Source organism: Rhea pennata, chromosome 6 (genome assembly GCF_028389875.1).
Source record: "Rhea pennata isolate bPtePen1 chromosome 6, bPtePen1.pri, whole genome shotgun sequence".
In the NCBI taxonomy this organism is placed as follows: domain Eukaryota; kingdom Metazoa; phylum Chordata; class Aves; order Rheiformes; family Rheidae; genus Rhea; species Rhea pennata.
In genome coordinates this window covers 5,192,561-5,336,739 of record NC_084668.1, presented here as the reverse complement: position 1 = coordinate 5,336,739, position 144,179 = coordinate 5,192,561, and the positions used below count along the sequence as shown (strand labels likewise).

At 39.7% G+C, this 144,179-nt stretch overlaps 1 protein-coding gene across 1 annotated transcript; it reads left to right on the top strand.

Annotated features, from left to right (window-relative positions):
• The first annotated feature begins 79,071 nt into the window (after positions 1–79,071).
• KYNU (kynureninase) lies at positions 79,072–130,587 on the top strand. Its single transcript, XM_062578840.1, has 13 exons — positions 79,072–79,255; positions 84,270–84,390; positions 91,657–91,739; positions 97,489–97,550; positions 98,879–98,950; positions 100,377–100,451; positions 101,795–101,941; positions 108,906–109,004; positions 110,032–110,105; positions 125,784–125,836; positions 126,979–127,064; positions 128,829–129,059; positions 130,435–130,587. The coding sequence occupies exons 1-13, from the start codon at positions 79,087–79,089 to the stop codon at positions 130,585–130,587; spliced, it is 1,425 nt and encodes a 474-aa protein (XP_062434824.1). The 5' UTR covers positions 79,072–79,086.
• Positions 130,588–144,179: the final 13,592 nt, after the last annotated feature.

The following is a 144,179-nucleotide window of genomic DNA, read 5'->3' as shown; positions in this document are numbered from 1 at the left end:
GTGGAGAGGTCCATCCCACTCCGTGTGGATGTTTCTTCTCAAAAGAACATACTTTGCTTTATCTCTCGCGTCCTTGTTTCTGTGCAGTGTGTTGTGAAGGAATTGTGTGTCCTGCTGGAGCTTTCTGCTCCTGGGAGCAGCTGCAGAGCAGTGGCTAAGCAGCGTGATTGCTCATATAGTATTTTGGATCACTGAGGATAAAAGAAATCTATGTAGGAGGAAAAATAAATGTTATGAGTCTTGATAAAGTCTATAGGAAGCACAAGTGTGAGGAAGATAGGTGCTTCTCAGTGAACGGAAATGCAGAGAACCAAATGAGCACCTTCCAGAACAGCCAGTACCTCCAGAAAGGAAGCTTGACAATGCATGTGGATACACTTAATTTCAGGAGTAAATGCTCAAGAAATAACTGCTACAGTTCCATTCAGAAGCTGGAGGAATCACTAGGAAAGGCCAAATGACTCTAAGCATTGAGAATAATGGAAAAAGTATCATAGCTTCCCTGGAAGAAATTTTCTCTCCAGTGTAACGTCAGAGGTCTATTCCCAGTAAGCTGCAGTGTGTTGACTGGTGGGGTTAAATGAATCCCCTTTGTTGCAATGAGAAAGGAATATTAACAAAAGTAGTTACCGTATCTACTGCTAAATAGCTTACACAAGGAAGAAGAGCTTCTCAGAACTGTTCAAGAGCATTTGCCTGTCTTTTTTTATTGTACTCTGTTACCTTTGAAACAAACTGAAGCCTAATTTTATTGTAGGTTATCAAGGGCCTATTGTTAAAATGTTCGTTCCTTTTCGAATCAAGACTTGTGTGGTTTCCTCTAAACCTCCCACGGTGCACTCAGAGTAGGAACGAGCCTCCCAAACCACCTGCTGATGCCCAAACAGAAGGTGGTTAGAGTTTCCTGGAGGAGACAGAGGGAGGAGATGCTGCATAGCTCCTGAAGGGCACAAAATGTGGAGTAATTCCAAATCGACAAATTACTGTGACTTTGCTTTAAACTTGTGGTGGCTTGGGAAACCTTGGGGCAATGTCTAGCCTAACGTCTATAAAATGTAACAATAGAAGATTGAAAGTGAGGGTCTGTTACAGGTTAAAGGATTGCAGAGGAATTAGGGTGGGCAGGAGGTCTATGGTACCACCTCATGTCCCAAAGTGGGACCAGCTGTGTGGTTGGACCTGACTGCTCAGGGCTTTATCCCCTTGGGGATGGGAAACCCCCAAGGATGGAGATGACCCGATATCTCTAGGCAAACTGCTCCCCAGCTTGACTATCACCAGAGAAGAGAAGTTTTCCTTATCTAGCCTGAACCTCTCTTGTTCGGTTTTATTTGAGAAATTACTGGATAAATGAAAAGGTGGTTGTTTTACTGATAGTGGAGTGAGTCATTCATGACCGAAAATAAAATTACCTTGGGATATTGTGTTGAATGACAACAAAGCTCACCCAGATCAGATTTATTTTATCACTGTTGTGACTGGCTATGGGAAACAATGTCTTGTGCTTAGGGCTTGCACATGGTGTTTTGCAAGGCAATTCTTAAACCGTAAGTGTTAGGAAGGTTAATTTAATATAGAGTTAATGAAGAGACTCTATAACTCATCCCTCCCTCATGTTAATCATTCAAAACATCTTTACTTGTTAACTGACTACTGTCAATTATCATCTCTAAGAGATGCTGAATAGGTAATTTCTTGTATACTGATTCTTGTCAGTATTTTATAAAACAGACAGCATCTCATTCAGAAAGCTTGAATTTGGAAGGTACAAAAAGCCCTGTTGGAACAGATGGTTTCTGTGATTGATGCCTTAATGCACAGTTTCAACTGTGTCTAGTCACTTTAACAGGAAAGTGTTTTAAGGATTCACCAGTTGGCTTGTCATATTAACATCAGGCATCAGTTTGGGTGTAAAATCACAAGCATAAATCATTTGGTGACCTGAGGGTGGAGGGGAGTATTAGCTAAAAGGAAACCTGAGGACAACCCTTTTCCCTGCTCTATAAAAGCACTAGGCAGAGAGGTGTGCGTCCATCCACGCTGAAGTCGTGGGGCTTCCTGCCACCCTGAAACAGGATAACAGCAAGGCTGAGATTTTGACTCCAGTTTGTCCTTAACCCAGATGCTGTTCAGAAAGCTCTGTTTAGCTGAACTGATGTGAGTGGCAGAATAATGTCTTAAAATGATGTATACGTAGTTTGAGTCTGATAGGGAACAAACATCCGATCCTTTGCGCTTTGTCTCCATTATTTTTTCTCAGGAAATTTTACTTTGTATAATACGTATGTTTAGCTTAGCTGACATGCTGTTTAGATTTTGTCTTTTTGTGTGAAGTCTTTAGTAGAGAGAAGAAATGAATAACAAAAAAGATAGGGCGAACCAACCACTTCAGATCACTGGAAAAAACTTATTTGACTGTGATACAATTCTGCATTATGAATAGTGCCAGAAGGCTTCTCTGAACAGAATAAGACCTATAAGAAATTCTACCTCTTAGGCAACGTGTTTTTCCGGTTCCTAGTAAGTTTTTCAAAGGATATTTTTATACAAGTGATACATACCTGATAGGAGTAAGGATTGTAGAAAGTGGAGGAATAATTGAATGGGGGGAGGAGGAGGAAGGAGGGAGAAGAGTAGGGATGGAAAAATGGTGACAAACAGTAAATAACAGAGAAAGGGAAAAGAGTACAGAAAAGGAGGAATATTATTTCTAGCAGCTGAAGATAAGAGGAATGAGGGCAGCAAGTGGCAGGTTGAAAAAAAGCTGTAAAATGTGTAGGTAGGCTTTGAAACTCCTGCCACAGGATGATGGGATTATTTGGAACATCTCAGTTGCTTTTTCATAGTCAATATTACTTCCATGTGCTATGCATACTTAGCTTAATTGTCTTTAGCAGAGAAGAAAAATAGAAAAGATGTAACAAAGAGCTGGTGAGTGTGAGTAGAAGTTAGCCATTCACTGGAGAAAGATCCCATGTGGGTAATTCACTATTTTGCCAACACCCTGGCTCAGCGCTGAGCTGCTGGGAATGGGCTGGGGTGGCTCCGGCTTTTGGCCACTGCTGGGGATTGGGACATGCGGTGTTTGGTTTCCTGGGTGTTCTGAGCATCTTGGGCTGCTTCTAGGTGAGGAGAGCAGATGACAGTGAGAACTGGGTGAAGAGCCTGATTGGTGCCTACCAAGGAGGAAAATTGATAGATCCTAAAAAGATAAGAGCAACCAGCAGAGCCAGAAGATATCTGGAATGTCCATCTTCTCTTCTCTGCTTGCAGTACAGCAGGTTTCCCAGGCTTTTGGTTCCTTCCCTATCTTGCAGAGAAATGGTTTCTCCTTGCTGCCTTCCTTGTGACATTGCTGAAACCCATCACTCTTCTTAAGTACACTTTTATCCTTATGGCTCCCCAGGCAAGTATTATCTCTTACTGCTCACTATTTAGACTTACAGTGTGCTCAAGTATAGTCCGTGCTAATCTCCTACGCTCTGAGGAGTTCCTAATATATATCTAAAGCATATGCAAGGTTTTCTTTGGAAAGTTGTACGTGTGATCTATCTCGCTGAATTACCCACTTTTATTCAGAAGTGTTCTGGACTGCAGGACGTAGCTTGCTGACAGTCACGTGAAGCAGTCACTGGAAAGGAGAAGAGTTACATGGCCCTTCCCAGGACTTTGCTCATAATGTTATTGCTTTCTCAGGTGTGCTTGCTGTCCTGGCATGGAGGGGTGAGTGCTCTGCTCTGCATGGTTTGGGAAGGGAATCCATCAAGAGCACCTCATACTGCTCTTGAGAGGGTCCTGGGCTGCCATTAATATGGCAAGTGGGAATGGGAACTGGAGCCCTTCCCTAACAAAGCGCTAACCCTGGCCACCTACCTGGCACAGAGGTGTCGAGGACGCAGCTGGTCTGCCCTAGGTCATGGAGCAAACAGGGCTCCATCTCTGATTTTTTGGATCATAATTTTCTTTCTTCTCTGTTATTGGACCAGTTCTACTCACGTGTCTGTTACTAATGACAAGCATGGTCTGTATTTTTTATTTTCTCCTTTTGCAGACTTTCACAGGTGTGCTATTGTCTTGCAAGAAGTGGGCAAGCTTTCATTTTACCTGATTACGTATTTCTTTCATGAACTATGTACAATTTGTAATACTAAGTACATCATATTTAAAACTTAAAAGTACTATTAGTGTGCAAATACTTTGCAAAATGTCATCTCTGCTTAAGCTGAGGATAATTGAGTTTCACATCTGTGTAGGAAAGACCCTGCTCCAAATACAGAACTTTGGAATGCATTGCATCTAACATGCAATCAAAATGAAGATATTATATGTGCCTATAAAATGAAGATTTTTGTGTACTTCTCAAAGATAATTATATATAATTTAACATAAATAAAGTATAATTATAAGCTGGGTGTTTAATTTCAAATCCAAAGTAATAAAACCCCACACAGTTTTAAAGTGAATAATTTGTGTAAGTTTGCAATCTTTTCTAACTATTACTTTGAAACACCATTGCATCATGTTTTATCACCCTTTGCACAAGGGAATTAAGTTGGCTTTATTGAAAGCATAGGGGACTGTTTACCTTGGACAAAATTGCAAGACAGTATATATGAATAATGTCTAAGTCTAAATACACAAACAATTGTTAATTACCCGTTCCTGGATAATTATCAGGAGCCAAAAAGAAATTAAAAAATGGCTGTTTTCGTACATGAAATGCTTATAACATAAACTTCAAGTGAGAGTAGTATAAGAGTGCCTCCAAGTGGCACTTATCTAAATTCCTTTTGCAGGGGGGGGAAAGAAAAGTTAAAACATAGGCTGCTTAAAGAATTAGTCTGCAAAAACAAGCCAAACAAATCCTATCAATTTTTCCTCTTAGTTGATTTCATCCACCACATCATTAGAAATATTTGTGTACTGGTTAATGGGACTTGCTGCATGTCATTACAAAGCCCCGAGAGAAGCCTATTTAAATAGTATTCTCAGAGAATTATCTTACTACATTTGCTATGGTCATTTTAAATTTATTCTGATGGTTAAATAAACCCTCCCTGGCATTGGTGATCTGTGCTATGGCACAGCTGGAAGGAGCTGAAGGATCTTCAGGCTCGCTAGCAGTGGGTGGGAGCTCTATGGGCACAGTCCTATAGGAAAGAGAAGAGCATGCTAGCATGTATTTTCTGCCTCCAGCATTGGATGGGAGAGAGAAGCACTTTATCTAACTTGCTTCATTCTGAAACTCTTTGAAACTACTAGAAAATCCAGTTAAAACATACAAAAGTAAGTAATGTTTTCTGCTATGGTAGCAAAAGTTTGAAGCTGATGGTCTCAGGAAGTTGTGGAGATGGACAGCATCAGCGTAGTGAAAAAGGGATTAGAGAAATTCATGGACAGCAGGTCCATAAATAATATCCTGAAAGAAGAGAGTAGGCAGAGATGTCTGTGCTAATATCCCTGCCCCAACAGTCATGGGTGTGGGAGTGGACTACAGGTTCTGGTGAGTCATGCAAACTCTCTCAGGCAGCATCTCCCAAGGACCAGATGGACTGTGGGTCTGACCCAGCAGAGCATTTCTTATGGAGTATCGTCCTCTGCTAAGAAAACATTTTCAAGAAAATTGGTAACAGCATACTTAATATGTTTTTTTTCTCCCTAGTAGAAAATCTGCAGTCCTGAAGTTTTAATGACCGAAGATGAAAATCACTCACATAAAGAAGATTCTATGTGAGATTTCTGAATGTTACAAAACTATTAACAGGAACAAATCTCAAGTTCCATGAGCTTCACATCGGTTTTTCAGATAGCTGTCTGAAGTCATTGTGTTCTTTTTTAAGAAGGAAATAAGTTGATATCAAGGAGAAAGAAAAGAACCTACTTGTTAAAGAAACCTACTGATTTAAATAATCTGCCATGGCTGACAGGTTAGAACACCCACAACTAATATGTAGTTACTTGATGGCATACTTCACAGTTTACAGATAGATTAAAAGAAGAAATCAGGAAACTGTTTCGTTCTTTATAGGGAAATAGCATAGCATATATTCAGCCTTTCTTTGAATTTAATAATCTGTTTGTTAAGCTAGAAAATTGGCTAATATGTGTAGGAAAAATAGAAAATACAAAGTTTACACTCACTAATTTGTATTTTGCAGAGGTCTATATAAAATATCCTCTCCACCAGTAGTGTTTTACCATTTAAAGATACCTACTTTTACAAAATTGTTCTACATATTAAAGAGTGAGGACTTAAGTGCAGACATGAGCTGAATACCACCAGGTGTTTGTAGTCTGCATCTTGAGTAACCTCTGTTTGGAATGAATGATAATACCTTTTTGTAAGTATTCTCTGTGTGTATGCTAAGACTGTTTGCAGCTTTTTAAAGGCAAACTCTGTGTGGCTCCCTTGAGTCTTATGCATAGAATAAGTTAGTGTCTTTTCAACAGTGAGTTGCAGTTTAGTAATCCTCAAAATGGCTGAGGGATACAGGAAAGAGCTTTCACAGAATGAGTAAGGTTGGAAGGGACCTCTGGAGATCATCTAATCCAACCTCCCTGCTCAGCAGGGTCGCCTAGAGCATGGTAGACAGGGTTGCACCCAGGTGGGCCTTGAAGATCTGCAGAGGAGGAGACTCCACAACCTCTCTGGGCAACCAGATCCAGTGCTCTGTCACTCTCACAGTGAAAAAATTCCCCCTCATGATCAGGTGGAACTTCCTGTGTTTAAACTTCCTTTGCTAGAGACCAGTCTGAAGGAAACAGATTTAAAAGAGCAGCTAAAAAGGTGGGAAAATCTGGGAAAACATATCTGAGAGACCTGTCTGATGAGAAAAGAAAATGTTGAATGAGAAAAAACCTGAGAAAAATTACTCAGTTTCTAATATGTAGTTTAGCCAGGCTGTATATAGTACTCTAGATCTTTATAGGAAGCTTGAACTAAGCTGAAGATGGGTAGGCAGAAGCGAGCTATGCAGGAGCTGAAGGTTTCCTGAAGGTTTTGCTGATGGTTAAGCAGAACAGAAAACATGTTTTGAGAGAAGGCTGGTGAAGTGAAGCAGAATCAGTGAATGAGATTAGAAACTAGTGCACAAAATTGGCGTGGGGAGAGGGATAAGAGGCAGGGTTGGCAGGGGCTGGGAGGAAGTGGAAATTCGGAGGAAATTGTACTATCGAGGTGCACAAAGGCAGTGTCATGGAGCTTCAAAGACAAGTGCTGAAGATATCTTTTCAAACTTTGTTCATTAAAAACATAGCCACATATCAGCAGGTGAGTGCATAAAAGAGATCTCAAATTATGCATAAACTTGGAGCAAAATAGATAGCTACATCTCAAGAAAGACACAGTAGGTATTTTGTGAATACAATACTGTTTCACTTGCTTTGCTAATTGTGAAATCATTTTTCATTTTCTTTTCTTTATTATTCTTACTCTCAAGTCACTTCTCAGAAGTGTCTTCTGGCATCATCCTATGCTTGTGACAATGTACAGGGTCCTTACTGCTGCTGCTCTTGGGTATGTGTGTGTGGTGAAATGAGATCACTAACTGGATCAACAGAAAAGATTTTAAAAACATGCAGAGAGCACGCTGGAGCAAGACCTGTGGCATTGCTGATGGCCGTGGCCGTGGCGACGGCTTGATGTTTTAGCACAATGATGTTTCAGCAGAATGAATCGTAAGAACTTTGGGCCACGTTCAGCACAGCTGATTTCAGAAGGTAGGATTTACGCCCCCCTCCGCTCTTGTCTCAGTATGTCTTGGAAGATGACAAGAGTCTTCTGCTGGATCATTGTCTAATTAATATTACTGCAGGAAGAGAGAGTAGCTGTCATCCCGTGGTTAGAAACCAGGGGGAAGGCAGGACACCTGTGTTGAAGCATCTGGTTTGAAGCGATTAGATGTGTGCCCACCCAGTGGCTGCTGTGGATGCAGTAGCTCCCACTGCTTTGCTTCCCTTCCATGCTAGGCCTGCAAAATAGCCACAGTCTCCTTATTCCACTTTTTGCTAGCATCTCTACATTGCATTAATATGATCCTCAGTTTTGTTCTTTTTATTATCTCACAAAGAACAAAAGAGTGAAGAGATTTTGGGATGGTTGCACTCTATCTCCAGGCACTGAGAAGATTACTCCTCTGGCTTTTAAATCACTTTATTTCAAAAGATTATCTGTTAACTACCTATATCTCTTTAATCTTATCAAAAAGCAATTGTTCAGAAATGCTTTAGAAGGCATTAATTCAGAATTAGGTAACTCTTTAGAGAACATTTCAAACTCACAAGTATATAATGAGTTTAATTTTTGGAAGAAAATTAATCTTTCCTAGTTCATAGTTTTGTGAAAGTACTGTATATAGCTCTTCTGAAAGCAAATTATTAAATAGTGTTGCCAGCATGATTCAGCATTAGTTAGGAATGGCACCGTTGCCAAAAAAGGTGAGTCAGGCTCAAGTATGCATTAAAATTACGGGGGAGATGCACCCATCTGCTGATTAAAAGCGCTGTTTAAAAGTGCAATAACCTGACAAGTCGTCTGAGTCAGAGCCACTTTTTGTTCCCCAGGCAAATAAAGTGTAATGGTTTAGTTAAAAGTATGAAACTTTAAAAATAGGCTCCTCTTTAAGTGGTATAAACAAACAGGTGCCTTAATGCTTCATATTTTTATTTTTCACAGATGCAGTAAAGGCTAACCTGGATGTGTAGAAAATAGCAACAACAGATTGTCTCCAATTTTCAGCTGAAATGGTGCCATCTTCTGCAGCCAGGATTACTCCTCTGTTTTTTTTTTTTTTTTTTTTTTTTCCTGAAAAAGGAGATATTTTAACTGTCACTTAAAATACATACATCTGTGGGTCACCAATTTAGCGACATGACTCTACCTTTTCCTGGATTATCCCATCTTCCATGAAGGTCCACATGGGTTTCAGGCACTAGGTTTGTCTCCAGGAGCAGCTAGGAAGAGGACTGCCCACAGCAGAGCAGGATTTTTTTTTTCTTTCCTTGTCTGTTCAACCCTTTTTCCACACATCTGGCAAGGCCACCTCTGCACTTCTGGGGCAAGTTTCAGGACCAGAGCCAGACAGGTCGGTCACCTTTTTCCATTTTGTAAGAATTACTAATATTTTAAGAATTTCCCCCCCCCTTTTTTTTCCCTAGGTCTGTAGAAATGAAAGTCTTCAGAAAGCATCTACTTGAAGAGTAGAGCTCCATCACAGCAATTCAGTTAAAAATCAGATATGCCTGCACTTCCCTCACCTTTCCATGTTTTCTCTGCTTTGCCTTTGTCCTTGTGGTCATCTGCTCACACTGTTTGAGTCTATATTTGTGTGAACATATATTGGTGTATACAACTCGCAAAGTCCTAAGCCATGCCCCCCAAAAGACAGCAATGGAAGTTGCTGCTATGAGTCACGTCCACCAGCGTGGATGGAAGTGCTGGTCCTATTAAGTTGCTATGGCAATTTTCAGAGGTGTGAATGTGGCTTAATAGTGTCATCTTGGAGCCCTATAAGTCTAAAGTAATGCCTGCTGAACCATCACATTCTGAAAATTCCATACTAAAGGAGTTAATAAAATTGATATGTGGGCAAATGGCATTTCTAAGTTGCACATTGCCAATAGTGTGCTCGGACCCGCTCCAGTAAAAATCAGTTGCCAAACTCTCATTGACTTCAGGGCATTGAAGGTGAGGCCCAACATCTAGCTGTGATTAAGTATGTAGTCTTGACAATTCGATGAAGAAAAGATTAAAAAAAAAAAAAAAAAAAAAAAAAAAAAAAAAAAAAAAAAGAAGCTCTGTTCTCCACAGGATTATTGCTTTACCTCTATTTATCAACAAATGCATTCAAAATCTTCTATCATTAAATTATACATCAATAATACTATAAAATAGAAAGGGGGAAAAAAAAGCAAGTGTCAAACTAAAATCTTTGATGTAAAAGCATGCATGAGGTGATGAAAAGCAAAGCCCAATATAGCTGTCTAAAAAAAATCTGCTAGGTGTATAAAATATCATATGAACACTTTCTGTACGATATGGCTTTCTAACTTATGTAAACCATTTATTAATTAGTTTGTGACAATTAAGAATGATTAAATAATGATCTTTAGTGAAAATATGAAGTATTACAAAACTAATGTAGTTTTGATATAGTATTGTTATAAGGCCAAAGGTTTGGTAAGGTTTTAAAAACATGTTCAATCTATGTCAATTATAATGTGAATGCAAATTACTCTCATCGTTTAGAAACCAATAACATTATGGGCTATTGTTGTGAAAGAGGGAAATTCTTAAGTGCACAATACATTAGACTGCAATGTCTCTGGGGTCTCCTTCCCCTTCTTTAGCGATAGATCTGTTTCCAGGCAGCTCAACCAAGCAGTAAGTAGGGGAAAAGAAAGACTTTTTTATGACTTACTTTTTTCTTTGTTAATATGATTTTCCTCTCATTTAGTCTATTCATCTCATATCAGTGTAATCCTGTAAATTTTAGAGGAATTGCTTGTGCCTAGTTCTCAAGTAGGAGAGCTCACCATCTGTTCCCCCCCTCCCATAGGTAATGGATTTCACTCTTTGTTAGTCTCTTTGGAATAATACATTTATCTGCATGATGCAGGGCTTTTAAAGTTAATATTCTGAAACCAAGGTGTTTCAACACTAGTCTTTCCTTTAATGCTGTTTTATGAAGCTGCTTGCACTCACCTGTCTGCTGCCTGGCACAGCCCTGTCCCTAGTATGCTTCAGGTAGAGGGACATGGAGAATAGCAGGGATTGTAGCTTCATGGATAGAGAACATTATCCATGTTATTTCAGAATGTGTTCAGTCATGATGCATTTCCTTACAAGAAATATTAGCATGTCACCAGCCAAACTTTGCAGATAAATGGCCTGTTATTGCTTTCTTTTTTCCAAGAATACAAAGTTAACTTCATCCCTCTCCGTAAAACAGACTACCATGTAGTGCCACTTATTTGTTAAACTATGGACTTGCCACCACGTTTATGGGTGAAGGTCATTCTTCAGTGCAGCAGCCAGAGTATTTAAATCAAAATTTTTGGTAAGACTAAATTATTTTGAACAGATGCACTTTAAATACACCATCCTGATTTTTTCATGGGATAGAAATTAAGGACATGATTCCTCCTGCAATGAAAATTAATCTAAAAAAGGCCAAAGCAAGGGAAGGGACTGAAATAACATAACCATCAGTCCTTCAACAGGAAGGTTCAGTGTTAGCAGAGTGTTAGTGTCTGGGGCATACAGTGACTACCTTTCAGAAACCCCAGGCTGATTTTGCCCTAATATTAGCAGGAACTGTCCTACTGTTGTATAGTTTAGTTTACACTATAAGAAATAAAATTGTAAAGTTGCTTTCACTTTATACTGCTTTTCCTCTTCTATCTCTGGTGATGGTGAACCTTAGCCCCTTTCTGTTTCTTGCAGAAGGATGAGAGACGATTTTCACTAAGTATCCTGAAGCAAAGCAGATCAGAACAGCAAAGTTAAAGCAATAAAAATAACAGTACAGACAGAAAAAATATTGCATGATAGATTCTGATCGCCTGTGTTTCAGCATTAATCACAGTATTGATTTTAACAGAGATGACTTCTCAGCCTACTGACTGTACTTGCTTTTTGTCTGTTTTATTTTACTGCAACTGATTAGTATCTGTCTTTATACACCCAGTGCAGAACCAGCCTTTGGAGAGAGTGCTTTCAAAAGGATTTTTATTTTTTTCTCTATAAAGGAATTACTTGGAGAGATAAGATATGGCACATGGCTCAACTGCCATCATTAGGTCTAGTGTTCTGTTTAGATTATTAGATTATTACTGCAAATTTTAAAAAAGATATGTACTGATTTTATGAAGAGGCCTATTGCACTGCATGGCCATAAACCATAGATGATTGCAGTTCAAATCATTTTGAAAACATCTTGCAAGAAAATATCAAGTTGCAGTTTATGTAGTCCACAGAAGAAAGCAAGCTAAACAAGGAAAACAGTATTTTAACAAGTCTGAAGGTGGAACTAAGATCTGGTGCTGACAAACTGAATACATAATTCATGATTAACGTGCACCATAATAAGCTTATTTCACTTATTTAACTGTACTAGTCATTTAATGTATATTTCTAATAGGTAAATAATGAGTGAGAACACTGTCACCCTTGTCGTCTTGACACATCTAAATATGTGCATGTATATGTATTGCTTGCATATGTATATCTCTAATGTATCACCACATTTTTTTCACTTAGGTGTGCTGTTAATGTCTCATAACACGCCACAGTGTTTGCGTGGGCTGTGCCCCGCGAAGGGAACGCTTTCCTTCCCCTGAACACCAAAGTTACTTTTTGTTTCCTTTGTGCTCTTAAGACTCTTTTCTTTCGTGGTCCTCTTAAGAAATATCTCAGTCTTAATTATCACTGGCTTCAGTGGTGCTGCTCAGAAATGAGACTCTTCAGAAATGATATACTTGAGCTGTACTGAGTAATTGGCTTCTGCTCTCCAAAGGTTTCGTTACACCTTCTGCCTTGTCTCCTGGGTGTTTCTCCGTCCCCGTGTCTTGCTGCCCTGCGGCAATGCAGGCTCTCCCTGATCCCTTCGGCAGGTGCCACGGCACCAACGCATCCCACCGAAGCAGAGTCTCTGCATCGTTTCCCTTGCCCCCAAATCATTTTTTGAGCTTAAGAGTCTTGTTGATGCAAACATGAGATTTACTTGGATACATGTCAGGTTTCATGGAAACCTCTCATTCCTGCAACATGAGATCTGCATGTGGTTTCAGCTGGTGCTGCTGTTAATTGACCCTATTTCTACCTTTTTCATCTCTGTCCGTATTTAGCATGGGATGTGACCACGAAAGTGCCTCACGTGTAAACTACAGCCAGGTCACGTGCATTACGATACGACTCGCTGCAGTCCTCTGCAGCAGTGGGCAAGTGTGGCGTATCTTCTCATTCCTGCAGCTGCCTGTCCTCGTTAGATCTGTTGCCGCCTAATCACCAGGCTAATTATTCTTGCCAGTGTGCCTTGGCTTCACTGGACTGGTGCTTTCACCCCTGGAAAACTATTTTTCTTGAGCTAATGTGCAATTCTCATTCAATCAGGGGTGGCTGGGCTTGACTTTGTAACCTCGTGAATGCAGTAAAACCACTAGAGTAATGCTTCATGACGCACAAGGCTGAAAATATATTTTAAGATTTTCAGGACTGTTACTTTCTCAATTTCAAATTTATCAGACAATTAAAATAATTAAATATTCAGTCTCCGTTTAACTTAGCAGAGATGTCGGGCCTACTTAACAGACTTTATTAAACTCATGGGTCAAAATTAATTTGTTAGAACTACTTAATGCAAGAGATACTGTCCTTATATTACATTTATTTAGTGCTAGCCTACGAAGAAACCACATACCAGATTTCTAATTCAATGTTTACCAGCCTTTAGAACATTGTTTCAATCCATTTTACTGAGTAAATTTGACTGTGGCAAAATCAAATAACAAAGACAAATTAGTTGCATCTTCTGTTAATCATTGATTATAAATTAGACATGCTAGCTCAACTGAAATGTCTCTGAGGATGTGAATATTAGAGTTAATTGTTTAATTTAGAAAAGAGCTTGAAAGTTTGTTTCCATTTGTACTGATAGTAATCCTTTGAGATTAACGTATTTGGATTCTCTTGTGCTTGATAAGTGGCGCTGTCTTTCAAATACTGAATCTCTTAGATGGACCGTTGCTTAGAGAGTAGCTGACACCTGGAAATCCAATGTATTTGTTTCACTGCAGTGTTGACTCTCATTTATTGGCATGTTTTCCATAGTCGCACTTGCACAGAAAAATTGCTCAGTTTATGAAAGTTTGTAGAGCTACTTAATAGGACCTGATTTGAGTAATTATGTCCAAGTAGTCATGTCAAACCTATTAAAATTAAGCTTTTTATTAAGAATTTTCCTAGGAAAGAAAAAAATGATTAACTGCCAGTCCATAGAAAAATACTTAAGCTCCAATACTACTTGAAGACATTTCAGTTGTTTACTTCCATCATCTTAAATATTCTATACAGAAAAACTATCCTTTAATTTTTGTGCCTTGCAATGCCTAGCACAATAGAAATCAGGTCTTTGGCTGACAGTCCCGGGAACTATTGCTTTCTTAATAAGTAATTTAAAAGCGTTGCTATTATGACACGATTTCCTATAGCTCCCTTTTCAAAGGCTCAGAATCAGGCTTCCTCCTGTCTGCTCGTTGCTAGTGGAAGGCAGTAGGACTCTTGGAAACAGTGCTGAAGGCGTGCTGAGCATTCATCCTTAATATTTTAATAACAGGAGTTATAGTCAACTCGGGGGGGGGGGGGGGGAAGTGAAGGTGCGAGGCAAAGATATGGTGATGGTTTGTTGAGTGGAGCTCAGCCAGGGAAAGCAGAGGCACGTGTCAAAACGAGGACTATCACCAATTCAGTGCCGGTCTGTTGGAGCAACCCTCTCCTTATTCAGTTTGTAGGAGAAAATTCTCCAAGGGAATTTTATTAGGAGCAGTTATCTCTGTGAGTCCCAGAGGAATAGAGTGAAAAAGGTTGTAGAGCTCAGAAAGGAGAACAGGCAGCGGCGAGAATCAAGAATGTAATTTAAATGCTGTACCCTTTGGTAAACAGCAAAATTTTCCCCGTTCCCTCTGCTCTTTATAGCAATGTTTAGAGGGGTTTCCATGGTAAGCTGACATGTCTTCTGAGTGCGCTGGCCTACCAGGAGGCGTCATTTCTAACTTTTGACAAGTTGCATCTCCATAGATGCTGTGTATTCTTTAAACAGCTCTATAAACAGGACAAAGAACGTTTGGAGAATCATTTAATCTACTGTATTACTTGAGTCAAATATAATTCATCAAAACCTGGGGGAGGGCCTCTGTTATTTCTGTGAAATACAACAAACCAACGATTTCACATAAGTAATTGATTCCGCTCATTAGCTTGACATATCATTTAGGATTTTTCAATTTGTTTTCTCTTTGGCCAGGTATCTCTTCAGTTTTAAAAGTGACTCTTGGTCTGAGTTTGTAGTATAAAGACATTGAAGCTAAATTGTGCATATTTTTGTTGTTGTTCACAATTTTGTAATGATTTAAAAATTCATCAGGGAAAAAAGATGTCAGTGCAATCAAATACACTTGTTTCACATGGCATATTTTAAAAGAATTTAAATTAAACTAGTGTGCAAATATTCCTCTTTCCCCCTCCTTTATTTCCTTTCTCTTTTCATTCCTCTTCTTCTGACAATTGTGCTCTGCATCCTGAAAAATTGGCTAATCTTAAATTCCAGAATATATTGATATCAGAGTAAATCAGTATGATGGCACCAGAAGCCAGTGCTGTACATAGCTATCAGTTAACCAAGTTTAATCTAGTACCATACTAACATAATACACTCCAACAAATGAAATTTCCTATAATACATATCAGTTCATGTTGATCCAGGGAATGAAAATAATCATTTGGTATTTAACTTGAGCTGAAAGTCCATGGATGATGAACTGCTAATGTCTTCTAGCAGTTGCAAAAACCTTGTTTTTAAATTATCTTGCCACTAATGCAGTGTTGACCAGACACGGAGGGAGAAGCAAAGGTGATACCAGTAACACCAGTAAGTTGGCATGCTGGTGTCTCCAGGGAGATGGGGACGCACGTGGTGGCCGGGAGCCCCCAGTGACAGCGAGGCCGGCTGCAATCGATACCTTTCTCTGAAAACGCTGATATTGAGGTTCCTATGCAGAGAGCATTTAAGTGCATTATATAGACGCTTTTGTCCTTTCAGTAGATGCTTAAATCCAGGTAAAGTTAAGTGCATTTAACTCTGCGCTCTGATGCGTTCCTGAGCTGGCGCCTAAACCTGAGGGGAAAAAAATTAAACAGTGCGCCTAATGGCAAAAAATACTATCTTAATGAAATCAATATAAGCATTTATCTTGCTGTTTCAAATTAGGATAATGATCAGAATGAACAAGCAACTTTCTAAAGCATAGCCTATCAGTGCAATGATAAATTGGACAGGTTTCAGACTATCTGGTCAGCCGCCCTGGTGATTTATGAATGTCAAAGGCTTAATAACAGAAAAAAAATCAGTTGGTGCTTTCTGTCTCACTGTTCATGTTTGCTGTGCTTTGTGTTTTTAAAAAAACTTGTGCAAATATTCATATCAGTATTATAAAACACTGAACTAAATACATAGATAACTCTATCTCGATGTAATTATTTCTGGCTATTTTCCATCTAAGTTACTCTAATTCAAAAACCCATAAAGCTTTCTTACTAGAATATACAGACATCCCCTGATGTATCATTACACATGTGCTACCTCAGGCTTACATTTCACTTGGATCTTCTAAACATCTCTGATAGCAATGAAGGGGTAAGGGCATCACATTAAAGAATAATTCAGGGGAGAAATGGCACAGTGATTAGCAGAGATGCTGTAGGAAATGTAATTCTCATCAGTCTCAAACACAAAATTTGGTAATCTGAATTTTGCCCAGGCTGTGAACAATGCAAATACATAGTTAAGGTGGAAGATAACTCTGCGTTTGCGATAGAGATATCCTCATCCCTGAACATCTTTTGAACAGAGAGGTTTGATCCTGCAGTTTTCTTGAAACATAACCTCTCCCTTAACTTCTGGAGAAATCCTTCAGTGGTAGTTATACACTCCATCCTAACATTTTTTGTGTAGAAATATTAATATGGTGTTAAGCAACAGGTAAATTACATTCAACCTACCACACCACATTATTGGAAAACAAAGCAAAAAACTTAAAAAAGAAAGCAAAAAAATTAAACTAGATTATCTGTTTATAAATCTTGAAAAGTTGGAAAACACTTTTATTTCATGCCTATATTTTTTAACATAGCATCAGAGAAGGCTTAGTTGGAATCATTCTTACCTGTAAAATTTGCCTAGTTAATAGTCCTCCCTGTAGATGGGAAAATATCAGTAGAATAAGTCTGAACAATGGAATAAAAAATTATGTAATCATATACAAGAAAGCTGTAAGACCTTTTATTCTTTTAAATGTAAATGCTGCAGGATCGGCACCAAAGTGGGGGTTAAATCTGCTGGCAGTATATCTCCTTCCTTCCTTCTTAAATTTTTAGGATTATACATAAAGTTTGCACTCCTTTTTAAATATTCCTAGTACCCAATATCCTGTGCCTCGTTTGTAACTATCACGAACTAAGATTACTTCTATAGTCTCATGAAGATTGGCTGCATCTAATCATGCTGCACTGTAACAGGTCTGTATAAAAGTGTCATTCTCATTTTTCCCCACAAAGTTTAAGCTGATCCCTCCAGCCTCAGTAAATTAGACACTAAAGCCTTCAGGAAATCAAACTGAATAATCAAACGATTTATAAAAAATGTATCATAGTACGTCAGCCTATGTTATCAGCTTGGGAAAAAAAAAGCAGTATAAAAACTCTCAGACAATAATGATTTTCATGAATATAAACATTAATGCTAACTTCAACCTCATTGTACTTCTTTTGAGGTGCTTAAACCCTTTGTTTATGAATGAACAGATTATCAACACGGCGTGATGTTAGCTCGTGTCAAAGCTATCTCTAACATGCACGCTCATAAATACTTATTCCCGTCCCATCGCTGTCACTAGTAGGTCCTATAAAACAGAGTCCAAATCTCACAGCCCCCGCTTGCGCTCCTTTGCCTTAAACCAGATAAAGCGCAAGACGTGATCTTGGGCAAGGCTTTTTAGCTTACTTGTGAATAGAGGAATCTTACTGTATTTCTTTAGGAAATCAAAAAGAGAACAAAGTATTTAGAGTTTTAGATGGTGATTTATGTAAAAAAATATTCAACCTACTTCGCCAGCAGCACAAAATGTCATTTAAGAAGTCATATTTGCCTTCTATATAATATTTTATTGAAGCATAGCAATTTACTATCTCTGCCAGAAAAAGGCTAAAACTATTTTGGATAGAAGGAAACATGCTGCTGCTTTGGGACGGTGGAAGAATTTACAGTAGATTTAGCACATTTGCTCTTCTATATACGACATTTGCAAGCAGCCTTTGCTCATCTATAGGTAACAACTGTGAACAAGTGACATGGCACTTTAATTTGCCTTTTCATTTCCGATGTTCACTGGTGGTGACTAGTCTTTAAAAGGGGGGAAAAAAAAGTGTATGAGCCATGTGCTGGAAGGTCATTTTCAGTGTAGGCTTTAATTTCTCCACGTTTTTTTTAAGCCAAATTCCCAAAGGTTTCCACAGAACATTATTCTTAGTGAGGCTCTAAAGCTGCAGTGAATATGCCCTTGTGTGGTATTCAATCCTCTGTTAAAGTTAATGCAGTATTTTTTAGAAAAGCTTTTTGTTGGATATTGTTTAGTTAATGTGATGAAACATTAATTTAATACTTGACTCTTCAAAAATTGTTTTACAACTCTTCTCTAAAAGAATTATTTTACCAATTTGTGGGGACTGTGTCACATGAAACTTGCAGAGAGTGCTGTGGTATACTGTTCAAATACATTTAAGATGCTCAAATATCAGTTGCCGTCAAATGATTATTGGTAGATGTTGCTCAAAACCCACTAGTTTTACAATTGAAGAGAATGGTAGAAATGTAAGAGTTGGTTGTTTGTTGTACCTAACAACACTTTCAGACATCTGTGAAACAACTTGTTATAGCAATAACATCAACGACAAACTCAAAATGAAAGGATGCCCCATAAAAGTACTAACAAAGCTCCCCTATATTCATTAATGAGGCTTGTAATAGGCCACTAAGAAGACAATTTGCTCTTTCTTTCATGCAAATACTTCTATTAATGGAGCAAAGAGAAATGTAAAAGGTACACTAAACCACTCCGATGAATGTATGGGCTGAAGTGGCGTCTCTGTGGCTAGAATACTGAAAGAAAATAATTAACACCATTGCCCTGGCTGAGCTCAGCATCCAGGATAGTTTTAGGCATTCGTCAAGAAGTTTACATTGCCAAAAAAATTGTTTCCACAGTTATTGTGCGGTACAGAAATGATTTGAGGGTGGTTATACAAGCAAACGTACACATAGTGCAAACGGGTCTTAAATCCGTTCAGTTCAGTAGATTTGTACCAACTTGGAACAGTGTAGGATTTAGCATGATCTTTCACTGGTGACTGAGGATGTGTTCTCTATGTATTTCAGATTCTCTAGGAGTTTAACCTAGATATTTTAGTTATCCAGAGTTGGGAGCCCGGATGGACTGCCTACAGGAAAGACTGATACCTCAACACTGTGATCCATAGTGCCTCCATGAAACGCCAAAAATTAAACCATGTGGAAAAAATTGATCCTCTGCTTGGAGGTTTCACGTATCCGTGATGGTTGACATGGAATACTCAAATCTCTTATCTAGCAGGTCATTACAGCCAATGCTACTTTTGAATATAATTTTAGGTACTCATTTTGACTGTTCCCATTGTGAATTTATTAGTTATAAAAAGGGAGCTTATTACAGAAGTTATATATGTGTTTTGTACATTAACATATGCCTCAGCCTGGACCTGTATTTTTATAAATAACTTTAAGCTCATCAGTTTCAACAGAACTATTTGTATGCTTAAAATTCTGCACTGAATTTAGTATGTAGCCAAATCAGTCTTTAAAAAACAAATCAAAGTCCATTTTTTTTTGTGACTGTGGGTAGATTTGGGTCAGGGTCTATACTGTCATAATCGCTCAGACATCTTGAAATGTTTGAGAGTATCACTAAACATAGAAGTTAGTAAAACTGATTTTTGTAGTGCCTGTAGTGTTGTACTGGCATATGTTTTGTGAATAATCAGCCTATTGAGATATACCATTAACGGAAGGAACCACACACAGCTAAAGCACTCAAGCTATGATAGTTTAATCACTTGAATGTGGAAAACCCACAAAATTATTGTGCAGAAAACGAAGTAATTTTGCTCTGGCACTTCCTTTCAGAGGGGATCAATAATGAAGCACTGATGGTTCCCTGAAGGAGCTGTCTCATCGGCTTATTCTCCAGCGGGCTCAGTAAAGCATGGGAGCTCGGAAAAAGCCACTCACTTGGGCTAAACTACCTAAAACTGCTTGGAGAAATAATAATAAAAAAAACCCCTCAATATTCCATATATTTCTATATCATTGTCCCTTTCCTATCATCATGGACTCTATTTGAGGGTCTTCTGCGTGTCCTCAAGGAGGAACACCTCCTTGCTTGTCACACTTGTCGCTCACAGGCTTGAGGTTTTCCTCTCTGTGCACATTTCAAGGATATGTTCAGAGCTATACAAACACCTTTTCTTTCTCAGCCTTTGTAGATTATAAGACAGCTTACTAGGAAAAAACCAACCCAACAAGCTTCCTACATTTTTTTTTTTAATAATTATTACCTTAGAAAGAAAAGAGATATTATTTTCTATTATATCTGGTGGTTCTCAGAGTGATTTCTGTATACTCCTATTGCAGTTTCATAGTGTCCTATTGATTTTGCTTCTCTTAAGGGCTTTCCCCCGAAAAGAGTATATATAATATAAAGGAGAATAAAAGAAATTGTTAAGCACTAAGGATTATTATTCTCTGTGTTTACTGTTGTACGAATTATTTGGAAAGCGAAGGCTGAGGCAGTGTGCTTGTGACGACTGGAATTTGTAGTTTGTGCTGTGTAAATGTATGCTGACCTCCAACTGTCTCAGATGGTAAAATCAATAATAAGAAATCCACCAATCATTTATTATCCTGATATTGTTATGCAGGTTATATATTAAGAGAGAACATTTCATCTACAGAGTGTACTGCATCATGTTGCATATCTATACTTTTTTGAGAGCTCCTATCATATCAGTGTGGATATTATATTACTCTAGCATAATAGCATCGCACTGGCAATCCAAATTCGATATTTTTTTTCTTATAGGGTATATTTATGACCAAAATAGCTACAATTTTCTTCACGTAAAATATGAAGTGTAATCTAATCTTTCTCTTCCCGACAGAAGAGTATTGTAATTCTATTCAGTTTTCAGCCATTCTTTAAAAAGACAAATGAAGGAATTCAGGAAAAAATGCAGTCAATTCTTGTAAAAATAAAGCTAGTCAATGATTTCTCAGTTTTGAAAGTAATTATAGAATGGTAAGAAATATTAGAGCCACCCCTTCAAGCTTTCTTAATCGCATGAGTAATCCTTACTTAAGAAAACTATCTCATTGTATTTGGACTAGCGTCAGTCTTGGATGCAGTGGGGATAATTTTTTAAGGGTTTATTTTGTAACAAAATCTTACTAGATAAGAATTTATTGCAATCTTTTTCAGTTGTTATGATTATTAGTTATTATTAAATATGAAACTTAACCTTCCCTAATGCCCCATGGATTTAGATTTGATCGTGATACTGTTGACTTATCTATAAAACTCAGGTTGATGTTGATGATACCAGGAAAAGCCTGTTATAGGAGTTTGGAATCTGAAAATTTGTGAATACCTAAAATTCTAAATAAGATCAGTGAATGTCCTCCACAGACCCAGGAGCTCTGAGAATCATACAATAACCAAATAATTCAAAACAAGTAGATACTTTTGGAAATGTTGTTTTAAGTACCTAGCTAATGTGTCTGACAGTAGTCCGTAGGTATCATATGATTATGATCTTCATTAAATATTGCCATTAGTCATGTGACTGGAAATTTTCTGCAGCTAAGAAATGGAACGTGCAATAGCAACTAAATAACACACAGAAATAGTGTATTAAATACCAGAAAAAGAAAAATACAGTCTTTCAAATGAAAGCAAGTGTTACTTTTATCTGAAGGCTTTGAAACTTAAACCTCTGTGGCTATTAAAAACGTTATGATGTGTAGAAAAGTTAGCTTTTGAATTCCTCAGAAAAAGGAGGTGCAGACAATTTAGTTTCAAGCAGACTTCGGTATCCAGGGAAAGAAAGAAAAAAGCGGAGTGGAGTAATAACAGAATGACCTCATTTACCAAGATAGAAATGAACTGTTTACACTTTGATGTAAAGAATCTCCTCCTTCCTTCAAATGAGGACATACTTTGTATTTCCAGGTTTATGGAGACATCAAAGTATGAAGCATGCAGAAAATTCAGGTATTACTTAACAAAAAAAATCGGCAGTTTCATAAAAAGAGCTCCTGATCCAAAAAATTTTGTTCAGTTTAGAATATTTTCTCAAAAATATTATTGTCTTTGGATTATTAGTTTCTGAGGGCCTCATTGTACCCTATAAGTTAGGCGTAACTGTGAGAATCAGAGCCAGTGCGATGACATTGCTATGGTTAACATCTGCTTTCTACACCTCCCTTTACTTTCTTTTTTAATTGACTAATAGAATACTTGCTATAACCAAACTAGTATAAAAGGTCAGAGCATGAATTATACTTCTCTTGGGACACTTTACCATGTGTCCTTGCAGCTTTTAAGGACAATTCCACTATGTTTAAAAAAATAGATGGCAAACCTGGGCCTCTACCATTTATTTTCAGTAGAATCTGCCTCCTTGGTTTGTCCTCCACAACACAACAGGAAACCCAGCCTGCCTTTAGCTTACAGAGAAACTCTGATAAATAATGTTTGCTGAATTTGCTTGTTGTAAGCAGGCAATGTGCAATGAATAAACCGTACACAAAGGAAAACCTTTAGAAATGAAGATTAAAATATGGCCTAAGGTTAATGATGTATTATACAAAGTTTCTTTTCTTCCATCAAGGCATATCTTGGCTTACATACACTGTAGTTATTGAAGTTACAATAGCAGAAAATATTTCTGTATAGGAATTATTGCCAATATTAGAATTTACAGAGAATATAAAATATAACATGTAATTTAAAACTCATTAAAATTATCTTACTAGTAAGTTCTTTAACAAAAGGATTGGACTGGATTAATTATATCATGACCAACTGCAGGAAGGCCAGTCGAATGTTTTGCTGATATTGTCCTTTATAGTTATGCTGTAACTTTTGACTTCTATTGCTTTGAATTCATTCTCTTTTCAAGTTTTTACTTTGAATTATTTCTTTCATTTATTTGCGTAAAAATAAGTAACAAGTATACATGTAAAAATAGCTAAGAACAAATTCATGATTACTAAAATCCTTTGTAGGACAGAGTTATGAGAAGAGCAACACACTTTTATTTATTGATGATAGCATTATCTGAGATAGAATTACTTCTTGCCACATGAAGATCCACACGGACTGGTGAATTTGGCCCACAGCTTGCATCAGAGCCCCTTCTGAATTCGTGCGATACGAGGAATTCTGCAGACATCAAAACAGCTTTGCAGAACGTGAGTATCTCTGCTGATGGGTTTTGTTGTAACACCTGAATTTAAAAAGAAAGGTGAAATAAAAGGATAAAACATGAAGCCTTAGGGTTTTTACTGTAAGTGCTGGTCCTTTGGCATAAGGAATACCAATGTGGTTTGAGCTTGGAGGGAAGCGGGGGTTTCTGGAGGTGCCGAGGTCTCAGGCCGTGCCAGGAAGCCAGCCTGGTCTGGGCGCCTGCTGTGGCTGCCCGCAGCCCGCGTCGCAGCTCGGAGCTGCCAAGTGCCTCCTTTGCAGTACCAGAGAGCTTATTTGGAGAGCATCAAAGTCTTCTCGTGTTGTTACCCATCTTGTTATTCAAAAAGCTCCCAGATCCTAAACCTAAGATTTAACCCTAATGGGTTAAAAAACAGTGAGAAAAAGACGAGCTATACATCTGCTTTCACGAACAACCAAACCAACAGATACGAGTCAGTGTGGAAGTCCTGTAATTTTTTAATATGCAATAAATTATTACCTTAGCCTCCACTGGAAAAGGGGAATGATGTTAACTAAGAATATTTTGGAAAAATAATGCCTCCTACCATTTTGCTGCGTAAGAATAGATATAGCTAGTTTAGATGAGTCATGGTAAAATTGGCCTTGGTGGGAACTGAGGAAGAGATGTCAAATCAGTGTTGATTTTAAAATACAAAATCTCCAATTACTCTAAATAAATATCTGTTGTACTCCCCCTGCCCACCACATTTTTAGCCATTTTGGAAAATTTTCTTAAACATTCCCTTAAAAGTAAGTAGTTTACAAAAGCTTCAAACTTCATGAACAAGTAAATTGTCATAATAAAATACCATTAACTATATTGAAATCCAAATGGAAAAGAGAAAGTAAGGCTATTATTATTCAGATATAAGTTTAGAAAAATAGACTATATAAGAGCAAAATAATCTACCAGTAGGCGTGGTAATTTATAGCTGCTTCAAAAGCCTAAGAAAATTTCCCATAGTAGCTTTCAATGCTGATGAATTACTAACTTGCTATAAAAATGAATATTATTATACCATGATATAATAATATGAAACAGAAGGTTTTTTTCACTGACATTTAAAAGTTTTGTAAATAAACATTTTGTTTTAGAAAATTTTACTACGATGGCCAAATGAGTCTCCCCAGCTTCTCCTCCCCACGTTTTGATTTCTCCCCATCTTCCTATTATATATCTAACAAAAAATGGAATGAAGAAGAAAATAGAAGAGCCAATATTCTAAACTTCGTTTCAAAAACTGGTGTATTTCAGTTTTCTGTCATTTAAAAAGTCAGTTAACTTTTTTGGAATTACAGTTTTCCCTGGAAAAACATGGATTATTTTGGCAGCTCTACTTGTGATGTATTTCTGTATCCCTGTTCTCAGGGTCTCAGAATGGGAAGATTCTGCCTAAATGAATAGTTACTCTAAATTCGTTTCTCAGGTTGTGAGGACTTTTAGGCCAGTTTCAGGTAGATTCAAGAGATGCAGAGCTGAAGGCTGTAAGTAGCTCCAAAAATTCTGGTGAACGAGGCAGGTGAATAAGGGAGAAAGACATAGCAACGCGTTTTATTAGACTTTGGAGACCCCACCATCCAGTTGCCATCTCCTCCCACCTGCACGCCTTGGCCACGTGCACGGCTGGGCTGCTGTGGGTGCGACGTCCTGCTATCTCCCCACCTTGCAGATTCATGCACCGATAGAGGTGGGTTCACGCCACTGCCTTAACGTAATTCAGTTAAAAAGCCAGCGCCTGGCAAGACACAAATTTATTTATTAAAAGCTGAAAAGTATTCAAAGAAGTCATCGAAGAGCATATGATAGGCCTTAAATCATTCTTAACTTTTTCAGGGACGTACAGTTGATCAACAAAATGTATAGGAGCTCAAAAATATCTCTGTTTGTAATTTTGCATGGGTATATTGGAAAAGCAATATATGTGTTGTACTCTCTTATTAAGATTATTGATGATTACAAGGTAACTTATATGTGATACAAAAATTTGTGTAAAGACCAAGTTCAATTATTATTCAGCACATTGACCAAGCATTACAAAAAAAATTGCTAAGTAAACCATATTGAACATCTGTCTCAAAAATGTTTAAATCAATAGTAAAGGCAAACTTTATTTGACTTGCAGTCACAATTGAATTCCATTCCCAAATTTTCCACAGGCTAAGTAATTACAATTAACCACTGATTAATGGCTTAACTAATAAGAATTTTGTTCAGAAACTGAATGTACCATACTTTTCCAAAATCACAGAGAAAAACAAGTCAAAGGGATATTTCAAAGGCGGATATAGACAGATCTAGAACAACAAGCTGATTAGTATTTGATCACTTCTTAAAATTTTCTTATATTTAATGTATGGGTTTATAATTTACATTTTCATTTTTTTTTAAATCTCAATGCTCACAGACAAAATTATTTTCTCATTTCCTAGGAGTAAAAAGAGGAGCATTTCCATCTTCAGTGAAAGGGAAAAGAAAATAATGTCTTCTTCAGAAGTATTTTCTTTATAAATTAACGTCAGTCTTGTTTTTTAATAATGGAATGCCATTTTACTTCCTACATTTGTTCTATATGGTTGTGATTTCTTCTTCTTCTTCTTTTTTTTTTTTTTTTAATAAAAGTAATCATGAAATAGTTCCAGCACCTTAACAATACAATATTTTCTTTTAAAACAGGGCCAAGAGCCTTTGGCTTGATTCAGATAGAAATAAAATCCAGAAATCTCAGAATCATTCACATGATGGACATCTAATTTGTAATCATATCATTAAAAAAGGCCAATGTCATTTTATTCATGGAGAATAAACGTTCATTAACTTTCTAATAAAGCACTTCCAAACAGTTGATAGAATGTTTATCAAAACAGCAGTTTTTTGCACAGAATCACCCACCCAGTGTACACCATAGTAGAAGTGAGATACTCTAACACAAATAACGTATCTGAGGTCAACCTGGAGCAAGTGCTTGGGAGCCTTTCCTAAGACTCTCACGGCTTTAACCCAACTCAGTGTCTGTCCAGTTCACGTCTCCTGGTGTCTTCAGATGAAATTAATGTGGTTTTTTGAAAATGGGAGTCAGTCAAGCACCTGCAATTCAGCTAAATGAAAAAATACTTAAGCACTTTGGCCCTTGTTATAAAAAATATCAGATGTGATTAGACCCTGAACCTATGAATTGTTTGTGCATGAAAAGTATTGGGAATGAGGTAAGAACAAATTCCAGTGTCATAGAGTTGTCCCTGCCCAAATCTAAATGTTCTTTTTTATTATTATTTTAGAATCTGCAGCTACTTTTGAGACAGTTAACAGATTTCTAAATTTAAGTTCAGTAGCTGCTTCGTATTAACAATAATATATTTTTTTCCCCTCTAGAATTCAGTGCATAATGTGAAAGTCTATTTGATATTCCAACAAGTTGCTAAGTTGCTGGTTCTTCTGCTGCAGAATAACTGGAGAACTTAAAAGGCATCTCTAATTTCTGGTACTGTCAGAGCCAGGATGGGTCCAACATTTCCCTTTGAAATTATGTTCTTCTTATGAACTCTTATCAGGTGATTATACGTGCTGTTTAAGCTAGAATTAGCTAAGAACTGAAATAAAATTATTTTTAAAAGGCTCACCGGTAGTTCTTGTTGAAAGGTAGTTATGAGTGTATGGCTGTCAGGTAGGTTTGGAATAATGAGGGGTGCAGGTAATCAGCAGGAGCTGACAGGGATGGAGGGATGTTTTTTTTTTTTTTTTTTTTTTTCTTTCATGATTCAATTCCTTAGGGAATTCCTTAGGGAATAACTTTTATTACTTTTGAGTGAGCACTCTAAGTAGGCTTGGCTAGAAAGGGAATTATGTACGGCTTGAGTATTTCAGTCAAATCATAACTATGATTTGGCTACCTGTCCTGCCCATATGGGCTGGTTCTTGCTTGTATATTCTAAATGTCCAGTCTACTCTTAAGACAACAATTTTTCTTTTACAAAGCTCCCTTCATCTAAGTGAACCTCAAATCACTCTAGAAACCAAATGTGCACATGAGTTTCACTTTATTTCTTATGTATGAAGAAATCCTCATTAATCTGCTAAGTTTTGAGGCCACATAAAATGAATTAATGTAAAATTGAACTGGATCACAACAACAAAAAGGCTTCCGAGGTTGTAATGCAGCAAAGACCCTGCTTTGGTATGGAGTAGAGAAGACAGAGTAGTAACTCTTTACAACTTCTCTTCCTGTTGTCACTCACATTACAGCAGAGCTCACAGGTCCTAAATGAAATCTGCCACCTAAACAGGAGAAGGTGAGAAGGGAAATAGCACAAAAATATGCAAAGACTTTAGCAAGGAAATGAAGGAGATTGTTAGGAGACCAGGATGATCACTGTCCTACCACAACAGACCACTGTGGGTCAGCATTACTACCAGCCATCTAGGTGGGATCCAACTATGAATGAACAGGTGGCCATGTACCCACTGCTCTTTTGACACTGCAGGCTTTAGAAACTTATTTTCATTGCTTTTTTGAAGCAAAAATGTAAAAAAAAAAAAGATGGGTAACTCTAAGCTAATGATTAACATTGCACTATGAAATGAAATTTTTATGTTGCTATAAAACCCAGTTTAGGCTTTTAATCACCTGTTTTGCAGTACTAGTTTTTCCAGGTAGCCAGCATTTGTGGCTTTACCACCACAGTGCCTGAAGGCAGAGGCAGATATAATTGGCACAGCTGTGAGAATAAAATCTGAACTTTATCTTTCGTCTTTGAAAAGGAAAGCATGATGTAAAGCACCAGCAGGGCTCCCACAAACTCTCTCGCAGCGATGAAGAGGTTGGTGACAACTCTGGAAACACGAAGCTGGAATACAGAGCTCCAGCTGAATCTGTGGATGCAGCTCTGCTGCTTTACTCAAGAATGCTTTTAAAACTGAAATCGTAATTTTAAACTAAAAACAGCTCATTGAGGGAAAACAGGGCTGCTCATCGTTAGCCTGTAATTGTGTAAATAAACTTCATGATTCATTCAAAAATACATTAAGATGCCAAAGCTGAAGAAGATTTATTCGGTAGTCCTCTCTTATGTGTTTTTTTATTAGTTTAAGAGAGTAAACTAAACAGACGAGAATTAGTAACAAGGCAACAGAACGGCAAATGCCTGGAGTGTCACAGTTGTAAGACGAAACTGGAGAGATAAATCTTTGTTACCATTCCTTGTTTTGTCTGAATAACCTAGTAATATCATCATTGGTAAGACAAAATTGTTCCTACTTGCAGAACACATTCACCAATACAGGCAAATAAAAGTCAGGAAAAAACCCTAGGAAAAGTTTTGTCTTTCTACCTTGCTTTCAAAAACCATCAAGAATTAAAATTAACTATGTTTGCTTTATGTGCAAAAAAGAAAAAAAAAAGACTGAAAAAGAATGATTCCACAGATATCAGAGATTTTGTAACAGCACATAAATATTGTACGTTCTTGCTGTGATTGTCAGTGTGCTCCTTTTAACCAAGCATAATTCTTCTGAAATAGTTTCATTGGAGAATATGTTTTGCCTCCGTACGCAGGTTCGCTCTCTTTGCTCTGCCTATTTACAGTTTGTGCACGCTGCCTGATGATGTTAGAGCCGTCACTCTGGGCTGTCATTATTATCTGGATTGTTTTGTTAGCTCTGTTGCTGTTAGACTCATTATTTTCAGCCCGCTAAATGTCCTGACCTAGATTTGAGTGCCTACCAGGTGACTCATTATTTAAATTAACTGGTAGATCTGCATCAAGCATTACAGTCTAATTCCTTGAATTATATTGCCTGCTGATTCTTCCTCTCCAAACGACTGATAATTTGAGTGACCGCCATTTGTATCTATAAAAAAGCCCTTTATTTAGGAATGAGTATTTAACTACTTCTTTTCTTTTAGGACTTTTGCCACAAATTTGCTTTTGAGGCCTAAAATAGATGCAGGAATGTAGACTATGGTGACTTTACTGTAGAAAACACTTAGAGTTTAGTATTTTGCTTGTAATAACCTTTACCTAAATATCCTAGAAAGATATTGTTGGCTATAATTTAGGCTGGCTTCCCCTATATTGCAGATCCTTCAACGCACTAGCCAAGGGAAGACCTTTGAGCTAAATGCAGGGAGAGATAGGAACTGCCCTGAACATTTCATGCAATCTAAAGGTTACACTGAGAGCACCCTTTTACAGTGATGGATGGCTGCTTCGCGAGCTGCATCGTTATTTTGTGTGGGACAACTCGTGTGAGTACTGCCCATCAATGCGAATAACTGGCTCTCAATCTGTCTCGGAAAGATAAGACATGAAAAGGACACAGACCTAGGAAACGACTTCCAATCTGTTACCTTCACCGCAAGACCATCGCGATGAGTAGATCAGCTTCTCCGAACGCGTTCGTCCGCAGAAGACACTCTGCATAAAGCAATGAACTATTTAACGCACTTTATAAGCATCGCCCTGTACAAAACGATTTTAAAATGCATCGTTCTTGTTCGAGCATAATGAATATTGCTCCCAGCTGAGTGACGTTTTGGCTCTGCAAGGTCAATCGTTAAATTGCTGCGGTCACACTAGGCGCTAAGCCTGTTAGAGCGGCGCAGGACACAGCTTCTCCCCGCGGTTCTGGCTTCACGGCAGCTGGGATGTTCTCTTTGTCCCTTTGCTAAAGGTTGCTCGGCCGCTCCTTCCTCCCCTGGAGTATTTGCTCTCTCGGTTTTAGTTTGAGCGAGGTTGGAAGAGTTCACCTTGTTTGCAGCTCTTCTGAGGGGGAAAAAAAAAAGCAGAAAAAAGAAAGTGTGTACATATTCACAGGCTAGAGTTATAAAAGGTTTGTGTGTTGGGAATAGTTTGCTAACTAACTCTCTCACTGGTAAAGCTTTTTCTCTGTAAATGGTCAGGGAGACGCTGAAATAAGCAACATTTTTATTTTTGTGTAAAAAAGACCAGAATTTGCCGTTACTGCAAGGCTAATAGCAACCCGTCAAAACTGCAGCTTCATAACAACTCTCGTGGCATAAAATGAGGCAGGTACTGAGCAGGCGTGCAGGCAAGCTCGCTGCCTCAGTAGTTCCAGCTCAGCGAACATGCAATCACAGGCTTAATTGTAATCAAATAAGTAATCCAGGCCCCAATCCATAAAACACGTAAGTGTTTAATTAACATTAAGCAAGTGCCTAGTCTTATTAGATTTAATGGAAGATAAACATGGTCTAACGTTAAACATAAACTTTGTTGAATCAGGACCTATCCAGCCACCGTGGGCTTCGGAGTAGCAGACATTAAATCTTGTAGAGCAAAGAGCATCTTACCAGTGTCTGGACTATAGCAGATAGCAAAACCTGGTGTACGTAAGGAATTTTTGAGAAATATGTGTATAGTATGTATAAATACAGGCAAGCGATATAAAAAAAAAAAAAACAAAATCAAAGAAAAGTAGTGTATTTAAACTAATGCTAAATCCATGGGGAGCAAAAACCAGTGCATACAGCACCCCATATTTAATTTTGTCATTTATGAAGTACGGGAAAATAAAAGATATTACTTCTGCTTGTTAAGACAAGAGTGTTTCTTGGGTTGGTAGAAGGTCTGCTCAGCGACAGAGAACTTGAAACACTAAGGGCTGAAGCAAATAAACCCCTTGGTGGCAGGGGGTCAACATGCTGGAGCAAATACCTCAGCTGGGGGCTATCAGTGCAGGAGGCGATTCGTAGTCACCTCGTCAACCTCGCTTCCAGCGAGAGCGGTTTTCCTTTGGACTTCAGCATTTTCACTGCTGGCTTTCACAATTCCGTGTTATTGAAAAATTATATGGGTATGAAAACTACAGGGGGGGTGGGAAAGGGGACAGTGGGGTAGGAGAGATTGCAGGCTCTCCATGCAGGTGAGAACACGAGATCTGTGTTCATCGCTGATTGCAGAAGCGCATAAACTATCAAACTGCTCTGCACAGCTAGGGCAAAGACTGCAGAATTAAACATTAATGCTAAGCTTCTTAAGATGAACGCAGTGACTCCAGACTGTATACATTAGAAGGGTTGACAGTAGACTAATTTCTAAAGGAGAAAATGTTTTAAAAATTAAGCAGAGCCATCAATAAATCAGCCAAGCTTAAAATAAAAATAGGAGTTTAGATATATTCTGACATTTGAATATACTTGAATATATAGCTATAAGAATGAAGGTTTTACAAAACTATGTTCTAAAGTAGTCAACTATTTCTTACACTTAATGTCTTTATGCTGGAGATTGTGCTTAAAGAATTGTAACCAATGGTATATTTCATGGATTTGTATCAAACTTTGTATGGTACTAACACGACAATAATCATTTCTCTTAGAATATATATACCAACGTGTATCTTCAGAGTGCTTTACCAGCATTATTTAATGACATGCACAATAGCCCTTTGAGGTAAGTATTGTGGCGATGGAAAAGCTGAGACATGGAAAGATATTTCTTAAAGCTATTTTGTGAATAAGCAGAAGGGTGAGAATTAGAATTTAAGAGGACTTAGTTCCCCCAGATGACTAGGGATCGTCTCTATACAACGGTTTTCAAACGTGATTAAATTATGAAAATGCTCTCATTCAAAATGCAAATAACGTGTGGGCTCTGGCCCACTGTAATGCCTTTGGCCTAAACTACCTTTTTCGCTGCTGAGGGCTACGTCCTTAAAGAAGCTTCATAATCTGGCCCCTCTTAGTGAAGTGCTTACCTCAATAAGACTATCCATGTACAAAGATTAAGTACATGCTTTAATGCCTCGGTGGATTAAAACCATACGGTTCAGCACCTTAAAAGACTGAGCCTTAAATTTACATTTTAATGTCGTATACTGCTAAAGACAATTAATTTTTAATCGGAAAGGCTTTGTTTTTGACAAACTTAGTCCAGCATTAAAATGAACGTCTCACTGGCCAAATCCTCGTGCTCACGGATGGGGCTTTACAGCCCTTATCAAACTGCACTGAAACTTTCTGTCCATGCAGGCTGGCGAAACTCCTGAAGATTAGTTATTATGGAATTAAGCCAAAGTCGATCCAATTGTTCACTCGAAGCCTTAGGGCGTTATTGCTGCATCTCTTTGCTTTACAGATAACAACAAAAAGAGAGGAAGGGTGGGGAAGATTAGTTTTCAGATACCACCACAGATTCCCCTTTATTTATTTATTGGGGCTTGACTTAAGGTCACATTTCATTGTAATAATGAAAGCTATCAAAAAAAAAAAAAAGTCATTAACTTATCTATTCTTTGCTATTTTATAGTTAACCCAATAATGTAGCAACAAGACTTACTTTGGCATTGGTTGATTTTAACCATCCCTCATCATTTCTTAAGCAGTTATCAACACGGGCATCGAGGGACGTGTAGGGATTCCAGCAGACAGCGTGAACTGCCTACCAGGCCATCAGTTCTGTGTCTCCAGTTTTCATTACAGCAAGCAGACTGTATTTGGTCGAACTGTGTTTTTAATCATAAACTTTCTTTTGATTATGATTTTTGTTTTTCTTCTTCTGTTTGGAGATTAAGTTTCAAAGAAGCTTGCCTTCCCATCTGTCTTGCAGCTTCAGCAATGGTTTTCTTATTCCCTCTTTTGGTAAATTTTTTTCAGAGCTGGTTACCTGCTTTTGAGAAGATTGCACTTAAAAGTTGCTATATTCTTTGGCTCCCAATGCAAGAGGTCCCAGACGTGACAGACCTAGTATATAGGATGACAGTAGCTGTCTTTAGCTCTCCATGGAGATAAAACTAAGATAACATGGACTCATTCTTGTTTTCAGTGAGAAATGAAAAATGTGATTCAACAGTACACAAATTCAAACTCTTCTGGGATAATGTTATTCACTGTTTCATCTAGATGATGATCAACTGGGTTGCAATTTGTAGGTTTCTTGATTAATATTCATCAATCCTAACATTTAGAAAGCTGCAGTAGTTTGTAGTTACTAGCATGACAGCTATTGTGAATAGCTCCTGAGCTAAATGGGCTCCTCAAGTACTGATATAGATGATATTTTCAGTCATCACTAATGCCTGATTTTGAAAAACAATGAATTTTATGTCTCTGTCTTCATCAGAGATTGATGCTGTTATAAGTATCATTGTTTCCATTTAAAATATAAAGTGCTTTTGATTAATGAATAGCATCTTTTTTTCTGTTTTGTGGTAAAATCTTTATATGTAGAACATGTTCCGCATCAAAATGAAAATCCAAACTGCAAAAGTCCGAATGAAGCAAAAAGAAAAAAAAAAAGTCAGTTGGACACCATCGGCCAGGATTGCTTCTGTATTTCAAAATATGTTGTAAGTAAGTGTTTTATTTCAATATATTCTATTTTTATTTATACTGCAATATTGTATCATATTTACTACCCACAGAATAGGTTAGTTTTTCTGTAGACCTGTCTGTAAGTCTGACAGCGTCCTGTGCATTTTGTCTTTCACAGTCTGGAGGAGAGTGATTAGCAGTAATATTCAGAAGGTGAAAACTCAGCTCTTTTGAGACCTTCACCTGGCATGTATGACCTACCATATGGTGGTATGGCCAGATGGTCACTAAGCTGTTTTCAGACAGAATTAGGATTTCAGGATATCAGTTTCTGAAGAGAAAGAGCTCTCCCAATATCTCATCAAGTGCAAGACTGTAAGAAGAAGACACAGTAATCAGCAGCTCTTGGAGCAAGATTCCCTCCTTTTCCATGCATTACACACATTTATGATGAGCTCTGGACCCCTTCTGCTTGTGGAGCTGAGGCTCAGCCCCTAATTAGGCTGGATCTACCCCTGCTTAGATATAGCTTCATATAAACTATGGGAAATGCTTCCAGGTTCCTACATCCCGGTTGTATTTTTGAGCAAATGAATGGACAAAAATTTAGATATTCAGCAGGTTTTCACTCCCTGACCTAGTTTCCGTGGAGGGAAACTGCATACCCAATTGGGAAGGGAGGTAAAGACTGTTCCCGTCCTCAGTTTAATGATGAGGAAAGCAGGATCCTTGGGCAGGACATGGCACAGAAGCTGACGACAGGTCAGCTTGGTAGTGACCTGGGTTTCCACAAGGCAGCCCTAAATCTGCTTACACTCCTCAGTGGGGCAACATTTGCAGGGATCATTCATTAAAAGCAGCACAGTGGGCAATGTCCTCGGTCAGATCTAGCATTTCCACCAGCCTGACAGCGCTAAAAATAGAGGCTTATGTTGCACTAATGTGCTCAGGATACGACCAAACCCAAAGGCTGTCCCTTATACTCCTGGCTGAATCTGGTCAGTTCCTGGTATCTTAATCTCCTTGTGAATGATGGACGCAGTGCCAGACGTGAATTCGGAAAATGGATTCTGTTCAGTACGTGCTCTTTCCTAAAAAAAAAAAAAAAAAAAAAAAAAAAAAAAAACTCAGACATCACAAAGCACAAGTCATTTTACAATATACTCAGACTACTGAAGGATTTAAGAAGAGGGCAGGTAGGAATATTTCAAGGAAATTTTCAACATTTTCTCCTGTCTTTCTTCTCAGGTCTAAATCTTTCTGTACGATCTGCATCTCTTATTCTAATTAGCCAAGGGCTATAGCTGTAGCCATTTAAGCTACCAGGTTTCAGGAAGGACCGAATATTTCTCATCCTCCTCAATCCACTTTTGCAAATGCGCAAAAAAGGGATTACTGGAAGGCTTTCTATCAGTTCTTTTAGCTGTAATTCCTGAGAAGTTTTTATGACTGCTAATCTAAGAACTCTTCTCCGTGGGACGATGACTCTCAGATCTAGCTTACAAATTTAAATGCCTCACCCTTGAATATCCAGAGTTAGGGTTAGAAATGCCACTTACCCTTTCCACTCCCTCTCTGCTTGCTGAGAAGGATGATAAAATTATCAGGAGAGACAGACAGAGATGAGTGGGAGGGATGGGGAGAAGGAGAGAGAGGTGCTTTTCCTCACTTAGACCAGCTTGCACTCTAACAGGTATTTACAGGCGCTGGCTCCTGGTGCTTGTACTCAACTGCGTCAATCTGCTCCTATCCACAGGCTGACTGTAGCTCGGCGCAAGACAATTTATCTTTCTTGCTCTTACCCTTGTCCGTGTCCCCACACATTAAGGATGTTTCTCAGGCAGCACAAATATGTGTGAAATCTCTTGATTGCCTTTGCCCCGTGTGAAAAGGCGTTGCGTGCTCTGTCCTCGACCAGCTACTGTTTTGGCTTTATAGCTGGCTGATGAATTCTCAGGGCACAAGCACAAATTCTGATGGATGGAAAAAAAAAAAAAAACACAAACCCATATATATACTCGGTGGTGGGAAGGCATCGTTCTTGGTGACATTGCCTGCCAGAGGGCTGCAGAGTGCTCTGCGAGCTGTATTTTCATATTCATGGGCTACCTTCTTGGTAACTGGTCTCAGGTGCTTGCAGGCTCCGCGCATCTCCTCGCTGCCTTTACGGGTGAGCGCTGCTGGGTGGGGAAGGGAGTAGCTGTGCACGGCTGCTCTTCGTAAAGGTCAGGCCCCCCAAAATATCAGCTGCATCGCTGGCACCGTTATGCTTGCACAGGGTATTCCCAATTCTCCAAAACATAATGGCTCACGGTAATTTCTTTCTTGTCAGCTGCAGGAACAAAAGTCAGTGAATCTTTCATGAAATGTGCAGAATTTCTGTGAGTTTTTTTCACACTAGCTAAAAGATCTCTTGGGAAAAGGCAAAGACTAAGACTAAGTGGGAGCTGGGCGGGGGGGAGGCACAAATTATTTTCAATTTGCAACGTTCCTCATTTTAATTCTAGATACAAATGGAGTCTTCCATAGATATTTATCAGGCTAAAGAGAGTTTCTGCTCCTGGTAGAACACTAATCATAAAATAAAATCATGCAGGTTGCATTTTTATATTCAGCATCTCTGAAATGATAAAATATAGCACCTTCAATTTCAGAAGACAATATCTGTAATAATGTCTAGAGATTATGGAGGAATAATCTGCAAGCAAAAGCATGATCATAAGTTACCTTAGAGAGACCCATGCATCATTCTGGCATTACCTCAAAAAGTCCTTACCTGCAGGATGACTGGAGTAGTTTGTGCAGCCAAGCTCAGCTCTAGACTGCCCTTCTTTTGGCCCATATGTGGAACTGCCAAACATTTCAGGCTTCTGATTTATCCAAAGCAAGTTTTAAAAACTGGCTTTGATGTCTGATTTTCTAGCTCTTGAAAATGATTATTTAAAGCAAAATGGCTCAGGCGGTACCAAAGATCAGAGATAGAAAGCCCTTTACTTTTTCATTGTTTCTAGATATTTATTAGGGTCACTTCATCAAAGTCAATATAACAGTATCATGTTATATCAGGAAAGCACCAGTCTATCAGTGATTACAGATTCGAATGCCAAGGTTTGCCTAAATCAATCACTCTTATTTCGGGGACAATCCTTGTGAAGCACTACTTACCACAGACGTATGTGGGATGTCTCTGCAATCTTCACTTTTGACTTTATTAAATGTATCAGGAAGAGTATTATAGAATTAGTCTTAACCCTGTCTTCAAGAGAATTGTGAGCCAATTTGTATTTTACCACTATAATCAATAGAGGCATACAAAGACGTGAGGAAATATTGGAGAAATATCACAAAATGTCAGAGACAAAATTGGCAGATTGACAAAATCTGCAGGAAAATAGTATTCTGGGGCTGCATAAATTAGCCTTGTATTTTGTATGTTTAATGCAAATGCTAAAGTCTTTTAAGTTCTGTACAAGTCTTTCAAACTTTGCAATGCTTTTTTTTTGGCACAGGAGCTTCTTCAATAGGCATATTTTGAGAATACTTGCTGACAATATACGCTGCATGCATTCTTAGTAAAACATTTCTGCAAATGTCCAGCCACAATCCAAATAAAAGACGAAAACAAGCACGAATAATTCCAAAATGAAAGCAGAGACAACATGAACAGTTGGGGTGCCTTTCTAATTAGCTGGGGAGACAGTCAACTACATGGCCGTTGAAGGCAAAGATAAGAAGCTACAATAAGAAGAAGCTGATATCCATTTAGCAATGTAGCAAAGGGCCAGCTAACATGTGGGATATGGTCAAAGAGAAGTAGCCCAAGAGATCAGGACAGCTTTTGGACAAACATATGTGTTATGAAAATGAAAGCTTACAACATGAAGCAAGTCCTGGTTTTGACTTTATCTGTTGCTATGATTTTACAGGCACGAACATGCCCCCACTCGACCGAATGTTCGACTGCAAATCAATGAAATGCTGGTATAAGCTCCGTGTTGGTTGTGCTGCGTCACTGAGCTGGTTCATTAAAGCTAGATAGAAAATTACTGACTTTAGATACTATTGTGACTTTATCTGGCATTTGCTCACATGCAGTAAGATCTTCTCAAGGGAGTGAAAATGGACCTATAACACTGACTGCATTTGAACACAGTTTTAAGGTAATCTTTTCCATCTAGCTGTCATCTTGTGCCTGAGGTGTATATTCCAGTAACAGTTTTAGTCAGGTTTAAAATAACTCTTATTATATGAATTCTCTTATTTTCCTATGGGAGATTATGAAGCTATTGAAAACCATTCACATACCTCATTTATTGGTCTGGAGGATGTCAAGACTCTTGAATAATTAGGAAAAACCTGATGTGGAAGTAGTTTTCTTGCTCACAGTACAGGATCTAAGTTAGATGACCCAAAGAACACTGAATCTGAACAAGATCTTGTTACAAATATGTATGTTCTTCAACAGAAGTGGTAGATGGCAAAGTAAAATTTGTGACTTACCCATATAACTACCCTCTCAATCCTTGGGTGTAACAGCCTAGTGCTTACTTTTTCACCAAACCAAAACTGTGTTTTTATCTGTTTGTGAAGCAGCACCAGAGTAAGCAAATTACATATTTTCATTCAAACTTTTCTTTGTTTCGGGAATAGCTTGCTCATACTAAGTGTTTGAGCCTCCCTTCATATTTTCAATTTTTATTATAAACTAATGCTTTTTTGTTGCTCAGAACTGTACTGCTTTCCATCACCCTATCTGGTATCTGACAAAACTGTGTGTTGGTTTCAGATGTATATACAGCTTTTATTGAATTCAGTGACACTTCTTAGCCACAAGGATTCAATTATCTGCTGTTAATGGCCCATCCATTTTGAAAACACCTATTTTTCCCTCTAAGTATTCTTTTAACTCAGCCTAGCATTGACTAGGTTTATCTGGAAAAGTTATCTGCTTAGCATGCTGTCAGGACACCACTTACCAATGCCTCTTTTTCTCCTTTTGATGTTCTCCTCTTAATTCTTAGTTTAATAAAATTCTTCTATTTTCTACAGTGGAACACTGACCACTGTCCTCATGTTTGTACATGTATCTTAGAAAACTTTGTAAACTTTTGCTTCAATGATTTCTCACACATAATACTGTCAGAATTTGCAGTAATACCTCTTGGAGAAGCCAAGAAGGTTGCACTGAACCTCTGCCTGTAGCCACAATGCCAGAGGCTCCGCAATGGACAAACAGACCAGATGCGATTCCCTGTTCGAACATTTTGTCCCAAAGGACCACGCTTACTGCATGAGACTCCTTTGGTTGCATCTAGCACAGACAGATGAAGAGCTGAGTCAATGCCACCAGGACTGCTCACTTTTGGGTTCAGGGAATCTCATGCTTTCATGGCTGGTGCTTGGACCACACAGACTGCCCCTAGGTGAAGAAAATCTGTAAAGTATGAAACACTCTTGGCTGTTTCCTCTGCAGGATGAACAGAGCAATTATTTTTCTCCACGTCTTGTGTTAGCAGCAATCCTGCCACGTGGCCATCTAAGGGCTGCATCCTTCATGCCATGAGAAAAAACTTGGAATATGTTATGTATTCAAGCACCAGAGAGTGTTACTGCAAGCTCACTGATTCCTTGATGGTAGCAGCTTAGCACAGATAGCACATCATTTCCCTCCTCCAAACAGTCTATGGAGAATTGAAGTCCTTCCCATGTTCACCTTGACAGATCTAGGTTAGCAGCATCGTTGACAGTGCAGCTATCGTGGGTCTCGACGTCTCTATCTTGATGCAGACAGTATATTTTGGTAGGGGTAGACGCAGGAACAAGAACAGCTAATTTGCCTTTATGAAAGAGCTGTGGTTTTCTGAAATCCTGCCAACTGAGCCGTGCCACACTTTCTGCTGCTGCCTTGTCACTGTCAGGCAGGTTCACCCTCCCGACACGGAAACGCGGCTGACAGTCTGACATGCAGATATGGGACATGTCCCGCTTTCTCTGTTTACGTTTCCTGCATTTGCTAATTACTTTGGAGGATATTTAAATTTTATTTTGCAAAACGTATTATGCAATGTACTGTTTTCGTCTTTGTTCCTGGCAAACGTAGCGCACTGTTTCTTCTGGCACATAACATTGACAGTAGTCTCTGTACTACCTGTTATTATTTATTTATCAATTCAATGACTCCACTATGCTAAGGTAAATAAAAGGTATTGTGTTTTGCCTTAGGGGATAACACTTCATTAAAATGCTTTTATTTACCGATTGATCCATATTAATCCAGATTTTCATGCTTTTTTTCCTATCACGGTTTTTCCAGATACAGAGAAAGTAGAAACATCCATGGAATATCTGTTAATTTTTGTAGGCAGCAAGCTGGGGCAGACCTCAGGTCACGGTACTCCTGTGTCACACTAAGGTCTCCTTCTGAGCATGTGTAGCTGAAAATGCATACATACAGCCTACTACTCGTTTATCAGTTCGAGTAAGGGAAATGACATTCTCGGTCCTATTTCAATGTTACACACAGACACGCTCTATGGTAATGGATGATGTTAATAAAACCTGATTTGGGCCTGCCCAAAATTTGCATGCTCAGATTGGCTAGTGATATGAAATCCTCCTTGGTTGGCGATACTGGCCCACTCCCAGAAGGTTACACTAACACAGGTACAAAAGTCTTTTACAGCACTATAGCACTTCCCACACAGAAATAAGCTCTTCCAGAATAAATATGTGGCAGATATTGTTTGCATTTTATTTGCTGTTATTTTACATTCCTTTAGAAAAGCGTGCCTGAGCCAAGTGAAACCTCCTGGATGGAGGGGGATGTTGCATGTCTTTGTGTGGACTGAGTGAGCATAGGAAGGCAGGGGATATCAACACAACCAGTCTCACCAGTATAACTCCAGCAACAAAACTGGAGACAGTTTCTGGCCACTGATCATTTCTATGAGGTCTCCCTGACAACGAAGGCAGTCGTGATACCTACCCATAAGGAAATATGGGCTGCCGGCCGCTGGGGAGGATGGCGTACCTCCTCGCCAGCAGCACTGGTGCTCCATTTCTGGCCTCTGTCCACTCTGGTCTTGCTCTGCAATCCCTTTGACTACAGGTTTTCTTTGCTCTTCTATGGCTTTTGGGGGCCACTCTGACCTGCCTGCTGCCTGCTCTGCCCACTAGATATGACCTCATGCATCTCAGTCAAGATTAACTAAAAATAACTACCTCCATGATTTGAACTCCTACTTGCATCCATATAACCAAAGCATTACAGCTTTTTCTAATATAGATGTACCCCTTAAGCCTCTATAGAATTATGGCAGAGGTGGGTGTTTTTTTGCTTTAATTGCAGTAATATATGGAACTGAATAAGTCTACTTTGTTATTCTAGCGTGAAGTATTTTTCACATTAATCACTGTGTCTCTGTGGCCCACTAAAGTCCCTATGCTAATTTAAATTAATCACTCTGTTCCGGGCAGATATCTCGTGGTGTAGTCTTTCATTATTCCTACAATCTGTTTTGTTTAGTTGTGTTTTTTTTTGTCTTGAAAAGTAGGGGAGATGCCAAACAGAAGCTGGAGGTAACCTGATGGCCGAACAGTGGTATCAGGTATGTTTTGGAACTATTGCAAAATAACGTGGAAGACACGGCAGTCGTGCCATGAGCGCTGCAATCGTCATGCAAGTGATACGGTGCTCAGAGGTTTGGGCTCAAACAAGTGCACAAAATTTTCTCTGCTATTCCAGGATTAAAATCAAAAAGCTATGTTCTTTACAGGATATGAAGTAACTTTCTAGGTAAGGCTGAGCTCACAGGCATTGACTGTTAAGAAAGAATGATGACCTGAACTGCTTAGAGATGGTTGAAGTTAGGTCTAATAAGGTCTGGTTTCTTAAAGACCTTTACTGAGCTCATCTGTGTATTGCAGCAGCAAAACACTGACCCGAGGCATCACCTCAGCATAAAGAAGCAAGTTGTTCTCCTCATTTGAAAACCAGTTGCTGGCTAGCAAAGGCAGTGTTCATAGAAAATCTCGCACGTTTGGAGGTCGCAGGTGGGTATAATTAGGTGGGAAACAAGGCCATCGTTCTCATTTGTAGGGTGCAAAGTGTAAAAGCCTGGCTGGCAGTGCTGACTTCAGCTCTGCCAGCAGCTGATGTACATTTAGTGATTGCATCCCTACTCCTTCAGGTGGCTCTTATGGAGAGCACGTCCTGGTGGTGACTGCGCTGGGAAATACAGTAGGTCCTGCTGGAAAGTCAAACTGCTCCTTGCCTGGATAATACTCCCCAGCTGGAGCAGGAAGACAGGTAGGTCAGTGTGACTTAAGCAGTTTCTATGTCCCAACAGTTGCTGCTATCACGCTGTGTACCCAGAGATTTTTTTCCTTGTGAAGGGAAACCTGACTCTCAGCTCCTTTGCCTCATGGCTCATGTCCAAATTCAATGCAACCTTTGGCTTAAGCTGTCTTTCTTGCTACAGATGAGTGTTCCTTGAGTTACAAAATTAACAGACTTTTGTAGTAATGTTATGAGGCATTCACCTTGAGAATAACCTTAATATCTCTCTGTGGTCTAGAAGCCTCTGTAGCACAATTTGGGCTATTTTTGCCTCAGAAATACTAACTCTAGTAAAAGGTGAACATGTTATGAAGTGGTTGCAGGTGCCCCTTTTCAAGCTCATTACCCTGCTCACCTTGGCAAAGGTGTTTGTCATGTAGCAAGTTTTATTTTCAGTTGCATATAGCTGATATCTTGAGTGAAGGCTCAGAGCACTGCATTGAGGGCCTGAGTCGGGGAGGGAGCCAGGAAAGGGGGATACAGTGCCAGGTCAGCAAGGGAACAGGGCAACAGCCAGGAAGATGATGCTAATCCACCAGTGTATTTAAGCACACTGGAAAAGAAGGAGATTAGATGCCGTGTGTTTTGTCTAATGTCTAAATCCGGTGAGTTGCACAGTTACTGATAATATAAATTATTTCTGGTTGGTGCAGGCTTTGAGGTCTCATGCTTCCAGAAAATATTATAGGAGAAAATGGTTTTATTGTGTTGAATTAATTCCTAATTATTGTATGGGAGGAGAAAGTCTGCCAGAAAAGTATCTAGTTAAGGGCATTCTCATGTGTTTGTTCACTTCTCCCTATAGAAGTGGGACTTGCCTGGGACTAAGTCTCTTCTCGCATGCAGTCTACCAGTGAAATGTAATGCAAATTGCAGAAATCATGGGTAAATAAAGCTGGTTTCCAGGATTTGACCCTTTACTTGGGGGAACTCTTAAGGCAACTACAGAAGAGGAGCAAGAGCCACAAGCTGTCTGTCAAGCTGAGCGTATTCTGCAGCACCAGGCTTACATTGCACTAAACTTTAAACTAGTAACAGTGTCTGTAGCAGACTGGATGCAAACTATGCACTTTGTTTAAGAGCATTTTTGTACTAGGGTGTTGAAAATCTTGCTCAGAAAGGTCTGGTAACTGTGATTAGACCACACTTTAAAGACTATAAAGTGACAAATTTCACACTTTCCACTATGATCGCTTTAAAGACGTTTGCTAAACAGGGCATTGCGCTTGTGAAGCCTTTCTTGTTCTGACGTTTCTAAGTAATGCAGATTGAGTTTCAGCCTAGTGGACTTGCTTATCTGCACTTCAAAGAACCTGAGAGTGAGAAGTTTGGCCGCAGAGCGGGTTTGGGACTGGAAAAAAAGCTTCAGTGTTTTTTAACTGAAAGGCTGACTCAGCAGTGATGTCATGCTTTTATAACCCGCTTCGGTGTCTATTTAAGGAGTTGGAAATAAAGCACAGTGCAGAGTGCAGAAGAGCGAGGAGAATTCGGCCGACAGGCGATTAGCAAGGAGACAAAGCCAGCTCGAAGGGGACGCTGTCCCCCGCGTCCCCGCGATGCCTCGCGGCCGAGCAGCACGCCTCCGAGTGCGCAAACTTCCACGAACTTGTAAGGCTGACCGAATAGCTGTGGTGGAACAAGATAAGTCACCTTTAAACGCTGTTAACGATGCAAGCACAAATACTTCGTTGCTTATTCCATGGTCTCAACAAGAACAGACAACGGTGTTTTGAGTCTGGGCTGGCCTAGTTTAAACCTCTGTTTGATCTTGAAGAGCGCTCTTACCAATTTGCTCACCATATACATAGTTATCGAACGACAGTATATTGTATTAAGTAAACCCTTAAAATTTAGGTCATTAGACAAATAGATTGAGACGGGAATCAGAAACTGGGAGGAATATAATTGCACAGATGTTCTTGCTCATTCTGTTATAATATTGACAAATTATTTTTGTTCAGGTTTCTTCTGGTCATTTGGAATATCCCTGGATTACATTAATAATCTATTAATTTAATAATAATTATTTTAAACTTCAGTAGTGGTTGTGATAGGTTCTTTGCTAGACATTTAGAAATTCCTGTGTGGAGCTAATAAAAACACCCTTTTTAAAAACATCCATCCTGATTACTACAGGAATGAGACTGTTGGTGTATGTATAGTGTTACTGAATACATGCTGTCATATTTATGTTATATGACTTCTTTCCTAGCTGAAGAGCACTTATATTTATGAAATATTTTTTGACCCATTTCATTAATCTTGGCTTTGCTTCCAATTACTGATAGATTTTTTTTTAGAGAGATTTTGCACTATATTGAAATATACTTCAATATATTGAAGCCAAAAAAAAAAAAAAATCTTACTGTTTAAGGACTTATCTGGCTAGAGATTCCTCCTCACGTACTTTGGATTCCCAGTATGTCTTTTTTTAACACTTCTGGCTTCTGATTCCCATATTAATTATTAGCAATATCTCACTTTACCAAAAGTAGGTGTAATTGTTACATTCATTTCCCATTCCAAACTGGGCTAGTTAGACCTTGTGGTTTTCTTTCTTGACTGAGATTGTATACGGACATATAGATCCATACAGGTACACATTATTGCTCCTTATTGTTCTTATTTTTATTTGTATCTTTTAATTTTCTTATTTTTATAATTCCTTAACATTTCTTTTTTTCCCTTAATTTTTTCTCTAATAATTTATTCCCTTAATCTTTTTATTGATAAATAAAAACCTTTTGATTTTTTTTATTATTTTTTGGACTTCCACGTTACAGCATAAAATTTGAAAGGACACTCTGAAATAGAAAAATGAAAACCAATGAATTCAAAATATGCTTTTTGTCTTTTTGATTATTTCAAGAAATTAGTGAAAATTGACCCGTTCCTGAAGAATTTTTTCCTCGGTATTTTTCCCACTGGAAAATAATTAAATTTTTAAATTCCAGTAAGCTGTGAAGACAGAATAACTGATCTCAGTATGCTTTTGTATACGAATAGTCCTTAATCATATATATATATATATAAAATATATATTTAAAAAAGCACCTATAGCATCTGCTAATGAGTGTGCAGACTCAGCAATGTGCAGCATGCCAACTGGGAATGGATAAAGATATTCCAAGTGAAGAGATGGGTGTAAAACTGCTGGTATCTTAAAGTTTAATTGAAGAAGGAAACTGAGACCACTACCATTTTAAAGCAGTTTAAAAGCAACTTCTGGAGCTGACTAATATAGGAAGCTTAGCCAAACATTTCTGGCTGGATTTGTCAAAGGCAAGATTATGGTCCCTGACAATAATTGCACGAGAGCCCATCACACCATTTTATACCTCTTCTATTCTGACCTTGTGGTTCAAGATTATTTCCAGTTCCATTCATATCATTCTATTCTCTTTTTACTAAAGAGCATTTCTACTTGTATTTCCCATCACAGCCTTTCAGCCACTGCCCTGGGAAACCTAGGCCAGAGACTTGTGCCTCTACATGTCTTGTTTAAACCATGCAAGTTTTTTCTCTAGAGTCCCACAAGTCCAGGAGGAACTGTCCTGCAGACACCAGTGCACGCAAGCAAAAGTCACAGGATATCTCCAATTTTATAAAGCAAACTCTTTTTGATTGTTTAACTTCTAGACTGCCTAAGCAAACTTTTCAAATGCATATGTATAATTAATGTTAAAGGAAAAGACTGTCACTATTATGTTGACATATGAAAGATGAGTATTATGAGTAAAGTATTCATGCATTTGCTTAATGGTCTTGCTGCTGTAGCTTTTGGATTAGATTGTTCTCATGGTGGGATTAAGAGACATACATTGAAATAAAGGACAGGGGTACATGATGAATATTAACAAAATACAGCCAGCTCTAGGTATAAGCAGTGATTACACTGCCTGCTTTGCCTGTGCCAAAGCCCTAGAAAGCCAGGCTTACTGCTTCTGCCACAGACAGCGTCAAGGTTTATGCAGTATATATTACTTTTGCAGTCATAGCCAGACTGTATAAAAAACACCAGCAAAGGCAACATAATAAGAGCTCCTGCAGCGCTACGTGCGGGATGACTGACATGTTAATTTATAGAAGTCTCAGTCATAAATCACATTAAGCTTGCCATACAGGTTAAATGGAAAGTCTGAGAATAGCAAATGTTATTTGTCTGTAGGTGGGTTTTTTGCCTTAAACTCTCAGCTTGGTCAAATTGATCTTTTTAAATTTTTTTAATTTTAATTTTTTTTACCAATTTATCTTTCATGATTTGAGAGAAAATTATTTAATTTTTGCTAATAAAAAGAGCTTTTAATGCCCCATAGACTTTCTTTTGCCTGGACTGAATGTCGTCTTTTCCACGCACTACATTACAAATTCAGCATATATTTGTATCCGTGTATATGATGGCTCTCTGAGAAAAATCAGAATTTCACCCATCTTCTCAAAGAAGCGAAGGACCATTTTACAAAGGTGTGTGGAAAATATCCCCAGTGTCACTGTGAATCTGTCTTTGGTGTCGTCTGAGATACATAGAATGAAGTCCTGGCTGAGCTAAATGAGTTTTTCCTTCAACCTCAGGAACTGAAGACTTCATTCACTTTATGCACATGCTAGAATGGTACTAAGATATATTAAGAATAAGCTAGACTGCGTGGGGAAGCTATGGGGGAAGGAATGGGAGCATTCATACAGAGTCCTTGCTATTTGTTTACGCCTGGGGCATCATGCTGATCTCTTCCCACCAGCAGGGTGGCTGAGAAGGGGGTGGCGCGAAGCTGAGGTGGGCTTAGGACAGGGATCCCACCAGCTACAGGTGGAAGACGGTACGTGCTTGACCTTTGCGTTGTGCTTTCAAGTGCAACCTCACTGCAGCTCTGGTGAACGCGCAGGGATCAGGAGGAGCACGTCCGTCCTGTGCCTCCTACTGCGCCTCAGCCCTTGTAACCATGGAAAAGAAGGTGTCACGTCTGCACGGGCAGCTATGCAAAGTTGCAACTGTGCTTTAAATTCATAACGTGGCTTATTCTGTGCTGACCTCCGCTTGTAGACAAGCCCTTTACGAGATCATCTGCGGTTCTGATGATAATGGTGGCTTTATTTTCTTCTATTAGGCCTTGGGGTGTAAGAGCTATTGTAAATCCTCCCGCGCTTGTGCAAGCTATTTCTCTTTATTCCTATCCTAATTCACGTTTCCTATCCCCTAGACCAAAATACTGATGTAAATAAGCTTTTTATTTTCATTTTTCAAGCTTACAGCTCCACATAGTACGATACAAAAAACCCACATTCCTTCATTTCTTTCTTTTTCTTTCTTTCTTTCTTTTTTTCTTTTCTTTTTTTTTTTTTTTAAGGAAAGTGAGCTTTTTTTGGAGGGTTTTTATATAACAAAGGTCAAACACTCCTCTCATATCTGATTCATTTAATAGCAGAACGCTCTTTCTGGCCATCTGCTTATTGTTGAATTAATTGTCAATTAATTGTCTCTTAATTGAAGCATTTGTTTCCAATTTTCAAAGATTAGCAGGGTATTAAATGAGAGAGGTCAACGCAGTTAGGAGAATGTTTTAAATTTTGCTTATAGAAGCTGGGAATTGTAGCTTTCATTAAACATCACTCTGGTATAATTTGTGTCATTAAAAGTGGCAATTTTAGCCAATTACTGCAGCTGTTTTGAGTTTACATGCTTGAACGATCCTAGGACTTAAGATGATTTGAACTCTCACTATTGTTTGCTGCTGCTGCAGCTGTTTGAAAATAGAATTAATTGTACAAAAAAAACTTATTAAAGTTTTTTTATTGGAAAATACAATTCTTTAATTAATAAAATTATATACTAATATCTGATTGTAAAGGCAGACACTGGTTCTTAATGAAGTGCCTTTTAAACTAGGTTGGACTTGTAAAAGACAAAAGGCTGGTGGTGGTGGAAGCCAGGTTTAAGCCCAGTCTCCACAATGTGCCCTGGTGAAGTGGTCACATCTCCTTAAGGATGATCTGTGGAGACAAAAACCCAGCACAGGGAGCAAATTAACGGACTGAATTGCCATGGGTCGGAATTACATTGATCAGACAGCAGAGAGCACTTAAACATATAAAGACTGAGCTTTCAAGGCTGCAAGCAACTACTAGATCACTGGGTCTGAACCTCAGCAGAGCACCATCCATTGACCTGACCTTCAGCTAGCTGGATGTGGAGCCCTCGAAGTGGAGCTTGACAGATGGATATTGTTTAGGAAGCACCTGATTAAGGCTAAACCTGTTCAGGACTGCCGTAGGTTTAACTTTTTGCTTCTGTTTTGCATTCAATTAAGTAATTCAAATGCTCAGACTGAGTAAGGCCTTGATCCCTTAATGCATCTGGTTAACTTGATTAAAAGGAAATATTAGGGTTGTAAGATACATTTTGGAAACAACTATTGTGTTTTATTTCCCAGGAAGTTCCATACTAAGGAAAAAAATATACCTTATTTAACGGCCTTTTCCCTAGGTTTTGGGATGCAGATCATTTTAGGTCTGTTTGTCCCATTATCAAAGCCCTGACATTGGCAGTTCTTTACGTAGACTGCTAAACCCATCCATTTAACTACATAATTTCTACCATCTAATCACAGAGATAGGGCTTCCAAAGGCCAAGCTAACAAAGTTTAGGAGATAAGAAATATTGCTGCCTGGGTATATAATACTGATTGCTTGAAGAATACATTATACTCTGTCTTATTTGACAGAGCAGAAATTAAATTTGATTTTGATGTGTGCATGGTCTGTACCAGGATGAACGTGTATTCATCTGTCACCATGTGGGGAAACTCTATAAACTCTACTGTTATCCAGCCCAGACAGTTTTGTTCATCTGTTCTCAGACATGCAAACCATTATGGCCAGGTGGCCATAAGGAAAGCCAGGTTATAGCAGACAGCTTGTGATTAGCCTTATAAATAGAGAAATAAGACATGAAGCAACGTCAAATATTTCCCAAGTTGCCCTTCAGTTCTGTGGCACTATGTCTTGTGGCTTTTCACCAAGGTCTGTATAAGGGCGGTTGACAGAAGGTAGGGTAAATGCGGTGGAAAGAAGAATTGGTTATTTGAAGTTGCTTAAGGCTGGGAATTTTAGCCTGGAGTAATGAATCCAAAAGTACAGTGAGATGGGAGAATACCTCATTTCTTTCTGTTATGTTCATCAGTAAGCTGCCTCTAAGTATGGTAAGCATAAAGACGATGATGTTAAAGTGACGGTGGGTTGTCGGCGTGAATCAGGACATGAACTGGGGTTTGAATGGGCACGCAGCTCATTCTCCTTAAAATAATTAACATCCTGGACATATTCAGGGAAGAACAAAAAGATAACGTCTTACAAAAGCCTGAATTCCAGGCATGTTACATAAACCAGGAGAAAGATAAATCTGCTCTTTACTTGCATTTAGGGTAAACCACAGAATGCAGCAAATCTTTCCTGACTAAGCCCATGCTTAACAGCTGTGAATCTGTTCTCACCAGTTCACAGCTGCTGGCTTCGGATGATTTATTTTTGATTTCAATAAGCATGAGTGGAAAATATGGCCCAATTGCTGTTACTAAATACTGTTGCAGAGATAGGTTACAGTGCACTGAATTGTCGTTTGGTGGTGGTACGCGATGGTCTTTCCAAATAGTCATCATTTTGTTAATGGTAACAATCTCACTAGAACAAAAGCAATGAAATAGAAGATAATATTTATTTTTAAATAGTATGATTGTAGAGGATCTCACAAAATGCTATACAGAATCATCTTGTAGATAAAGCAGAACACTTAAGGTAAAATTTAAAATGGAGTAGAATTCAGCAAGTAAAAATGAGGGACTATATAAGGTGGAAAAGTATATATTTTATATTCTGTTGAATATTCATAAAAAGTCTGTCTCTTGAGTGTTTTTTTTTTTTTTTTTTGTTTTTGTTTTGTTTTGTTTTTTTGCTTAACTTGAAAAATCACATTAGATTGTATGCATTAAAGTTCAGGCTGGGGCTTCCACTATAGAAACCTTGAGTAATTAGTAATCTTCTGATGACATAATTGACAACGTTGTATATTTGCTTCTGGATTTTTTTCTCCACATATCCTTTTATAGATGAGAATGACCTTTTTCAAATGCTTTCCAAATAGTACTTTCATACACTAGTAATAGACTAGAATTAATCTTCAGCAACAAAACTTGATACTCTGTCAGAAGTGTCAGTGTCAGACTATGAAATCTGTTCTCTCTCGGATTAGTTCAGATAGGGCTCATTGCTTGTGTTCCATTTACCATGGCCATGCCTGACAAGTTATTTTGAAATTATTACAGAAATTACTAGGTTTCTTATGCCAAACTTAAAGAATTGGTTTGCAGCCGGCGTAGTAAACCCAAGCAGTTATCTCTGTTGAGTCAGAGAAGATAGCAAATGAATCCAATATCAGCTCTTTACTTTTCTTTGCTTTTATGCCAATTTAATGTGGTCTGGTATGTTGAGACACTGTTGTGTCAATAAATATAGGCCAGAAAAAGCTCCAAATAACCGCTCTCAGATGTTTCTATAATACTCATTCTTGCATCACATTGCCCAAATTACTCTCTTATATTTCTCTCAAACTGATATCAGCAATTTTCATCTTATTAGTGCAGCTTAAAGATGAACTTAGTTTCTTGCAAAGGCAATTTCTGCAGGTACTCTAAATGTTCTAATTTTTTAATATTATTTTTCTTTATAACTAACAGATAAGATTATTACTAAAGTCATTGTAAACTTTGAGTAATGAACATACCCACCATTCATTCCCTTAGTTCAAGCAAATTTTTGAAGCCTAACTCTTTTCTTCTTGCACTTTGCCAATCTCAATCTTTCATATAGTCAATGAACATTGTTACATAACTAACTAAAAATTGCTTCTTCTCAGGCATCCCTTTGAATTGGCAAACTCTTCAGCAAAATAGGTATCCGTGTGGGGATCCTTTACTGTAAAAGTTTAGAATCTTATTACACTTCTTTGTAAATTGAACGCAACGATATTTGAGTTGTACTCTGGACTATATTATATAGGTGTCTTGTTCCTGCTGTGAGTGAAACCCTTGTAGATGAGGAAGATGTGGGGTGTGCTGCCGCAGTGTAGGAAATTGTCTGGCTTGTGTTACAAACAGTTATATCTGTTTTGAAGTCCTTGAAGAGCAAAATCGTCTTAAATGATTGTGGATTGATGTTCGAGCAAATAAAATGAGTGTCAGCTACAGACTACTGAATGTAACAGGTGACTCATTCCTGAGACATCTGACAGTAATATTGGGGGAAAATGCTGTATTGTCACCGAGGACTTCAATTTGAGTGGCATAACACTAGAGGCCTCGCGCTGCCAATTCTAAAATGCCCTTGGAATTTCTAAATATAATCGATGCCAAATTCCTATAAAAAGTATTGCACTTGGAGGTATTCTGTAAGAAATCTCCTCTTGAAAGAGAAATGGATGCTTATCAGAGAACTAAAGAATAGTTCTCAGTTGCCGAAAGTAACCTTTACTTGATTGTCTCAGTTATGTGCGAATAATTCCAAACCTTGCTAATATTTATGGTCACTAACACATAGACTTGGTACATCCTGGGGAGTGATTTCACAGTTTGGAATCAGTCCTGCACCTGATCAAAGTAAGTCAAAGAATTAAAAAACAAACAAACAAACAAACAAACAAACAAAAAACGAAAAAACAACCCCCCCCAAACCTCCCAAGGGGAATATGAAATTGAAATGAATAGATTTAGACATAGAGATTAGTGGGTCTACCAGCTGAGTTTTATCCAAAAGTTTTTAAAGGAGTTTTTGAGGCATTTGCATTGATTTTCAGTGAGTGCCTTTGTACGGCAGCTCCCAGTTCTGAACAGAGTTGCTTGACTCCTGCCGCAGTGCTTTTTCATGCAATGTCCGGCTGAAGGCAGATTCACGCAGTTCAGTTCACAGCACTTCAATAAGACTTGCAGAATGTAAAGGGTTTCTGCATGACCAAATGTATACACATTAAATGTCCATAAAGCATATATTACTTGCAAAATAACTGCATTGGCTGAGCAGTATTTTAATTGCAAAGTTAAACACTTCAGAATCGAGAAATGCCAAGTGTATACTTCCCTGCACAATTTTACCTTTGTTTTTTTGCACATCAATCCTATATAGGGATGATTTTCACCTGGACATAGCCGCTGTGGTAGCGACAGTGGGGAAAGTGTTTATACAGGTTTTGACAATCTCCTCCTGGTAATGGACACAAACCGTCTGTGCTGATTTCGTTCCGTTTCTCAATCTTCCTTTTTATCACCCTTCACCGAAACGGATTTTATTCTTTCATGAACACTCTTGTAAGCACAGTCATGAGTTTATTTTCTGCTTTGACATGCTATCTATGTTGGAAAAAACAGTTAGTGACCGAGAGCTTACTCAGAGAAGTATAATTGTTACAATTTCAATTTAAGAATTTTTCCTAATTTAGACACCTCAAACATAGTGATATAATGAAAATGATGACAATTTTTCCTTGAAAGTACTCATATGCACTCATTTTTTCCAGCATTTTGCTTTTGTATTCCTTCTGTTCAGGATATATTCAGTCTTGGGAGAAAGGCAGTAACGTGCTTTGGCCTGCAGTGTTACTGAGATCTATAGCTCTCTTGTGGATGCTGAGGTTCAGCTTGGTAAGAATGACGTTATACAGTATTGTCAGGGGTTTTTATCTTTTTTTACCACTGTTTTCTTGAACGGCTGTCTACCCGGCCGAGCTGCTGTCTGCACAAGCAGCTGTCCGCGGGAAGTGCCGGGCCAAGGCGGTCTGCCCGCGGCCGCCCCGTTTGCACCCCTGCCCTCGCTCTCCTGCAGCTGAGCCAGCCGCTCTGCTTCCTCGGTTGGTTGTTTTAGAAATCCTCCGATCAGCTCATCTCGGAAACGGATGAGCACGGATGCTGGTTTAGGAAAGGGAGCAGGAACACGTAGGCTGAAGGCAACGCGAGACATCAGCTCGCAGCACTTCGTTATCGTGGCCCTTACACGTGACTTTCAGGTGTGAATCAGCAGTAGGCTACGTCATATGTGGCGACCAGACACGAGTAACACGTATGCTACCTAATGCACCCTGTACAGAAATACCTATGGTACTAAGGACAATGTTTTAGACAAAAGAGTAGCATGGAAAGCTCAAAATACTTCCTGATTCACTGAAGTTATGACTGGTCTTTTGAAAAGACTTCAGAAAGACTTATCTATGACAGTTTAGTTCCACGCCAATAAAAGCACTGTATTGTAACATACATCTACACGGATGGAGATCCTATCTACAAGATACAGGATGCATTAACAGTATAGCTACTTCCCTAAGTCCAAATGATGCATCAGAGTACATAAAAAATTGATTAAAGGTATGGATATTACATGTTTGTTTCTTTAGAGTCTCATTAGAAAGTTAAAGAATAATCGCTATCAGACTCATGTATGGTTGGGAAAAGCTGTCCCAAACGTGGTCTCTGGAGCTCTTGGAAGAGCTGACTCTCTAAACATACATGTACATAGCAGCAAGATGAATGCAGATTGTAAATGAGAAAGACTTTGATCAGAACAGATTGCACATTTTGCACCACAAAGGATGAGAGAGAGAAAGACTAAATTTGCAAAATAATTGAGATCGTTGTTGAGAGAACTGACAGTTTCCAGGCTGATGATACTGTTGTTTCAGCATGAATTTCATTTGATCTAATTAACAAGGAAGAGCTAGAGCCAAAGAAGGACAAATCTGAAAAACAGACTCCATTTTTAGCTATTAAGACTGCTCTTAAGCATTGCCAAATGAAGTTTCTCCATCTTCTTTGTTCAGAACTAAAGAATCAGTTTTCTATCACAGAATCACACCTGTGCTGCAGCATTTACTTCATTTTCAAAGTCCAGAGAAAGAGATGGTAACAGGAAAAGGAGGCGTGAGACAGAGACTTCCAGTTAAATCCTTTTTATCTCTTTTGAGAGCAAGGCAAGGCAATTTGTTGGAAAGATTCAAAGACATTTAGAAGTGTATGGTAGTTATTAGGCACGTTGAATAGCTGCTTTTGAAACTCTACAAAAAGTTTCCATTCAGAAGAGCAGTCTTGCACGTTCACTGTCTGAACCAGTGCGGACCGGAGGTGGGAGGAGAGCTACAGTAAATGTACTGAAGCCTCTGCATGGGTGTTAGCCCTTTCTTTTTCAATTATCAGCCATGAAAAATGTCTCCTGGGAAGGCTGCATCATAATATGTACATCTTTTTGGATATGAATTACAGCACTTTGTCTTCTTGGTTTCTCTCAGGAGAAGATTAGCTGACGATGGAGAGACTGAAAGAGAGGGATCTGAAAGGATATTTTGTGTATTAGATTGCTGCGGAAGTTCTGACTTTTTCAGAACAAAATTGAGTTTCCGTTGTCTTTCAGGCTCTGAAGAATCCAATTAACAAAACACAAGTTCTTCCAAGGTCAAACTAAAACCTGCTTCTTGACATGGTCATTATGTACCTATATGAATATACTGGATGTAAGATACACATATGCTTATGAACCTGGCAGCAAAGCATATGTAATGTCAGCAAAGGGGGGGGGAGGGGGTTGAATATGGAGCAGCAAAGATTTAAACTAGGAGCTTTGTTTAATGAATTTGCCTCGTGTCTACCTGGTGGCCCCACCCCAGCCTTCATCCTCCAGGCATGACCAGAGCTGTGGCTTCCCCCCAGCAATGCTCCCAGCAGGTGATTTTAGCTGGTTGTTAGACATATAACAGGTGTTACTGGGATGAGGCCCGAGCAAATAGCTTCTTCATTTTTCCCTCAGAGCCTTTGCCGTTATTCTCTGTGCTGTTGGGTCCTGCTTTGAAGTCTTCTCCTTTCATAGCCTTTTGCAATTTTTCTTTGGGTCTTTGGACTGGGTAGCATCACCGAGGTGAACTGAGGTGAATGTGATAATGCACAGGATTGATCTAGTCATGTAATATTAGAAAGAAGAAACTCATCGGTAAAGAAGTGGCTGTGCAGAGGGCAGATATAAAAAGTGATGGGTCTCTCAAATTAGCTGGGAAAGGACATGATTGCTGTGATTTTTTTATTTCACTATTATTTGCAAGACTCACTTTGGGAAATGCATCTTTTTATATTTGAGTGATAAGTGAATAAGTGTGCTTGAAAGGCACATTATATGGTAGTAAATGCCATGCTTCATTTGGTAAATCCTTTGCGGTTTATTTTTCCTGTATTGCTTTCTCTCCCTATACACTAAAAATTCTCTGTCGTTTTTGGGGTCAGGGAAAACATAGCAGCCTTTCTGTTCTGTGCAGCTTAAAATGTCTGTACACACTGGGGCTGTGCTATAAAGCATAATGTGAGATAAGTGGCAACACACATTTAGTAGAAATCAGGGAGGGCACAGCGTTGTATTTTTCTTCTATCCACTTGGATCTTCTCTACTCGGCTGTGGTAACATCAGAATAATTTGTACAGCCATTTTATAGCTTTGTAATCAATGCCTTTTATTTAATAAGAACACTTCAGTAGGATATGTTATTTCTGAGAAAACTTAAATGTTTTTGACACACTAAAAAAAAAAAAAAAACTCAATATGTGCCTCTGTTAGAAATATTTCATGTGTCTCTTCAATACCAAAAAAACAAATCTGCTGTAGAACGGTGCAAATAAGCCATGTTGTAGATATATTACCAGTGTTCCTGCAGGGTGGGTGATTGTAATCTTTTATAGTAAATTAAAAAAAAATGAACTGCTCTGATAAATTTTGTGTTTTACCATGAACATACTTAACACGTTAATCTTTTATACGGTTATTGTCCAGAAGAAATATGCGTGGTATATAGTTAAGACACCCCTGTAAGGCACTAGGGCAACATGCCTTCTATTTCAAATTAGGATAGCCAAGCAGTTTTATTCTTTAAGGTTGCTGTAAAACCTTATCTAAATGAAAGATATTAATAGGTGATGTTGCATAAAGGTGCGTTTCATTAAAATGTTACCGGAAGGTGATTCTGCTTTTTAACTCTTAGTGTATATAGGAACATACAGATGAAGCTAGGGAACCTGTACTGGCACTGAAAAAGCCTTGCACACTCTTGCTTAATTGAAGGTAATTGGCCTGGCCGTAGAAGTGTAGACCTTGACATTCCCAGATCACGACATCTAAAGGTTAAGTATCACTTCCAGTAAAATCTTTTCAGAGAATTTAAAAGTTGCAAAACAGAGTTTATAAAACATCTAATTTTCTTGCTGACTGTGATTTTGCTAATTCTTAATTTAAGGTTAATCTGGCATCTAATTTTATTTATAATATATGTGCCCCTACCAGAAATTACTGTTAAAGCACTTACTTGATATTACTTTAATGACTGCACACATTTTAGCATTTTTTTTCTAAATGGTTACTAAATTGCTAAAGCTATCTTTGCATAGAAAAATTATTGTGAAATTGAACAGTGAGGATATTCTTTTATGAAAAAGCAAAAAATAGGAAAAAAGTTTAATATTTCCATCTGCAAATTAGTCTGATTATTGGACAAAGCATATTTTGAAATAACTATTATTCATGACCAGTCAACTAAGAAATTCTTAAATATTTTGCATTGCTACCTCACAACTATATACCATAGCTTAAGGAAAATATTTGTGTGATATAATTTATTTTGTGGACTGCTGTAATAAATGCTATGACTGAATTAACCCTCGCCTGGAGCTAGATTTATGCTGGATCCTATAGGTAAGTATTGGAAAACTAACATCGCATCTTCCAGGTTTGCCATAGGGACACATTGAGTTTTCTAGTGCTGTACGTGCTACTCAGATGTGCTATATTTTAAACCGTATCAGATTTCTATTAGGAAACAAGGTTTTCAGGTGTGTATGACTAAGCTGTAAAATTTGTTTCCGAGTGAAATGCTGAGACTTTCTTGTCAAGTAAGTTTGCGTCTCCCACCTTGAGACAGAACCAATTTGTGCTGTTTTATTGTGCGCTGCAGGCCTGAGCTGCAAACGCAACGTGAAGGACTGCGTAGGTCTTCGTGGGACGTGCCTGCTACCTCAGAGAAGCGTCGTGGGCTGCCAAACCCTAAAGACAAGGATGAAACCAGCTGCAGTTTTGCAATGAGTTTGAACGGGTCCAAATCCAGAGTAGCACTGAGTATATATCATCCTGCCAGCTCCTCTTCTGCCCTGCAAACCACGAAGCTCCCTCCTCACACACCCTTGCAGTTGCACTTATGCGCCCTTGGAGTGAGGAAGATAAGGGACCGATGTGCCTGAAAAAGAGGACAGAACCAAAACAAACAAACAAAGAAAGAAAAAGAAAAGAAAAAGAAAAAGAAAGAAAAACAGTTGCTTCTCAACTGACACGGGTATTCTCTCTGTAAGGGAGGGACTGGAAACATGACGAAGGAAGAAGACCTTAAGCCAGTCATAACACTGTGCATTCCACTTTTTTTTCTTTGCTATAAGAAGGCCAAAAAATTAATATCAATGGATGTGGGGAAGGATTTGCTCTTTTTTCCCAGTGGCATGTTGTTCTTCAGTTTTCTCTGTGTTATGAGCTCCCAGAGGTCATTTATAGTTGCATGAATAATTAGAAAATGCTCTTATGCAGGTGGACGTGTTCTCTGCTAACCACGTTTGCCTTTTTAATATGGAAAGAAAAAGTGGAATGGGGAGTGCAGTTTTTCACGATGTTAATTACTCTAGCATCTGATATCTGGAAATTATCAAACTGAATGCTCACTGAGATCTGGTGAAATGAAAACTTCCCTGTCCTGCACATATCTGTGGATTTTCCATCATGAAAAAGTTCTCAAACAGAATCATTTAATTATTTATATTCTGTTAAGGACTCATTTTCTTCTGGATCTCATATAGTTCCATGCATGGAGCAACTACTACTGCTTATTCCTGATGGGAATTCCCCCTGTGGGACTGTATCTTCTGTGCTTTCTGGGAACACAGAGAAGGGAAACTGGCTTTCTACTTCATCATGCCGTTACTTTGGCGCATGCTCAGGTATCGCTTCACCCCCAGCATATTCAAGTATCATCCCAACTCTGTGTAGTTTCTGCCTCAATGACTCCAAAAGACTGGTTTCACAAATGTGAAATCCTCAATGGCACTGAGGATTTTCAGCTGTATATCTTTATTTTTTTTTTCTTTTTCCATAAAGATAAAAGGGGCATGAAGGGCACTACTCCAGCAGTGAGATCTCTAGGACTCTTTCCTCATATACTGCAAAGACACCTGAGAGGTTTTATTGGTGATCTTTGTCGTCCTTTTGCACTATTGGAAATGTAAAAAATGAGACTGCAGAGAAGCTACGAGTTTGACTGGGAAATCTGGCCCTTACCTAACTGGTACTGCATCTTACCTCTACCCTCAGAGATTTGGAAATGATAATATTTTATATGTGATACAGAAGAAAATTAGATATTGACTAATAAAAATTTGTGATAACCTGCAGGAGAGGTGATTTTCCAATCTACTCCAGAGACATCAAAATTATGGTGTTGTCTTTTGCAAAGCTGTGATCAAGCATTTCTGTAATAAATGGTGTTTTCAGGCATCTGTAACAGTGTTCAGATGAATAATCATGGGCATTTTGGCTTAAGCCTGGCATGATGTAGAAATACCTCAGTGGATGTGAAGCCAATTTTCAAACAGCTGAACAGGGATTTTTTTTTTTTTTTTTTTTTTTTTAATGAGGAAAAAGTTGAGAAATGCTTCAGGCAGATATTTTATTTCCAAAGGTAAGTTAATATGTTTAACAGGTTGGGGTAGTTTGAAATCCTGACCAGAGCTCCAACACCTACGTCAATGCCATCATTGTCATTTATTCTTTTGCATGGCAAAAGCACATAGTGGTCTCAGTCAGATATTGGGATTCTTTTATGTTAAGCCCTGAACTTCAATAATGAAAAGATACATCCTGTTGCAAAGAGTTTATGCTAAACTTAGTTTTTTGACGGATTGTGAATTCACGGAGGCAATTTTGTCAGCGCTGTAGGGGAGAATGCTGAACAGCTCGCGGGCAGATAAACCCTGAGAAAACACACACACGGATGACTCCTTGGTGTTCAACTCTCTGAGAACTTTCTCCTCTAAGGTCAAGTGAAACTCGCTTTCTGCCAGAAATTTGCAGTCTGTGCCACTGTAAGGCAACATAAATTTTATGGGCTGTGTCATTTAGCTGTCAAAATCTCTGGCTCGTGTAAACTTCTTCAATTTATGCCATTAGGAAGCAAATTATGCCTTTGCTTCTTCAAAATAAGATTATAAAACACCCTTTTTTGAGGCAAAAAGTTGAGGGGGGTTGGCGAGGGTTTGTGCATTCTCAAGTTTTTGCAGAGAGCACCCTCCATCCTGTATTCATCCAGTTTTGTGAAAAAAAATGGATTTAATCACATGCAGAGCAGTGTGTGCATCTTTAGTTAGTTTGGGTGGAAGCATAGCACTTGAGACAATAATTCCTTTTGACAGTGTTTATTCTTTGGATTCTCTGCTAAAGGTGAAGGTAGTCCCTAGCAATACAGGGCCTTCAGCTCTGCAGAGGTAGGTGGTGGCATGGAGACACAGGTTGCCCTCAAAAGTCCTCACTGTCTGCAAATCGACTTCCTTTTCTCCAGCCCAGATGTGCCACCTGCCTTCCTCCACCAAGGGTTCATATCCGAGACACCAGAACCAACAGCAGCCGGAAGCTCCCACGTTGACATAGGTCTATTTCCAGCAAAGCAGTTGTGATACTACTTACTTGACTGTGAGCGTATTTATGTTGATTTACTGGGACTGGCATGGGTCAACCTGTGTGCTTAAGTGCTTCACTGAATCAGTGCTGAATCAGAAATACAAACAATTTTCCATTAGCGGAGTGGCAAAGGGAAATCGTTACAGAGGAATGTCTAGCTTTGCTCTAGCCACACTTAAACTACTTTTTTTTTTTTTTTTTTTTTTTTTTTTTTAACGTGTGTATAATCCTAAAGAATAATTTACATTTGTGAAGTCAAGGCAGAGCGCTCATCTCCGTTCAGACTTGACCAGATCAAGCCCGGATGATGGTGCACGAGTATCAACTCTCTTGGCTTTCTTGCCCTCTCGGTGAATGGAAGGGATGAAGGAGGCTGAGTTACCTCTGACAAAGAGCAGCATAGCCGCAATGCTTTCGTGTATGCTTCATTCCAAAGTGTTTATTATAATACTTTCATTTGTTACATTGGTAAAAATAGTTCTGTTTTCTGAAGAAAAAAACCTGTATTTCTGTACTTTATACATTGATTTGTATGAATTAAAATGAGCTAGAATGCAGAATATATTTATGGGTTTTTATTTTGTTTCTTAAACACAAATATCTTTATGTGCAAAACTTTTACACTCAATTCTTTTGCAAAACTCTTAAAATCTATTTTATCCTTTTCTATTGTGAAACTCATTTCCTCCCTTTAATGATTCTTCACAAAAGTCCTCAGTGTTATAAACTTTAGTTTTAGCGTGGTATTTTTATGTAAAATATTACTAGCATTTTCTTTGAATCAATAAGTAATTTTCATGCCAATAGATGGTAGAATTGATGCAATTTTTTTCTGTAATTTAAAAGTAAATCGTGTGCTTTCTTAAAACGTGGGATGAGTCATATTTTCACACTGATACAGTAATAGAAATCTTGCAAGTGAATCTCCCAGTTTGTGCCCAAGCTCTGGCTGAAGTCAATGGGAGGCTCTAAGAAGTGGCTCTTCTAACACAAATCAACAGGTCTGTACCAGGGTGATACCCACTGTGGAAGAAACTCTCTCAAATTCTTCCAACAGCATAATTCAATTTATACAAATGCCTTTCTGTCAATGATATATTTGACCCACTAAGAAATTTGTCCTTAAATATTTGAGCTATAGAATATTACTAAATTCCTCCTATTTTATGTGTGAGTTTGAATTTCTTCGAGTAAGATCTCAAATTTCCAGCACGCTGCAAAAGAAACAGCATAGGGCTTGCACATAGGAGCCACGGTAGACAGTATGCTTAAGTCTGGCCCATCACTTGGGGCGCTTTCCATCCAGGTGCAGCTTGCTGCTCTAGTCTAAAACCTCATGAATTTACCTCTTGAAAAAAATGAAGTTGTCCTTGGGTTTTTGAATCTGCAGAGATCCTGCCATGATTAACAGGCTCTTTATCGGTCCAGATATTTTTGTATGCCTCTGTGGTACCTTGCTATATCTTGAGCATTCAAGAAATGGAGATGCATAATACAATAGCCATCCCAGTGCCGGGGATGATTTAGGCTGCAATTCCACAGTCAACACAAGTCCAGACAACCCTACCCTCGCCTGGCTATTTATTCTCCCTATTTTTTCTGTGTGAGTTCTAGCACCTGTGCAGAAATACGGTTGAAAATTAATTGAACAATTCAATATAAAGAGCATTTGGTTATAGGAGTGCTAGTGCTGGCGTAAGGGAGGGAGCATGAACAAACGACTCAGACTAGAGAGAGCTCACATCTGTCAACAGCAGCCAAGCCTTGCACCAATTTAAAGTCATTGAGGAACTGCAACCTTTTTGCTCCTTTTGTTCAACCTGTGATATGCACCTTACCTATAAAGCTTTATAGATCAGTGAATGAAGTGTAGGGCACCACTGCAGGTGTGACTTGTGCTGTGAGGAGACGTAAATAATTAACAAAAGAAGCAGAGTCTGCCACAGAAGGGCTGAGTGGCGCTGACCTAGAACATCCTGAAATCTGCTCTCACCAGGGCAATTAGCAGCTGATTCAAAGGATGGATAAAGCAGGCAGGAGTCAAGAAGGTGCAAGAAATGCCATGGCCCCAGTCTTGTTTCTTCAGACCTGGATGCTACTTTCACCTCAGGAAATGTGAACTCTGTAGGAGGAAGGGTGTTATCTTCTGCTTATGATATTGAATGCTCACATATGTTTTCATGACATTCCTACAGATGATAGATAGCTATTTTGGCTACGGCATCTGAAATAAAGTCTGGTTTAGTAATTAGGTTACACGGTGTCATTAGCTGAACATTTGACAATAATTCTAAATAGCACCTCGTTCCTCTACATTCTTACACCACTTAGAATTAAAAGGTTTAGAGAGATTGTGGGAAGTGTGAAAAGAACTTTTTCCCTGGAGTATAGGAAAAAAACAGGCCAAGTTGTTTCAAGATCTGATTTTAATTGCAGTGAACAGCATACGGCATAAGTAGCTATCCATCATTTTGCCTTATGGTTGGCAGGATGTCAAGAATTCAAAGGCCATCGTGTAAAAAGAAGGCAAAATAATTAAATGAAAGGATGATGCTGCACACGATGCTCCCGTTGCAGTTTGGTGTGGAAGTGGTTAAACATTTTACTTTGCACTGGTAACATTGCAGTACCATACGGTCTAATTCCTATAAAGACAAGTGCCAGGCTGTTCAAGACTATTGCATGGATTTTCCTACATCTTTGACTTCATCTTCCTTCACATGTATCTATCTTTCTTTTATCACTGATAATCACCCTAGTATCCTCTATATTACTTCCTTTTCTGAGCATCTTATTGACATCTGTGGAGGAGCTTCTCTCTGAACTCATGCTAGGTGCTCTGTGGGCAGTAAACATCTCTGGTTTGCCTAAATTTGCATCTTCTGACATGTTTCCAAGGCAGAATATAGCAGCAGGAGTTATATGCTGGAGGTACCTCTGCAATGTTTTTTAGTGGTGACTAATAAGATCGCTGTGTCAATGTGGGTAAGTTTGACAAATCTTTATTGTAAGAATAGGTAGACTAACAAACAGTAGAGGAAAAACCTAATGACAGGCAGAGAGTGAGACAGCTGTTTGTTTAGCACGAGTTGCTAATGTACTTTCTCACAAAGAGTGACAGGTTTTAATCAGAACATTTCAGGGTTAGTTACTTGTATAGCCATGATCTCCTCTTAGTCTGCCCTTGCTGGGTATCACTGGGGCATTTAGGATAACCCAACACTGTAAGCCTGATGGCTGAAGCTTACAGAGAAAACAAAACTCCCAAAATCACTGTCCTTTCCTCTCCCTGCAAGAGCTCCTGAAGGGAGGTGAGCTGTGCTGACACCACAGAGGCTCTGCTAACCTTTGGTGGAGCACAAGGGCTGTAAATGTCCAGAACCGTCATCCAGAACCAAAATATATTTACATGTTGACATGTTTGGGAGGCATTCTGTATCAGAAAGGTTTGTGGCTGCAATATGTGCAGATGTCGAGGTCAAGTTACTCTGTCTGAATGTGCCTGGGGATGAGCAGTCATCCTAACTGGCTACAAAAGTTATGACCTAGCAAAGACAGAAGATGGGAGGATGCTTAGTCTAAAGCTGTGCCTCAAATTATGTGAAAAAAAGAAAAGAATTGTTTAGCAGCCTCCTGTGTGCTGAGGGCTGTGCTCAGTTCCCATCACTACATACAGCCTTCCAAAAGTCATAGGAAAATGCTTACCAAAGCTGTTGCAGTGAGTTGGTCTTACCAGAACCAAGCAGAAATCAGCAAGAAGTCATGAGTGGGTGGCAGTGAAAGTCCACCTGGCAGAAGGATGAAAGGTGTGGCAATGGGAGAGGTAGCTAGCGGAGAGGAGAGCAACGCAAGGAACAGCTTAGGGTTGTTGGCTGAATGGTTAGCTAAACAGTAGCCATGGATACATGGATAACCACGCACACATGGACAACCATGGCTGCAGAACAAGATGTTCTGGAGACCCTCGGAGGTGAACTCAATAAGCAAAGAAATTCAGAAGATAAGAACTGGGAGGGAGTAGGTATATATTTGCCATGGTATCTTCTCTGAGATCATCTATGACCAGGCGAAGAAGTTCTTCCTACCCAGTTTCAAGATACTCCTTAATGGAAGATAGAAAAGAGTTATATAGTGACAAGAAAATAAGGCTGGCAATGTGAAAAATATAACTGTGTGAGAAAAGTATCTCACAATGGGAACAGCTTGGTTTCACAGATTGCATCTACATCTACATGTCTCACTGCCACTGAAGAATAACTGCTCAGGCAATGCACCGGGACAAGCTTCCTAAGAAGATCCATGAGCAGGTGTTCAGGTGCTTCTAGCTCCATGAATGGTTCCTGTTGTGCAGGCCAAACATTTATCTCACTTGTGAGAGATAAATGGTGAGTACGCTGAGTACAGGTTGAACCATGCTGACTTTACCTCATAAACAACTGGCAGATGGCATTTTCCTAAGAATATTAGAACTGTGCTCAGCAAAAAGAAAGCAAACTCAGGTGAGGTATGCTTGGACAGGACAGCTGCAGACACTGCTGCTCTGGTTCATACTGCCAGGTTAATAGCCTGGAGAATTAAACCAAGGGCAGAGCAAAGAAGTGGTTCCCAGTAATCTGTGTTCACAGAGGGAAGCTAACTGGGCTGAAGAACAGTGGCTTGGGACATTTGGGTTCTACTAATTTTGTACATAGTTTTTCAGATCAGAAGAAGGGACTAAGCAGAGAAGTAAACCCTGGGTTGTTCAGGCTGTTAACTAGCAGGATGCTGAACAAGCCTATTGCAGACTGTGGGTACAGAGCCAACAAGTAGCGTCCATGTACACTGACATCCAGTCCTGGAATTGCAAGAGAGCATGACAGTTACAGCCGAAGGTGCACTCTCTGAAACCATTAGCTTCCAAGAACTGTCTTCTAAGGCCACTTCAGAGAGGACGTGCCCAAGTGCTGCATTTTATAAGCCTGAGTAGGAGTTATAATTCCTTCTATTCCATGTATTTTGTGGCTGCTGATACTGCAGGAAAGTCTCGGTGAAGCTCTTCCCCTTTTTGTGTCCCTCAAAAATTCCTGTCTGCAGAAGGCCTTTCTTGGGACCAAGGTGTTTCTCCTCCCAACTATCATCTGAACTGTCATCATTCCTGAACATGATGATTTTGTTCAAATAGTGACAGTTACCAGCCCAGGATGTATATTGTTGAACAAGACTCCAAAATGTTTTTGTGTTTGGGCAGCTGCCTCTGACATGGGAGACGGTGCTGCCCATGTGGTGGCAAAGGAGCAGGTCTACCCCTTGTGCCCAGCATTTCCAGTAGCCTGCTCAGTGTAAGTTGTCATTCGTGCAAGTTCCCAATTCCTCCTTCCACTCTAGGTGTTGGATCTACTCACTGAGCTGAGAACTTAAAATTCATCTATGGATTTATCCCATGTCCTAAGTTTGATCCTGCTCTGGATCATTACAGTGCATAAGACATTCATGCTTTTTTCTTTCTTGCCAATACCACAGAAATATCTTTTTCAGTACAGTCATGCATCCAAATAGTTAACAAGGCCCACCAGATTTTTTTTTTTTTTAATGGGAGACTTCAGTATTCTTTTCTGAGTTATGCTGTTTTCAGTGTTCTTTATAATACTTGGTACTTTCTAGTACTGAATTTTACACCTAAAATACCTTCTACATGCAGCTTTAAAATCACCTTCAAATGAAATGATCTGAAAGTTAGCAATTTTCCACAAGCCTCTAGCTTTTCTGTGCAGAAGAATATACAAAGAACCTTGGCAAATAATTAAACATTCTAATTTGAGATAATTTTTGATTAATGAAGACACTGCTTTAGAACGCTCTTCTCTGGCTCTAATAATTGATCTCTAATTGTCCCATCTAAAGGTTATATATTGCCTCTCCTCAAGACTGTGTCCTCCTAATGCCTTATAACTTGGATCCAGCTATTAGCAATGTTCATTAATTCCTCTTGAAAATGCTGTGAACTTTCCAGATTGAAATAGTGCTTTATAAAACCAAGTTTAGTTTTGTACTAGTTTTGATTCTCATGAGAAAACCAAACCAAGAGATGTCACAACTGTGATGTGTAAATTATTCAATTCTAAATTATTTTAGAATTATGTATAAGCTATTTGAGGGTGTTCGACAGAGGAGGTGTAGGAGGATAACTTAATTAAAAATAATGTCAGAACTGCTTTTTTGTTCTTTTACAGCAAGTAAACAGGTGATGGATTTGCAATTAAGGGTATGATGTCTAAGTGGTAAATGCATTTATGCAGAAATTGGATAACTACAGAATTTAGGGCCTGGTAAAATGTTTGTGATAGTGGGAAGACTCCAGTTTATTTCAGAGAGTTTTTGCTTGAACCTCTAACAATCTGAGGCAGCTAAGCATATTTACTTAATTATTTACCTAATTGAGAGATGATGCTTCTTCATATCTTAAGTTGCTACCTCATTCTGGCATAGCTTGTATTTAATCTTATTCTACTTTAGAAAGAAAAACTCATAACCTGTTCTTTGACAGCCTACTGAGCTGCCTTTTATTTAGCTTAAAGCAAATTGGCTAAACTTTTTTGGATTTGCTACTACATATTGAATTATCTGCCCCATATTTTGGTGTGTGCCTGGCATTCGACCACAACACTATAGTGCAAAAGGCTTGTAATTACCCAACACATTTTCTGCATAGTTTGATATTGAAAAATGCGTAAGGTGCTTGCATAATCATAGATTTTTTACAAATGCATCTAATTAATACATTTTGAAAATGCTTTTACTTCCTTGCTCCTGATTTTTCAGCCCAATTGCATTGAAGCAGAATACTTATTCATGTGCCACTTTCCCCAATTTTGGCTTAATTGTTTCCAGTCTGTACAGCCCAGCTGTCTGGAGATGTTTATTACTGAGTAAATGTATTCTGGAAGGAGAGAGCCTGGCTAAATTGCTAGAAAGAAAAATTCTACAATCTGACCTTATCAAGACAGGATCCAGAAGGTTCTTATTTTTCATTTTGACTGGGGACTGTTAGCAAGGGAAAAACAATCCAAAGAAGTTAACTAAAGTCTATCACAACATTCATCAGAGCTAGGGAGGGGAAAAAAGAAACAAACAAAAACCCACTGTCAAATGTTTATAATCCATTCTGCAGAGCTGAAGAAAAAGTGTTACGTATTCTGTAACGACACAAAGCTATTTTTTTTCTGGCTTTGGAAAACACAATTCTATTCCGCACAACTGCACTTGGTATTTAGGGAACCTTTTAATCCGCTTTAAGTATACGATAACACAGAACAAGAGTAAAGCATCCGTGTATTCAATAATATATTTTGAGTGATCTTTAGCAACCCTCCTGAGCATTTTTGACTCGCTGGAGGGAAATGCACTTTGCAAAGATCATGTGCCATCCCTACGGAGACCTGTAACCTTCCTCAGAGCAATTCGCCGCAGACTGATAGGTCTGATCATAGCCCAGGCGAGGCAGCCAGGGTAAAACGCTCTGGAAATGCCTGCGAGAATACTAATAGGGGCCCCGCGCTGCTGAGTCACTGCCGGCAACCTCGGGGTCGAGCGAAGGGCTGTTCGAGGATTATAAATATTGGTAGCGAGTCAGATATTGGCAAAGCTTCGTTTACACTTTGGCCGGTTTGTGGCCTGATTTGCTGCATAATCAGTTTATTAGTGACTCAAAGAAAGATTAAATCTGCAGCTCAGGGATGGCTGATGGGTTCAAAATTGAGGATGAAGGGAGAGGAAAGGCGCGCGTGGATATTAAAAGGGCTGCACCGAGGGACTCAGGAACGTGCACTAATTCTTCTAGGAAGATACCAATATCTGCCATTCGCAGTGAATTTGCTCGGTTTACCAGTAAAGGGCGAGGTTTGCTCTTCCCCGCTGCTCCCGGGGCTGCGGCTCGCGCCGACCCCAGCTTTCCCTTTTTTGCAGCGGGATTTAACCGGGGAACTTGCTGTGGGTCGTCTCGTGCTCTTCGGCGTGACAGCACCTTTCAGGAATTTCAGCTGCGGCGAAATGAGCTGCTGTTTGAGCTGGCCGGGGAACGAGTTTCGTATTACAAAGTGCGGATGGACATACCCCCTTCCCAAGCCACCGGCTCTGTCCTGTGTCATCCCCCGGGCGTTAGGCACCACGTCGCTGCCTGTCGCGATCCTCTAAGTCCCATTGCTCCCTTCACCGCCACGCCACGCAGAACACCGACACGCGATTTAAATCAGGCGTCGTCCAGCCCTTGCAGTTTCGGCTCCGCAGCGGTCCGGAGCCGCTCGGTGCTCCTGATTAATCAGGGTCGTATTTACATGGCCTTCTCTCCGTGATAAAACACACACGTGGCACAGCTCGCCTTGCTATTTTCTGACCTGTGTTTTCTTCCTTCTTCCCCTCCCTGAGTCTTACTCTAGTTGGTAACTGCTGTAAGAGCTTAAAAATAAAAACGAAAGCGTGAAGTACATTCACTTTTATGGAGCTGCAAACAGGGGGCAGAGGAGGAGGTAAAAACACGCTGATATCGTTTGTCTAGCTCAGTTAAATTAATGTCTGCAGCTATTAGTTGGCCTGCAACGGTATGAAGTGCATCATAAAAGACATGGTACACAAATATTTTAAAAAAGGAAAGCTCTCGTACGCTGGGGTGGCTCTTAGAAGGTCTCTAGTTATTAACCTATCAAAGCTGGCCCGTGGCTGATTTCTGACTTCCCCCTTTTCAGCAGTTCTTTGAGAACAGGCAGGAAATGTGCTACAAGCAAACGAATGATTTTGCAATAGTCCAGACAGGCAGCTGGCCATTGGGTGGGTGAGGATCTGCAGATTAAACAGTGGCAGAGGTGGGTATATCTGTTACGCAAACACCTCCATCTGTCTTTGAGGCGACCTTGGGAAAAGGGAATTCGGGTTATCTACCACCAACCCACCCCAAAGCATGCAGCTGTTTTCAAGAAGGTTGTGCAAAACATAGCAAGCAGCTGACAAAGGAAAAGTGGGTTTCGGGTACCCCATTTTTCCTTCAATCTCTCAAATACCACGTTGGTGTTATGCTACTGCTATGCAGGAAATGGGTGAAGAGAAGCTTCATCCTGTCCCAGTGCTCTACAAAAGTGTCTTGGAACGGCTAGATCCTGAGTGTCCAAAGCAAACACTAGCAGAAAACTATGATTTAGTATTAAAAAATTAATCACAGCATTTCCTAACTCACCCAGGTTGGAGGACTTTTGTAAGAACTGGCATGGTCTTGTAGCATCATGGAAAAGTAACTCAGTAAGAGCTCATGGAAGAGCTTAAAAATAAAAATGGAAGGAAGGACAAAAAATCTGTATGGATTCCATTGCAGTTTAGGAATCCCCTACAGTTCTGCCAACTCATTATTTTCCTCCCTTTTTCGAACCAGCCCCGTAACTGCCTCGCCTAGCGACCAGCAGTGCAATCTGCAGCGGGGAATTGGCTATGATAGCAGTATTTTTCTGTGGTTTGGATGGGATTTTTACGTCCTTGACTATCACTGCAGCCCTGGATAAGCCAGGGCTGGATGTTACAAACGCTTGTGTCTGAGATCCTGAGGATCTGCCACCAGAGATGATCACCCCAGGCCTCCAGAGCTGTTTCCTTCTGTCAGATCCCCTTAGGTCTTCAGACATAAAAGAAGCGATTCACTTTTCCAGTGAAAGATCTAGAAGGAATATCTGCTTATTAACAACAGCCTCCTTCTCTTCAGCTTCTCTTACCACCATGGTTTAGTGAACCAGATTGCCGCACATGCCACTATTTTCATCCTGCTGCTTGACTGTGCTTTGAAAATCTCTGATTTATGAAAACAAAATACAGCTCTTCTATGTTCTTTGACCATAGAAATTCACTGCTCCCTGGAAGGAAGGGCTGTGCAAACCAACCTAAAATACATATGGGACAGACAGAATATGTAAATAAGAAAAATGATGAATTCATACAATTTTTTCTTGTCTTCAAAACTGGAAGCTATGCTTAGCCAAAGTGTATGTAGCTAAAGAGAAGAATAAAATGTGGTGGTTATACGGTAGACAGAAAATTAATCTGCATAATCTAATATTTCATTATGACTTCAGACTTTACAAAGTCATACTGAGGCTGATAATCAGGGTATTCAAAGAGTAAAATATGCAACCTATATTTGACTAAAGGAGGTTAAAAAAAAAGCCCTATCATTAGCAAAACATTAAGCTAAACAACAGTGATAAGCTATTCCTTATAGCAAGAGGTTTTTAAAATATATGTATATGTGCATTCCATCTGGAAGTGTGGACAGAGGGCATCAGAAAGACAGCAGTCTTTTATTAGTAGCAGCTAACTCTGGGAGACACATGGAAGTTTCATCTATACAAAAATGTTCTTTTGCTGTCACAGATACCACGGAGTTATCAAAAACTACATATAAGAGCCAGGGGGGTTTACTGTTCTTGTTTTTCTTTACTGGGAATCATTTGACCCTGAGTCCCCTATTGTCCCACTTTTGGTATTTCTAGTATTAGTGCATTGGTGAAATATTTCTCTCTAGATGTTATTGGAGAAAAGGAAATAATTTCTTATTTCTATTCATTTTTTTTTCATAGTCTACTTTAAAAATAGACCTTAGAGGACAAATTCTGTGTATAAATACTCAGAAAGAAATGCAAATGATTACTGTTGTAGAGCATGAAGAAAAACAAGATTAGGAGCAGGTCACATAACAGGGGAAAATACATTTGTATCTAAGGAGGTGTGCCTAGCAGTCTGACTAAAAGAAAAAGTGAGAAAAGTGCATCAGACAAGCAAGAAGATTTTAGAAGCTCAATTCTGCCACCCAAAAGGAAACCAATAATTTAAAAAGAGCTACTACAAACTCCTCTGTAAATCAAAACCTGAATCATAAGTGTAGAGAGCAAGCAGGCAACTTTACGCAGGGAAAACCAGGGTGATGTTAAATGGATTGAGAAACTGGGATCAATTTTTCAGTCTGAACCAGACTCAACATTAGAAGCAGACAACCAGAATGATGCAAAGAGGCAAAAACACGTATCTTCACTTCTAGCTCGTTCAAGGAGGAGCGGGTAGCTCTTTAAGGTCTGGATGGGAGGAGGAAGAGGTAAGTGAGAGCAGGTGCAGACAATCCTGATCAAATAGGATTTAAACCTGCCTAGAGGTAGAAGGCAGCTTTTTCAGGTAGAGCATGGAAGACTTAGAGATAGCAGGAGGAAGAAAGCAAAAGCAATAGCCTGGTAGGTATAGCAAGCCTGGCAGACCAAAGTTTTTATGCTGCTGGTTACCAAGTATTATTCCCAGGCTGATGTGCGTTACATCATTATCAGGTAGAATGTGCAGATTTTACACTTTGAAAATAGCTGTGGGCCTTGCTTTCTGACTATAGACAATTTTAGTTTTTCAAAGCATCTGTGCACCAGAGCTCTGTGCCCCAGGCACGGTTGTGTGTAGTTTGGGCACATGCTTGTATTGCTCTTTCTTTTTTGGGGATAAAAATTGCAGTATTTTCCTGTCTTCTGGACCATCTTATCCTTGGTAAGACCTGCCTCTTACAGTTAAAGAGGATCTTTCATCGTTTACTAGATGGCATTACCCTTTCGACAGCAAGAACACTTTGGGGTAACTATGTCAAAGCAACGTTTGCTGACCCGATGAGCCACGTGTCCTCGCAGCCTGCCTAGCACAGGATGGATGTGCTACAGGGCACACTTGGTTGTTTATTTTTGCTGTCTGTTTGGAGAAGGAAGCGTGTGTTTTTGCCAGAGTGACAAATTCAACATGAGTTTTATCCGTGCTCCTCTAGTGTGGATCTCGTGGAATCCCCCAGTATGGGAACACGGTTGTCATTGCCAGGGCTTGGATGGGCTCCGGTGAGCCTGGGGCAGCGGTGGCAAATGGCAAGAGAAGTCAGAAAACAGTTAAGAAGAGAGAAGAGACGAAGCTGTGTCATAGTACACTCGTAGCCTGGTCTTGTGGTACTTGGTTTAGTGCTGTTAAGCACCTCAGACTGATTTTGGAAAGCTGCTTGTATGAGGAATGAGCTTTCCTTTACAGCCTCTTAATTCTCTCTCCCCTGTGCATTCCTCATACAACCCTGAGTTACCTAGGCATGCCAAGCTCTTCTTCCCACAAAGCTGCAGACCTTTATTTATTATCTTATTTTTTTTTTATTATTTATTTATGTATTATATTCCTTCATTGAATTGTCAAATGTCTCTGCTTTCCAGGTGCTCTCCTGGCTGCTCCTGCAAGATGGTCACGGTGGGGCTGGCCCTAGTGGGCTCTCTGCCTCCTTCTTGGGCTGTCCTGTGTGTGTTGGCCTCCCTCCTGCCTTCTGCTTGCTTAGCAGCATCACGGGGGGGGGGGGGGGGGAAGACTATTAGATTAGCTCTGTAGCTAAAAAATCGTCTGTGAGACATAGTGGCTTATTTTGAGCCTTGGCTTCAAGGGCAAAGATTTTGCCTTTGTTTCTCTTTCATCCCATCCAAGGAGGAGAGAAGAATAACTGAGAAGAAGAGGTCAAAATTCTTACTGTCATGTAAAGGCAGAAAAAGATAGTCTGCCTCTGCCGACACAGCTGCTTTTCTGCTGCTGTTGACAATCAAGGACAAAACTCAAGATATTTGTGGAAAAAAAAATGCAGTTGGGAAAATCTACACTTTAGTATTCTTGTATTTTTCTTTTCAAGGGCACACTGAAATGTGATGTTGTGTTTCAGTTTGCTTTAATGTGAGGCAGAGAACCAAACAAGACATAAATACTATTTTTGGGTGAGTTTGATGTTGGCTCCTTCTGGCTTCAGTTGAGGCACTTGGAAGTGCCTCAACCTCCCACTCTTTCTCGACCTGATTTCCTCCTGGTGGTACAATGTCTCTCGAACAGCAGTCCAGTTTCCCACTAGGGAAACAAACAAGATGGAGAGAAATCCCCAAAAAATCATTTTGCAGTGAAAAATGAGGTATGAGTGCTACATGAACTGGGGAATAGAGATTAATATTGACTCAAAACTCTTCACTTTTATTCCTAGCAATGGAAATGCAATGTTTCAGTTCTGGAGTGCCAAATACTGAAAATAGAAGTCTAGATTTTAAACAAGTATTATTGCAGGATTCTTTGCTTGGAGAGACCCAGACTGGAAACATGGCTTAACAATTTTAATTCAGGGTTACCTCTTGGACCCCTTTGCCCATTTATCTCTTCCTGCTGTAGGTTTTTTTTTCTTTCTTCCAATGCTTTGGAGGCTGACTAGAGACAAAAATGAAATTATTGCTTTCATATGACTGTGCTGTGTGTAGGAATGGATCTAGCTTGGAGGGGATGGAGCAGACTAAGAATGCATGAGTAGTACGAGATAATGTTTATGGGAGAGTGAAGGGGAGTATAGACTCTATACGCTTCTCTAATTTAAACTCTAAATTTTCTATTTCCAAGCTGGTAAATCCATGCCTCATGTAAATTCCAGTTGCTCCATCTGCTGTGCAGTCTACTGCTGTTGCTAACATTGCTGACAATTCTAGCTGTTATGTTATTGATGCTTTTCTTCACTTTTTTTTCTCCCTATTTTTTATTTTTTCCCCTCTGATTTGCCCTGCTGCTGTGTCTAAACCCTCTCCCCTTGTTAATAGCCACTGAGGGATACTTTTCCTGGGGAACCTGCTAGGCTGCTGCTGATCATGAGAGCTCTGCAGAGCTGGGTCTGGTGTGTCTGTTGATGTTTCTACCCCTCTCCTCTCACGCCAAGCCTAAAGAGTTTGGTTCAAACCCCCTTTTGCTATAATTGACTGCAGTCCTATTCCAGTGCCTCTGTTGGAGAAAGACACATTCTTAATATAAGTGTTTAATTAGCCTGCAGTGGAAAAGGTAAAAATAGTGATAAATGTGGCTTTTGGTTAACAGGGGTCACATGCCGAGCTGATGTGCAGGTCAGAGTCTGCAGAGCAGACACGTGACGGCCGCCGCTTTGCGCTACGCTGGGTGTTTGCATCAGCATTTCCTCCTTCCCCGGAGCGGCTGCCGACTGCAGGGTAACGTGGTTTCGCCCCGGAGGGGAAAGATGAGTTTTATATGTAAAATTACTTTTAACACTGAATCACTTCTCAATGTTAAGGTCAATATGTGCCTAAATTACTCTAAGTAACGGTGTTTACTACAATTCTGCTCTGTCACGTTCCCCCGCTGCAGCTGTGACACTCTGCTGTGCTACTCGCTTAATTATACAGTTGTGTTTGCTGCTGTGTGTCTGTCGGGCAGGCAATGAATACTGAGAGTTTCTTCTCTCCCTACAGTTCTGTAATTTAAACAAATCCACTGAAGTGTATTTAACCTGAAGAAAATTTAGAGTGAGTGTTGCTCTGGGCCTTTTTTTTTTTTTTAATATATAAGGGAACTTCCTTCTGCAAAATGGTTCTCACAAAAGCGTAAAGATTGGGAGGAGAATGAGCCCTTACACTGCGTGCAATTCTGTGTTTTTTTGATGTTTGTTTTTTAAAGCAGTTTCAATCCAGCAGTGCTACTGGTGCTTGCAGTGGGTGTATTTTGACAGCCAGCCCTATGCTGTGAGCGTGTATCCATGCGTGTGCACACCCCCTCCGTCCTCCAAGCCGTTCATCTGAGAACGGACACCTGAAAATGTCAAAGGTCTGTGGGCCGAGCAGCGTTTAGCAACCTGGTAAGCAGCTATTGGAGGGCAGGAAGGGCAGGACCTGTTATTTTCATGATAAACTTTTTTTTTTTCCCTGAAGATACTGATACAGCTTTTAAGCAGAGATTCGCTGTATGCCTGTGTCAGCACTGTGTTGGGTAGAAGGACTGTGAGTAAATCCTTGGGTTATTTAAGGAAAATGCTTAAAAGGGGGTAAGAGGTATTTACAGCAGTTTTGTTTCTTTTTCTTTTTAAATAAAGACATCATGAGACAATTCTAGGCAGAGAGCAGATCTATAAAAGCATAATAAGTGGATCTAAAAATAGTTCAGATAATCATTCTTATAATTAAACCTAATGGACCTTTCTGTGTAAGTTTGATAAGATGGCTTGTTAATATTCACACAATTCTTTTCTATTTAGTCAGTGAATTATGCATAAAGGACAAAACAGGAATAGCTGCCCAGACATCGGTGTCATTTGTATCTGGCTATTTCTCATCTGTCATCTTTCAGAGCTTTAAAAAGGGAAGCGAAACAGGCTAGCTGATATCTGTGCTGATAAAATATATATAATGACGACTGCTTTCCCAGCCTGTTTAATTCCAGCTGCGTGCATCCTTCTGGAAAGCGGGAGGTGGCCCGCAGTCGTGGGTGAGATCTTTGCACCGAAGCGCTGCACGTGCCGGGAGGTGGGGAGCTGGGCGAGCGCGAGGGGGAGCAAAACGAGGAGCAGGAGAGCGGTGCTGGGCTGAGAGCAAGCCACGGAAAAGCAAAACACAGCCCAGAAATAATCCTGGGATAGGGAATGCAATGAAGATGCTGCAAGGGTAGAGGAAGCATCTTTTTAAAAAAAAAAAAGGGGGGGGGGCAAAAAGCTGACTTCACATAATCTGTATCTTTAAAGCCAAACAGCATCAGGAAATTTCGGGGAAAGGAAGAAAACAACTGAATGCTTATTTAACTTTTTTTAATCTCCAGAGGAGGGGGTGGAGGCCAGGTGCTTCTCTTAAAATGTTGATTACTTTTACTCTGAGTTGTATGGCAAAAATCCTGATAAGAAACCATGTTTATCAAGGTGGGAAGAACGTTTGCATTGGTGGGTCTGAATATTAAGTTGAAGAGGATAGAGAATATACTTAGCAGTTAAATGAAGATAATTGGGTGAAATAAAGTTGTTCTATTCTCATACAGAGGTATTGTCTCTGCATGTAGAAATTAATGAATGACTCATAAATTATTGCAAAATAATTGTAAGGGACTTCATTCTGTAGCAATTAAGAAAATGCCATGATGTCAACCATAAAGGTTAAAAAAGAAAAACTTTTTTTCATCTATATGAAGCCCAATTCCCATTCTAAGGACAAAAGTACTTTCTTATTCTGGCCTCAGAAATGGATCTCTGGATTTCATTCCTCAATAGGATTTTGATTGATTTTATTTTAGTAGTTTTATCTTATTTCATAATGTTTGTATTAAATCAGATACCTCTGAGCACTTAATCATTTTTAGCTTCTCGATCTTTGTTTTTAATATTATATTTGTTGTCAAAATGTAATATAAATAAGAATCATAATAAAGGAAAGCCATTGATCAGATGGAGGAAAATACAGCAGTGATAAGGAACCAAAAGCCTGATCCAGAAATCTCTGTGTAATAAAGAGACACCTACTGACTTCTGTGGGTTTTGGGTCAGGCCTCAAATGGAAACAAAAACCATCTATGCTTGCCAGACAGGTCAGCTGATGACCTGCAATATGATAGTCATTAATCCAGTATAATAACTCTGTCCTTACTGAAAAATGGGGAATAGTAAGTCAAATGGTAGGATGCTGCACTGTGTTCACACAATGTAAAGCAAAGAACTTGTAGCCCCAATGAGAGGCATCTGCTGTGTGCCAAAGCATCCTTCAAGCACCTTCTGGTCATAAACTGTAGGGGAATTAGCTGGCATTGCCTGCGCTGGCCTCTGGGGCTAACTGGCAAAGCTGTAAGAGGGTCCTGGACCTTTCCTGTAGGCTATAGCCAGTAAAGGACATTGGGGACTGCAATGCTGATGCTGCAGAGCCTCATCGTAGGGACCAGGCGCCCAGGGACAGCTGACAACTGGGGATTTCAATCCTGTTTCCATAGTTTTTATTAAATGGTCATTAGATAAATAGAGGAGCAGAGTATTTGACATGCCTTTGTAATGCCATTAGATTGGGCCTTCTACGCTAGTGTGGCGACACAAACAAGGAAGCATATGGAAATGAGAGGTAGTTGTAATTTCCAAGTGCTAATTCCAAGATGCTCGAAAATAAACCCTTTGGTCCTTAGAATGTGTAGTCTGGAGAGGCGAAACCTAGGTTAGCTTACAGTAATATAATGAGGTGCCAGTATTATTGGTGTGCATAGTGTTTGTGGACCTAGCTCACTTTTCTAGGTGTTTTACAACATCTGTTGGAGGAAATAGATATCTCTGAGCTATCTTCCTTGATGACTATCAAATGAAGCCAGAAGGTTAATGAACTTCTGACGACAAGAGTGGTGCAGATGTTGCTACCACTGCCCTAGAAGAGGAGTTGACAGAGGAGGAGCCTCGGACTGGCCCCTCAGCTGTGGAAGAACTGAAAAGCCATTCCTTCAGGAGCTGGCAGCTCTACTATGGCAGTAGCAAGGCTTGTCAGAGGTGACAGCCCCTCAGGAGCTGATCGGCTGGATACACCGGTTCCCTTTGGCTGCACTGGCTCTCCAGTGTCATCCTGTTTGTCTAATCGTAGCCACCTAGACACCTTGAAAAAAGTCCGAGACCCAAGCTGTTTAAATATCTCCTCTTTTTTTGCCACTTTCCTCTCTGAAGAGGTGTTAAGGATGAATGGGTGGAGCTGGCAATACAGCAGGACATTTCTAACACCCCTACAAGAAAGGTGAACATCAGCTAAATGGAACCTGCTGGCTGGAAGATCTTCTGGCATGTTGCTGTCTGTGGGTGTGCCGGTGGGAGAGGAGGAACTGCTGTTTAGGGCTGGGGTGGGAGGAAGCACTGTGGTCAAACTGAATGTCAGCAAACTGGACAAGGTAGTAACTAGCATCATGCCGCCCATTTGGCCAGAGTGTATACAAGTTTGTGTTAATTAGCACGGATAAGGCTAAGGATAATTAGCACTAGGGTTTATTTTTGATCAGTGGCTATTGTCCTCCCTGTATGTGTAAATTAAGCTCTTGTTTGTGCCAGCCCCCAGCAAATATCAACATTTGGAGGTGCAGGGGGGAAGAGAGCAATCTATCCTTATGTTTGACCCATTTGATTTAATTTTTTGTTGTCATGGATTTAATCTTTAAAAACACTTATAATTTGGAACATAACTACATGCTGACTATTGGAACCCATTTTCTGCCCCAATCTGGTCTATGTTAAGCGACAAGGAACGCGTTCCTCAGCTGACTGTAACCCATACAATGATTTGTTGTTTTCTCTACAGCTTGTTTCGGGATAACTATCTGTAGTACGCTATTGGCTTCAAGAAAATAAAAAGTTGCCCCTCAGAAGTGAGGGAAATGCTATATTCTCTTGTGGCTATAGGTTTCATGTTGTATGCTTATGTCTTATTTCTGCCTATGTCCTTAAGTCTCTAACTCTTATACATATTTTATCTCAAGCTGTATGGAACAGGATAGTCAATTCTGTGCAACACCGCATTTTTTAAAATGTTTAATTAGCTCTGTTTCTTACTAGCTGAATGAATTTAATGGAACTCTACAGGCAAAAAGAAGAAAAAATACCCAGGATTAATTTGCACCAAAATGCTTTGGCATGTTAGAAACGTATAGAATATTGCACAGTCTGTCTCGTTTCCTGAATTAGGGAAAACACTGAGTGCCCGAATGAGCCTTCCAGCTCCCGTCGGCAGCACGGAAGCACTGCAAAACTTTGCCCTAAAGTACGGACTGTAAGACCTGTGAAGCTAACTGCACCAATGCTATCTTCAACACAATGGTGTTTCTGAACGTTACAGCTATGGAAATATTTCTTTTATAAAGCTCAATGTAGATTTTGCAGTTGCAGTTTTGGATTTTATTTAGAAAATAGTCTGTTGCATCTGCAGCTTGACTTGTGCTTCTCCCCTTCCTAAAGAAAAAAGGAGCTAAAACTGAGGATATTTGGTATGTGGCCAGAATGAAATATTTCACGGTCCTGGTCTCGCAAGCTATGTTTCTAATCGCGTCTGTCTGCCATCTGTACCCTCCCTGCCCTGCCCCTTGTACATGGGCATGGGTATACCCAAACACCCCCTTCGGTTTGGTAAGGAAAGAGAAGCTGGAGGTTTGACCAGCTCTCCTCAGGAGCGTGGGTGGCAGGAACATCGCTGCTGCCCTGACATCCAGAAACCGTGAACGATGCCTGAGCGTTTAAAACCGCTACCGGCCTGGTGGTAAAACTCGGGAGCTGCCGGTACTGCTTAGAAAGGGGACAGCGTTGCGTCTGCGGGGGGAGAAGGTCTTTGGGGGGTTACAGCAAGGTGTTGCCTTCGAAATACTTGAACTGATCAGTTTTACCACGCTATTCAAATATTTCACTTTTTTTTTTCTTTTTTTTTAAGAAAGAGCTTTAAGTTAAATAAATTTCTGTCTTGAATGAGGTGGCTTTAGTGGCTGCTTATCAGCTGCTAGTGAATACGCATACGGTGGAATTTAAACTGTGGCGCTTCTCGTTTTAAGGTGAAACTGAATGACCTGAACATGGACCCGTCTTCCCCTGTGTTTCCAGCAGCCTTTCTGGAGCGAACTGCCTCGCAGCTCGGATGCCGTCCAGCCGACGAGAAACTTGCTCTTCACTTAGATGAAGAAGATGAGTTAAAGCACCTTCGTGAATGTTTCTATATCCCAAAAGTCAAGGATCTGCCTCCAAGTGAGAATTAAAATTATGGGGGGAGGGAGGACGGAAGGTGGTGAAGAAACAGGGGGGGGGTTGCATCTTCTGCATGTGATTATCACAAATCTTTGGGAATCACCGTCACTTACGAGGTAATTGAGCAATTGCAGTCATATCAGAGCACAGCATGTCTCTGGTGTTGCTAAATCAATCCATCAACTTATTCTAGTACCGAAAGCTTCACGCTCTCATTCCCGTCCTGAATAAAACGCGAGGATGCAGTACTTTACGTGGTGCTTATGCTGTCAGTCAGCTGCTTTGAACAATATAGTGACTGATAGAAATGCTTTTGCCTATGATTTTCAATCTAATGGCTTGAAACTGTAATGTCGCTAAGAACTCAGTGTGGAGCTTGCTTCTTCAGTATAATATAGTTTGGTATTATCTATCTAGTTACAATTATTTTAGTTAATGAAAGAGACGGCAGATAGATTATATTAACATTTATGTCTTATTGCTAGTAGTAGAGATGACTTTCTTCCTGAGGGCCTAATGGAAGACTACGCCTCAGAACAAATAATTGATCTGAGCAAATAATTCATAATGAAGCTATTATTTGAAGATTTTTCTTTTCCCCCCCCTACTTCACTCATGAATTGCCTATGAATAGATAACCATGCGTGGCTTAAATATAGCTACACAAAAATATTTTTCTGCCTTATTCAGTCTGTAGCTTGTTTCTCAAGGAGTGTATGGCCTGCCTGGGTACAGGGACAGGGGTGCTTTTGATCTAGGTAGTGATCCTTTTGGGTTTTGTTGAACGACTCACTTGGCTGCGTTGCACAGGGAGCAGGGCCCAAAACCTGGGGCCGTGCTGAGCGCCCTGATCCTGGCATGCTGGAAGCTGAAGGGATGTCATACTATTTCTTAGATCATGAATTTGGGTAGACGTAACCAATCTCTGCTTTCTCTCCTTATCAGGAAGCATCTATTAAAAATTAATGAGGGGAAAAAAATAGTTTTGTTTCAGTAAAACTTTTCTCTGCAAAGTGTTTCCATTTTCTAATAGGCATAGAAATAACTTTCTGCAGAGTTTTTCTGGAAAGGGTGATGCATCAGAAACTGCAGATGTGGTGACCAAATTGCTTGGTAAGGATCCATCACAAAACAGCAGCGATTGCCTGAGTTCCTGGATGGTTTTGAAAGTATTTTTACCTTGGCGCTCTTCCTCCCTAGCAATGACGAATGTTGGTGACGTATTCTGCTTATGTACGTGATAAATCTTAGTTTTCTGTGTACTGCTGGTATTGGTTCATTCTTCTCATTCAAATCCTTGAGTTCTGCTGTTTGTTTGGAGCAGGATTGGACGCACTGCAGATATTTAAGCTAAGTGCTTGCCCTATGTAGAGGAAATGATTTTTCCTAGTGGATTTAGGCAGCTTTCCTGAACCCCGTCTGTTCGTTTGGGCAGGACTACTCTGCACGCAAGTTACTCTGTGGCCGGCGTGGGGCTGCTCAGCACAGTCTCCAGCGCTGTGCTGGCCTGAGGACCGCACTGTGCTGGTGGGATGTTGGGTGATAGCTCCCGTTGGCCTGTGTACGTCCTCGGTTATTCCAGCTGCTCCATGAAGATCCAGCTCAAGCAGAGTATCGGCCCTGCAGCCAGTCTTCACCAGCAGTATCTTGCTGCTTGTGCACCTATATCTGTGTGTTTTTCCCTGTTTTGATACCCTTGTGGTGATATCCATCGCTTCCTTTCCAACCTCCATTACATTTTTGTTCTTCAATTACTATAATATTCAGACCCAAAGGCTATGGATGTATGTTTTATCTTTCACTGACTATAATATTTAGGCCTAAAGGCTGTGGATATATATGTTTTAGTGGAGATTAGTGACCTGCATAATAGTACAGGTTGACCAGGATAGAGAACCCATCATTCTTGTGTTCCCAAATTGAGGGTTTTTTTCTTTCTTTCCTCTTCTTTTTTTTTCACCCTGCCTTTCTTTTCCTTGCTTCAACTGTTATCAGAAACAGCTTTCCTGCTGAAAAACAGCAGGGGTAAAAATATATACATATATATATATATGTATGTATATATATATTTACATTGTGTGTATGATAGAGACTGATCTCCTATGACATTTATCTTAGTACGGGAGTGGATCCTAGATAACATGCTTCTGAAGATAAATGTCATTACAGAGATTAGCCATCAAATATTCTTTATATATTTACATAAAACATTACAATGAGGTTTTAAAATGTAGCCTTACATGAAGTAGATGAGAACATCTGTAGGAGAAAACTGTAAGATTATGTACATAAAAATATTTTAAAAATCAGAATAGTTTAATTTGGCTATCAACTTCCAAACTGTAACAGCTGTTTGCAGAGTTTTTTGCATCAGTCAAGTGAAACCCTTGAGCAGATTAATTCTGCAGCAGATTTTTCTGTAATGCTGTGGGCAAGCGTGAGAGGTGGGCTCAGGTGAGCAGGGGGGAAGGATGTCAGTAGAACTTGAAGAGTGAGGAAATCGGAAAATACTTTATTGGCAGTTCAATGAATAAATTTTCAATGTTGTTTGTTTTCTGTGGATTAGAATTGGAGGCAGGAATGACTGGATTGCAGCTGGCAGTCAGGCTTCAAATCACCAAACTAAGGCTACTTGTGGGGTTTTTTTTGGACTTCTTCGAAATAAAAAGCTGTCCCAGAGTGGAAGTGTTGAACTGTATTTCCATGAAAAAAAGGTTAAAGGTCATATTAATCTAATAAATCTGGTGCTTTGTGGAGGGGCTTAGGGAGGTAAGAAAATGGGATCTCCTATTCTTCAAGTAACAGGACTCAAGTAATATGTAAGCAGATACAGTCCCTCCTTTCCAGACAATAAAGACTGTCCTTCCCTTTTGGATTGAATATTTTTGAAAAAACACATGTTCTTTTTGAGATTTTAAGAGGGCTAGAAGCACATTTCTAAGTGTAATGTAGAGCACTGGGTTTAGTGCTATGCAAAGTAGTATAGGTTACTAGATCTGACCAGTTAGCATGAATCTGAGTACATGTGAAAACCATTTATCTAATTAATGTAAATATTGTTCATGCATGTTTATATTTAGGCTGCTCTAAAGACGCATTTAAATATATATATATATATATTCACTATTTTGCACTCTTTATTAGCTGTACTTATTTGCCACTGGTCGTGAACATCTCAGTATGTGTTCCTTGTCAACTACAGTGCCTCCAGAAATAAGAAGGGCCAATGCTATGAGAAATGAGGGTAGAGTAATTTGTGGAAAGATAAGTGGTAGTCTAAGAATACTACTGCTTGACTGTAAGGAATATAACAAAGACTGAGGAAATGTTAGAGCATAACAACATGCTGGTCTGGAGAAGCGGTGAAATGATGACGATGGCACCAAAAAAATGAGTGTAGTTTGAGAAGCAGCAGTGGTTCAGAATGAGCCTTTTAATGATGTCAGAGAGGAAGAAATAAACAGCATTTTGTGAAAGAGTACAGCCCAATATAGAGTTGATAACATACCCTCAAAAAAGAATATTCAAAGTAATAGATGTAAAAGTAGAAAAACACATTTACCAGCAGGTAACGCTGGCTTTCTGCAACAGTGACCCAATAGGAATTTTTATTTGGAGAGGATTGTGGCAAAAAAAGCTAATTTGCTTATAATTCATTACCTGTTTTAATGCTTGATTGGGATTTACAGAGTATTACTGAGATTTACAGCTCTGAATTCTTGAGCAAAGGTCCCTCTCTGTATTCCCAGTGAGGCACTATTATATTTCCTGATAGCAAAAGAACTGTTAATAGAACCAATTTAGGAGCATGGATAATATTTATGCCTTTCTGTTTTCATTCATATTAGAATACAGATGGAAACCAGACAAAGTATCTGTAAAACATATTAGACTAAAATTGCTCTCTGACATATGCTTTCTAAAAGCTTCTAAGCTTTAATTAAGAAATTACCTAAGTTGTCTATACTTCTGAAAAATGTGTTTCTGATGAGATTCAATGAAGTTAGTAATTGTTTAGTGTAAAACATAGTAAGAGACCTTTTCCAGGCATCTAATCTTTTTTTTTCCTACAGCTGTAACATGAAACTTTCACAGAAAGAAATGCAATCTTATAATTTATTTCTAGTACTATCTTAACACATTCATTTGATCTTTCTGTTGAGGCATATCAGTGATATTTATGAAAAATACAGTTTTAAGTATATGTATATATGAATTCAAATTGCTTACTGCCTCTAGAAGGTCATCATTGTTTGTCCCTCCAAGAATCTCTAACATGAGAAATAATGGAGAAAGGCAGTATTTGGATTGACATATGATGACGCAGGGTAATTAGATTGTTCAGAACTTCACTAGAGCTATTACAAGTTTCCAGCGCCTTGCTTTTCTCCTAATCATTGAAAGGATTTGTCAACATAAATTTCCTCCTCCTCATCTCAGATGATGACATGATGTGCCATGCACAATATATGCTGACAAGACAAGAACTTTTGAGACTCAAAATATTCTGTGCAATGCCTACATTTTTTTTCTAAACAGTGATTCAATCAGGCAGGTAGAACTTAGATGAAAGACATAGATTTTTCCAGTCTTAATTTTTATTAAAAGTATGATTCCAGTAGTTACATGACTCAGAGTATGAATATACTGATGATGGAAGAAAAGTGAATAGACTGGTCTGGAATATGCTTCCTCTTCACTCTTCACTTGTCCTTGGGGCAAAACTGGTGGTTGCTTCGCTATAGCTCTAGAGTTTCATGCTGCCTGAAGTCACACTAGCTCTAAAACAGATGATAGATGATCTTGACCACGAATTGCAGGAGGACTGCAAATTGCCCTGCTGTCCTCACCCCCAAGCCCTTGATCAGAGTCACCTGTATGGTGTCCTGGGAGGGAGGTAAGGATATTGCATCTCCACAGCCTCTTGTCTCATGATGACAGTGCTTGTGGACGACTGCTTCCTCCATCTTTCCTCTGTGCATTCTCACATGTTGTCTGTGGTTTTCCTCCACAGCTGATCTGAGCCTGGTGAATGGTGATGAAAGCTGCATATACTTTGCTGGGAATTCTCTTGGGCTCGAGCCAAAAAAAGTTAAGACCTACTTGGATGAAGAGCTGGACATGTGGGCGAGAACGTGAGTACATTTCTGGACATGTGAAATGTTAGCTGCCTATGCTCCAGATGAGCATTGCATCTTATTTTGGGATTGGCTTTGGAAGTGTTTCAATAGAATAGTGCATAAAACGTGCTCCAAGCCAGGAGTAACAAGTTTAGTTAGACAGCTCAGGAAAAATGCTGAACCTCCTTTAAATGTGTGAGCAGTAAGGCAGGTGAGGGGAAGCTCTTGGCTGGGATGATGTGCACCACACTCAGCATTTCTGTGCTGACTCCTCTTGTAGACCTGCCCAGTTTAAGCACCCCCACTGAATTGCTATCTATGTATATATGCAGGACACAAACTCATTTAGTTACTGCTGCTTGCCAAAGAACGTGATGCAGTTTGTCTCTGATTTTCTAAATAGTGGTTTTAACTGCTTGAGATTCATCCTTGCAGCCCTTACAGCAGGCAAGTTCCCCTCCAAAAGGCACTGAGGACAAGCAGTGATGCTGCTGGTGCTGGCAGCTTTTTGGCGTCTCTTAACGAAGGTCCATGCCTGATGGGCTCATTTGAATTGGAGAGAAACATTCCTGTCTTCTCGGGAACATCTTGGGGAACTGAGCAGGGATCACAACAAGCTCTGCTGAAAGGAGATAATTTAAAGACAGGAGAATTGGAGAGACCTGTTTTCGCATTGTGGAAAAGGAGGATTTTTGTCACTCTTGAGTTTCCCTTGCAACTGAGTTGTGACAGCAGGCTCAGGCTCACAGAAAGTGAGATTTTACTGGAGAGGAAGGAAAAAGTATTTTTATATATGTATATACACCTACATACACACTCACTACCTTATGATATTTAAGTGGTACTCTGTGCTTGTTGAGGTGTCCAGCACCTACCTGAGCAGTGGGAGCAAGGAGGATAAGAAGATATCAGTAAAAGAAGAGCTCAGTAAAAATCAAGTAGCTGAAGGCAGGAAGGGAAAGTAACATCCAGATGAATGAGTGAACTGGGAAAAGAGGTGAACAGTTTTACTGGGTATAGGATATGAGTGGAACAGATGTGATTTTTATGGTGAGCGAGCAGAGGAAATACGGGGAGGCAGAAGAAAAGCTAATTCTGCTAACTGGGAAACCCTGAGCAGAAACCCTGTAGATAGAGCTTTCACAGTGCAAATGTGAAAACTCAGTAGCTGCTTCACTCAATACATGAATGCTGTGGGTTAATAAAAATAATTGACCATCTCTTATTTATTACTTATATTCTTGTAAGTGAGAAGAGAGTTGGGAATGAGTGAATTTGAACTTTGGGAAGTGCTCTTTTCTCCTAGTTATTCATTCAGCACAGCACTGCAGTTTCTCCAGTCGTTTGAAAAAATTGCAACCCTGTCCATTTCTGTATGATTATCGTACTTTATCAGGGAAACAGCTGAGTTCTTTCAAAAGGTAAAAGTCAGATAGCACTCTTATCTGCCGAAATGATGCGCTGGGAGTGCAAACGTATTTCAGCTCCTTTGGTGTTTCTTTTTTATTGGTTCCCTTCCATTCTTATGTCTGCCTTTGCTACAATGAAGGAATTTTTTTAAAAATCTTTTTTTTTCCAAACTCAATGTTTTTTTAGAAAAAAATCCAAAGAAAAGAGGAGGCAGCATGTTTTTCTGGAAGATCCAAAGTGTCTTCAGTAGCTATATCGAAGAAGGAAATATGGTCAAGCATGATTTCAAACAATTGGAACAGGAGGAGCAAATTTAGAAAAGCTGTTTGTCAAAAATGCAACTTGGGGCCCAAACACCTTATTTGGAATAAATCAGAAAATTAAAGTGCATGTGTGAATTGTGCTGGATGGTATTGTGTACCTTGACTTCAGCAAGGCTTTTGACACTGTCTCCCATAGCATCCTCTTAGATAAGCTCAGGAAGTGTGGGTCAGATGAGTGGACAGTGAGGTGGATTGAGACTGGCTGAAAGGCAGAGCTGAGAGGGTCGTCATCAGTGGCATGGAGCCCAGTTGGAGGCCTGTGGCTAGTGGCATCCTCCAGGGCTCAGTACTGGGTCCCATCCTGTTCAACCTTTTCATCAGTGACCTGGATGAGGGAACAGAGTGCCTCCTCAGCAAGTTTGCTGATGATACCAAGCTGAGAGGAGTGGATACACCAGAGGGCTGTGCTGCCTTTCAGAGAGACCTGGACAGGCTGGAGAGCTGGGTGGAGAGGAACCTCATGAAGTTCAACAAGGGCAAATGCAGAGTCTGCATCTGGGGAGAAATAACCGTAGGCACCAGTACAAGCTGGGGACTGACCTGCTGGAGAGCAGCTCTGCAGAGAGGGACCTGGGAGTGCTGGTGGGTGACAAATTGACCATGAGCCAGCAATGGGCCCTTGTGGCCAAGAAGGCCAATGGTCTCCTGGGGTGCATTGGGAAGAGTGTTGCCAGCAGGTCGAGGGAGGTGATCCTGCCCCTCTCCTCAGCCCTGGGGAGGCCTCAGCTCGAGTCCTGTGTCCAGTTCTGGGCTCCCCAGGACAAGAGAGACATGGAGCTACTGGAGAGAGCCCAGTGTAGGGCTGTGAAGATGATCAGAGGGCTGGAGCATCTGCCCTGTGAGGAACGGCTGCGAGAGCTGGGCCTCTTCAGCCCAGGAAAGAGAAGACTGAGGGGGGATCTGATCAATGTGTACAAGTACCTGAAGGGAGGGTGTCAAGGGGACGGGGCCAAACTCTTTTCTGTTGTCCCGTGTGACAGGACAAGAGGCGATGAGCAGAAACTGAACCACAGGAAGTTCTGCCTGAACATGCAGAGGAATTTCTTCCCTGTGAGAGTGATGGAGCCCTGGACCAGGTTGCCCAGAGAGGTTGTGGAGTCTCCTTCTCTGGAGATCTTCAAGGCCTGCCTGGATGCAACCCTGTCTGACATGCTCTAGGTGACCCTGCTGAGTGGGGAGGTTGGACTAGATGATTTCCAGAGGTCCCTTCCAACTTTACTGATTCTGTGACTCTGTGAAGGTCAAGCTAAATTTGAACAGAGCAATTTATGCTTAAATAAGCCAATAGGTGATAGGATGCTAGGGACTGCAGAAGAACAGGCAGCTGAAGAGCAACAAAATGGGTGCTTTTATTTCAGTCACTGAGGACAGACAAGCAAAATCCAGTCAAAGGTAATAGCTGCTATGAGCTAAAGTCCGTTCAATGGCTCATGTGCTGGCAGTGTGGAATTTAGTGGCTGTGGCTTAGATAAATAAATAGCAGGAATCTAAGAAATGGCATATGAATTAGATGGATCTTTCAAGTCGGCAATGATATAGATTCTGGCTTTCTTACAAATTGGTTTATCGCATTTTCTGTTTGTTTGTGTCTTGGGACTCATCTGAAATAGCTTTTATACTTGTCTGTTTGAACTGTTTTTGCTCCTTATGGCTGATAGGTAAGAATGAAAAGATTATCCAGCCTCTGTCATCAAGGGCAAAGAGGCACAAGCCTTTAGCTCTTTGTGGTAATTACAGTAACTCATTAGAGTAAGACCTGGAGAGAAAGAGGCCTTTCTCCTCATTTTGTTTTGTGTTCTCTTCCATGTCTTCCCCCCCTCCTTTAAATGCAGGTTGTACTTTTTCTTCTCTTAGCTCTGAATCCTCCACCTCTGTCTCTGTTTTATATTCTTTTCTTTCCATGCTTCTAGTTCCTCTTTTTTATCTATGTTAATGTATAAAGACTACAGATTCAGTCTACTGGCATTCTTAGTGCAGATTATAAAAGCATTTGAGACTTCATTCTTTTTCCTTGCCTCTTTTGAGGATTAGAGTTGGATTAGAGTTCAATCCAAGATCTCTTGAAATGAAAAAAAGAGAGATGGAGATGTCTCTTCCATGCATGGCATAGAGTAGCAAGTTGGCCAGTTGTTTGAAATGTAGAAGACTCAGGTTAGAAGTGACTTGTCTAGTTGCATAAGTAGATATTCTGCAGTGTGCATTTCCTTTTCCCTGCCAGAGCTGCTTATGCAGTTAATGTATTTTATAAAATCACTATTGTATGCAAACATATACCCTGCAGTAGGCAATGTCTCATGCCTCAGTAAGTTATTAAAGTGGAAATACTAAAACAGAAGGGAATCTGCGTAGCCTGGTCACACTCTGGCAAGGGGCTAGCCAGATGATCAAGGGAGTGGAGAACCTGTTGTATGGAGGTCTTAAGCATTAGAGTTATTTAGTCTAGCAAAATGAAGGCTGAAAAAAAAAAGATTGCTCCATATCTCGGTATAAATATATCCTAGGTAAGTCTAGGGGAAAAAAGGACCTATTTATGTGAAATAACGCATTGGCACAGTAATTATAAACTGGGAATTAATAAATTTAGAGCAGAAACTAGAAAAAAAGATATATTTCTGAGCATTAAAGTGATGTAGTCTTGCAACAATCTTCTGATATGAGGATAGTAGACAAAAGAAGTCCAAGTCTTTGACAAGATAAGCTAACACTTGAAATAGCGAAGGATTATTCTTAGTGAGTCAAAAGGTATCTTTGGCTGTACGTGCCTAAATAATCCTGGAGGATATAATGGCCCTGAAAACAGGAGTGCAGCTCAGCAGGGCTCAGTCAATTCTGTCTGACAAACCCGCTTCTGTTTTGCAAGTCTCATGTCTCCATTCAATCTATTCCAGTAGGTTAAACTTTAAAACTGAAAATGCCTGTTCTAAGGCCCTGGTTTTTATTTTAGTTTTGCCTTCATCCTACCGCTCCATACAATTCTTCACCTTGGATGTGTCTTCCTTTCTTTTGGTTATTTCTTTGCTTGAAATCATAATCAGAGTCTGCCTTGGCTCATTGAATAGGTTGCATCATCTTTGGCAAAGAAGTAAGAAGGAAATTTCCACTTGAACAAGGTTTGGATGAGTACAGAAGATTCCTGAAGCTGGCAATTAATTTAAATCCCTTTGTTATCTCCTTTGAAACCCTGGGATCATATCAGAAAATGTGTTTCTAGCTCCCCTAGTGAGCTTTAAATCAACTAGACCTCAGCGCATAAAATGTGGCCTTCTGATTTCTTGCCAAATTGAAAATAAAATGGTAACTGACTAAAAATTAATTTGTACAATGAGAGAGTCTTACAGTAGCTTTTTTAAAAAAAGTTCTGTTTGTGTGGTGCTTTATGGTTTGATGGACCACATTTTGTACTCATTAATTGGGGTACCTCAATTTAAATCTCTCTCGCTACCTGGGGTAGTGGAAACAAATTTAGAGAGTTAGATACCCATGTCTGAGACGATCTCAGTGGAGCACCAGAAGCATTTCAGCTGTGTCCTTAAAGATTATTACCTCCAGTGTCTACCAGAGCTGAGAGAGAAGGGTGGCATAATATACAGAGATATAAATTCTCTGAGGCAGAGCATAGAATTTTACAACCTAAGTGTAATAGGATGTATTGTGCCATCAGCAAAGGCTACAGAGTTTCATGTGATTAAAATAAAAAAAGGATCCAAGATTATGCCTTTAACTACCATTTTAGAGGCAATAATTTTTGTCTCTTGGCATTTATATTGGCCATCAAGAGGGAGGCAAGCTGTAAGCTGTGCCGTAATAATAATAATAATATGAATAATAATTAATACTCCCTCTTCCATCTTTAAGTGCATTTAAACTTTCATATTTTCTTCTCAAAATAAAATATTCTCATGCCTGAAATCTCATATCAGTTATCATGATAACTTGGAAATTTATTCCAAAATTGTGTTAGTCTCCTGTGTTGCTACAGAGAGCTTTCATCAGTAAATTCCCATTAGAAGGACACTAATGGCTATAAAATCAGAGAAAGCTAATGAAAGAGAGTCCCGCAGGTAGTTAAGGCTTCTTTTTGCCATCTTATTATGTCAGTATCCTGTTTCAGAAAGGCGTATCTCTTTGGGCTGGAAGCCACTGAAAATCTTTATTTTTCTTTCAACAGTCTCTACCACAAACTCCCTTCATTGCTATATTACAGTTAAGAAGGGAAATTAGCAGTAATGCTGTTTGTGAAGCAGATACCACTGTTGTCTTCAGGGAAAGGAGTGTGTTATGGTCTGATAGGAGAAGGCAGGAACTTTTAGCACTGATCCTGCCCCTTATGAATTTTTCCTTTCTCTAAAAGCTACTAGCTTTATTCCTCATCTGTAAAATGCATGAGTGTTATGCCACACTACCTGCTTTCTGCTATCAAGATCTCATCTGCAGGTCACTCTGAAACTGAGAAAAGATGTCATCCAGTGTGCTGTGACTTTAGGGACAGGGGTTGTAGTTACCAGTGTTAGACTTGCTTAACATACTGGGGTTGTATTTTATCTGTAAGGCTGTTTGTTTTTTTTCAACCCTTCTTGACTTGGGTCTACCTCGGACCTCCAATGAGAAACATCCATTGAAGTTCTGTGGGAGGCAGGCTTGGCAGAAAAAAACTTTACCCAAGGAGGGAAAGTCTGATGCAGATAGGGGAAAACAGCCTTTTGAATAGGCTTAAGCATGGGGGACTATCCAAAGCTGGTAGCTGCCTCCTGCACCTTGTTCTCATGTGGCTTAGTCTGCCAGAAGTCCTTTCATGAACTTGAGAGAGTGTTGTAGGCCTGTTCCTCCTTGAAGGTTGTATTATTCTTTTTTTCTCTTATCACAGCTTATATGTGGGTTGTTTTGTTTTGCCTTTTGCTCTCTGCCCGTCCTCCTGCTGCCTAAGTCGCTGTGCTGAAGCAGCTTTCTGCCTGACATTTCGGACTCCCCGAGTACTCAGAGGTGCTCAGCAAATATGAAAGTCATATAGTGTGAGAAGCCTAGAGCAATGCTACCCTGGATTAGCACCATTATTATTTTTCTCCACCTGTGTTCATTTGCATTTAAATCTGTATTCTACTTCCTGTGTGCTTAATAAACTTTGCAGCATCTTTATATATGCAGTGTGGCTGCCTTAGAAGTTTGCTTCTATCTCATCTGAAGCAAAAATGAATTCAAGACACTTAATCCAGAACTGCAAGTGTGTGTCTCTTCATGGTAGTGAAGCGTTCAGATTTAGGGTACTGGTGTGGGCCATGCTATAGGCCAGAGCCTTCCAGAGGAATTTGGGGAGGTTAAAGCTTGGCTTAGAGAGCTTTCAAGCAATTCCTCTCTAAGGAATCAATAGCTGGTTTTCATTAGCTTCTCACCTATGAGCTTGAGTTGTAACAAAAATAACATGATCAGGTTATGCAAGTTTTCTTCCATGTCCCTTCTCCAAATGTTGGATCTCTGAATTAGTTGCATTTTGTAGGACTGATCCAAAAGGAGTATATATGTTTTCATTTCTTGTCTCTTTTTCTTTTTTTAGAGGTGTCCATGGCCATTTCAATGGTAAGCGCCCGTGGGCTTTGGCAGACGAGTGCATCGTGGACCTGATGGCTGAGCTTGTGGGTAGGTGCGCAGAAGTGATGCTCGCCCCAGAAATGCGAATGTACTCGTGTTCTTCTGTGGCTTGAAGTCCTGAAACTCTGTATCAAGGATTTAGTTCCCTGTGTCCTTTTGTTTTAAAGTAGTTTTTCTGACCGCCTGCTACGTGGAGTAAAGCTTTATTTTAAGGCTGTAAGTGATTTAAGAGGAAAATGTAGGCAGTAATATATGAGCATATGCGTATCATGAAACTAATTGCAGTAAAGGGTTTCTTGGGGCATCATAAACCATTTGGTCTAACATGAGAAGCTCTTTTAAAGGGCAACTGGCATCAGAGAGTCTCTGTCTCTTTCCTAAAAGTGAGCCAATGAACTTTCTATTTAAAAAAAAATCACTTCTATCTAGGTGCTTTTTTCTTCTTTTTTTCCCCCTCTTTTCTCTGTTACTAAATCCAGCCTTGTATCTGAGAACTGCTTATGCCAATGGAGCAGATAATTGGGGCAGGACCTGCTATTTGTAAGTCCTCGTTACCCCGCTGCACTCCTTAAGGAACCGGCAATGCTGAAGGACGCTGACAGCGAATGTGTCTGGTTATTCCAGAGATTGAAAAGTAGCCCTGGAGACTCCTCCTGGTGAGTTTGCCATTCTCAAAAGCAGTCGTCTGCGCCTGAATGCAAATTTCCTGCATTGCCTCTTGCTCTTTCCTCCGTGTAGCTGCTGAAATAATCTTTCACCGTGATTTCCTTTAGATCTGTTGCTATCGGAAAGGGGAAGAGAAATGACATTGACAGTCTCTCTTAGACTGTATTTCTCCTCCATCCTTACAGCTGTTGTCAAGGCTAGGTTAGCAGATTTTAGTTAGATTTAGCCAGTATTTCAGTTTAGCTGTTGAAGGCAATTGTCAGTAGTGACTGTCTGAACTGAGCTATCACGGGTTCATTTGTGTTGTCACTAAGAAAAACCTTAGGTTGACCTAGCATACGTTAGATATTGTCTCATGTGATTTCTTCTCCAATTGTAGACAAGTGCACAAAGAGCAAGTTATGGCTTTCCTACTTCAGAAGGAGTAAGTGAACTTGGAGGAAAGGGAGATGTTAAGGAGGGCTTCATGACGGGCTTATTTATATAATCCCTAAAGCAAATAAAGTGTGCAACCTTCCTAATTTCTTCATGATGCTTTCAAACAGCTAAACACTCAATTATCACCAGAGCAGAACAAATATAGAAAAACATTGCTATATGTTTATTCATAATGTGAGTACTAAGGTAATATAAATGTCAGTGTGCGTACCCTCAGCATCATTGTGCCATGGAGAGATATCCTGCTCACAGGATGAAATATTCCCCCAGAATGCAGGGCAAGTGTTTCATCTTTCTAGGTTCTGGCTTTGGTACTCCTTATCGTAGTACGTGGTATGCTCAGAAGTCTAAGACGTGACTTTCTGGACATTGAAGGGCAAACGTGGTACATTTATCTATTAGCTATCATGGTATATTGAAGTGAGAAATATGGGAGATTGAAGCTGCCTCTGAAGGCAGCTGAACTAGTGATTTCTGGGATTGCCCCATCCCTTCCTGCCAGCCGATGACGCGGTTCAGGTACAGCAGGGCAGCCGCGAGCAGGCAGAGAAGTGCGACCTACTGCATGCCTAGCACAACTGCGCAGCAGTGCAGTTTAAAATTGCAAGCCCTGAGCTTAATTAACTGGAAGGTGGAGGATTTATCTTAGCTCTATGCTATGCTGAGAGCGGGGTGCAGCCAGGCTACGTTCCTGGAGGTATTTGGATTTGTAGAGTAGCAGGGTGGACTTTGTGTCACCGGCAGAGATTCGAGGTCCCCCGAGGGCTAATTCTCTAAATTCCCGTGGCTGGGACCTGCTGTTGGGACCGCAGCCCGGCGGGAGGTGTCGGGGCTGGAGGTCGGCCCCAGACAACAGCACCCGCCACCTTTGCATCGACCTTCTGCCAGCGCTGGTGCTGGCTGCCTTCAGCCTCAAGCTTTAGGTCAAGAGTCCCTGGAGAAGGCAGGGAGTCGGGCTGGATTTTTGTCCCTTAACCGTCTGTCTTGCAGAGGTTACCAGCTCCATGGGTATTGTAATAGCTGTTTAACTTAAAAGTATTCAGAGCTCAAGGAGAGGAAAGTCGAATATTTGCATAAACTTCATCTAATTTGTTGTCAGGCAGCCTCTCTGCTTTTCCTTCCTTGTCCAAACTCCATGCAAAACTTGATTATTTATTTTGTTGTAATGCTCAGACCACGCTGGGCTTTACCACTCTGTTCATTTTAAATGGTGATGTGTATGTTTAAAACTTTCTCTATAAAATCTGTCATGACTGAGATGTTTTAATGACATACCCTGCCATGAACATACTTAAAATATATATAGAATATATATAAAATATATTTTAAAAGAACTATATATATATATATAGGTATTTTGTATTCCTGTTTTTCCTCAGCACTAAAAGTCAACAGTATTCTTTTGGATTTCATTCTCCCCCCCCCACCCTGGCTTGTTTAACTGAACTGAAAAACATGACATGGGCTGAAATCTGGCCTTCAGAGTCACAGATCAGTGGGATTTTATTTATGTAATATATCTTTACATCTTATTCTCAGCATCTATGTGAGCATTTCTTTGTGAATAAATTAATATCTTCCCAAAATGTAGGCATTATATATCTGTGTTATAGCCTCGTAATAGGTACAGATTTTTTTATTTTATGTAACAGTGAAAGAGAAATGCAGGAAAAGATGTTATGTTACGTTAAAGTGCTCTGTTCCAACGCAGTACTTAAAATTAAGCACTCTTTCAGCAGTAACATGTAACAGTAATTATATCAATGAGTCAAAAGTGGATTCTGATTTTTTTGCAAGTTTTAATGTGAGAATGTAAACAGAATTTTGCACGTTTTTATTGAATATTTATCATGTTGTGGAGTAGGAGGAATTCATTTCTCACTCTAAGCACTGGTAAATGAATATTATTTGGGGAGATTCGTTCAGGTTTGGACTAAGGACTGTAAAACCCCTTTGTCCATTTAATGGTTTGTGGTGCTATAGCACCTTGCTTATTAATGCAGCCACGTTTTCTTGTTCAGCACGAGTTACAGTAATAAATACACCGTGAAATGCAGAGTGAAGGTCAGCGGAGGCCGCAGTTTCCCCTTTTCCACGCTCACGCCACGCGGCGTAACGGGGCGACGGTGATCTCGGCTTCCCCTACCAGACCTCATTAAAACGCTGCGACCTTGGCGGGATCACCGTCCGATGGAATCGGGTTAACCGTGCGGCTGCTGCTCCGCCACGTGCTCCGGCAGGTCTCTGCTGAGGCAAGACTGAGCGCTGAGCAGAGCTGTAGTGACTTTGAATGATAAGGATTATTCAAAATAGCCAAACTGCCTGTAGAATTGGTGTTTTTTATTTTTAAATGATTTTTTTTTTCCTTCTGGTGCAGACCGGGCCCCTGTTGCAGGCAGAGAGGAGAAGGACGGCCGTGTCTGCCTAATGCAATCACAGCAGTCTCTGAAGTTGTGCTTTGCAAACGCTGCTTCCCTTTATTAGAGAGGAGATTTATCAAATGGAACATATGGGTTTTAGCCCGTCTTGGAGATACGATATAAAGTTAGGAAATAAAGAAAGCAAACATAATTTTGGCTCCTGTGTGCTGGGTCTTTGAATATTGTAATAGGTTAATTGGATCATAGAAAGGTTGCTTTCTGAAACACAGTGCAAGTTATAAAGGATAACAGTTTTCCAATGACACGGATGAAGTTTGTTTTGTGGGCATGAAATTCAATAATGGAAAGCTTTTAATAAATATATAATTTACGGAAGACCAAGACTTACATGACAAATGTAGTGTCATATTTAATTTGGGTTGCTAGCATGCAGCTAAAAGTGATCTACAGGTTAACCATTTGTTTCACGCGCGGATGGTGCAGCAGACAGACTTGCTCGCGCAGAAATCCCTGCAAAAGCCACAGACCTTGCAGAAGGAGCAGAGGGAGAAATGCTAACATTTACTGATGCTGGCCCTTTTTTTCGGCCTCAGGAGTTCCATATAAATATTAAGACTGCAAATAATACCATTTTGAGCTGCGTACACTCTCTAGCTGTCTTCTGTATCTGCAATGGAACAGCCACAAGGTGACCTCTCCCAGCAGCATGGGGCCTGCAGGTGTAACGCTATCAGAGCAAAGAAAAAGAAATGGAGAGCAGCTTATGTAAGGGGGAGTGGGGAGGAAACCTAGCTCTTCATAAGGAAAAATAGACTAACTTATATTTCTTTCCACAAACTTGATGTTCCCAGTGTCTGGAGTAGGGAAATTACTCAGGACTTCTTTCTTTGACTCATTTCCTGGACAAATCTTTGATTTATTGGCAGCTAATGACATACTTTTCTGTCTGATACTTAGGTTTCTGCAACATAAAAAATGGCCACTGAACACCTCTGAGCGGTTCTTGGGTTTTTGCTGTGGTGGCAGGGGCTGAGGCCTGGTTGGCACAGGACTGCTTAAAAAGAGGGTTTATGAATAAATCATGTTGATTTATAAATTTCCGTGTTCATTGGCTAAACTTTGTTGTACAGAGGTCAAGTCAGTGCCTCTTTCCTGAGCTGGTGAAATAGTAACTCCATGAAGTGAAATGCTGTGGGACACAGTAGGAAGGTCTTGGTGCTATTGCTGCTTCTCCTGTGGTGGCCGAGGCCTGGTGTCCCCAGCGGGGATAGGACAGGAGCGGGTAAATGGTCCCTTTCCCCTTTTGGCCCCAATATTATGTTTTCCTTTCCCCTTTTTCTCCATCCTGTCAGTGACTGCTGCCTTCTCTGCCTGTTCACGTGTCTCCGTTTGCGTCTCTGTCCGCTCTGTGTCCATGCCCTCCTGCTCCCTTTGGCAAACTCCACCTCCATCAAGATGACTAGGCAATACCACCATGCCTATCTACCTTCAGACGAATATTCTCAAAGCACTGATTTGTGTCAAGGGTGGATTAATGCTTTTCAGCAATGGACATCAGGAAAAAAACAGAAAGAAATAGGAATTGATTTTTCTCCATATCTCAGTGGTCCCCTGCCTAACGTGCAGTCTCTCATCCTGCCTAAACCCTTTCTCAGTGGTTGATAAGGGTTTGAGAATTCATTACTAAATACTTAATAATGACAATTGATTGTAACTCCATTAGCTCTGTCTGTGGTTATCTATAGCCAAAAGGCATCTGTTGTTTGCCTCCTTAGGGCTATGTGTGTGTGCCTTCTTGTCAAGCTGGTGTGTTGTTAGAGGTCTGCTACATTCTGTAGGTCATTTTTGTTTGCTTTTTGTTAGGGATAAAATTTAGCCTGACATTACAGGAATCACTTAACATATGTGATTGTCCCAGTAAGTTTTCATATTTGCTTTATGTATGAACTTATGATAAAAATAAGTTTGTTTTGCTTTACATATAGCCAATATTTATAGCCTAATTTTGTCTGAGGTATTAATGACAATAAATCCACTAGTGGCTTGCCAGTAAACGCAAATACTTCATTGGTATTTTTTGTTTTGTTTTCTGCAGTTGACCTGAAAAAATAAATATTTTCCTGCCAGCAGGGTGTCATGAATCAGACAAGAAATATTTCTGCTTTGCTGTGATGACACCTCAAGCATTTGTTTACTTTCTAGCTTTTAGAGAGTTATTGACTAAAACCCATACTTTTGCTTTCAAAGTGTTGTATTGGATTTCTTCAAAATTGTAAAGGAATAAACCTAACCAGTATATTTTTACATTTCAGGGGCCCAAAGACAGGAAGTAGCCTTAATGAATGGGCTAACTGTTAATCTGCACCTCCTGCTGGTATGTCACGTCTTTTCAATGTTTGTGTGATGTGATTATAAAATAGCCTTCATTTATTTGTCAAATGAAGTAAAATGTTTTGCAGGGACCTCTTGGATGACAGCATGGGACAATAACCTAACTTTTTTTTTTTTTTTAAGTCTCTGGAATTGTGTCTGGCAGGAGATTCTGAAATATGTTAGTATGTTTTGGCTTGTACAAGACCCAGCTCTGCTTAGTAATAAGTATAAAAGCTGGACAAAACTATCTTCAGAAGCACTACAGCGGAAGTTCTGAGCCGTTCTCACACACGGTGTACGTCAGCTCTCAGAGAGGACAGCTTACTATTTAAGACATATTTCTAGATAGATACTCAATGTTCCTCTCTGAGTCTCAATTAGGAAACAAGTCTCTTCTGTGAGCAAGGAGAGAGCTGTAATTTCTATCAAACTTAGCATACAGTTACACAGGAGAGATGTGCATTGTCTAGTCATGCTGCTCATATAGCCCCAAAATCTGGTAAAGCATGTGTTTGCTGGATTTATGAAGTATTGGCTGTAAATGTGGTTTCATGGCGAGAGCATTACTAGGCGTTGCATATGGTCTGTCTCTACTTCTTTAGTATTACTAAAGATTGTCCAGCTAAGGGAGGACATGAGGCCGGTGGTTTAGACGTAGTCCTCTATAACATGTTCTTACTATTTTATAAAACTAAGAAAGCTTAAGCAGTGCTGGGGTTAAGTAAAAAAGTTACCTGGCTGCTCAGTGGTGCTAGTCACCCTTTTCTGAGCAGATGAGCAGCTGGGCTCTTCAGCCTCCTCTGAATCCTCTAGACCTGGTGGGGAGCCTGAGTCTTTGCTGTAGGACCTGGGCAGGAAAACCCACAAGCCTGGAGATGGATGGAGAACGAGACTTTTGCTGCAGGCTTAATGCTTTGGTCAGGGGTTGGTTCAGAGCCAACTGCTGTTTGGTAACTAATGGTTAGAGCAGGGAATAGGAGTCGGGTTCCTCTACTGCTCTTCTGCAGCTGATTTCACTTGTAGGATGCAGCTGGGTGAAGTCTCAGCTTCCTTGGCTTCAGTCAAAGTTTTGCCACTGATCCCTCTCAGAGCAAATTTTCACTGTTGGATTTTTGTGTCCTCTGTTACAAGTCTACAAAATAAAGTATTAGAATGCTTTTCTGCTTTGATAAAAGTTATACGGGCAAATAAATATTTGTAATTCCTGGGGGATCCCCTAATGCAGCCTGCGTAAAAGTAAAATAGTCTTTACTGAGTTATATACTGGAAGCATCTCTCTTGTCTCTGCTCGGATGTGTTTTAACACTTTTTTTTTCTTGTTCTTAACAGCTATCTTTTTTTAAGCCTACACCCAGACGCTATAAAATTCTTCTAGAAGCCAAAGCTTTTCCCTCCGACCATGTAAGAAATTAATATTTCACCATATTTGTATTATTAATCATATTTTTCCAAAGAATATCAGTGGCCTGATTTGAATATTTATTAGCTCATCTTGTCCAAGTAACATTACAATAAAAAAATCTGTCAGAAGCTTTTGAGCTCAGCGTATTTTACAGATCGTAGCTTTATTCCTTTTGTTCAAATAAAAAATGTTACAAGAGGAAAAGATTGAACGGGTACATTGATTTATTAGTCTTTTTAAAGACATTGAGCAAACTGCTGGCCTAAATCAACCGAAGTTGTAAATGTTTTATTAATTCTTGTTGCTGTTTTACTTTATGAAACCAAATCAATACAAACTCACAACATTAACACTTATATATCCCCAGACAGAGATGGAAATGTTCATTCTTAGCACTTTAGATTACTAGTTCAAACATAATTTGTGTGCTATAAAATGGGAGACAATAGCCCGTGCATCAGAGCTTAGAACAAATTAATCTTTTAGTTTGTGGCCCACTGCTACTTTATCATCAACTCAGTAAACTCCTGGAAATTGATAACAAATTTGATCTCTATGGTGCAATAAAAATGACTTGAGCTACTAACAGGTTTATTTGCAGTGCAGACGGCGGCGCGGATGTATACATTTCAGATTGCCTCTGTCCCAAGCAGCGTTGCTCCTAACGCCGCCTTTGTCCGAGCGCGCTGGTGCGTTTGCAATCCGCCTATCCGAATTTCTGCGACGCCTCAGCGACCCTGCGTGCCTGCTTCAGTCCCTGCCATGCAATTTTGAACCATTTTATAGCGTTATTGGATAATTTTTGTGCTGCCTTCAAAGCGTTAGTGATCGATAAAATCACTGGGTAAGGTTTTCAAAATGGGATGAGGGTTTAGAGCTCTCGTTTCCTCCCAGCTGTGCAGCCAGTTTAAGACGGGAGGAGAGCACGGGCCAGCGTACCTGTGCTAGCCCAGTCTCCTCAGCCGTGCATACGTGATGGCCAGGCATTTAATGTGTGCTAGCAAGCAAAATATCTGGTTAACTAGCCTAGTAACCAGCCCGGTTAACCAGCACGAGCTGTAGGCTGCGCTGCTGCGTCTGCTCAGTGCCTCTTGCCCGTGCTAGCTTTGCTCGCCGGCGTGCAGTGAAGCCCACGCTGCTACCATATATCCGCCCTCCTCCTGCTCTGTAAGCTTATCCTATAGGATTTAGACTTTGACTTTATCCTCGCTGTCTGATGATGTGAAATAAATACTCATCTGTTCTAACCCCAAACAAACTTGGAACCTTTTCCATTAAGTTGGCTTAGGAGTTCAAGCATTAATTTCAGTGAAAGGCAGGTATCTGAATCCCTTTTCTGAGGTGGTGATGTGCTCAGTCATTTTCCTGTTTTGTTGTTTTATCATTTAATTGTGCTGACGTGCAGTACATGGAAATCTCTTGCAGTATGCTATCGAATCCCAGCTTCAACTTCATGGGCTGGACGTGGAGGAAAGCATGCTCATGATACGGCCGCGGGAGGTTGGTGAGAAGTATAAGCTGGCTCTCCTTGCTAAGTCTAATGGCAGGCGTGTACTTTGTACGAGCGTGGCGTATGCTCTCAAATATTCCAGTATCTGCCTGCATAAGTTACAATCTACGTTTCTTCTAATGCTTTCTGTTAGATTTTATGCATTGTGTATTCTGTTTGTGTATTCTCTGATTATGGAACCCGTTCTATAATTGCCTGGTTCAACTAGCACATTTTCTCTAAAGAACAAAAAAAATGTTGTTTTTCCTCTATTTTTCTTGTTGGCAATAGCAGGCAGCATCCTAACAGAACTGCAAAATGGAGCAGTTCATCGGTTCTTTCAGAAGCCCCAACGTCCTTTTAGTGTCCTAACATAAAAAATTGCTGTGACAAGAACACCATTGTGCCTTTATCAGCGCGGACCGAGGGAAAGGTCTGCTTTGAGTAATATGCAATTCAGATGCGTTTGAAAGATTGCCTCGCTTCACTTTCACGGTATTAAGAACTTTGCCACCTAACTATAAACTGATGGTGACCTTTTGTTTCTGAAATCTGAGTCATCTTGTGAGTAAAGAGCATACTTCTGAATGCTTGATAGATTTGCAGAGATTGTTGAGATAATAACAGTTACCTTCGATTCAACGGTCTTACCCAAGCTCTTTTCAGTAACAAGTCTAATTTAATTCTAGGTTTTCACACCCTAATTGATCCCTAGGTAGTGGTGTGTTTTACATGATCCTTTGCAGGAAGACAAGAGGAGGATGGGGCAGTAATTCTCCTACAAAGAATCAGGAGATTTTTGGCTGAAATTCCTCTATATTTAATGACCCCAGGATTGGGGATTTTTGTACTTTTGATGATGTGAGGCTTATTGTTTTTGAAATATAAATATGGCAGGTTTATAATAGCTTCCTGTGGGATATGAAGTTTATCAGGAAAGTACAGAGTGAAGCTGATAGACAACTTTTAAGCCTTGTGGATGTCAGAAATTTCAGGTGCCACATAAAATCATTATATATGCTGTTTGCACCAGATTTTTTTTTTAATACTGTAAATTAAAACTCTCTGAAATATTAAAGATTGTGAAGCATGATAGAATACAAAGTGAATAGACTTTTTAAGACTGGCACCTTCAAGATAAGTTTTCTAATGATTTTTTTTTCCCCCCTAAGTAACCTACTCATAGAGTACTTCATGGCACTACCTTTGTATATCATTACCATGCTAAGGATTTGCTTTTGATCTCCTTATGCAAGCAGCACAGCTCATAGTAAAATATAGATTATGAAATAAGAAATGACAGTTTCATTACTGCCAGAGCTGATGTAAAATGTGTGCTTTAACTTTGTTTTAGGGGGAGGAGACCTTGAGAGCTGAAGATATCCTTGCCATAATTGAGAAGGAAGGGGACTCTATTGCCGTAATTCTGTTCAGTGGAGTGCAGTACTACACAGGACAGCTGTTTGACATCCCTCGAATAACAAAGGCTGGCCAAGAAAAGGTAGAATTGCTCCCAAACTGTCCTCTTAACACCAATTTTAGATCAATGTTCATCGTGAAATATTTTTAATTTTCACTTTTTATGAAATGGAAGAGGGCACGTATGGAGACCTGTGGGGCTCTGCTAAAAGAAAACATTTTGTCCACAGATCCTTAGAGGAATGAGGGCTGTCATGAAGAAATATCTGTGTGATACTAATCCTAATGGTGTGACCTAAAGTATATAGAGAGATTATTCATGACTATTAACCTTCTACTGGGCTTTCTGTAAGAATAGAATTTCAAGAAGTTTGGTGAAGGAGGAGGTGGTAATTGTAGCTCCAGACTCTCTTTAAAGGTTAGAGTAGCTTGTGTCAGACTTCTGCTTTTCAACAGACTTTCATGCTATTCCTCTTTTCCCACTCCGTCGCTGGCAGCTGCTATCGCAGCTCTTTGCCTCCAGCCAGCGGGGCAGGTGAGCTCCCCACGGAGCCGGCAGTGCTCCGACTCAGCTGATCAATTTTCCGGAGACAGGCACAATGTGGAGTATATCAGCTTCACAGGATGACTATGTTTTAGTGATGACTCAGCCGCAGGAACTTGCAGCCAATGTGCGAGAGATTTTACTCTATGGACATAGCTGTAAAACTTCTTTAACCATCTTGATTGCCTCAGGAATCCAGGAGAAAATAGCTTTTAATCAAGTCATCTTATCAACAAGAGGCCACCAGGCTGTCTGTATGGGCAGCCTTTTACTGGCTATACCTTATCTCATCTAAGATTAAGCTGCTCAAAAATAAAGCTACTTAGTATTACTGGATTTCTGCAAACCAGCTAACTATTTGTATTTGCTATCTTAACTCTCTAGAGAGGTTCCTGACTCACATTGGGATATACATCTTCAGTTGTTATAGGCTTAGCATGGGACATTTTTCTGAAGGTCAGAGTGTGAATTATGCTGGTGTAAAGTGATGGCAAAGTCTCCCTTGGGAGACCAGAGCAGATGCAAGAGTTAGTGCACGGCCTGTGGGATACAAAAGTGCATGTTCTCGCTGAGCACCGCCTAGCAACAAAATTGGTCTTGAATAAAATACAAAACAAGACTGATGTCTGAGATGGATGCAAAATCCAGGAGGAAGTGAGGGAAATCAGCTGAGGGGGAAACCAGGGACTGTGTGTGTAATAGCTCTATGTAGCTCTAAAAATGACATCTTCATAGTGCCCCCCTTGAGGGTCTTCCAGTCCTTTTCTAACAATAAATAATCAAAAGGCTATGCTGGAAAGTTTGCTGAAAGGGAAGATAGTCTATTAATAGAATGATACCACCCAACTATGCACTTACTCTCGCTCCTGGTGGCAGCAAAGCTTTCATTCCCCAGCCAACGCCTACGCACGTACCAGGCTGTCTCCGGAATCTGCTCGCTCAATGATGTGTCTGAAAGGTGTCTGGGAGAGAAATCTTTCTCCTTATACTGTAAATACGAACAACCTGGGGAAAAAATATCACTTTAACGCCTCCCTAAAGATGCTCTCCAAACCCTGGGCCACATGCTCAGCCAACTGAAAGCTCTGCAGTTTCTCTGAAAATTATAAACTAGCCCAAACTAGCTGAGAATCCCTCTTCCAGAAGAAAAATAATTACTAATACTTCATTATAAGGAGTGAACATCAAATTAGATGTTTATATTATCTGAGAAGATAACCAGAACTTGGCAGAGGAAAGCTTGAAAACTCTCTTCCTGAGATAAAGCTGTAGACACCAGGGAGGATTAGCTTTTTACATAAGAATCTGAATATGACTTATGAGTTGGTGCTTCATCCTCACATCTCACCTGTGTCTTCATTGCCCACCTCTTGCAGTGATTTCTTCCAGAGATTTCAGAAAGTGTGTGTGTCTGTACAGACACAGACACACAGACACACACACACACACACACACACACACAAAAAAAAAAAAAGAATACCACCTTGTTGCAGACAGAGTGCCTAAGACTGATACAAGTGGCTTCATGGATTATGAATTATCACATGCAAATTAAAAAAAAAAAAACAACAAAAATGAGAAAAACAGCCTGAACTACTTGGATACCCAGGAAAATTTAGAAGTTTAAGCCAGCCCAATTGTTATTCTCCTCCTATAAGATAGGCACATTTCAATGTCTTCATGGATTCTGCTCTCTGCGTTAAGTAGCATTTAGATGTTTGTACAAAACCACTATGTAACATACAGCTATAGCACACTTAAACTTCTGCATATTGCAAATATTTACTTGAACAGCTATTAAATCAGCAATTTTCTGTGTTAATAGTCACAAGAGTTTTTCCTGTGTCTTGCTGCTTCTGTAAGTCTCAGGGCTTCTGGTTACCCCAAAGAAAACCTGCTTGGACTTCAGAACCAGTTGGCTCCGCTCTATTCCCAGCAAACGCTGGGAGTTGTTAGGTTAGAAGAGGGCAGATGGGATTTGCTGAACCAGAGGCATGCAGGGAGGAGGAGATGTGACAAAAAGGAAATAGCTGTCCTTGCTCAAATCTGTATTTATTTAGCTAATGACCCTGAATAGGAATGCTTTGATTTAATTTAGAACTTTTTGCCTTTAATTTAGGAACTGGTTCAACCTCAAATGCAAAGCTTCTACCCAAGCATTATGTGTTTTTTGTTCTGTTTTAAAGCTGTGAAGCAAAATGGAGGTTTGGAGACATGCACATGTCATCTCATCTGTGAGATATCAGGGCAATAGCAGTGACTGCAAACTGGCAGTAACTTGCTAAATGAAGTTGCAGTCCAGGTTAGAGTAGTGCAAGTATCTAAGAAGATGTAGCTTTTCAAACTTTTGTGTATAGCTATACCAATCTCAGTGTAAAAGAGATGAGATGGCAGAGATGTATGCAGAGTGGATGGGAGAAGAAAAAACTTTTATTGAGAAGTGAGTTGCAAATGGGAACAGCTATAGCTGATAATCTCTTTAACTACATCTTACCTGAACTGTTGAATTTTTTTTTCTTGAATTTCATTTCATGAGTAGTTATTTGTGCTGCTCTTCCAAATGAGTCCTGTCTTTGCAGTGTCACAGCAGGAATTTCTCAGGTCATGTCTGAATGCTGGCACTCCCATCCATGGCCTTTTGAGAGCAGAGATGGCTCAGGTTCTTATACTCTATACTTACTGGAGTAAGGTGTCCCAGAAGCAAGGAGCACCTGGCTCCCCTATTGAGGATTAGCAATAGCAGTCAATACAGCCCTTGCATACACAAGTCAGTAAGCATAGCAAGAACGTGGTGGTTTCATTCATTTGTCTTGGACACCTCCCAGGTGAGCAGTTATTTCTCTTTCGTAAGGGCTTTTGGGGAATGTTCAGAAACATTATGATCTAGTGCTCTTCCTCAGTGGCCATGGCATAGGTTGCTCTACAGATATTTCAGCTCTTTGGAGAATTAATCTGATGGATAGAAGGTGAATGCAGATGCCATCCAGACGATTACAAGCTGGATGTGGCTTTATTGCCTGCTAGAATCAGTCATCAGCATTGTGTGCTGGCTTAACTTCTCTTCTGTGGTGTCCAGTCTCCACTCCCAGGCTTAAAAGTTTTCAGGATAGTAAGCATGTGGATTTACAGGCTACATTTCCTCCAAGAGCTTCTAGAGCAGAGAAAACTAGTATACAAGACATAATATATTATCATAGGAATGCTGAAGTCCTTTAAAATCTATACTAAAAGAAGATAAACCTGGGAAAGTCGTGTTCATAGCAAAAATGCAAGGCTTACCCTACTAGTGGTGAAGGACAGTGAGTGACCCCATGCTCTTGAACAAAAAATAGGTTTGGCAGAGTTGACAAGTAAGTAATCAAGAGAAAATTCAAGGTGGAAGTGTCATTTGAGCAGGGAAGCAAAAAAAAAAAAAAAAAAAAAAAAAAAACACTTGTCAACTAGTATAACAAAGAACAAAGTCTTATAGAGATGGTCTAAATAATTCTTTTAATGTAGAGTCTAAATAAGATCCTGTAGTGTTGTACCCTATCAGGGCTTGGCTAAAGATTTGAGATCTGGAAAATGTCCTAGGATTTGTAAGGTCAGTTATTTATGAATTAAGTTACTGATTTCCTTTTACATTTTAAGCCAATTTGCTAAGTTCTCTGCGTATGTTAAGATTCCTCCCAGAGTGAAAGCTCTGCACATAGACAGCTTCATTAAGTCATTAAATATTAAATGAACTAAATTAAGCTTGAAAAATTACCTCTGGCTATTTTTTCTTAGGTCTCTGGGATAAATCAAAATTACTACGTATTGTGCCAGAGACTCATCAGCTGGCTAAAGAGGCTTTAAGTTTTCCTTGTTTCATATTTTGTGCTTGCTTTAGAGGATGGGGGTTGGTTGAGTCATTTTACTCATTTTCGAGTGAAGAAATGGCTAGCTTCTAGGAGACTTTAGCTTTCAATTGCAATTTTCATAAGTTAGATTGAACTTTCAGCTGACTCTGTACACTATGTAAAGTATCTTAATCTCTTGAGTCCCAGTAGGAAGAGCTTTAAGATCCTTCATCTTCATTTCTTTTCCTGTCTTTCTTTCTAAATGTCCCAGCTTTGCTTGTATGAAGCTGTCATTTCTCTCCCTCTCTCCAAATGTCATTGTCCATGCTGAGTTGTTACCTGCTGGTTATCAGCAGCTATCCAGACGTGCTGCAGAAATGACTTTTAGATGTTAAAATAAAATGGAAGAGGCAGGGGAGAGCACAAGTCCTCCTCTTTGCCCAAGCCAGATGGAGAGCTCTGTTTATTCCCATAGTTTGGGGAAGCGACATTCCCACGCAATCCCTGCTCTGCTTATGCAGGAAGAGCCGTTTCAGTTTGTTTTACTTATAATATGCAATCTGTGTGACTAAACATTTGCTGTTCATGCAACTTGAGTGCCAGACACCTTCCTGGGGAAGGAAAGCAGTGTCACCCATTTCAACTTGAGCAAAATGGTATGAATGGGCTTTTCCAAGGTCGTGCAGGAAATTTGTTGGTGCTGAACCTGGATTTTCATGCTGTGTTGAATTTGTAAGTCAAACAGTGCCAAGCAGATGTTACCAGAGGAGAGCAGCTACCACCTTTCAGGACTATGTCCCAGAAGGTGGCTACCCCGTAGAGGGCTAGGAGAGACCAGTAGTGGTGGTGCAAGCTTGTCTGTCTCAGCTGGTTTTGGTGTCCAGGAGCACTTATGGCATGGTTTGATTGCAGGTGTATATGTAGCTATGATATCCCTTTCCACCGCTTTGGTTGCAAGGGCATCCTACATTCTCATATCCCGAGGAGTCTTGTCCTACCTGTTTGAACTTCTCAGGATGGCAGTCATCCACAGTTTTTTCTTAATTTGCCACTCTGTATTTAAGCATATATTTTTAATTCAATTCATCACTTACAGGGGAAAGGCTCAGCTAAAAAACAGCTGATTCTCATCAGAAATTACCACAGATCTTTTTTGTTAATGTACTGTCAGAAAGATGCATTCTGTCAGTATATCACAGTATTCCCAATTTCCACTATAACCAATGAATTTCTTATAGAACTTCAAAAAAAAAGTTTGTGCGGGACATATGTACAAAAGGATACCCATAAATGTTAAAAATCCAGTCAAGTGAAGTTTTGAAGTTAAGTAAATGTCTTAAAACTCTAAGAAAACTTATTGAGCAGCAGATTGGCTTTAGTTTGCTGTAGCTTATTTCTCTAAACCAAGGTGATTTTATCTCTGAATGAAAGTGTTCCCAATGGGGCTCCACTGTGCTTCGACTTCTCTGCAGTAACTTCACAATTTTGGTTGATTTGTCTTAACTTCTGAGCGTCCCTGTGATGGCAGACCACTGTGGGTGTGAAGGCAAGAATATTTATTGGGACCTTGGTTAAGTTTAATAGTGAATGTTTATATCGTTCAAGTACTGAGGCAGTGAGTTTTCTTACCATCATTTTGGAGTGGCTTCTCAAGCTGATAGCTTCATTAACACCTCCATTAGAATTAGTGTCACATCTGAAAATGCTGCTTCATTCAAATGGTTATAGTTTATATAGGAGATTAAATAAACCAAAGTACTGTTTAAATAATTTAGCTGAGACTCCCTTTGTGCAAGAAATAGCAAGAGACTTGAGAAAAATCCTTTGTTTTATTATTGGACATAGATGTTTTTGAAGCCTATGCTCTCACGTTTATTCCTATCATGCTGTTTGCAAGCAGGCGGTTTGTTTTTAAAGCAAAATGCAAAATAGCATTTAATTTGTAGTCCAGGCACAAAAGACATTTTTATTTTTCTACACTTAAATAGCACAGCTTGGAAGAACTTTTAGGGGCTTTTGGTTTAAAACTGCTGCCATCCAGTGGTTATTTGGTATGTAAAACTACTACTTTGTGATCTGTACCTCTGTGGTTGTTGAATGCTTTTCTTTTTCAGTGCCGTATGACAAATTGTGGCTATAATAAACAACACTTTTCAAGGGGAAATGAGAAAATTGCTTTTGCAACTTCTAGGGCCAACTACAAAAGTCCTTAAAGATCAGTGTGGTGCATTAGGATGCTCTCAACCCGTTTCAGTTCTCAAAGAGCAAGATCCTCAAAAGGAGAAAAGTTGGAGGGACCCCAAGTATAAATGTATTTTAGAATGAGACTAGCATCATTATGTACATAATTACTATTTAGTCTCTATGTAGAGCTTGTTATATAAATCAAGTATTTGAAATAATTTATTCTTTCTGAAATTTATTTCAAGTTATTCCACTTTATTCCGTAAAAATAAAGTTCAAATGTCCTTGAAGACAAGATCATATAAAAAAAATCATGGTTTGGATATATATCTACTGTAAAGAAACTTGGTTTTGGTAATAAGTCAAAACAGATGGGACTTGATAGCATGGCTGTGTGGAATGCAAGTGTATGCAGCTCAAAAGATACTTTCTGAAAAAACATTTTTATAGTGATGGTTATCTTCATAAGAAATGTATTATATATCTCTTTCCTGCAGGGTTGCTTTGTGGGATTTGATCTGGCTCATGCTGTTGGTAACGTAGAACTTCATTTGCATGACTGGGGAGTAGATTTTGCCTGCTGGTGTTCCTACAAGGTAAAATAGATTCCTTGTTTAAGAATATTTTCCATATTTGCAGTTTCTTGATGGGTCAGCAAACTAGTAACTGTTGATCAAGACCTTTGAACCTTTATCTGAGATGTAGATGGTCTTTTCATTTCTATTCCACTTGCTTCTGAAATCCCAGCTGACAGAGGAAGGAGAGGCACTAGAAGAACTTCTCTTATTTCATTTCTGGGATTTCATTTCTGGGCTTCTGAGAATGAGGGAATTTTATTAGAACTGATTTATTCAATGTGTCTCTCTAGGATTGGTTATAAAGTAGCAGTGCTGGTTCCATTTGTAATAGACTTATTTTCCTCTAGGAATCTTTAAATTTTCTTGGTGTTTGGAACACAGCCACAAAAAGGAGATGGACATAGTCGTAGGTGACAGGTTCACTATGAGCAGTTTGAGCAATGGCAATTGCAAATGGCAATTTTTTGTTTGACCTGAAAGCTGTAGTGGCTCTTGACAGAGGAATTTTAGAGTGGTGGTGGAACATCTTCTCAGGCTGTTGTCAGATGAGCCCTCCTGTTGTATACCACATGGAAGAGATCTTGCAGCTTCAGGATTTTCATAAATGGTTCCTGAATAAGAGAATATCCTTGTCTAAACTTAAATAATCTCAGATCACTACACAAGGTGTCTTTAGCTCTGTCAACTTCTTCTGATGTTAGAAGTTGATAGGTATAGTTGGATGACTTTATTGGGAGAATATATACAGATTAAGATATGGGGCTCCTTCAACTTTACTTCAATTTTTATGGACTTTTGTCTGTCACATTTCAATTATCACATATTAGCCAAGAAAGATATTTTTACAACCAAACTGAAAGAATGAATCTGCTTTTAACTAGGCCTGTGTTTCTAGACAAATGCTAAGACTGATGCTACGATCTGCAATTAGAAACCATTAGAAATGTTAAAATTGCCCTGCTTTGTAGTGCAGAGTCAGGGAAGGAAAGTTACACCTTAAGGATAATGGCCACAAGATGTGTACATCTTGATTTATTCCTTACAGTATTTAAATTCTGGAGCAGGAGGCCTAGCTGCTGCCTACATCCACGAGAAGCATTCCAAGAGTATTAAACCAGCGTAAGTATATTTCTGTACCTAAGTAAAGCTAAAAGGTGCTGTGAAGTTAAAATGAGAAAATGTCTTTGCTTTGAGTTGAGATCTGAAAGCAGCAAAGTATAAAGGATTCCTAGTCCGGAGCTGAAGTCACATTGTATTGGGGGGGGGGGTGTGTGTGTATGTATGTGTGTGTATAATATATATATATGTGTGTGTGTGTGTGTACACATTTGTATAGTGTATAGATGCAGAAGAAAATGTGACTGCTTCAAAGAAAAAGGCATTAGCCAAATGTTTGTGATTGAGGTATTGCATTAACGAAAAGGGTGGTACGAGTTTAGGTAACTTGATTATCTGACTTTGGTACCTCAGATGAGTTATTGTATACTAATTTTTGTTAATTTTGAAATTGTTAATGTGCATGCTCACTTCTTAAATTTCCTCCTTGAAATCTGCCATCAGTTCTCAACTAAATTTAATTATAAAAGAGAATGCTCATAATATTAAAAACAAGTAACTCAATCATGCCTATGAGACAATTTAAAGAGAATACTTAACTTTTTCCTTTAAAAATGGATTTTTTTTAATTATCGTAGTCCCTGGTTGATGAACAAAATCAAAGCCAGTTTCAACTCTGTGTCTAATAGCTTTTTAATGCTGGCATGTTTTCATTAAAATTATATCCAGTGGTAAAGCTAGGAAGCATTACATGGAGATCTGTGTTCTCAAAGACTTTATAATCCATGAAAAGCTGTGCTATCAGAGGTTAGCTGCATTAAAAAAAAAACTTATTTTAAATGTTATATGACTGTAGTCTATATATGGATATTAAGAACAGTGGGATTAAGACTCTTAATACATTGATAAATGTAAACACTTCTTCCTGGCTGTAATACCTGGAGAAACTACACTTGCTTTTAACTTGAAGAAGGCAAACTAAATCAGGTTTCAGAGAGAAATAATATTATAATAAGCTGCTTCACTGTACCATGTGCTGGTTTTAGACTGTCTAGACTCCTGGCAGATAACAAAATAACGCTGATGAGTTCTTCTCAGTCACCATAGCAGAAAACTCATTATAATGATATATGACCTGTCATGAGCTGACTTGATGTGGACACATGTGAACACTGGAAAAAATATTCTGAATATCTGGATATTTTTCTGGATTATTTCACCAAATTCCCTTTCCTCCTATATTATATTACATGGGGTTTTGGAGGTTTGGAGGCTTTTTTTTTTTTTTTTTTTTTTTTTTTTTTTTTTTTTTTTTTTTTTAATTGTCCATTGGCTCGTTTCTCTTTGGCCATCCCTTTCGTTGCTCCAGAGAACTCTGGCGGCTGAGGCTCTGCAGTGCAGCTGCTCTGCGCTGGCTGGGTTGGGTAGCCGGGGAAGATACTGGACATGCAAAAGGAGCGAGCCTGCTAGAAAGCAGAGAATAGCAATAGGAGGAATAGGGGAAGGAAAAAAAAAAAAAAAAAAAAAAAAAAAAAAAAAACCCTCAAGGACTTGGAGGCCTTTTTCCCTCCTTGATGAAATTTTAAAACTTTTTTGAGGGCAGTAGCTTGGTATTGCAGGTACGAGCTTAAATTAGTTTTTCCTGAACCAAGTTCTTCATACATAGTCATTAACTTGTGTATTGAATCTGGATACTGAATGTCTTAAATATAAATGCTTCTATGAAATAGTCTTTTTCAGCCTGTGATCCAATTAAGGATACAGTTCCAAACTTCCTGCAGAGACCTTTAACATTATTTAATCATAGTTATTTCATATTTCCTAAGATTTGATAATCACTCATCAAATTGTTTGTAGTTAATATGCCCCCGTTGCATTACTTTTCCACATCAAGCAGCCATTTCAGGTCTCCAAATAAGGCATTGAGACAAAGGAGAATTTGTCTATGTCAAAGTATTCAATTTTACAGCTGATTTAAATGCAGAGCAATTTGCTGCATGTTGTACAATCAAATAGAGTGGAATTTAACTGCTCTGGAAGTTGCGGATTTTTTCGTTGCATCGAAAATGTCTTCCGCTGTCGTCTGAATCAAGGATGACACCCAGTGGCCAGACAACTTCATTCAAAAGCAGAAGCACCCAGCTCGCCGCTTCTGTGTGCCTCAGCCCACGCGTAAGTGGGCGATTAAATTCCAGCCCGGCTGATCCCCTTTTTGTCTTTTAGACTCTCTATAGTACAGTTTTTAACTCATAGCCAATATTACGCGAGTCACTTTAGAAAATCCATACAGATGGGTAATTTTTCTCATCCTTCATGTTTTCTTCAAGTTATTAGTTAGGTAGCTTTTTTTTTTTTTTTGTATCACAGTAATGCACTGTATTTTAATAGTAAATATATGTCCTGACCATAATTCAAAGATGCAGACCTTGCATGCTTCTCTGTGCCCACAGTTTTGCACTGTTAACGGTGTAATGGAGCAGGCACTTGGTTTGCAGCCGTGCCCTTTCCTAGGAACTAGGTTCCCTGTAGGCACTGCCCACATCTGCAGCTCCAAAGGGCAGTCCCAGTGCTGGTCCCTGGAGCAGAGACAACTCAATGCTTGTTTACTGCTGCTTTCTTTTAAAATGGAACTGGAGGAAGAGATATTCATTTCTTTAATAACCTTCCTCCACCACTTTCCTCCTTTACATACCTGTAAGCTTCCTGTGAGTTTTTCCAGCCTCAGCGGTTTGCTAGCTAAGAAGGTCACTCATGCACAAGAGCAAGGTTGGATCGTTGGGCGTGGTGGTGGGAAGACCAAGGCTGTGAAGGTGGAGGTCCTCCAGTCCTCTGCCCAGTTCTGTGCTCCCTGGCTGCGCCTGGGGATGCTGGTTACCCAGTGCTGGATTCGTTAATTCACTGCAAGGGCCATGGGTCTAAAACTTACATGTTGTAGCCATCATCATTAACGTCTTTACCTGAATGTGTCAGGCAGTCTTTTGCTAGGGCTCCGTCTTTCTTCCTTTAGTAGTAAAACTGGATCAATCTGACATATATGGGCCCAATATATCCCTCTCCTCACATGATCTCAGCTCCTTTGAAGTCTTTTTTAATGCTAGAGAGCTTTTTAAATACCTGCTTGATATATCACAACGCAATCTATTCTTGGCTAATTATGCTAGGGTGATGTCTCCAGGGGAGGATTTCAAATAGAAAAGGCCTGGCCAGAGCAAAAATAAGAAATAATACTGAAACTGTTTGGCTAGTAGCTGCCTGCCTGATCCTCTGTTGCAGACTGTCTGTCTGAACTCGGTTATGTTGCAGAGGGGATGTTTTCTGAGATCTAGGTAGCACTAAGTTGTCCAACTAATGCTGAAATTCAACTTGCCTTGCCTGTTGTGTCCTGAAAAAGCTTCTCTTTTTTTTTTCCCCTCACTTTTTCCATTTATCTAAAGAAGGATAATTAAAATTTATGAAACAAATTAGCTATGCAGAAACATGAATGTTTAAGTGTATGGGGCGGAAGGGAATGCAGAAGCTGGGTTTCACACTGGAGTATCCACAGTTATAACTGCGCAGTGAGTTTAACTCTGCTGTCAGCTGGCATAAGGGTTGGGAGGGGGGAAACTCGCTGAGCCCTGAGATAGGGGAAAAGAACAGACCTCGCTGAATCCCTATAATAGAAAGTAAGGCACAATTTAAAAAGATGAAAGGGAAGTAAATGTATGTAAAGCAGCCAGGAGAATAATAGATAAGCCTTGGCAGAGGATTAAATGAAAATTGTACACAGTCTACTGTTTAAAATGAAAGGACGTATCAAGACTTAACTTTAGCACAGACTATCAGCAGGTAGAGTTTAAAAATAAAAAGTTTGTGTGATGTGGAGAAATGCTGTATGTGCCGTATGTCCAAAGAGCGTGTTGGCTTTTATTGCTGAATAAAAAAATATCAAAGAACAAAACCCCAAAAGATAACTATTTCATAAGAGCTTTGAAAAGCACAGGGTATCTTCAAACAAATTCTTTGTAGACAGAGGTGAGAAATCAACCTTTTCTTTTAGATCAGTTTTCTTTTTGACTTACGATCCCAATGAAAATGCCAGAGCATGGATGGGAACCCTTTATAAAGACCCGCATAGTTTTGATATGTGAACTTTTACACTGCTGTATAAAATACACAAAAATAAGATATCCAAACTGTCTGTCTTCTCTGCTTTGCTCTGTTCTCAGAAGCTCTGCATATTGCAGCTCCAGTGACAGATCGTATTTGCTCAGTAATTTTTATTTTGCAAATGACAGCTTGATTCCTTCCTGGGCTGGTAGCTCCTGTTGAGCTTCCCTCTAGTTATTCTCGATTTTTGAGGAGACTCTACATTATGCCGTTCTTCACTGGAGCCACACAGTTCCCAAACTAGATGGCTGAAGCTTCTGTGAAAATAATGTACCTGTGAAATAGTGTGATTCTTGTTGGGACAAGGGGATGGTCACAAAAAGATTGTGAAGGTTAGAGAGAGACAGAGATAGCGCATGCATGTGTTATATATAAAAAATAAAACAGTGTGTATTCCTATTTGGTAGAGATACATATAGTATAGTGTGTATATGTAGATATATATAAAGATATAAATATATATAAAGATACTGTGAAGAACTGTATTTGCTCTTGGTTAAAATGCTTCTAGGAAAGATAGACCAAGATGGTCAAATTTTCATTGACCTTTACTTTCTTTGGAGTCTACCACATCTGCACGGCTCAGCTTTTCTGAAAATTATATCGTATCAGGGCACCCTGGCTGGCGAAGGAGAGGATCTGCAGAAGCGATATAGAGGGCTTCCAGGAAGCTGCGCAGAATGGAGCAAGGTCAAAAGTTAGCGGTCACAGATAAAGCGTACAAGTTTGCAGAAGGGTCTGTCACTGGTCCTAGCGCACTCAAATTGTTCAGTAATATATCGGTAAGCTATTTGTGGCACGCAACGCTTGTCTCTGGAGTGCATAAAATATCCCATATTAAGGTAAAAATGAACTGTTTCTTTGCCAAGGAGATGAGAGCAATTTAGCTCCTTGAGCTAATTTAAAAACCAAAAGTTAAAACCTCCCTTGGGAAGAGACTGTTTAGGAATAAAGGCATTGGCTAATTAGGCTTAATTGCATTGTCTTGGGACAAGTGATTTATTAGGCCAATCTAGGCCCATGATGGGCCTGCAGGGGTGTGTTCTCGGCTTCACCAACTGAATGGCAAATATCCAAGAGCATCCTTTAACTTTAGAGAGTCTTTGGGAGGAAGGAGGAAAAAAAAAAAAGTGAGGTTAATATGCGTTCACCTATTCCCATATCATCTATCCTCATTCTCATCTTTTGAGCTTTTATGCGTCCTTTCATGTCACTCCCAAGCCTATGGTTGTCTCCTTGTTCTCTGCCAAGCACTCGCTCCCCCTTTTCCTTCAAAATCCTCCTTTATAATTAAGTTCTATCTTCAAGCAATCTCTCTCCTTTTGTCATGATAAATAATCCTCTCCTCCTCTCCTCTCTGCAGGTGTTTTCCGATGTCTTGTCACCTTTGTCTTGGTTAGATTTTGAGGTTTTTTAAAACAGGAACTGCATGTTTTCTTGTAAACTCGTGGGATTATGTACTAGTAAAGTTCCTGTATGTTAAGTTGTATTCCCTATAAGATGCTATGCATGTGAAAGTAATGGTTAATGTCGTGTTTTATTTCCTTTTGTGTCCTCCCATGCTGCCCAGACACTTAATTTTACTTCTGAGCACTCAAAACTTAGAGCATGTGGAAAACCAGAGACATGTTTCCTGTAAAACTTGTCAAATATGTAAAATACTGTTTTTTAAAAAGCATGGGCTGAATTCTGCTTTTGATGCCTATTATCAAGACATTCCTTTGCATTTTTAACCTGCAGGCTTGGATTATCCATGGGAGACAAGAGGCCTCAGAGCATTTGCAGTCACCAGGAATGGTAGCAGTGAAGTGGTTTTATAGCTTATCCATTAAGACAGTATTTTTTTTTCTTGTTCAATATTGTCTCCTACCTCCCTACCTTTACTTACCTTATTGTAATCAAGAGGAGGAGGAGGAGGTTTGCTAAAGATAGTAAGAAAGTCTGTACTGGCATTACAACTTAAACCTGGACAAAACCCCTGTAAAGATGAGCAAGCAAACAAAAATGCTTAGCTTCACTGAGTCAGGTCTTTCTTCTCTAAAATAGTATTTATAGCATCGGTGTGTTTGGTATAGACATCCTGAGGAAAGATTTGTGGGTTTTATGTATCTTAAATCTTTGCCCTGTGGCTCACTCTTTCATATGTTCAGGCCAGTACTACGAACAAACGTATTTTAAAACATGCTTCTTCTCATAACCTCTTTTTAGTCTGAGGCTGGTCAAAAATTCTTGCAATTATTATTAGTTTTTAGAGAGTTTGATAATGCTACCAAGCCCATGCAGCGCCAGCATATACCCAGAGCTTGTGGCCAGTATCTAGGTCTTATCAGCCTACCTGATACTCGGTGCCTCCAGAAGGCATATGGGAAATTTGTGCAGGCAGTACACTGAGTATATTGGTTGTATGAGGGGTCAATTCAAATTTCTCTTGCATCTCCTTCTCGATCATGCTGGCAGGACACAAACTCTTCAGTCTGCTCTGCCATTGCCCCTTCCTACTCGTGCCCTTGGAAGCACGAAGGTGGCTGGCCTATGCTTCTCGAGATCACAGTTTCCCTGGTTGCAGCCTGTGGTTTTCCTCATCAGCCGCTGTAAGACACAGCTGTTTGAACGCAGGGAAGGCACAACAGGCTTAGCCTGTTGGAAAGGTGAACGTAGCCTGGGGGCAATCCTTGCATCCCTGCTAACTAGCAAGGAAGAGATCCCAGAGTCAACGCAGCTGCGGAGGATTTTGCCACTTACATTGCTAGCCATGTGCCTTTTTTTTTTTTTTTTTGATTTTTTTGCTTTTTTCTACCTCACATTCTCATTTTTGTGCTAAGACTCTCATTTTAGCACATGTCCTTTAAACATCAGGTTCGTTCTGCATGTGTTAGTTCACTAGCCTGTTGTGGGGAGCTGTTTCTAATTCCTCAGTACTGAACGTGCTCTCAATGTCCTGGCATGCCTCACGAAACTGCTCTAATCCGAAAGCAGCAGCTATAGTCCTTCATGTGCCCTTGGTTCGCTCACCTTTTTATTGATTAGTCCCCTGGAGGACATTCTTGTAACTCGGTTATCCGTTCAGCTGGGGTCTCGTACACGGAGCATGTCGCAGAGTTTGCTCTGCCCTGGCCAGATACCTTCCTGCTTTGGCCGTGGCCTGGGGATCACGCAGCTTTTCGGAGAGCTTATCGATGCATCCTCGTCTTCTCGCCTGCTCAGAAAGGTCCCAAAGTCATGTTTTCTCATGAGGTGAAATTTCAGCTCTCTTTGGAGGAGCAGGGCCTCTAAAATAACCCTGAAAGGTGCTTGTTTGTCCTCTTAATTTCTTCTCTTAGAGTTCAGCTCTGTAAACTGAGATTGAGTCCACTTCTATGTGTATCATTTATTGGGAGAAAATGTTTTGAAGCAGTAGATTCTGTGTTAACTCTGACTCTTAAAACTTTGAATTCAATTAGTTCTTGCCTATCCTCTGACATACATTATTAAAAAAAATCTAATGTGAATTGTTCTTTGTTTCAGGCAAAGAGCAGAGGTGGTAACTCCTACATTTCAGCTAATAAGGAGTCTAGCATGATAACGGTCTTGCATTAATACTGCAATTGCTGTGTTCAAAAACAATGAAAACCTGATGAAGCACAGTTTCCCAGATCTTAAAATTTTTATATTATGTTTCTGTCATATATATATATATGTGTGTGTGTGTGTGTGTATTATTTAGAAATCTATCTTGATATCATCCCCTCAAAGATTCATTCAAGGAATTAAGGAGACTGTGTATAGTTCAGCAAATGCATCATGGTAATCAAAACCATCCAAGTCTCCTTTAAGTCAGAATTCACATTTAAAAGTACCTCTAGGAGGGATTGTTGCTTTTGCTTCTTGTTTAATTTAATCTATTTGAAACAGCCTAGAAAAGTTTACTGAATTCTTAACAAATGTAATATGCTTTTTTTATCGCCATAATATAATTGGGAGCTATTCAATACTTTATAAAGATCACTGAGAACTTTATTAATAATCTCTGAGTAAATTGGCTCCCTGCTTGATTTTTAATTTCTGGTGTTAGGCAGAGGATTTGATTTCCTCTTACTAAATGTGCTAGCATACTGTTGGCTATATTCCCTCTTTATATATCTGCTATTTGGCTAGTGGAAGTAATATATGAGCACTTTGTGATAATAGTTGTTCATAAGCTGATTTAACAGTTTTTAATTCAACTTCATTAGCTTTAGAGGAGTCGGTTTTTTGGAAGATCTTTTCCCCAGGATTTAATTTAGGCTCTGGTTTTGTCTGCGGCTTGATCATACCTTTCTTTTGCCTGATCATGGTGAATGAAATTATCATCGCTCATCGCAGGTGCCTTTGAGGTCTCTTGGAGCGCTGTGCGCAGCCACCGTGCCCTGATTGCATTGCCCAGTGCTGCAGCCATTTCTCTTCCCCATCCGCCGAAAACAGCAGCTTGTTTCCTGCTGCAGAAGTCAACTCAATCTCCTCTTATTTGGACCTGGAGGGGTAGTAGGGAGGGATAAGTTGAGACTGGTGTATTCCCACTTGTGTTGAGTCTAAAAGACTAACGAGAAGAAAAATCGATTTAAGAAGAACGTGTGTAGCCTCTATCTTCAGATAGCTATCAGCAGTAAGTCACCTTGTGCTTGATTGACCAAACAGCCAGGTTTTTCACCCAAGGGTGTTTCTAATTGCTGCAACAGTTGCAGTGAATTCTCTCCTCCCTGAGAACAGTGATGTCCAGGAGCCCAAGAGCGCCATCCAGTTCCTTTGGAAAAAGGGTGATGGTGAATTACTCAAACATAGACGATTTTGTAATTTCCTCCACTGCAGTTGCATAGTTAACTATGTGTCAATATTTTGACTATAAAACTGGTTTTAGTGATTTTGATCTTTGCTGTTGAAGTTTGCTACTAAGCAGAAAAATGAATTCAGCCATTTTTAACTAAGACAGATTTCAAAATAGAGGACAAATTGTCTCCCTTTAGATGGTACTAAAAATGCAAGCTACTTAACAGAAGAAAAATGTCATGCTATTAGCTTCTAATACAATCATATTACTTTGGTCTTTTGACAAAGTAAAGCCTCAATGATATTAAATATGAAAAGTTACTACTTTCACAGCAGCAACTTTTCATGAGGAGTTTAGGTTTTTTTCACAGAGTTTTAAGAGTCTGTACATTAATAATGCATGGCGTTGCTCACAAGTCACACATGCTTAATAATTAGGAAACATTTGTAATGAGTTGAAAAGGCTAAGGAAAGCATCGGGGTATGTGGAAGTCCAAAACTACAGAAGTCTGAAGCTAATAATTACCTGGGCTTCAAAAGCTTTTCAAATTCTCACAACAGATTCTACTTAAAATTAACCACAGACATTGCACAGAAGAGAATAATGAAATAAGTCCAATCTTACCATTTGGGATAAAGGATATCTGAGTAGTAGGTATAAGATACAATAGATATAAAGGAGAGGAAAAAAAAAAAAAGGAAACAAGGACTTTAAATATAGCTTTTGGCAATTGTGCCAAAGTTTTCTGAAGAAGATAATGAAAGTTAGGTTTCAAAATATTACTGGGGGCTAGCTGCTAATTTCCTTAAATCCCCCATGCAAATCCTAGCCAAGCATATACACTATGAAGTATATTACAGCTGACAGCTGCATAGTATATGAAGACTTTCACCTACACAAAAATTAAATTTTGTACTTCAGCAACAAAACCACGAGTCACTTTGCAACTATTCCTTGTTTTGATTAAACAGAGATGTCATTGCCATACCAAATACTGCTTGAAATGTTTTCTTCTGTCCTTCCATCTGTCCTTCTGTCTGTCCTTCCTTGCAGCAAGCTGTTGTCAGGGGAGCCCTGCGTCGAAACAGGACATCGCTGCTGCCCTCGGTATTAGGTAGACCGAGTCGCAGCGTAGTCAGGCGGGTCGGGATAGGCGTCGTTTGCAGGAGATCATTTCAACCAAACAGCAGCCCACGTTTCAGGTAGAACGTATGTGGGGAAAAAACATGGTCCTCCCACTTGGATTTTGGTTTTGTTTCACTAAACTACTGTATGGATGTGATAGAAATACTGATTTTTTTTTCTTTATGCTTTTCTTTCTTGACATAAGTGCCAGTTAAGTGACATGGAACAAGAAAAAATATAAAATTCTGATCTCTAAAACTTTAGAGCCTGAGAGGATGATTCAGGGAAAGGCTGAGGGAAAGAGAGGGGAAAAAAGAAAACTGTGGCATCAGCCATGACCTCCCATGCCCCTCTGCCCATCTGTATTTCAAAAAATCTAGTGTAAAATACTCCAAGGAAATCTACTTTTCTATTCTTACATGGTCCTCATTACTAAGTATGTGAAAACATGGTAATGAATATATTTTCACTACTCACCAGAGTGTTATGGCAGTGCTCAGCATCATTTCTGGAGATGAGAGCTTGAGGCACAGAAAGACTAAATGACTCATCCATGATCAGGCAAGTCTGTGATAGCAGAGAAAATTGAAACTCCTTCTCAAACCCGAGTCAGTGAGCCAAAAATATGCTATGTAAAGTAATGAACAGCAAGTTTTTTTGCTCTGTTTAGAAGGCTTTTTTTTTCTTCCCCTATTTATTCTAAATTTTGGCATCGAATCTCCAGGAGTAAAACTATGCCCTTGGACTTGCAATCAAATCAATGCAATATATGTATATCTATGTGCATACATATGTATACACACAGATATTTAAAAACATAATTAAAAATGCACTAAAATTAATGAGGAATAGAATGGACAGACTGTGTCTTGACTGTTGAGCCTGGTCATCATGTCTGTCTTCAAAGTCTCCTTGAAGCCCTAGCGGACCATGTGTGTTCACTAATAATGGATTTGTGTAAGTCGCAAGTGCATGGGCTGTTTTTTCATGAGATTTGTGCTGCTAAGTTAGGTGTATGAGTACGCTGGACTCTGCAAGGGTGGGACAGACGTGGCTGTCACTCCACACTTATATCTCTGTACTTTGCGCAAGATGCCTTGGTGCTCTCTTACCTCTTACAAGTACTAGATTAGGTTTTCTAAACTCCATTTATGGGAATGTACAGATACTGCATACTTGATGCCTTCAGAAGTAAAGAAAAGGCTGGCTGACAGATGCAAATGTAAGAAGAGCAGACTGACAAAAATCAGAGTTCTGAAAATGACGCTGGAAACTCGAGCTGTTTGTAAATTTGGGCAAGAGTCAGGTGGCTTTGGGAGGGTAATACAAGAGTTTGTTTATGTGACTTTGGCTTCTGGGAATGACTTTCACCTCAATACAGCAGCATTAGGGGACAACTCCAGACCAGAGCTCTGGCTAATTTTAATGTCTATATTGAACTATGTGGAGCCCCAGGACACTGCTCAAAGTCCAGAACTAAACTTGTGTGTGTGTTAGAGACTCGTATGCGGATGTAAGTCATATTAAGGAATGCTTTTGTATTTTAGGGGTTGGTTATAACATTGTTTTCTCAGAGTTTCCTTTTTTAACTGTTCTTTTGAAGCATTGAAAGCTGGGACTTGGGATGTGGTGTTAGTGATATGGTACCACTGTGTTCTCTTAGGTAGCAGGATGATGCTTAAACACGCTCAAATCACCCTGATTGAGGTCAAATACAGCTTGTCCCTAACCTCAGACACGTTTTTCATCTATTTTGGTAGCCTAATGTTAAGACCTTGTGGGTCATTTATTTAACATGTTCCCTGCTAGTGCAGACACAGTTAACCTATGCCTATATCATACAGTAGTGTTCCTCTTGGTTGTCTTTTGTAGGTCTTAAGGATATTGTGAGCCCTAAACATACGGAATTGATGTGTTATGGACCCTTTTAAACTAGTCATTTATGTCATGGATGTCTGGGGTTGCAGGAAACTGAGCTTAATGGTTATGGTTAGCCCTTTCATTCTTTTTTTTTCTGTGTTAAGTTGCCTTCGCGGACATAGCATATCTGTCAGTTATTTAGAATAAACTTTCTTGTGTGTGTTTTCCAGTACTGTTAGGTACTGTTTTGTGAAATTTTCCTTATGGGAGAAAAGTGCGAAATTCCTTGGCCATAAAGCTGTGAGTTTACTTCCAAAGACAGGTGCAGGGAAAAGTGTCTTACTACTTCTCAAATACTGATTCCCTCTTCTTACTCATAGCTAAAATGGTAGGATGCACGATTAAACAAAGCCTTGCCAACACCTGGAAGTTGTTGCAAACTGCCCTCCAAAACTGCCTGTTTATGATTTAGCTTAATCCATAGTTTCATATACGTAGCACAGTTTGCTGGTACACGCTCCTAAAACAGATATCGCTTAAGAAAGATGTAGGAAATTTCTCGATAGAATTGCGACCTGGTTGCTGGGGGGAGACAAACTGCTCCGTTCACAGCGCAGCTGCCAAGTTTAACGTGAAGCATTGCTCGCTTCTCGCTGCATTCCTGCTGCAGCTTTTTGACATGCTTTCTCGTGGACAGAAAGCGATTCTCGCACAATATAATGTTGAGATGCCTGGAATGCTTTGCGTTAATAATATTCCCTCTTTTCTCTATCACTGTTCAATAGTTTCTTATTCCTTTCCAAAAAGGGAAATGAGACTCATGTTGCTTCAGGCTGTAAATTATAAATGAGTAGCATGATTGTCTGTAACTCGAAGCAAAGGTCAAAGAGATTTTTTCGTATTTTTTCTATGTTCTTTAACTAGATCTTCTTTGATGTCTACGCTGTATGTACACCATCGTTATATCCCACACTCTTGCATCATTAATGCAACTACAAATGAGATGGCTCCAGTTATGAACCACCAGTGCTTCACTCTAATGTGTACAGATACAAAGGGAGAAAATGAGCTAAATAAAAACACTTACTGAAGAGATTGTTCCCTGGTGTAAATCTGCTTAAAAGGGGTAGGATTAAATTAAAGGACAGTGTTCCTTTCTGGAAGCACTTTCTAACTCAGCAAATCTCCTTATTGATTTGTAAAATAAGAGGGAATTGGGGGATAAAATAAGGAATTTGAAAAGCTTTCATGCCTATTTGTCATGAGATCGAGCAAGTAATAGCTTGCTTTATGCTATTGTATGTTGTACATTTAATAACTAATTCTGTGTACACTTTGGAAGATTACAAAATTCTCCAGGAAGTCCTCACTGCTATCAGAACATGAGGACATGGGTTTTACTTGAGGGATAAAAGAGAACAACTCAGCTTCTATTTTAAAAGTTACTCATGAACTGGGTTTTATCTGCAATGAGAACGTTTTAACTCTAGAGTCCAGTTATTTACAAGCTTAAGGTGTTTTTAAATACCGAAACACCAAATATGACTTTTCAGGTCCTCCCATGTTATACGTTTTGCAAAGATTATGGCTTGGAATTCAAAATTGATTTAGATCTTGGTGTCTTTGTTTTTGAAGCAGAAACAGTCAAAATGGCTACTGCACTTCAAAATACCCATTTTGCCTGCAGAGTAACAACTCTTTGATACAAGATTTTACTACAGCATCTTAATGTGCAGTTTTATTGCCTGTTATTTGTAGCGAGCATTTATAAAGCCTTATGTTTAGGGTTTAACACCTTAGCTATTTCCCATCAAAACAGGCTGAAATGTGGCATAGCAGTGGCAACCTTCATTTCAAAATTTTCACAGAAAATTGTAAACAGAAAATTGCTAATTTGTAAAGATTTTGTTAATTTCAACACTCTGAAGCCTGTCAACTTTTAAATGTCAAATAATATGACATCCATATGGACCATTAGATCAATGATGGTTTAGGACTAGAGCTGCCTCAAAGTGCACATCCTGTAATGACACTTCTGAAGTTCCAGAACAGCCAAAAAAAATTATATATATGTAAAAGCAAATTGTCAAAGTTATGGTAGGAAAGGGCAAGACAGCTAAAACTATCTTTTTAAAAAATCCTTCATTCTGTCATTTTGGAAAAGTTCTGAAATTTCAGTTTCCAAGTTCCAAAAGTGGCACTGCAGCAGAGGTCTGGTTTTGAGCCAGTTTCAGTGTTACGTTTTGAGCTTTTGAGACACAGCCAGAGTTGACTTTAGGGTATGGTCCAAATAGAACATATTATTTTCTCCTCACTTCAGAATATTAGTCCACAAACTACATTTCACACTGGATTTTTACTGGGCAAAACTTTTGGACTTCATGGAATATGTATGCTATTGCCATCAGTAGGACGTTGTGGTAACATACAGTAACTCAGGGTTAATGGCAAAATATTCTATAGGTATTATACAGTAATAATAAATAGTTGGAGTATCTTTCGTGATTCAGAGTGTCAGTAATGGAGTCACATGTGCAGAACGTATATTTTATTTGGAGTATATTCATTTTGGCAATGTAATATCTCATTTGAAATGTGAATGTGTATTGCACTATTGATTTTCATGGGTCTTAGAGTGGAAACATCATGCAGCAATAAAAAACTGTGCTTTTCCTGTACGCACTACGTTTAGATGCAGCTCGAGCCTTTCATAGAAGTAAACATAAAACCTATGTTGTTGTACAGAAATACCAAGTACTTTACACTACGCACAATAAAACTATATAAGTCTATAACAGGGCTTTAACTCAAATGTAGGCTTCATACTGCAGAGTTAAGTTGCTCTAAGCGTAGTATAGAGAAGTGCTCCTGCTTTAGAGAGGGGCTGTTCTTTTCTTTTACCTTGTTCATCTCCAGGAAGGTAGATGGATCTTGAGCTTTTTAACTACTACACTTTTGGAATGAGTGGAGGCAGGCTGTGCTTCCCTTCTTTCTGCTGCTGCTCTTTGGTGGTACTCATATTTCGAGTTGCCCAGACACAGGTTGCAATCAGCTGCTTTGGAAGGCAGGAGCAAAGCCTCCAGCCCTGACTCTGCACGCAGGGTCCAACCCAACCCATCTGCCTGTCAACCAGAAGGGTTACTGCTGCTAAAGGACTTCATCTAGAAAGGATTCAAACAGCATCTCATCAGCTAACAAAGTTTTTCCTTGGAGATGATCTGAAAAATCTGATCTTTGGAGTAAATTGTCTTGAATTGTCTTGAATTTAATTTTAAAAGAACTTTTCTGAATAGTAATCTCAGTATGGGGAAAGAAATAATTTACTCCAGAATTCACATCCTCGTCTCACACTGAGGAAAAGATGAAGCCAGCACAATGCTTGTTCTAAAACTGTTGTTCATCTACTGTTTTCACTAATTCTTTTGCTTTGGGAAATTAAGTTTGATTTTTATAACACCTTTTAGCTTTCAGTATTCATCAAACTAACTTTAGGAGAGTGGAATTTAATGCTTGGGAACAAAAGACTGGAAGTATTTATGTTCTATTTCTCATCTTGCAAAATGAACTCAGACAATGAATATTGTTAGAAATCAATAGTCAATTGAAAAAATGTAATACATTTTATCCTTAGTTGTTAAAGAGAAATTTCCAAATAGTAAAAACTGTTAATGTTAGCTATTTATAGAATTTATTGTATTTTTATGCCATTGTTATATTAGAAATGTATTCTTAAATCTTATTTATGTATTTCTTAACTCTCAAATGCAAGTTAAAACATGTCAAAGCAAGGTGGTTTTTCATTTACTTTCTTTGACCAATTTTAGGCTAGTTGGCTGGTGGGGTCATGAATTCAAAACACGATTCCTCATGGAAAACAGTATGTATTTTTATACTTTCAGTTTACCTGTTACAATGTGTTTTTACATAACCAGCAGCACTTTTACAGCAGTTTAAGTAGAAAGGAGAGAACTTTTGCCTTTCACCTATGTTAAAGGTATTAAACTAAACTCATCACAAATATGTAATACAATGGAGTCAAAGCAAATATAGGAACAAATTTGATTTCTAGGCATGCTGATCTAGTAATCTGCTTCCAAGTGTTTTGCTTAAATACACCAAAACCCCTTCAAAATGCCGATAGAGACTATAGAGGAAAGCTTCGGAGTATCTCAGCGAGTTAATTTTGTAAGAGGCTGGGAGCGAGGGTCTGCTGTCACTCGCGTTGGTTGGTATCTTGCTTTAGTGTTAGTTCTATGGGAATTAATGAGAAATGACATGGCCAAATTCATGACCAAGTTCAGTGGGACTATGAAAAGCCATTAGGAGACAGAAATTACCTTGAAATACTGCTAGGAGAAGAAAGTTGCTGTTTATTAATTTCCGTGGAGAGTCAGTAGGGAGAAGCTGGGCAATAACCGCTGTAAAATTAGCTGGGCCGCTGCGCGCGAAGACCGTTTTCCTTGCAGCGTCCTCTCGCTTGGGTGCTGGGGCGTAAAAAATAAGCAACGGCACAGAACATACCGTGAGGCTTTGTGCCTTTATTAAAGAGATTTTTGTGAGATTTCACGGCCGCGAGCCTACGCAGCTTCTAGCCGTGGCCCGGAGCTACGCTCATCCGCGCGCCTCGTCAGTTTAACGAAGTTAAGGATCGCGATTCCCTAATCGCGCGCCCTGGCTTCGCACGAGCGTGCCTCTGCTGACTTGGAGTTTCTCGGGTTTATGCCAGTGTTAAAAGAGATTCGAGTGCAAAGGTGGTTTTAACACACACCATTTAAACAAATTAATTGCCGTTCTCTAGTCCCCACGAAGCAGCTAATGAGATCTTCCGCTGGATAAAATTGGGCTTCTCTGGAAGTTAAAAGTATTAGCTGTGAAGAGATTACTATTTCCTTTTAATGATTGATTCCTAAAGGCCGTGTTAGTGATGTATTTTATTACATGAGGGCAGACTTCAAGATAAGGTCCAATACATTAAGAGTAAAAAATCAGAACCAGTAATATCTGTTATTCATTTTCCAGAATTGCAACTAAGTGAAGGAATTAATGGCTTTCGGTTATCGAATCCTCCAATTTTACTGGTCTGTGCTCTGCAAGCTAGTTTAGAGGTAAGTAACTGCTTTTCTTCAACCCTGAATTTAAGAGGATAACAATGTTTTTTAAAAAAAAAAAAAAAAAAAAAAAGTCATGTCTTTTTGCTTCCTTCCTTAAAAAAACAAGAAAAGATAAAAGCGAAAGAGAGGAAGGGGGGGAAAAGAGAGAAACCTTGAGACAAAAAGACCATTTTTGTTATGCCCGTTCCTTCACTGTTTTTGCAAACCTTGCTGTCGGATTCAGTACAGGCGAGGTTTACTCCTCCAACTTGTGGACAGACATCAGTGCTAGAGATATGCGTCCCCAGCCGCTTTGGGTACAAATCCCAGCTTTCTCCGTATGGCTACTCGGAGCTTGCCCCGGCGTAATTAGGGGAAGGATGCGGCTGCGGGAGGCCCTAGGAGGGACTCGCGAAGCTCTGAAAGGCTGCGTCCAGGGGCGCTTCAACGTGTATTTCCCTGGACAAAAAACTACTCACGGCCTTTATGAAAAAAGATGAAGAAAAGGCTGGGACAGATTTATTTTATTATTATTTTATTATGCTTTTTCTAGCTTACGTGCAGAGCTGAAGGGCTGCAGACGGCACCGAAGCGCTGCTCGTTCTGCCTGACAATTCATTTCGCCAGCCCTTTAAACATCCAGCTTCTATTTCTCTCCAGTTTTTAAGCTGCACGCGACCCTCGAGACGCAGGAACGCCGCGGTCCGCGCCCGCTGCCGGGAGCCGCGAGCAGCGGGGCTGCGCCGTCTCCACCGCCAGTCGCTCGAATGCAGTGGGAAACCAAACCAAATAGCTGTTGTCTGGCAAGAGACGGCTGCTGAGATCCCCGGCCCCCTTCGCCGGGACCTGTTGGGCAGAAAGCAGCATTTCCAAAGGACGTGCGCAAGCCCCCCGCCAGCTTTGCGGAAGGCAGGGGCTGATGGTTTCCAGGGTCACGTTTTCCCGTTTCCTGTAGCTGAGCCCTTCCCTGGGTGTAGCTGGGGGGAGCAGGCGCTGCCTCGCCTTCCCCTCATTCCTGTGCTGTTTGGCCATGTTTTTTGTGTTTTGTTTTTTGTTCTTGCTAACGTGGGAAAGCAGTGCTGCCCTTCTATGCAATCGCTTTTACATGTGGCATCGTATTTTGCTCTTACACAGCTACAAAAAACTCAGAAGAGCTGTTAAATCAAAACCATATAAATGTGTTTTCCTTCATTTGCATGAGCAGAGAGAGCCTGAAACCCTGCCTGTGCAGAACTCAACCCCTGCAGTGGCAATACAGCAATCTGATTTTTCTGATTTCAAAGGCAACAGTTTATATATTGGTTACGACGCTTCAGGCCTAACCCTTGAGTTCTGTTACTTGAGGCAGGAAAAACTTTTATGCTATTTTGAATTTTATTGTGTGCTGTTGCGTGTGTAGAGAAGCTTGGGATCCTCTTCGGAGACGGCGCTGAGCGCTCCCTTAGCGAGCAGCTTTTGCGTGCAAATTCGCATATGCAGGTATGGATGTGTGTGAAGCTATTTAACAGTAGACAGGGATGTCTGTCGTTATCTAAAGTAATGGCATCATCCTATGGTCTCAAAAGCCCAGTTCTGCTGTATATATTGGATATTACTGCCCAACTCCGGTGGTATAATGAAGAAATCTACTACCTAGCAAAGTAAGAGCGATAGAGTTTGGTCCTTATATAACCAAAATGATTTACGTTATTGGAAGGGCCAGAAATAGCCTTAGTTGCCTTCAACTTCTTTTTATGTTTTGCAGCAACACGTTACCTTCTAAATTTTAAATTATTACAGGTTTTTGGTCAAGTCACAATGAAAGCGTTGAGAAGGAAATCCATTCTACTTACTGGTTACTTGGAATACCTGATAAAACATCACTACAGTGAGGATAAAACAAATCCAGAGAAGCCTTTTGTTAAAATAATCACCCCACCTCAGACCGAGCAAAGAGGATGCCAACTCACGCTATTTTTTTCTCTTCCAATCAAATCTGTATTTAAAGAGCTGGAGAAGAGAGGAGTAGCTGTGAGTAAATCAAACTTCACCTTCTTATGCGCTGTTTTGAGATGCTATCCGTCTACCAAAGTAATCACTTTGTTTTTCTTCCTGTATATATTGTATTTCTCTATATTTTATTCTTGTATTGTCATTTAAGGCCAAGGAAGACTTCAAGTAACTTCAGCAGGTTTCAGAGTAATCTGGCAGAAGATAAACTTCTTACAATAACAGAGAGGGTTAATCAGATGATGGAAATGTAATTTCTTTATGTGCAAACTAAAACTGGGTTATTTTGCAGATCTAGAAATGTTTAGGTCATTTCAGTAATCGCCACGTGTATTCAAACCTCTTTCAGCACACGTGGAACCGCTGTATTTCCTTGGAGAGGAGACTGGTGTCAGCCTACTGCAAGGACACCCCTGCCCAGTTTGGGAGAGGACAGCAATTTTTGCAATTGCCCTCTAATTACAGTCAGTAATGAGCCGAACCTGCGCTTGCCACCGTAAATGCCAAAATGCAGATACCCACAACCTAAGGCTAATAAAGACCTCTGAACCCCCATCCATCCCTTTCACGGTCTGCAAATGGCCAAAAGCTGGTTCTTCACAAGGCGCCGAGGTGGAGACATTAAAAAACTGTCATTTCCTCAGAGATGCGTTTTAGCACTCGGGGAAAAAAAGAGGCCACCGTAATGACACGGTTACCAGCGAGCGCTACTCGGAAAGAATAAAAGCTAAATTTAAGGCTATACGTTTGGTGATTTAGAAGTGCTGGGAGGTGAGGCTGATAGTGTGATGCCATATAAATGATATACGAGTTTTATTTCTGCTGGTGACTTGTGTTCCCACAGGGCAGCTCTTATAGGCTAAATATGCTTGTGTTTTGGGGCTGCCAGGGAATTCCAGGAACTGCTGCTTTTAGGAGGGCATAGGGCCTCATGCTGTTGGCTTGTCTGCGATACAGTAATACGTTTCACGTTTGAGAGATTATTATATTCAGCAAAATGTGTAAATTTGCAGAGGGGAAAAAAAATTACTGCAAGTCCTGTGATGTTACTTGTAGCTTGAGTACAAGAGACTTGTCATGCTGGTGCATTTGTTTTGTGGTGGTTTTTGGTCACCTGTGAGGCTCCAGCTCTAGGCTGCTCTAGGTGCTATGGCATAAATTCAGCATAGCTGGCCAGCTTGCACGGCCTGCTAACACGCCTGAGGAAGAGAGTTGCTTTGGGGGTCCCAAAGTTTTGATGCGTGTCCACATAAATGCTCTTCCATCTCTGCCTAGTCACGTTCTTCCTTGGTGTAGCTCCACTTAAGACAAGGTTGGCATGCATCAAAAAAAAAAAAAAAAAAAGACAAACGCGAAGTGACCTTTATTTATGAAGCGTTTCCTTTCTGTTTTACAGTGTGACATGCGAGAACCCAACGCTCTTCGTGTTGCCCCAGTTCCTCTCTACAATTCTTTCCATGATGTGCACAGATTTATCGAAATCCTGGGATCTGCAATTACCGCTTCAAAACAAACAGCAAACAATACCGTGCTATCTGCTTCTAATTGATGGCTCAGTTGCATCTTTTAATCTATTTTTGACTAAGATGCATTTATACCGCTGACTGATTCTTTGCTTCTAGTAGGCTAAGCTATATCCTATGCAATTTGCAAAAAAAAGACTGTGCTTGAATAGTTATTTACAAGAGACATAGTTTTATTAAAGCTCGTATTTCTACTCTGCTTTGACTTTGACTTCATGAATTAGTATGCTTTGTGTATTTTAATGGGGCTTTTCTTAAACATTTTATGTAGTTTCATTACATTAGCTTTGAAAAGCACAGAAGAATTCCTATCAGATACAACAGGAATGAAAAAAACCTCCCTCTTTATTAGAAAAATGATGCATAACAAAAAATGGAAAATAGACAAATCTCTAACTTGGCTAAAAAATACAGTCCAATTTACATTTTTAATTTATCAGTTCTATTTAAAGCAAGTAAATGGTGTACTAGAAGAGTAAAAGTTGAGAAATTAGGTGTTGAAAGACTGATAACTGCTGCATACCAGATCTTTAAAAGACTTCAACATTTTGAAAGTCTAGTTTAATTAATATCTAATTGATGAATGAATTTATTGTGAACACCTTCTTTGGTAGGTATGTGTGATACAGCTGGCTAAAACATGGAAGTTTTATTGTTACCTTTATATTTCTAGGTGTAATCTAAAAGATGATATGCTTAAGAAAGCCAAGAGGGATTTTAAGCCTGTCCCTGAAAACCAGTGTTAGGGGCTATGTGAGCGCGCTTACTGCAATTTTAACAAGGTTTGTTTCAGATTAGGTGAAATAAACTATGAATTACTTAAGCTACAGAAAAATATCTTATTGTTAACTTACAGTATGGCCCAAATTGTTAGAGATTTGCATCAGACAGCCAAGTGCAGTAACATAAAACTTCACATTTAGCAATACCTTAACCAGAATTTTTTTAATTATTGCATTAATAACGTAAATGGTAACTGAGCTGCTAAGTCTCTGCACATTCAGCTGTACCCCCGTGGCAAGAATCAGCTAATCTTTAAGGTCTTCTCTCCCAAGATACTCAATGCATCTGATTTTTGCTAGGAAATACCTAAGGGATAACTTTCTGCAGCGCTCTTCATTGCAGTCGTAGGGTGTGAAGGGATTTGGAGGGAAGCCTGAGGACTGCTCCAGACCTTTCTGGCCCAAAGGCTTTCATGTTGGTTGAGGCTTTTGTGCCCATTAAATGTCCCCTTTGGGCTCCTGCACACATGTCCCAGCCTGGCCGGGGCCTTGGCAGTGCTAGTCTCTGCCGTGTTGGTGTTTCTGGCACCTGTAAGAAGAGCCACTTAAACTAGCAAGTCATGGTAAAGAACAGGCTGGGCTGCTTAACCAGTTAGAAAGCTCCAGCTTGCTCGAGAGGTTTGGATGACGCTGATGTCATCTCTCTAATTTAACTGAAGCTGTATCGTTGTATTGCAGACCAGGCACCTATAGTTCAGTGGCTGCAGTTTTATTTTCATACTTGCATCTGAAGCGCTGCCGCTTTCATCTGCCGAGTGACGCGAGCTTGCAAAAAGGGCCTTTTTGCAGAAAAGCGCCGCGTGTGAAACCGCGCGAGTGCACCGTGGTGCAAAGGGCTTGCGTTCGTGGCCAGCCCCTCTAAAGCAATCTCGCCGCTGCACAGCAGCGACACTTGCGTCTTCCACAGAAAATTAGGCGAGCCTAATATAAATGCAGACGTGACACTGTGTCATGCTATAAAATGCCTTATTTTGATTTCAGCTTGACTGTAGTTGTGAGGTAGACCCAGGAAGAACTTGCTGCTCAACAGTACTGAGGCATCAAGCGGATAAGCTGGAAGAGGCACAGCGAATTGCACGTGGTGAATTACGCATGGCGAAATTTGAGGTCTCGGTCTCAGTTTGGGATCTGCTGTAATGCTGCTAGCTGTAAAAACAATTCCTTTAAATTATGGAATGTGAGCTACATAGGGCAGGTAAAGTACTTTCTATTTTTGAAAGATAGCAGTTTATTCATAAATGGCCACTAGTATTTTGTCTTTTTGTAAACCCTGAGGCTTGGTACATATATTGATTCTATAGAGAGGCATTTGTGTTATGTGATGGGTTTGCCAAAGTTTAGAGAGTCAAAATTACCTATTTTGCCTTTTCTGAATTCTTTCTCTTTTATCTGTGAACTCCGAGGAGAAACATAAGACTCCTTGTTGTCCTGGACTTGCATATACATTTAGAAAATTAAGAAATTTGGAAAGTGGAGCAAGGCTATATTGTATTTTATAGAAATATTACAGCATTTTATAGAAATACTACAGCATAAACACTTGTTTTACATGTTCTTTCTTTACTTGTACTAAAAGTTTTGCAAAATGAATAATACTGAAAGTTAACATTAGGTGTCAGTATTTTACATATTATTTAGTGAGAGAATATCAAATGAAAGTGCTCCTGTACAAAGAAAAAAGGCATATTAGTCTACAGTTTCAAATGCTCTAAGTTATCAGAATTAGCGTAATATCGGAAATAATTATGTGAGAAATAATTAATTGTATATACCCTGAATGCTTCTCACTAGTTACATCTCTGATTTAAAATTCAGTATTAAGTACCTCCAGTTCCTAATTGTGATGAGATTTAATTCTAGGATTGTCTGAAGAAATTACATTTTTCAAATTAAACGGCAAGACATGAGGGTGTGTAGATGGCAGGAAATGATATGCAGATAGATGGAAAAAAGGCCTATAAGATGAAAAAATAAAAGATAAATGAGAACGTGTAGATCCATGGTTCCACGTGATGTTTCTTAGTACAATACAGTCAATACTGTACAGATCTCTTAAACTCCCTGTAACTATTGAAAACTTGAAGAGAAAATATTTTAGGATCCATTTGTACAATTTTATGCCTGTTTTGTCATAGGAAGGCTAGGGAGAAGGCAAAGTCCTCTTCTGTAACCAGAAGAGGAGCAAGCATACGATGCTCTCGTTTTCAGAATGAACAATATACTCGGAGTGAAGATGGAGGGACGAGGCTTGTTACGTGAGTGCAAATGAAAGAGGACAGGACCCATTTTAAGAGATTAAGATGTAAAATGTTGAGAGTCCTTGGTCTAACTGCAGCAGAATTCATGTTCCTTTCATTTACTGAGCACTGTGGACTGGTAGCCTAAGGAAGAAAGATGAGAAGAGAAAGGGAGAAAACGATACTATTGCAATACTTCTTGCAATTCAGTGCAAGAAAAGAAAGAATTGGAGACAAGGAAACAAAATGCTTAACGCTTTAAGCTTTCTCATGTTATATCATGTTCCCAAATGCAATATTAGGCAAGCAGGTCTTCTCCGTCAAATTCTAGCTGTGAGGGTGGGGATAGATCTTCATTAGGGATAAATGCACTTATGAAGATGGTGATCACCACCACCCCCAACGGAGGGCTCTTGCAGGAGAGAGATTCGGTGAGAACGTGCAGCATGTTATTATGCCTGCTCCCTTACAAAACCCGCTTTCGGTTCCAGTTCGATCTCAGTTGACATGTCGTGATCTGATTTCTTTCAGAGGGAGCTGACCTGCTTGGAGACTCTCCATAGGTACCCATCTCAACCTCTGGGCACCCAAACCTTTGAAAATAGGTTTCTGGAAAGCTAGTTGCTCTTTTCAACCAGCTGTTGGGACAGTTTTCCATCCGAAGCTTAAAATTTTGTCAATATTTGTGAAATATATTTAGAAAGCTTGTACAGAAATAAATAAGCTATAGATCAGTAACTCATACTTTCTATGCTCCAAGTACTTACTACCTAAACTTATTCTTCTAAGCATCACTTTACATTTCCAGTTAAATATAAGTCAGAATTGATTGGGGTATTTCTCCATGGAGTTCTATCTTTATTTCATCATAATTGCTTCATATTTGAATAATGACAGATGAACTACTTCATTCAATTGCAGTTTGAAAGCTTTGAAGTCACAATAGCAGCAAAGGATTTAAATCCTGAAGCCATTATAATGGCTGGGAAGACATCAGGGAAAAGGGAAACTTATGGTGGTGTAATTTTCTAGACAGAAAAATAATTCTGTGGTTGCACTTTGCCTTTTTTTTTTCTTTTTTGTTTCTCTCCTAGTATTTTGCTAACCCAAATCTTAGAATCCTTCTAAACTTCAACAAAATGAATTGGCTGCAACTTGTAGCAGAGCAAATGCCTTCTGTCCACCTCAGTAGAAGACATTACAAATCTTGAATGAGAGTCCATGCTGTAAGTATCCTTCTACAGTTATTTTGCTTTGGATGCTGTCTACAAACCTTTTAGAATTCTACACAGCTGCAATACTGTATTTCACTAATAAAGAGTTCATTAGATCTTTTTTCTCTCTGACACTTACGTCTAGTCCTGAGTACATGTTAATACTCCAAGGTATGAATTTCAAAGTTCCCTTTATCTTTGTGTGCAGTTTTAAGCAGTTAATCAAATGATACAAAATAGCTTTAGAAAAAAAAAATTGTGAATTTAAAGTGTTTGCTCAAAAGTTGCTACATTATAATTTGTGGGGGACAGCAGAGCTGGGTACAGAAGGATTTTTTTTCTTTCTTTCTTTAACTTACATTTTATTGAAAATTTGAGATTGTCAAATTGTTAGAACATGTCAAAATCATACATCCAGGATAGTTCTTTCTCCTAGGAGACTACATCAAAGCAGAAAAGACATAGAAAAATCATTATTTAATACGTTTGAAATGACTCCCATGTGGGGCAAGATTTAGAGAGGCTTCTGAAATAAGCATAGGGCCAACGAACACTGAAAACCCTTCATTTGAAATAAAAGCAAAAGACATTCTTATCATCATAGTGCCAGGTATAAATATGAAGATATATATGAAAACTTTTCTAGTAACTTCTTTGTAACAAAGCATTTTTAGAATGAAAGTAAGCCTGTGAGCACCACAGCAATCATGGAAACGTGAAAGGATTTATGCCTTAGTATGCCCTCAACCCAGCAAAACAGATTGCACGGATATACGTAGAGTGCTACGTATCTCATGGATACCTATCATGCCTTTGAGTGAGGTCCCTACTACTGAAGAAATTGTCTATATGGGATAGGTGTTACCTTATATTTGCAGTAATAGGCTAAGAATCAAAACTCCTGGGTCTAATGTTCAATTTTGCTACTTTGTACTTATTTCTAGTGCCTCAGTTTACCAGGAAGGAGGGATCATGATGTGGGCACGTTTACTGTAAGGCTAATCAGCAGCTGCCATCTGCAAAGTTCACACTGGTACTTTGACGCAAGATATTAATAACTAGGAGCTATTAAAATGACATTAATGAATCTCAACAGAAACATTTCTGTAATATATTTTCTATTTTAGGAGCAAGGTATGTCAGGTATAGTGGAACCAGGTTTCTTTTTATTGCATAGTTTATCTAAATTTCCACTCGGGAGGTGAAGAGTACTGTGTATTTTCAGAAATATTCATCTCTCAGGACATAGCAGCTGTTTTAATTTCTCAGCTGAAAGTTTATGCAGAATGTTTGGATTCTTTCCTGTGCAATATCAACATAAACCAAAGTCATCAAGTGTGTCAACAGATTCTACCTATTCCTACTTTTGAAGAAGAGCAACCCCTTGCTAAAAGGTAACTTAAAAGGAAATGTCTGTTGGCAAGGATACTACTCTTGCTTCCCTACATTGCTGGGAAAAAATAGAATGAAGGTCTCTTGAGAGAAATTAACTGTGCAAGTCCTGATCATCCTACATCTCCGTTCTCTTAATTGACCCTGAAAGGGTTATTTTTCCGATTCCAGAGCTAAGTCTCTGTGTGACTGAGACTGGAAAAATAGTTTTAATGTAAGAGCTATGAAATGTAGAAGCTATGAGTGCAAGGCTCTTTGCTGTGCATGGAGAAAAAGAAAGGAGAACCGCAGCTTAAGAAACTAGAATCCTGTATAAACTGGTTTGTTAGGTATGATTACAGTAACCACAGTGCTTTTCTTCCAACCTCTGCCCACAGGGGATGCCATTCACATTAAATAACATAACATTAAAGACATAGCTCTGTAGGCCCTTTACTATCCTCATGTTCTGTTCTTTTGCAGGGTACGAGTATGCCAATAAGTTTTCCTGTGCTTTCTGAGTTTGAGAGTTTGAGTTTCAAAAGGATAAAGGGTAAATATAGTGATTGATAACATACATTTAAAAACATATGTTTCTTTACCAGAGCATATCATCTTGGAAAGATTTCATCTCCTGGAGCTGGGGATTGAGGGATGATGGTTCACGATCCAGTAACAAGACAATGCTTAGGTCTCCAGAGCAACCCAGTCAAAATAAGTATGCTGAAAACATCCCTAGCACATGCCAATGGGATAAAATCTAGCAGCAAGTACAGCAACGATAATTATTCTAGTTAAAAAGTGCATAGGGGAGCCATTAGCCTTACTCAGAAGAGCTCACTGGTACCTAGTGAAGGGAGTGTCTGGATATTAGACTTGCCCTAGGCTAAGGGAAGTAAGTCTGTATTTTCTCCAACTTTATTAAAAAGACACTGTAATCGAGAGCAGACATGGTGGGAAGGATGGGCAGGTAACATGGCATCCTGCAGCTGGGATGGACACACTGATGAGAGCACAAGAGCCATAGAGCCCAGCAGGAACTGGCAAAAAGGAACAAAATGCTATTGCTGAGCCGTTAGGTAACTTCCAGGGTGCAACCACTCGAGCCATGTATTAACAAACGTGAGTCCTGTTCAATTTGATAGGTGTGAGACTAGATGTCTGTGTTAGGACCAGGGTGGACAGGGGCATTTATGTGCAGTCCTGATTCAACTATCTTCGTTAGAGAACAATGAGAGTTTAGACATATTTTTTCACTGGTAAAGTCAATACAAGGTAGTAGTTACCTTGTTTAGTGCAGGCGCTGGTGGATAGAATCACAGAATCAGTAAGGTTGGAAGGGATCTCTGGAGATCACTTAGTCCAACCCCCCTGCTCAGCAGGGTCACCTAGAGCATGTCAGACAGGGTTGCATCCAGGTGGGCCTTGGACATCTCCAGAGAAGGAGACTCCACGGCCTCTCTGGGCAACCTGGTCCAGGGCTCCGTCACTCTCACAGTGAAGAAATTCCCCCTCATGTTCAGGAGGAACGTCCTGTGCTTCAATTTATGCCCATTGCCCCTTGTCCTGTCACACGGGACAACTGAGAAGAGTTTGTCCCCGTCCCCCTGACACCCTCCCTTCAGGTACTTGTACACATTGATCAGATCCCCCCTCAGTCTGCTCTTCCCCAGGCTGAAGAGGCCCAGCTCTCGCAGCCGTTCCTCACAGGGCAGATGCTCCAGCCCTCTGATCATCTTCACAGCCCTACACTGGACTCTCTCCAGTAGCTCCATGTCTCTCTTGTCCTGGGGAGCCCAGAACTGGACACAGGACTCGAGCTGAGGCCTCCCCAGGGCTGAGTAGAGGGGCAGGATCACCTCCCTCAACCTGCTGGCAACACTCTTCCCAATGCAGCCCAGGAGACCATTGGCCTTCTTGGCCACAGGGATAATCTCACCAAAACCCAGTTCTCCCTGTTGATGCTGCAATCTGCCTTCAGGGCTGTCTGATATCCTTTTCACCAAATAGGGAACCCTGGGGCATAGCTTGATTTCTATGGTTTACCATCTTGGTTTCAGGTATTTCAATTTTCTCGACCATGAAGTCATGCTCAAAGTGCATTTCTAGACCTCAGACTTACCAAAATCTTATTGTCCGGTGTGCTTTTTACATTTCCAGAACATATTCTGCTTAAGATACAGTTGTGCAAAGGTGGCTTAGTAAAATTGTGGCATTCAACAGGTATAGTGACTTATTTTAAAACACTGTAACTTGACTGTTAGGCTCACGTGAAAATCCCATTTAGTATCACTATTTATGACTTCCAGAGTCTAAACATAGTTCAGTCAGACTAAGTTAATGGATACTCTTTATAGCATCTAATTTTTAATATGTTTTTAAATGAGCTTGTGTTATACAAGGTAAATTCCTTATAGGCCAAAGCAGGAGTAACAAAAACAGTGAATTTTGGAGGGAAATAGCTTCTCAAATTTAATAATAAACCAAAGATCAGATATGGAGGAAGGATAGTTCTTGGAGCTACCTAGCTTATGGGCAAAGTTTTAGAAGATCCTAAATGCTATGGAAGTATGGATCTAGAATATGACTATTTCATTTTCATTAGTTTTCTTTTTCTTTTTTTTTTTTAGCTTTCTTCTTTCAACTGTGAATTAAAGCTGAAGTGGTAAAATACCAAAAAAGGGTATGAATCATCAAAATCTCATGCTGGAGTCTGTTATCTTGACATTTTTCTGAATGAATATTGAAATGCCTAGCAAACCAGATCTTGTAGTTCCTCCATGAGTAATCAGACCCAGACTTTACTTGAAAAAAAATTCTTATATTTAGTTACAGAAAGCATGCTCTTATTTATAATGATGTTTATTAAAACAAATGCCTTAAAAGACTAATATTTTCAATTCAAAGACTTTTTGAAAACATCTCTGAAAAAACACAGCCTACAATAAATCTATTCTGGAAAAATATTAGTGAGAAAATCACTGAAAAATAAATTGATTGCATATGGTATGCATATGTTTATGCATGTGTGTTCATTTTTAGAAGCTCACAAGGTTTGGTTCTGTCTTTTTTATATTTATAGAATGTATAAAAAGGCATTTAATTTGATGAAATCAAACATTCAAGGAAAGTAAAAGTGCTAGCTCTGAAACAAGACATCATTTTTGCAGGGCTATACATCCTTTGAACTTAGATGACATTGTCTCTGAGGACAAGATGTTTGATGAGTTTTATACTTTAAAGCCTCTAGTAGGAAAAATTAGTCTGGAATCCGTTCCTGCAGGATGGAAAAAAATCAGTCAGTCTTCAAAAGATCAGGAAAAAAAATGATGTCATTTTCTATTTCCCTTAAGTATCTTTTGTTCAGATGGTTATATTGGAAAAGGCTCAACAGCCATGAATTTAGGGGCTTATACTTCCCATGATCCATAGGGCAGTTATGTGCACGCTGCCCAGAATATTGAGGAGAGACAAAAACCCTTAGAATATAAGGATAAAAGGATCTATAGATAAGACAAACTTAAGAAACACTGCTGACTAATTTTAATCTATTAATTTAGTATAATGAACATAATGATTTGTGTAAAATCACGTTACCCCTGTTATACGCCAAATCTGTTCCGAACAGCTGCTTTGCATTCAGTATATCATAATGACATACACTGCACAGCTTTGAACTTGAAATTCCTTTGCACTGTGGTTCTATTTTAGACGCGCACACCTGTGCCCAACTTTCATTGCACGAAGAGCCATGCATGCTGAAGTGGCGCATTGGGTCTGACTCCTTGAAAGGTAGCACAGAGCCCAGAGGAAGGACCTCTCTAAGGTGGGGTAGGTGGGAGCAGGGTCACAGATCAGCCTGTGGAGAAGGGCACCACGTAGGCCAGTGCCAAGGGAAGGAGGCACCTGAGGACGTAAACCAGGATCAAGAAGATACATGAGGAGTACTTTTCCCAATAGGCTGAAGGCTCAGTGCTCTTTTGCTCAGAGGCAGCAGAAGGGTCACAGGACCTGAATCTTGGACGATGAACTGGAAACCGTGGTGGACTCTGGGAGCTGTAACGAAGCCTTTACAGATGTACACGAACTGCAGCAAAGACATCACTACACTGCTCATGACCATCTTAAACTTCCTTTCTCGCTCTTTCCAGAGCCCAAAGTACTTACTCCTAAAGATTTCTTAAGCCTAAAAAAACATTTACCTTTTGAACTGCTAGTTATATGCTTTGTTCCTTAGTAGGGCATGCCTGGAATGATAGAAATAATGAATCTGGATGAGTGCTTTTCACAGCACAAGGCGTAAGAACAGCTGATAAAAAATCAGTGTTGACATTTTTCTCAGTGCCTCCACAATGTGAGACCGGAGTGGAGATGTGAAATGTCACGCTGTCCATCTACCACCTTTGTACATAGGTGATCGTCCTATGATAATCTCTATAGGCTACTTGTAGGTTGAGAATTTGAGAACACTTGTGTAGCTGTTTTATCATGCCCAAGGTTAAGCTTGACAAACAGAATAAGAAGGGGGCTTGTTACAGCAAGATTATCAGCACAAAGCAGCAGAGTGAGGAGGACAGAGTGGTCTTGGGAAACAAGGGAAGAGGAAGTGCATGTCTTCAGAGGCCACAAACTCTAGAGGTAAAGAGGAACTGGAACAATCTGAAAAACTATAAAATGAGAGTTGTTGGTTTTCTATTTTCCCCTGCTTGAAGCAAATGGAAATTAAATAGGTTTGTGGAGATGTGTTGGAGTGGTCTGAGTAAAAAGCTGCCACTCATTTTCTGCTGTGAAGAAGTATATTCCAAAAAGTTTAAACAGTCAACACCCCAAGTTAATTCCTAACCCAGAGCTATTAGTTATACTATTGGCGCACTACTTTGTGTCTATCTTTTTTCAAATCTGAGTAACTGTTTTCAATAAACCCTATTATTTTGTATAACGCCTCCCAAATTATATGGACACGTCCAACAGTCATTGTCTGTCGGAGGAAGGGAGCAGAGGGAAAGGCCGCTGGAGCACACTGGTGTACAAAACTTAAAAGTATCCTTGGTTTCACATCTAAGTAGAATCATAGGATGTGATTGGAGCTGAGGTACTTAATTATTTAATTCAACTATCTGCTCCGTTTTCAAATCTCTGTTTTCTGGCACAACTGTCTGGGCAGTTCTGTTTTGCTCTGTGCAATGGTACCATGGGAGAAGAAGAGCAGAGTCTGCAGGCCAGATGCAAGCTTTGTTAGGAAGAGCCAGCTAATGACTTCAGAAGTTGTTATTTTTTGGTGCGATGGGAACTGTGTTATTTTGATGAACTCCTTGTGATGCTGTGTGCTTAGATTTCTCTTTCTGCAAATGTACCTATGGAAATTGATACTGTCAAAATAACCTCCTCTTTCACAAAGGCTGCAGCAGTAGAAGGGGATATCCTTGAACATCTCGGAGCCTTCTCCTCTTCATGCTCAGTGCAGAGAGGCTTGGGGACTCTCCCGCCCTGTTATTCACTGTGTAGCTGCAGCTTTTATAATCGAGGTAGGAACAACACCGGCTGGAGTATCAGTTTTTGACTAAGGACAGCCACTTCAGATTTCCTTTACAGTGAAAACGCTGACAGTTTTTGAGACATCTCCAACTGACAAGTTATTGGCAGGGAGTTTGGATCAGACCTGAACCCAGTGCTAGTACTTCAGAGATGAGAAGGGCTTGGCGGAGGTTTCTAGTAGCACCAGTTAGTAATTTTGCCTCGAGTAAGTATGGCTCTGTGGATTAAGATATTGTCACGCAATGTGCATGACACGCATTTGTCTCTGGAAGGTCCGTTATCGTGTGATGTAAAATTACCTTTTTGGCAGTTCAGTATTCTAGCACATTTAGCACTCAGAGGCCTAACATGCTGGAAAATGCATTTACACTGCATTTAAAGCTTGCATGTTACTAAATCCTGTCAAGGAAAGTCTTTAAATAATGCATCAACATATGCTTGTGTTTTGTCTCCTTTTTTAGTGCAGTATTACTGTACAATGGGTTGGCATTATTGCTGATGGCTTTTCTAAGTTTTTTAAGGTACACTAGGAAGGCTGGCCTTTGAAATAAGTGAGTGGTAAGAACCCCAAAACACCTGGGAAAGAGTAAAGGAACAGACAGCTTGGATTTATGTAAAGCTTTCCTATCTGGTAGTTTACACTAACTTCAATATCCAGAAAAGAAAAGAGAAAAATTAGACTGGATGGCCTTGGGAAATAGTAAGTTTAAAAATAAATATTGTTTTGTTAATTATGAATATTTCTAAATCCAAACCTCACAATAAGGCAAAATAATCTTTATTAGGAGGTAAGTTCTCCACTCTAAACATCTGTGTTGTTTCATGAAGTATATCTGTAATCAAAACTTTAGCAGGTCAGCTATTAATCAAATACTAATTTGAACACTGGGTTTTAGACCTCAAGTCACAGCACATATGTACCTTCCATACAGCTGATGCTAAACAGCTCATGGGACCTGTTTTCTACCACCTGTGGCAATTTTTAAAAAATGTCTTTTGCTTTTTTAATTTTGTGGTAAGTAAAAGAGATTATTTAGTGGAAAAGTCAGCTCTGAGTAAAAGGCTTTGGAAAACAATAATGGAGTGTATATAATGCAGATTATGGTTGAGGGCTGTGCGAATTCAACCATCATCGTACCTTTACATTGACGTTTACACACAAGTTTCTACATAACAAATATTTATTCCCCAAACAAATAATACCAGAGACTGCAGCTATCTCGGACTATAAGCTAGTGGTGTCGCCGCCTGGCCTTCTCTATACACGAGAATGCGCTCCTAGAAATGCAGTAAGTGTTCAGAGCCTTAGAGCAACAACAGTGGCTACTGAGCGGACACGAACCCTCCGAGCAAACACGGGTTGTGAGCAAGAATATAAATTACTGTCCAAACAGATATAACTTTTTGTTCTACTTTATTTAAAGATTTTAAACCCACCAAAAATAACAAAAATTATAAAATCCGCTTTTTAATAAAGAATATTTAATGACTAATGAAGAATGTGGGAAATAATAGTGCATTATTTATTCATTATCACAAAGTCTACCAGTTTCTTAGGCTTTTCCCAATGAATTATGGCACTGCAAACTTTTGTAACTTTATGCATTTGCATTGATAAATTTTTGTTTTTGTCTGGAAGCAGTGCCTGGATACGCGGTTGTTCTTCCAGGCTTGCGCTTGCCTGCTCTCCAGGTTGGCGGTGTCTCTTACGGCTTGAGCTATCCACTGAGTTAGTTTTGCTGTTAGTGGGATGGCGCCTGCTATGCAAGCCGGTCTGGGCTGCCCTTCAGTCTCAGCAGAGAGTAACGACTGAATGAAGCAAACGGGAAGGAAGGTCGTGTTTCCTTTTCACCAAGGAGACCGCTGGTCCAGAGTCAGTCTTGGACGAAGTGTTAGGGAATGTATTCCTAAAGGAATACATGATACTGCTTCAATTCATTAGACTTCAGTTGGCAACAGCTGCTGGTCATTCAGCATCCTCCAGCAATCCATAATGTGTAATTAAAAAACAGCGTTTTTAGCCTCAACGCTCTGCGCTCTCAGGTGTGCGATGTGTAATTTCAGATGTTCACTAGCTTGATTGCATGTCTCATGAGTGCTCCACACGGCACTGAAATAGGGACAAGAAATCTGGGTCTCAGATTTGAGAGGTCACAGCAGCAAAACCCAGCAGTGATAACACTTCTTTAACTTGCATAATACACCCGCAAAGAAAAATCTCTTCAGCAGCGGTCTGCTCCAGGTAGTGCCTAGGTAGTTGCTATTTCCTGCAGAGTTTTACTGAGATTAAATGAGCTCTTAGATTTTGTTAAACTTGCTTTTGCACCTCTGAAGTATTTTCAGCCTTCCAGAGATCGCACAGGAAGCTGGTGCTGCGTAAGTTTGGGTTCGCAGTATGCAAAGCTGCCGTCTTTTTACAGAATTCTGTGATTGCTGACATACCGTCAAATGGATGCTGAGGAAATCAGAAGTAGTACGC

Excerpts from the sequence above, each read along its gene's own strand:
- KYNU (XM_062578840.1), top strand. The coding sequence starts at position 79,087 with ATGGACCCGTCTTCCCCTGTGTTTCCAGCAGCCTTTCTGGAGCGAACT. Across the intron at positions 97,551-98,878 it reads TTAATCTGCACCTCCTGCTG|CTATCTTTTTTTAAGCCTAC; the intron begins GTATGTCACGTC and ends TGTTCTTAACAG. Across the intron at positions 129,060-130,434 it reads TGGAGAAGAGAGGAGTAGCT|TGTGACATGCGAGAACCCAA; the intron begins GTGAGTAAATCA and ends TCTGTTTTACAG.